This window comes from Cornus florida, unplaced genomic scaffold, assembly GCF_030987335.1.
Source record: "Cornus florida cultivar Cherokee Brave unplaced genomic scaffold, ASM3098733v1 CherokeeBrave_3.0.0_Hap2_Chr05, whole genome shotgun sequence".
Lineage (NCBI taxonomy): Eukaryota > Viridiplantae > Streptophyta > Magnoliopsida > Cornales > Cornaceae > Cornus > Cornus florida.
Window position 1 is genome coordinate 115,568,581 of NW_026775575.1, and position 144,179 is coordinate 115,712,759.

The following is a 144,179-nucleotide window of genomic DNA, read 5'->3' on the forward strand; positions in this document are numbered from 1 at the left end:
AGTAAAATCGTGTGGGTTCAGGCTCAAAGCGGACAATATCATACCATGTGGTGGAGTGAACCATTACAAATGGTATTAGAGCTAGAAGTGTGGTCAACGAGGATGTTAGGCCCAGGGGGTGATTGTGGCAACTTTATAAACTGGTGCATATCAGAGTGAATATGTTTTAAAAATATGAATCAAATTCTAGCCTCGGCCTATTATATATATATATAGTTTAATATATTTTACTCTAATTTATAATTATATTTTAAATTTTGTATAATATTTAAATAGCACTAATTGTACTTTCAACAACTCTACCTTTCTAACTTAATTGCTTTAGAAATGTCCAACAGGACTATGTCACCCACAAACAAATTTCTTATTACTTTTTTTGTAATCTCATGTAGAATTAATTTGAATAAATATGGACCAAGTTTTATTTGATCTGATGGACAAAATGGAACTATTAAAAACATTTGTGATACGTGTCATGAAAATTCATGACAGTTAAATCATATTCTGTGCCGCTCATGGAGCTAGTGTTTTGAATATTTTTCTAAAATATATTGTCAAAACTAATATAGCAATTACTACCCCTCAAGGGCACAATGGCGTTGGCAAAGATCCATGAGGTAAGTCTTCGGGATCTGGCTTTCAAATCGCACTCCTAACTTAAATAGTGCATGTGTTATGAAGCCAATACACGTGAAGAAAAAAACACAAACATAGGACAATAATGTTTTACCACAATACGGTGATGAAAAGGCCAATATGAGTGGATATTAGTATAATCTTTTTTGATGTATAGTCTAGTATTGTTGGGCCTAATTTAATGGGTATAGAGTATCTCCCTATCTATTCGTGGACCTCGAATCCTCTCAACCCAACACCAAATTAATGGGCTGGATCATAATACCTTAAGCCCAGTAAACATAACGAGTTGGACCCTATCATAATTTCTCAAAAACCAGATTGGGCTTAGTTCCATTAGGCCTGGCCAGTATCTCACATTTGGCCCTACTATCTCTCTCTCCCTCTCTCTTTCACACGCGCGCACAGAAATTTTCACAGTGCCTACCTGCGGCAGGGTTTTAGACAAATTGAAAAACTCCGTGGCCGTTTTTGCGCCTCTCAACATGCAATGAAACTCAAGGCGACTTCGCCGCCACCGCCACCGCCACCGCCACCACCATCAAAGCCACCTTTAATTCTCTAAAGGCAGGCTCAAACAGCGCTAAACCCAAAAATCCAAACCTTCTCTGTTTATGCATCCATCAATGGATTTGAGAAGACTCGCAATCGCCAAACCCACTTCAAGCTTCTCACCCTTCACGCGTCTCTTAACCTTCGTGACCTCCAACGCCCAGCAACAACAAGAGACCGAACGACCACAGAAGCAATTAGAGCACCAAAAGCAGTCAGAACCGTTTGATAAGAGTTTTCTCATGTGGGTAACCTCGATCCTCTCAAAACCATTTCTAGATTCCTCTAAATGTAACGATATTGTAGCCACTTTGTCTCCTTCCCAATTCGATAGCGTTCTCTTTGACATTCACTTATCAGTGAACCCAAAAACTGTTTTGAGTTTCTTTCATTTTGCTTCTGATTCTTATGGGTTTAGATTCACTGTTAGATCTTATTGCGTTTTAATTCGTTTGCTTATTGGTTCAAAACTTGATGATGCCGCTCGCTTGCTTTTGATTCGGTTAACTGATTTGAAGCTTCCAGTTTTGTTTAATGACACCAAAAATAGGCATCTTGAGATAGCCATTGCACTGGTGAATTTGAATACGGTGTCCGAGTCTGCTCTTAGCGTTCGGACATTTGATTTATTGATACATGTCTATTGTACCCAATTCAAAAATTTGGGTTTTGACTTTGCATTGGACGTATTCCAGTTGTTGGCAAGTAAGGGTATGTTTGCGTCTTTGAGGACTTGTAACTATTTGTTGAGTTCTCTTGTGAAGGACAATCAACTCCAGAAGAGTTACGATGTGTTTGACATTATATGCAAAGGTGTTATACCAGATGTTTATTCGTTTACTACAGCAATTAATGCATTTTGCAAGGGAGGGAAGGTTAAAGATGCAATGGGGTTGTTTTTGAAAATGGAGAAGATGTGTGTTTCTCCGAATGTTGTTACATACAATAATATCATACACGGGCTGTGTAAAAATGGGGATTTGGATGAGGCTTTTCAGCTGAAAGAGAAAATGATAAAGAATGGCTTAAACCCAAGTCTTATAACATATAGTGTCCTTATTAATGGTTTGATGAAGTTTGAGAGATTTGATGAAGCCAATTGTGTTTTGAATGAAATGTTGGAAAAGGGTTTTTTACCGAATGAGGTAGTTTATAACACGTTGATTGGTGGGTATTGTAAAATAGGGAATGTTAGGAATGCAATGAAGGTAAGGGATGATATGGTATTGAGGGGATTCAAGCCCAATTCAGTTACTTTTAATTCACTTATTCAAGGTTTCTGCAAGACTAATAAGATGGATCAAGCCCAGCAGCTTTTGGAAGAGATGCTCTCGATGGAGTTATCAATAAATCTCGGTGCTTTTTCTGCAGTTATTCTATGGCTTTGTGTGAATTCTAAGTTCGACTTGGCACTACGATTTGTTAGGGAAATGCTGTGGAGAAAATTAAGGCCAAATGATGGCTTGCTGACCATGCTAGTTGGTGGGCTTTGTAAGGAGGGTAAGCATTCGGATGCAATTGACCTTTGGTTCAGACTACTGGAGAAAGGGTTTGCAGCAAATATAGTGACCTCAAATGCTCTTATTCATGGACTTTGTGTGGCAGGAAACATGCTTGAGGCTGTTAGGCTTCTCAAGGAGATGCTAAAGAGAGGTTTGCAATTAGATAGGATTACATACAACACACTCATCGGGGGGTGTTGCAAAGAGGGGAAATTGGTGGAAGGATTTAAGCTAAGGGAAGAGATGGTTAAGCGAGGCATTCAACCAGACAGTTATACTTACAATCTTTTGATACATGGACTATGCAATGTGGGCAAGATGGATGAAGCTATGTTGCTTTGGAATGAGTGCAAGAAGAATGGTCTGGTTCCCGATGTTTATACATATGGGGCCATGATAGATGGATATTGTAAAGCTGAGAAAATTGAAGAGGGGAAAGATTTCTTTAATGAGCTGCTTAAGCAGAATATGGAGTTAAATTCAATTGTTTATAATGCACTTATTAGAGCTTACAGTAGAAACGGGAATATGGTGGAGGCCTATAGACTTCGGGATGACATGAGAAGCAAGGGCATTCCACCAACTCTTGCCACATATTCTTCTCTGATACATGGGATGTGCAATATTGGCTGTGTTGAGGATGCAAAACACCTTTTTGATGAAATGCGAAAGGAGGGCTTGTTGCCAAATATCATTTGTTATACTGCCCTAATAGGTGGTTATTGTAAGTTAGGTCAGATGGATAAACTGGGGAGTGTCTTGCAGGAGATGTCTTCAAATGACATACATCCTAATAAAATTACATACACTGTCATGATTGCTGGGTATTGTAAAGCAGGTGATATGAACAAAGCCAGGAAGCTTCTCGATGAGATGGTAGAAAAGGGAATTGTTCCTGACTCTGTCACTTATAATACTTTTACCGATGGATTTTGCAAGGAAGGGAAGGTAGAAGAAGCTTTTAAAACTTGCGATCTTATGTCTCAGAGAGGAGTAAAATTAGATGAAGTTACATACACTACTTTAATTCATGGGTTGCACCAGCACTCAACAAGTACAAATCAAAAATGATCAGTATAGTCCTAAAAGGTCAGGTTCTTAATTTGTACATGAAATATTGCATCTAATCCGTACTCCGTTGTTTCAATTAATTGTTTGCAGATTTTTTTGTTGTGTTCTCTTGCAAGGTTGTTGGTTTTTATGATCAATAAATGCTTTTTTGCTTTACCCTTTTCAGGCAAGCTGATTGTTTACCATGGGATGGCAACCTCACCTTCTCTTTCAAGAACCAGTTGATGTTTACCTAAGATATTAATCACCATAAAGTTTCCTCTATCAGGTCTGATTTGGACCCTTCTCTTTTTTTTTTCCTCCCCTGTTACCGGTGTCATATATGGTCCTAGTTGGTTTACAATTTCTTATTCTTCCATGGGTACAGGCAGAGGCGTGTTGCTGATCATGAGTTTGCTATGGGACGACAATGTTCTCTTTGTGGCTTCGTAAGTCATTCTATCAGTATAATCTGTTCTTTTGATGTTTGAGCAGTCTCTGTGTATGCCTCTTGAAATTACCTCGCTATGACATTGTTGTATTTTGACCGTGGTATCAAATTTTATGTTTTCGGAATACTTACATTTTGAAGCCTTCCTCTCTCTTTTTTTATTTTTTATTTTTATTCTTTCTAAATTCTTTTCAAGCTTTAAGCCTTGTAGCTATATTTTTTTAAAGAAGTTTGCTACGGTAAGACAATTTTCTCTTTGTGGTTTAGTAAGTCATGCTATCCTCATAATCTGTTCTTTTGATGGATGAGCAGTCTCTTTGTGTATCTGCCTCCTGAAGTTAGCTCGCTAGGACACTGTTGTATATTGACCATGTATCAAATTTTCCGTTTTCATAAAACTTACATTTGGAAGTTTTCCTCTCGTTTTCTTTTATTTTTATTCTATCTAAATTCTTTTCGAGCTTGAAGCCTTGGAACCATAATTTTTTAAAGAAGTTTGCTATGGGAAAACAATTTTCTCTTTGTGGTTTAGTAAGTCATTCTATCCGTATAATCTATTATTTTGATGGATGGGCACTCTCTGTGTGTATCAGTAGAAATACAATATAGAAGAAAAATGAGAAAATTGTGTAAAGGCTTGAATGAGATGAACCACTCATTCACATCTCTAGTATCTAGTATTTATAGATAAAAAGAGCACATGCTTATATTACAAGAAAGGAAACTAAATCAAATCTAAATCAAATTACAACATATTCTAAAACATATTATATGGCATATTCTATAGCATAATCAAATCTCTGCTAATATGGTAAGTCATTCCATAAATCGTGGCTATCATATATGCTAACACATGCATAATCATGCTAATATGGTAAGTTATTCTATAAATTATGGCTACCATATATGCTAACACTCTCCCTCAAGTTGGTGCGTGGATATCTGAAACGTCTAACTTGGACAGTGCATTCTCAAACACAATCTTGTTGACTCCCTTTGTAAGAATGTCTGCAAGCTGCTGAGAGCTTGTGACAAATGGAGTGCAAATTTGACCAGTGATGATCTTCTCTCGAATGGAGTGACGGTCCACCTCTATATACTTAGTCCTGTCATGCTGAACGGGATTTGCTACTATGCTTATGGCAAACTTGTTGTCGTAGTAGAGTGAGAATGGAAGTGACACTGGAAGGCACAAGTCTGTCATTAAGGTTTTCAGCCATAGCAACTCACATACCCCAAGAGCCATAGCCCTATACTCTGCCTCTACACTAGATCGAGAGACAACATCCTGTTTCTTACTGCGCCAAGTAACCAAGTTACCACCAATAGTGGTACAATAATCCGAAGTTGACCTCCTATTTGAAACTGATCCTGCATAATCAGCATCTGTCCAAGCCTCAACACTTAAGTGACCATGATTGGCAAACAAAATACTATGGCTCGGACACCCTTTTAAGTAGCGAAGGATCCGAATAGCTGCATCAAGGTGAGGGGTACGAGGAGAGTGCATGAATTGACTCTCGACACTCACGGCATAAGCAATATCAAGTCGAGTCATAGATAAATAGATGAGTTTCCCCACAAGTCGTTGATATTGACCAACATCTTACAACAACTTCCCCTCAGAACAGCCAACCGATGATTTTGCTCAATCGGAGTATTAGCAGGACGAGCGCCAAGCTGATCAGAAGCAGAAAGTAAGTCAAGAACATACTTGCGTTGAGAGATGAAAATGCCAGCCTTGGAGCGAGCCACCTCAATGCCCAAGAAGTACCGTAGGGGACCAAGATCCTTAATCTCAAACTTACAGCCAAGATAGCTCTTAACCTCAGCAATTCCGGTAGTATCATCTCCGGTAAGAACAATATCATCGACATGTACAATGAGAGCAACTGTTTTACCTCCTGAATGACGCAAAAACAAGGTATGATCAGTTACACTCTAGTGGAAACTAAACTTGAGCATGGCGGTGCCAAAGCGATCAGACCAAGCTCGAGGAGACTGCTTGAGGCCATACAGAGAACGACGAAGACGACAAACCATACCAGAATGAGCATGAGAACGAAAGCCTGGAAGAGGAACCATGTACACCTCCTCCTGCAAATCACCATTGAGAAAGGCATTGTTGACGTCTAACTGAAATAGAGGCCAATATCGAATCGCAGTAACGGAAAATAATACACGGATGATATTCATCTTGGCAACAGCGGCAAAAGTCTCTTAATAATTTATGCCATAAGTCTGAGCATAACCCTTGGCGACCAATCGGGCCTTGTAATGAGCAACTGATCCATCTGGATTATGCTTAACTGTAAACACCAAACAACAACCTATAACCTTTCGTCCAATAGGAAGTGAAACCATGTCCCAAGTCTGATTTTTCTCAAGTGCTTGTAGTTCTTCTGTCATAACATCACGCCATTGAGGTTGTGCTAGTGCATTTGCAACACTAGACGGAAGAGGAACCGAGGCAACAGAAAGAAGAAAACTTCGATAGGAGGATGAGAGAGCACAATCAGAAACAAAATTAGAAATGAAGGTACATGTGCTTGAGGTGACAAAGAAGCATCCAACAGGTATAGACGGCCCACTTAACGCCCACTGCCAATCATCCGTTTCGACTCCAGATCCTGAAAAATACAATGAGAGGGAAAGAACGTTACACTGCAATTTAATTGTTTGGTAACGCTACTAACAGAAATAAGATTTGTAACTGTGGAACATGAAGTGTATCTTCCTCTTGAATTTAGCTCGCTAGGACATTGTTGTATTTTGAACATGGTATCAAATTTTATGTTTTCATAGAACTTACATTTTGAATCCTTCCTCTCTTTTTCTTTAATTTTTATTCTTTCTTAATTTTTTTTCCAGCTTGAAGCCTTGGAACCATAATTTTTTTAAAGAAGATGAACTGTCTCACAAATCATATTGCTTCTTTTAGTTTTATTAGGCACAAAGAAGCATTGATTTATAGAATCATATTGGTTGAATATGCTTGTGGCGCTATTATAGTTTTTGGTTTCTGTTTTTGCTTTTGCAACTGGTAAGATGAGTTATATGTGATCTAAATAAGCTTTGCACAATTTATAGGATAAATGCCCACTGATGAAGCTCATATGTTGGGGGCTTTGTGGAGGTTCATACATGAGCATTGAGTAGTATAGGAAGCTAAACCTGATCATAAGTATTCTTTTGAGCATTCCAAGATATTTTTTTGTCCCTTTTCAAAATTATGGTTTAGTTGCCAAGAGAGTAAAGGAACTTTAAGGACGTTCTCTTCTAGTGTGGGGAGGTAACATATTTAATTGTCTTATTGCAACGCTGGTTCTTGTTCGAAAGAAATTTGGTGGGTTGGGTTTGTGATTGTTATGGTAATTAGTCATGTGATTTGTGCTCTATGGGGATTTTAGAAATTTGAGGTGGAAAGTGAGGTGATGTTTTGCAAGCTTGGTTGTGTTGGTATGCTTAGTGGACTTTTTGAGAAGTTATAGTGTAGGTTTCTCTAAGGGTGTTGGGAATGGTATTGTCTCTTGGTATGCTTAATGGACTTTTTGAGAAGTTATAGTCCTGTTTTGTATTTCCTGTGCTCGTTTTTCAGTTCTTGTGAATGGAACTCCGATCGGTTTTTTCTCTAGTTCGAGGGGGTTGAGACAAGGAGATCCTATTTCTCCGTTCTTGTTCCTCTTTGTGATGTAAGCCCTTAGTAGATTAATTAAAAGGGCGGTTGATTTGGGTTTTTTGAGAGGCTTTAGGGTGGGCAGAGATGCTGCTAGCCAGTTGGAGATTTCTCACTTGATGTTTGCTGATGACACTTTTGTGCTCTGTGATGCTGATGCGACTCAGTTGAGATATCTGAGATGTGTTTTGGTTTGGTTCCAAGTTGTCTCTGGGTTAAAGGTGAATGTTGGTAAGAGTGTTCTTGTGCCGGTTGGGGATGTCCCAAAGATTGAGAGGTTTGCCCAGATTCTCGGTTGTCGCACTGGCTCCTTTCCTATTTCTTACTTAGGGTTGCCCCTGGGTGCTCCTTCGAGATGTGTGGGGAGTTGGGATCCGGTTGTGGATAGATTTGAACGAAGGCTGGCGGGTTGGAAGAAACAGTATCTCTCAAAGGGGGGTCGGGTCACTCTGATTAAGAGTATCCTTTCTTGCCTCCCCATTTATTTCATCTCTCTTTTTCAGATTCCTTCCTCTGTGGCGGAGAGGATTGAGAGATTGCAACGCAATTTTCTTTTTTTTTTTTTTTTGGGGGGGGGGGGGGGAGTTTAAGTATCACTTAGGTTCGTTGGGAGCAAGTGTGTCGTCTTATTCGGAGGGGTGGTTTGGGGATTAGGAGGTTGGTGCCTTTCAATAAGGCCCTCCTTGGGAAATGGCTGTGGAGGTTTGGGGTAGAGAGGCGATGGCCTTGGAGGAGGGTTATTGCGCATAAATTTGGGGAGAGCAGTGGAGGGTGGTGTTCTCTTTTGGCGCGTGGTCCTAGGGGTGTGGGGGTTTGGACTGCCATTCGAAAGGGGTGGGACGATTTCTGCAAGCATGTTCGTTTTCGAATCAGGGATGGTAGAAGGATCAGATTTTAGGAGGATCTTTGGTGTGGGGAGCTTCCTCTTGCGCTTGCTTTCCCACGGCTTTTTAGGATTGCCTCACATAGGCAGGCCATGGTGATCGACTGTTATCATTTTGATAACGGCAGATTGACTTGGGATGTTCAGTTTAGGAGGCACTTCCAGGATTGGGAGATTGAGGAGGTGACCCGGTTTTTGGAGTTGTTGTACTGTCAGACGATTTCAGTTAGAGATCCTGACTATTGGCTTTGGATTCCTAACCCTCAGGGTCGTTTTGAGGTGAGATCCTTCTTCAGGTGTCTTTCGGTTGGCGCTGGCTGTGTTACCTGGACTCGTCAGTGAAGGCCAGAGTGCCCGTGTCGACACGACACGACACGAACACGGACACAGGATATACGTCCGACCCTCCATTCTTCAATCGGACACGACTGACCAAGAAAATACATAGAATGATGTGTAGTTTGATGCTTGTGAAGGATCAGGAATTTTTTTCGTGTTTTTTTGTTAAATCTGTAGCCATACGAAGTTTTCTATTTCAACAATGGCGTTCTGGTTCGGATCGGTGGTCTGGAGGTTGAAGACACTTGCTGTTTGTGAACTAGCACGCGCTGGCTTTTGTTCAATTTTTTGTGCCATCTTGAGCGTGGTTTCACGCAATTGTTAATAACTTAACACCTGTTTATTTGGATCTGAAAAGATAAGGGATGGGACACAGTTGTAAAGCATTACTGTGGTGGGTTACAGTTGTAAGCCTGTAACTTTGCTTTTTACAGTTATAAATACCATGTACATTGAATGGGCCTCCTTTTTAATTGTGCTTTGGACTTGTGCAAGCCCAAAACCCAAGCATCAATCAATGACTAAAATGCACAAAAAGACATATTAGCCCATATTGAATTAGTCATTCTTTTTAATCGTGCTTTGACTTGTACAGGCCCAAATGCCAAGATTCACATACAGAGGCATATTAGCCCAAGCCCAAACCCGCCCTTGGGTATACAAAAGAAGCCCTACAGTTCAGAATTTCTTATTTACAGGTTCCATAAAATAGCAGTAACAGGGGAATGCATAGCCATGACATGCCACAAATCAAATGAGGCAAACAAATGCAGTAATAATTATAAATTTTTTATAAAAAAGTACAATTGATATATATATTTTTTAGTTTTATGATTAATGTCTCAAACATAAAAAAAAACTTACAAATTTTTCTCTCTTTTCAAAGTGTCCAAATACCCGTGTCCAATATTTGGACACTTTTAATCCGTGTCCCCGTATCCTGAAAATAGATAGATTGACGAATCCGACCCCTAGACACGTATCCGTGTCCGACACCCGTACCCGAGTCCGGGTAACATAGGGCGCTGGCGGTTTTTTTCCTTGGAAGTCCATTTGGCGAACCAAGGCTTCTCTTAAGATGGCCTTCTTTGCTTGGACTTCTGTCTTGGGTAGGATTTTGACTCAGGATAATTTGAGGAGGAGGAATCAGGTGGTGGTTAATAGATGTTATTTGTGCTTGCGAGATGCGGAGACCGTTGATCACCTTCTTCTTCATTGCAGCATGGCTAGGGACTGTTGGGTTTTGATGATTGGGCTGTTTGTGATTCCTTGGGTTATGCCGGAATCCTCTAGAGGGTTGATTGAGGCTTGGAGATGATGTTTAGTGGGGGCTCTCACTCGGGACGCTTGGAGGGCGACGCCTCTGTGCATTTGGTGGTGTATTTGGCTTGAGAGAAATCGGAGATATTTCGAAGGAAAGGAGAAGCCTATCTCTATGCTTAAGTTCTCTATTATCTCCACTCTTTTTTGTTGGGTTTCAGGGAGAGATTTTCGATCTGTAGAGGAGTTGGTTGTTTTTTTGGCCTCTTTGATGGCTTGAGGCATTTTGGCCTTGTTTTGTCCTTGGGTTTCGCTCCCCCTTTGAGCGGTTTCTTTAATAAATTTTACTTATAAAAAAAAAAAACAAAACAAAAAAAAGGATGAGTTTAAAGTTTGGCGCACATGGATTGTGTTAAATTCAGTGTACATAGAATCGAGAAGCTGACTTGGCCGAGTTGGATGAGGAACATACTCACCAATTTGGTGGGTTGGGTTTGTGATTGTTTTGGTAATAAAGTTTTTTTTTTTTTTTTTTTTTTTTTTGTAATTTTCTCTAGACTAGTTGGAAATGCTTTTGCTCTTAAAGGGTGATTTTCTAGCTTTATTAGAGTGCCTTTAGGAAGTATCTACGTTGGGATGAGGGGCTTTTTGAGGCTGTGGCCAGTACCCCCAACCACCCCCAAAAAAAAAAAAAAAAAAAAAAAAAAAAAAAAAAAAAATTTATACTGCTTTCTTTGTCCTATGCTTCTTGATGCAAATTAAGTTTGATTTTCTTTTGCGCTGTGGAGGCTGAGATCTCCCAGATTTTTTTTTTTTTTGGGTAAATACTTATGCACATTTCACAAATTACCTGCTATGGGGGTTGAACCCCCACCTCCACTTTGAGGGAGGAGAGGTTATACCATTGGGCCAATGCCCACTGGTGAGATCTATTTGATTCTTACATCTCTTAATGAATGATAAGGCAGATTTTCTGGCAAAGCATGTGGCTTCACCTTAAAGAACTTTAGTGGTCATCTTTACCATCCTTGAGGAATTACTGAGGCTAAGTTTATAGGGATTACAAGGGCTAGCTATTTAACATTTTCTTGCTTTCTGTTCTTTTCCATTGTGTTGTGGCGTTGTTTTCCTCGTAATACATTTATTTATTTTTCATATAGAAAAACGGAATTGTAGTTCTTGTTTTGTTCTTCTCCACTATTTTGTATTATAGTTAATTAATATTGAGCTCTGTAGGTGGAACTCAACGATCGGACACATAAAAATCATCATGGTATGAGCCTCTACCCTGGTCCATAGGCATGTAATTAGAAAATTTTGTACTAGGTAGCTGCAAGTATTTTGTCAGTGATTACTAGCTTGTGGCTTGGATGCTTTTTTTCGCTTACAGCTACAGCAAATAGAGTTTGATGTTAACCCAGGTAACGCAATGCAAGATGGAAATTTCCCCCAAATGGGAACCTGCTCATATTAAGAGGTGAATGCCCTGGTCAGCCAATGCTTTGTTGTTTTCCATTCAGATTCTCTTTGCTGGGATACATGAACATGCAAGTTCTTCAAAGACGAAAAGTTCACTATGCAAATAATTGTATCTCATTTAAATTCTGTTTCCCAGGCCAGCAACGAGACATGAACTAGACGGAGGTTACAGTTTCTGAAAGCTGAAATGGGTGTGAGTTTGAGATCATGTGTTTATTAGATGCATGGAACAGGATCAGTAATCCAACTTCTGGATCCAAAGAGGTTCGCTTTCCAGTTCATGGATGTTAGAAACTGTAAAACTTTAGATAACAAGTTTCAAGGTATTCCATGTTGGAGTTGATTCATCATTGTTTTATTTTCCCCATTATTATCTTGCTTGGAACTCTTCAACTCCACAAAGCCTTTTTTCAACTACTTGGGGTCTACATGAACCCTGTTCCGTTTTGCATCTTATCGTCAATCAAACATACGCTGTCATATATATTCTTACCATTTCAACCCGTTTAGTTTTTGTCTTTCTTCTTTCCTAGCATTGCTGTCAATATGGATCACATCACTCTTCCTTACTATTGTGATTAATGGTCTTTGTTGCACATGGCAAACCCTCTCAGTTTGTTTTCTCTCATTTGTTCTCCAATTGGTGTGACTTCAACTGTCTCGTGAATATATTTATTTATAATTTTATCCCATGAAGAATACCAGGTCCAATAACTGTTTTATAGAAGAAAAAAATTGCAGCACAAAAGATAGAATTCTACAAAGTTTAGAAGTTCTTTTATTTCCTTTTATTTTGTGTTGAAATTAGTATTGCTTCTTTTCTTTCAGTAGTGGAGGTTAACTTAAGGTTGTTTTATAAAAGTAGTTCTCATCTCTTTCTGTGCATGCTCTATCATGTAAACATATACATTACTGATCTGGCATGTATTTTACTCCCTGTCTGACAATAAGTGTCCCTCTTTTCATTTTGTGATATTCCAAAATATGTTTTGTTTTGAAAAGTCAAATGTAAAAAATTGAAGCTTTTCTATGTTATCATTTTTTAATAACTTTCCTAAATATAAACGTCTCTCTAGAATTTTACAAGGTTAGTTTTGGAATTTTAGAAGGAAACATGCATTGATTGCATGTCTCTATAAAGAGTTAAGTTAAGAGTGCCCAAAAGGGGCATTTGATTTGGGACAGAGGGAGTCCTAATTTTGCATGTCTTAAGTTGGAACATGGATATCGTGCAACTGACAATTATTTTATTGTAGGTTGTGGTGTTACTGTCAAGCCTTGATGGGCCTAGGGTTTTTTGGTCCTAAGCGTAAACAACTATGCCTGAAATAAATTGTTCAGAACTCCACCACTTCCTCTAATTGCATATAGCCCAACACATAGTTTATAATGGTGTCTCTAGGCTCCAAAGAAGCTGCAGGCTTGTTAAAGCTCCTGCAGTCGGGCACATAAAGCTCTCAGGCAAGCAATTTTCGGTTGGCTTCAGGAAAAAAAGCACTTTTTTAACCCTTAATCAATGTGGTCATATTTTAATAGTCGGTAGTTTATACTTTATATCAATGTGGTCATATTTGATTAATTTATTGATTAAACTTGTTAGATATTTGGCTTTTGGAATTTCTTAGCTTAAGATTGACAACTTGCATTATATGTATCTAATGCTGGATTTGTTAATATTTATGATTCTGATGTAATTTAAGATCAGGAAAAAATATATATGTGTATATATATATATATATATATTAAGATAATACAGATTGTAATGCATTGATTTATTTTACCTTCCTAGTTGATATGCCAAAAATTCCACTTTTTTGAAAGAAACAAAAAGTTTGACCAGTTTTGTGTTTTCAATGGTGTTAACTGTACAATGGTTTAACTGTATGTTTATACAAATTGAGAAGTTGAGAAGATATATACATTAATCTAGCTAACCATCCCATTGATATATTGAAAATTTCCCTCATTTTGGTCTTGACTTGTTTATGTTGCATAATTTATTTATTTTTCTATAATACCTATGTTTGATGTGTGCACACGCCCTGTAATTTGTTTAGGCTCTCACTTTACTTTGTGCCTTGCACTTATGTTCCAGAAACCTTTAATTTTTTTGTGCCTTCTTTAACTATAGCCCTTCTACCCTTTATTAAGTACAGATTTAAGCTTTTCTTGGCCATCAAAGTAGCCAAGTTTGCCTGTACCTGAGCCTCCTCTGCAGAACTGAGACCAGGTGTGGTCCTATCCTAAGTCACGCAGGGCGGGAGCGTGAGAGCATCAAAATTTAAAATATCTAGAGAGCATGAGCGTTTATTGGGCGCCTATATGATGATTTTATGTGTATTTATTTCATATGAGCCCAGATGGTATTCTCTCTCCTCCTCATAGGGGAGGTTGAGTGTTTAAGCCCTACTAGGGGCAGTTTGTGGGTGTGTGTGCATTTACTTTTATTTTTTTTAAAAATGAAAATATTTGGTGGAGATGCTTTTATTATTCTTGTTATTGTTATTGTTATTTTTTTAATATATATTGCAAGTGGAGATGCTTTTGTTACATGACACGCTTGCATGTGACATTTCATTTTAATGTTCTAACCAGCATTTTGATTGGGAACTTGCTGGATGAGTATCCCATTTATGGGACTTCCTATGAAGATCTAAATGTAACTTTATTTTGCTTATTGATTTCAGGGGCACAGCAAAAACAAAGGGTACTCCCTCTATGATGTCGTCTACAGGGTTTTGATTTTACTTCGGGGTTAGCTTTACAAGGTCTGCTATCTGTTTCTAACAATCAGAAGATCTAGAATAGTCCCAATTCCTTGATCTAGAATAGTTGGTCCATTAATCAACCTTGATGTAAGGGGAGGGTTTGGTACAGATCTATCACTTGGCATTACTGTATTAAATTATTTACACAAAGAAGTTTTGATATTCAAATCTTTGTTCTCATGATACAGCCTGAGTTTAGCAATGACCCCTTCCCAGTAAATATGGCTGAATTTGAGTTTAAATTGTCCGGATTCATATAAATATTGCGCCTTCCTGAGTTTTTTTCTTCTATAACAAGCAATGACAGTTTTGAGTTTTTTTTTTTTCCCCTTATTTGAAGTGTAAAAATAATGTACATATGCATAGTATGCGTTTACTCTTACATTATTCTGGTACATTTCTACTGTCACATACCCACATCTTAAAGATCAAGTTTCTTTCCTTTACAGATTGAGATATGGAATGGCTCTAAAATTGAAGATGATTTGCATCCATGGGCTGAAAAACATGAGCAGAATCAGACTCCAGTGCAGCAGCCAACTCCGGCCATAAGATGGCCGATACAGTCCAAGACCCGTCGCCCTTTGCACTTTGCCTTTGGTTTATATAACCAACTCCAATCCTTTCTATAGTTGAACAGACAGTCCCAAGCACCGGACTCCCAAATCCGAAATCCAATTCAGCGACGGGAAACCTCCTTCCCGATGACACTACAACAGCAGGCCCTCCACGACCTAACACTATCTTAGCTAGCATCAAACCAGGCCTATGACACTCAATCCAATCAATCAAATCCAAGAAATGTGCCTCATTAGTTACCTTGGAAATTGCTTCATGGACTATCTTGGCAACACGTGATATGGATCCTTGCTTCAGTTCAGACAAGCTTGCCTCACCAGTAGCTAGAGACAAGACATTTCCTATGTAGTTCGACATAAAATTCTGATCTTTACACATTCTAGTTCTCCCATCGACTAACCAACCCATCTTACAATTTTCATGACTTCCATCTATCGCGCTGACCATTATCTTCCAGATGTAAGCTGAGAAAGCCTCTATTTTGGTTCTTTTGCTACCATCAATACATGCAAGTCTCTGCAACAAGTTAATGCTTGATACATCTATATTATATAGGCGCTTGAGCAATATATTTCGTGTTGGCATGTTAAGTATGTCGTCCATAGTGCAGGAGACGAAAGTTGTGTCCAATGACGGGTCATAAGAAGGAGGAAATCGGGGGCAGAGGTGTCTACGGTGATCTGGTATGCAATGAATTGGCTTACTTGTGGCTATTTCAGACCATGTAAGAAGAAACTTACCAAAGGCACTCGCATCACCCAACGCATGGTCAAATGTAAATGTCATTGATATGCCTCCACAGGTGTAGCGCGTTACCTGGATTTGCAATGGGAAGTCAGTGTTGATACAGACTAGTTTTCCCTGAAGAGATTGATTAAGATTGTAGAAGTTTAGCACTCTTAGAGGGATGTTAGCCTGGGCCTCCACAAGAAGAGCACCATTGTTGTCACAGATGATTTCAGGCTCAGCGGTTTTTGGGTTCTGAACAATCCGACCAGCAAATGGATAAAAATGGTGAAGCGTTGCAGCGAGGGAGAGGCTAAGGGCCTCTACGACTGACACGAAATCATCAACGGGTGGTTTATGGTAGAAATAAAAGTATGTGACGGGAAAGCGTCCAGAAAGAAGGTCAAGGTTTGAGAGAGTGAGAACATGAGGGTCTGGCAAGGGACAGATTGCTTTGATGATAGATTTTCTGGTGAAGTTCACTTCAAACTGGTTGTGAACTTGAGCCTCTACTGCCATTATTAGAAAGTATACTCTGTTTGCGAAAGGTGAGTTGGTGATGGTTTTGCTGCTGTCTTAGTGGCAGTGTCTCTACTTGTAAGTAGCTGAGATTATTAACATAGCATACTTATAGTGGATGGATTATCATAACAATGTTTTGAAGTCAATTCTCTAAGTTGTTTGAGACATAGTTTGTGACCTGTTCAAAGCAATGATGCCCCAACTGAATTTTTTTTTTTTTTTTTTTTGCAAGAGTCAGTTTGTGCATGAATGGAGTTGATAATGACTTTAGACTAAACCAGTGTCTCCCACTATGTGGTAATCACCTTCAACTCTTCTTTTCTGTACCATCATACTTGTTTTGCAGGTCAGAAATTTTACATCAAACTGTTACGATCACTTAGAAATCTATTCATTGGTGGTAAAAAAACATATGGAATTATGGAATTTTCTTGCCAAAAAAAGAAAAGGAAAAGGAATTTAAGTTGTGCACGGAAGCTTCCTATTGATCTCCAAGATGGTTGCAGTGTAGATGATAGTGGATGAAAAAGCAAGTGGCCCATAATAAGCACACAACTTGAAGTCGACTCCAAGATTCACGATTCTCTGTCACAAGAGGAAAGAGAATGAAAACTCTGCTGGAAGTGCAGATATTTTCATAGATGAATATACATACAAATATATATTATATATATATATATATATAGAGAGAGAGAGAGAGAGAGAGAGACGTGATTGTTAGGGATTTGGAAGATTTTCAAAGATGCCCATTAACAAGGTGGTGATCAAAAGCAGGAATTATAGGTGTTTTGACAATAATGTATATGACGCATTTTATTACAAGAAAAATCTATGTTGGTGGGAAAAGCATATATAATGGTTTCATCTCATGATTTTCATTTGAAACTTGAAATTGGTGGAGACTTTTGAAGAACCCAATCAAAAACTTCTTGTCACACCATAAGCTTTTTAATCAAGGAAATTCTGGTTAGTGTGTGTGTGCGTGTGTGTATATATATATATATAGTTCAAAAGCAAAAGGAAACAAAGACTGAGGAAAAGGAGGACTATATGAAAATCCTTTGCTTTCACTGAAAACAACTGGAAAGGAGCGTAGCTATCAATAAACCTTCACTAACTAGGAGCTATTTTCACTTTGTTTGGAACCAAATTGCTTTGTAATTTTAAATTTGAAATGGAAAAGGGAATTGGATTGTACTTAAATAAAATTATATTTTAGTGTTCGGAAGAAATTGGAATTTGTAAAAAAAGAATTTAAAATAAAATAAGTTTTGAATCAATTTGAGATACAGAAACGTGACAGTTATGAAGAAAGTTTTTAGAATTAGAAACAAAAAACAATTAATAAAAGGATAATAGTGTAATTACATTCTAAATCCCATCAAATCCTATCATTTTTGCTAGAATTTCTCCACCTTAACAATTTTTCCAAACGCAGGATAGATTTCTTTAATATGGACTCTTTCTACATTCTTTATTATAGTATATAGTAACGTACTATCTCTAATTCTTTTAGGTACAAATATAAATTGAATTTGAAGTACCCTTTCTGTATCTTCTGGTCTCTTACCATCTCAATATATATATTGTTGAGAAAAATATGTGTATAATATGATATACTATATTATCACTATTTAAATATTTTGATAAATTATAATATATATAATTATTATTATAAAATAATATATATATAAATAATACTGTCTCTAACAATAATATTAAATATTATTAAAAATTATAAATGAATATAATAAACTATATGTATAAAGAATCTGATAATAGGTCGATGCTAGAATTTATTTCTTTAATATAGATACAAAGTTCAAAAAATTAATTGAATTTTACAGCCCAAGGCCGAACTGGGCGGGTTGCGTGCGTGGTAAATGGTTTGGACTCAAGGAAGCCTATGTGCCCAAATTTCAAACATATTCTTATAAGTTTCACTTTTTATTAGGCAACCACTTCCCACATTTTGCATTAGGGGTGGCCACAGATCGGATCGGATCGAATATGTGAAATAACGGATCGGATCGGATCCAATCCGCAGATCTCATCCTCCATCTCCATCTCCATTTTCTTCTCCGATCTCCTCTCATGTGGTTACGCAGTCTTTTTGCATGCGTCTAATCCACCGTCGGGAGTTCCCGGAAAACCTTGACAGAGCACTCACGAGCAAGAAAGATTTTTTGGGGTTGGACATGTTTATATGCGCAGATCCATACAAAGAGCCACCCATGAGTGTTGTGAACATGGCCTTATCGGTGATGGCTTATGATTATTCGGCAGAGAAGCTTTCGGTGTATGTCTCAGACGATGGAGGCTCTGAGTTGACTCTCTTTGCTTTGATGGAGGCTGCTAAGTTTGGAAGACACTAGTTATGCTTATTTCAGATCCAACTACCCAAAAGATGAAGCTAATAGCTATGTGTGTTTAATAAATTATTTTTCTGATTTCTCTTTGCTCAATAAATTTGTCGGTGGTCCACTGGTCAACTCCCAAAGTAATAAATAATAAATAAATAATTATATTGTATAATATTAATATATATATATATATACGAATTGGCCACGGATTAGCCACGGACCGGATTCACGGATCGGATCGGATTTTTGACAGGCTAATCCGTAATCCGATCCGTGAACTACAGATTCATATTTTTTGAATTCACCAACGATCCGTGGGTTTAGCAAACCGATCCGATCTGTACGGATTGGATCGGATCGGATCGGATTCGCGGATTTTTTGGCCAGCCCTATTTTGCATACACATTTCTTATTTTATAAGCTTATCAAAATACCTTACTTTGGAGTTAATTTCTCATTCACCAAGAAATGGATTTGAGAAAGTTAATATACTACGTTCATCTCTTTGCGAAGAGGAACATATTCATGAAGTTTCTATTTTGTATGCTCCGTTTTCAATATATATATATATATATATATATATATATTTATTTATTTATTTATTTATTTATTTATTGCATCTCAAAAGAGTAAGAAGAATGTATTTTAAATTAAAAAAAAAATTGCTTTTACTAACAATAAATAATGTATGGTGTGATTAGTTTTTGTGACTCATTAGCATGGTGTATTGGCCATCAGTGTCCACATCCAACTGGATCACAGAGAAAGAGGAAGAATCCACCATGTGATAGCTAAACCACATCACAGAAATAGAAGCTGAACCTAACCCGTTTATAAAATGACATACAACTACCCTTCTTCACAAATAAAATGTAGCAAGGGTGAGAACACCAACTTCCGTCTCAGAAAATGGTATCAAAGATGACACCATTCAACAACAATAATTTATACTGGAGTATTCAAAATTAAATGTGAGCATTAGTTTTTAAGATTTTGATAAAAATTATAAATAATTTTATAAGAACAAACAATTTTTTTTTAAATCTCTTTATACAGTTCCCTCCTCAATTTTATACTTGAAAAAATTATATATGAAAAAAATTATACAGTGCCCCCCTCAATTTTATAGTTCCTAAAATTAATTATTTATTTATTTTATTTATTTTTTCTTTTATTTCTTTAAATAAAAAAAGTCAAAATTTCCTACCACAATTGAAACTTTTTAACTTTATCTTTTTAAAGTTTCTCTTATTTCTCATTTCTTTTTTTTTTCTCCTTCTAATCTTAAAATTCTTCTTTTTAACATGGATATTTGATTTTTTTTTTCCGACAGCGTGCCCTCCTCACTTGAAATCTTGACAATTGCCCATTGCTCCCCTGCTGGGACCGTCCCAGATGAGGTATGTAGGCAGACGGAAACTTTCTAGAAACTTTGCTATATCTTGAATATAGAAAATGGCAAAATTTGAATTTTTGGGATTTATTAATCATTTAAGCCTCTCATGTCTGCCACACTTCTAGTACAATTATTGATTATCAGAAGACAGCCTAAAGGAAAATAATAGCCACAATATTTGTAAGATGATGAGGGGGGAATTCTTTGTCTCCCCTCATCATCTTCTTGTCTCTAGTGTTGAGGTGAAAAAAAAATTACAGAGGGGTATTTTTGTCAGCTGACATTATTAATATTTTATGAATAAAATAAAATAAAATTTAATTTAAAAATATTTATGTCATTTGAAACTTTAAGAGTGTTATTGTTTAAAATTGCGCTGACTAAACTTATCTTAACCTTTCGAAATATACATAGTCAGTGTTTAATTAAAATATTAATAACAATATATAATTGACATATTAATAATATTAGTAGCTTTAATCCTGACATCAACAGCAATGAGAAACCATGATAAAGAGAACAATTACATTTATTGAAAAACATACTCCAAGTTAAAACTACAACTAGCTAGTCCTGTACAAGTTAGGTTTATATACAATATATAGTATACACCTACAGCTATATGTAGCTACTTTCCGCACATAAACACGCGCGCGCGCGCACACACACACACCTTCTTCATTCCCAGCTCATGCTTCTCTAATATATGCACATTAAACATTTGAGACAATTGTTGTTGCTGGAATAACCGGTACAGAGAAATATGCATCAACCAACGAGGCTTCGCATTCCACCATTGGACCGTTGTGGCAAAACCCTTTGCAAAGTGTTTTTTTGGTGTTTTTAAAGATGAAACTATATGCAGAGGCTAGAAACCAAAAACCTAGTCGAATAACATCTCGTGTTTTATGACTCCTCCTTTGGAGCTTACCTTCCCATGCCTTCTTTTCGCCTCCAATATTTCTTTCTAGGGAGCCATTTCCGGAATGAGGAGGATTATGATTTATTGCTAGTTGGCATTGCATTTCATGGCATCGAGAGAGTGAAACCGAGCCGTCTCTCTCTCCGTAAGATGCTTCTTGAGAGCCCTTCCGGCTTGAGGGCTGCCGGAATCCGGCTAGGGTTACAAGTTGGTTGGCCATTAGAGGAATCAATGTACGTTGAAAATTGTCTTGGTGGTTGGTTTATATAGAGGCCCAACGAATGAAACGTAACTGTCTGATGATGGTATGGCATGTATCAACCCAAGTTAAAAAAAACTTGTCACACTTAAAATTAACTGTAGAACATCAAAAGATTGGGCGGTTATTTGTCATTTTCATTGGATTAAATTTATATGAAACTAGATAATTGAAGCCTTCAAGGTGCTGAAAGGGTTAGACCGAAGAGAAATCTAACCATTCATATTATTTTATTTAATAATTTTTCTCATACTTAATTTGTGCCCTTTGTGACAAATCGGAACTTTTATTGTTACTCCTAGGGTATGATTGGAATGCACAAGTCACCACCTTTTCACTGCAAATAATGTTATAGAAACATCATGAATAAGTGTTATTCTTATAGTCAATTTTCACCATGCATGATCCAACGTGCCTGACACACTTGCGAAGAGAGAGAGAAAAAAAAAAAAAAGCACATGCGATTAAGGGTATAATCTCACCCGAAAGGTCTCAAACCCTTCTTGTTTTCATCGAGAAAGTCTTTAATATTCGGGAGAGTAAGTTGCAATGTGGTACCTTCTAATAAAGAATGCTCTTTATTTTCATTTATAATAGAGAATAGGAAGTTTATAAAATAAATAAAAACATTCATCGGGAGAAATTTCACGTGATTGTCTCCTTTTCAATTTTAATTTTTTTTTTTTAAAAAAGAAAGGTGATTATGCATCACTTTTTATTCCTCTTAGCGGTCCAAGTGCGCAAATGTTGTGTGTACATTTTCAAGAAAAGGTGAATTATTGATGTAGTCCTTGTTGAAAGGTTTACCTTTCCTTAATGTCATGAATATGTGACTGTGGACCTTTTGGACCCCCACTTAACTGTTCTAGGATTGGTGGCCCTAAACTGAAAATAACATTACGTTCTTCTAGCTAACCGTTTGTGGGCCAAATTCAAATCTCATTAGTTATGATGTGAACCATCATCAAAACTTGATAGGTCAATCAGAGCCGTCCACCAAGTTCGGCCACAAAAAGCATGACAATATCGTGCGCACAGCAGGATAGTGCGTGGAAGGCCGGCCATCAATCACTATCGTCCATCACCGACTTTACAAAAAAGAGTACCAACCTTTTACCCTTCTTCCGAGCATGACAATATCATGCAGACAGTACATGCCATTATATCACTTATGCAACTACTCAAATGAGAGATAGTAGAAACCAAAATCATACCCAGAGTCCTTAATACCGGTGGTAGAATATACCTGAAAATAATTTGAATTCTTTTAGACTTCAGATGTCATCAAACAATACTGTTGCCTATTTACAGGGACGACTGTTGCTCCTCGTCCACCGGATTAAACACATCCAGTCATCATTGTCACGAACTTTTCCTCATTTGTCAAAAAGGCATGGAACCCACCTGTAAAAGGACACGGCTCTTCCGAGGGCACTGTCAGATATGACGATGCGGTATCGTCACTGATTGAGCACAGTTTTTAAGTGTGAATAGGCACAAGTCCTAGTGTCAATAATTGCATACAGATTGTCACAAAAAAATGTTTAATGAACCATTATTCTCGACAGCTTGATTAAACTTCCAACTCATTGCATTACATCAACTTATTCAAAATAATGATACAATAGTTATAGCCTCATCAACAAAAACTAAAACAGAACGAACTATCTATCACTACAGCCACTTCGCTGAAAATTGAAACTTCTAACATCATAGAGAGAGAATAGCAATTAGAGAATGTAATGTGATATACCCGTGAGATTTTTCATCAAAGGACAACTTCAAATTCAGCACCAATTGGAAGATGATCACTTGGATGCTGATAATTTGGTAATCCATCAACTGTATCAGAGGATCCTGGTTCTGGAAGTTCTAGGTAACTGACTGGTTTGATATATCCAGAAGGAGAAAAGAATATATAATCAAGAGTATCGGTAAAACCAGGAGTGCAGTTTGTGAATTGTGGTTCCTTCCCCGTAAATGCATAGACACTACATAATGCAATAGGTAGATCTTCCAAAGAATCCAGCATTAGCCCTGTTGAAGAGCTCCCTGATGTTAGGTATTGATATACCTGAAACAACAAGAATCTAATTAGTCTACAGCGTAACCTTATTATTATTTTTTTTCTTCTGGGTGAGTAAACAACACACACATCCATTTCGTCCCACCAGGGGCTTGAACCCTCGGCCTCCCACTTGGAGAGAGGAATGTCATACCACCCAAGCCAAGGGCCCAGTGATAACATACAGTATAACATTATAGGGGAAAAAAGAAAAAAAGACAAAAAGAAAATCTGAGCCACTTGATGACCAAACAACATAAGAGTATATGTGTGATATGAAGCAGGCATTTAACTTATCAGTTCATCACTTCAGAAATCAAAATTATCAAACAAGGAATATAACACTTCTTCACAATTGATAACAATCGATTGATCAACAGGAATCATTGAAAACTGAGACATTTGATATGGAATATAATAATGAACCTTATCTCCAGGGATTGAATTGAAGTCACCAGCCACAATTACAGAAGGAGTACAATCAAATTTGTCAGATACCAGTGTTTTAAACTGAGCTAGGCGTGACAGAAGATATTTAGCCTGTGCAAGCTTGACATCAGCCCATTCTGGATCCCTGAAGAAGCAGAATTTAACATCTATTGTAAGAACAATATATAAAAAGTCGCTCCTCAAGATGAGTAAAGCTGTAATAGTAAAAAAATTTATTTAAATTACAACCAATGGTGAATTTTAAACCGATTTACCAATAAAGGTGCGTGTTTGCCACAATAATGATATGATGAGAAGGATCCTTAAGTTTAAAGGCAGCCATGATACCAACACAATCACGTTTTAATCTTACACGAGGATCATTAGGATCTCCACGGTTGCCTTGAATATTTTTTAGTGCTAAACCTGAAAACGAATAGCTGAAGAAATAAACCACCAACATAACATGATGTGGGTAATTAAAATAAAAAGAAGCCTTACAAAACCTATAGCTGAAGCCATCACTCAAAAAATATATAATTAAACAGAACTCAATCGGAAAAGAAGAAAAAGAAAAGAAATTCAAAAGTAAGAGAATTTTTTTTGCATATATTTCTCTTTTGTATTAAATTGTGACATTTGTGAACCAGAAGAAATTTGAATACATTACGATCATTCAAGTGTGTAAAGTTAAAGAGAAGCTTTCCCGATCTGTTTGTAAATAATTTTGATTTTGAATTTAGTTGTAATAGTTGTGAGGTAGCAAAATTTGAATATACTATCATCTGTCAAGTCTGAATAGAAGTGCCGCACCTTTCTTAAATGTCACTTGAATGCTTGGAGAGATTTACTCTTAGCATATGGCTGTAAATGGTGGGTACCTTTACCTTGCAAGAATTCTCAAACTAAAAAGGATATCTCTTTAAATGAGGGTAATTATGAGTGATGATTTCATATGAATAAGCTTTTTTATAATAAGGTTGAAATTCAATATAAAGCAATAATGAATAGATGAAATGGTTACAAATCTGATTTGGTGCTGATCTTGTTCATCAGTACTCTATGTAGGCAAAACAATGATAAGCCTTGATTCTGGAACAATTGATTGGTCCGACATTCTTATATCTATCATCATTCAGCTCCAGCTAGGATCACATCTTCTGTTAGAAAAAATCCCATTTATGTTTTATCACCACCTCAACCCACCCACTTTCTCTAGCCTTTTTGCTTGTCCTTGTATCTCCCTCAACTCAAATGAAATCATCTTCTCTTCAGTGGTTGATGATTCAATAATCTTGTAGGAAAACCCAAAATTTTTTGAAAGTCTTCATGCATCCGTAACTGATGCCATCCATTGTCCTTGTATCTCCTCCCTCAACTTGATCCAAGTCAACTTCTCTTCAGTGGTTCATCCAATGTCATGTGGCACTGCCCAAACCTTTTTAAAGGACTTCCCACGTCCTTAATTGATGCCATCCCCTTGCTTCTCATGAGTGCACACACTTATTTTTTCTTTCTTTTTTCACCCCTCTCAATATCCCCATTTCATATAAAGTCAATTTCCGTACTTGTTTCTTGGCAATCTGTTATAAAGCAGGTGCAACCCTATTCTTCACTTGTAACAATCGAAAACTCCAAAAGCATCTATTAACTTCATTCAACCAACTCTAATTTCATAAGCAGCATCCTCTTCCATCTCCCACGCATTTACTAAAATAGTCATTTATTGGACATTTCCTACCACATTAAAGAAAAGAATAGCTCCACATGATAATGAAAATTTTCAGATAGCCATATCTTATATTTTCAATGACGTTTCCGAGACATTTAGTGGTTTTTAAATCTGAAAGATTGTTATTAAGATGGAATTGTGTCAAAGTCTTTTACATTGGTTAAGAGAGAATTGCTGTTCCTAGGGCTGATTCCATCACCTCTTGTGGGCTGAAGAAGGCCATAGTCATTTGAACAAAGCAGTTACGTCAAGAGAGGAAGGTGATTTTGATACAAACCCTAGAAGCACATAAGTAACATAACTAATTAACTTCTATGTCATTCTGATTTAAAAAGAGTTTCATCTAAACTGAACAATTCATCTGAGAAGGTGAAATTATGCTCTAGTTTTTCTTCTAAATCACTACAAAACTTTAGAGTCACCTGATTTATTGTTCTCAATGAAATAACTGCAATATTGTACCTTCTTTTTTAGAATAACAAATTATCAAAGTTTTCAATTATGAAGAAGAATAAAAGAATAAAGAGACAATTTCTTTGAAAGAAAAGTAGGAAAGAAAAGAGGCACCATAGTCCAAAAAGAAATTTTGGAACAATAAAACTACACTGGAGAAGTTAATATATCAGCTAATTAATATCGCTATGTCATAATTCTCGTTCCTAAAACATAGATCACTTTGAAGGATCACGAGAGGGATCTATACATCCAGCCAATTAGCTGCTGCCTAATCTACTACCACCAAGATAACATAATTTTCATTTCATCTTTCCAATAGGTATGTTCCATTGTGGTATTCTTCTAAATAAGATATCAATCTAAGCTGCTGCCCAGAATTCAGTAAGATAATTATTTAACTGACACCACATCTGATGGAGATCCTGAGCCAACTGGTCTATGCACTTAACATAGGCGTAGACGTAGATAATGATTACTTATTTTGTTTTACTTTATATTTGGATTTCCTTGTTTATTTAGGATTTATGTTTCCTATTTTTTATTTTATTTTTTTATATTTGACTTTCCTTGATCATTTAGGGTTCTTATGCCTATATATATGGGCAATGGATACATTGTGAGACACGTTTTATGAATATTGATATTGTTTTTGAGAGTATTGTTGAAATTTCCCCCCTCTCTATTCTTCTTCTTCTTCTCCTTCAAACTCTATTCTTCTTAACCCTACAGCAACATCAGCTAGCTAAGACTAAGATGGTGGGATGCCGGATGCATTCACATGCTTGCAGAATTGTCCTTCACATGTTTGTGGCTGTTCTTTCTGTTATGCATAAATATAAATTTCAAGTTGCTGAAGAAAATATTTATTGGCTTGAAGAGAGGCACTAACTGTAAACTAAGTAAATAACTAAAGTTCATTCTTTCCCTAATACAGGGGTGAAGTTAACTTACTAAAACAAATTATGCTCGTTATTCCCTAGCTAGTATGAATAAAAAGTGGGTACTACCAGGGTTTTGATTTAGAAAACAGGAGAGAAAATATAAAAATCAACAAGCAGACAAGGGAAATGACTTTAAGTAGACAGAATAAGTGCATGATGAAAAATACAAATTATAGTAAATTGAGTTTACAGTGTATATCTTCAATTTAAATTACAACATGTACCCAAGTGGGAAATGTTGGGGTGAACAAGAAAAGTTTGGGTAGAGCCAGATCCAAATGAAGCAAAATTTGATTTTTATATGAAATTTGTCCAAGCTTAGTAGAGTTGACTAAAAAGTCAATAACTTATCACACTTTTTTGTGCACCTGGAGATATATACAATAGCAAACCCGATAGTTACAAAATCATAGAAAAAAAATAAAATTTATATTTTTGGACGAAAAAATATACCATCTTGCGGCTCAGCATCTTTATTTCCACTAGCTAGTTTGTCATTATCTTTATCAATACCAGAAGTTGTTCCATCTTGAATCGAGTTTGCAAGATCATTGTATTCTATTTTCTCCTCTAAGACCAACTCTGTGCTGGATAAATTATCAAAAAGGGATGGATAAAAAAAAAGAATTAGTTACAAAGATTTCTAATAATTGAAAACATGAATTCCTGCACTTGTCAATTTAATGGAAGGATTATCATATAAAATTGCAAAGTTGATAAAAAATGGTTTAATTTCAAACTACATCAATCAAATTGAAGCACAGGATCTAGTTTTCAACTCATAACATTAGAGTGAACAGTTCCACAATAAGGATGCTAGTCCACGCATAATCGCATCCACGCATTGATTAAATGAAAATGGTTTAAATATGAAATGCAATAAATTAGTGTGATCATTGATCATAATATATTATCAGAAAATTAGTCTCTTTCTCTCCCTATCTAAAACACACCCAAATATACATTGATTAACTTTGACACTCTTGCTCTCTTTCCCACTCTCGCTTCCACTTTGTGTGCCTTAGTGCATGACTCTAACATGAAATTCAATCATTTACTTTGAATCAGAAAAGAAAAGGTTAAGAGTATACCTGTTGTGCTTATAAAAAATCCCACACCCATCACGCTTCTGCCCGCTTCTCTGAATATAGATACTTGAATAACCAACAGTCTCCATATTCCTTTTGTAAAAGCTATCATACTCATCTACTTCCTGGAAAAAAATTATAAATATTAACTAAATGAAAAAACAAAGAATCATGGACAATGAAGGTTAAAGAAAGAACGGGTTTATATAAATAGGAAAGCTTCAAAGTAAGTCTACATTAGCATAAAAAACCTGTAAACAAAGGAAGTCAGCACCAAGGCTCTTGAGAAGAGTTAAAATTTCTTGGGAACGAGCTTTCCACCTGTAACAAACATTAACAAGCACACAACAATTACTTATTCAGAAGTTGACAAAGAATTTGACCAAACTTAGATTCTAATTTCCATGGGAAGGTTAGAACTAGACTTCAATTTAAATAGTTTTAAGTGATCCACCATTTTCCTGCCAAGGTTAAACTGGATATCAGACACTTTCGATTATGAATTGAAAAACAAAATTAAGGACAAACAATATTTACCCAATAAAATTTACTTCTTGCTTTCTCTCTGCGAAAATATGTAATCACCTCTCTTGTCAATTTCTAGACATAACCACAAGCCAAATATACAATTTATTTCTATATTGCTATATACCACTCTACGTAATAAATCTGTCTTTCTCATGTAACCATTAGCGCACAACACAAAGCACAACTCTTCCTGGTTTCACTTATATGCACACTGATTTTCTTTCACTAGATTTTTTTATGCAATAGAGACGAGCAATATCCAAGGATATTTTGAGGCAAATGAAACCCATAAGTTTCGGCGTTGTACCATGTTTGCCTTAAGAAATTGACTAAGAGGCTTAGATATCAAAAAAAAATTGTTCATAAGGCAACGAAGTTGAAGTTCGAGGATTTACTTGAGACAGGATGATGGAGAATGTGGAAACAGAGCACTCTTCACGTAGACCTGCATATGAAAATAAAATGAAGTGTTTTAATTTTTTGATAAGTAAAATGAAGTGTTTTAATTGATCAAGGGAAACATTACTTCAAAGGCACAATAATAATCCCCCAAGCTATTATCTTCCGTATGAACAGATTTTTCTTAATACAACTCGTTAAATCGTGACATTACTCTCTGGAGCACATATCTCATAAACTGCATTCAAAATCTCTTTGGATGCATTTAGTACATAACAATAGTAATCACTTTCAAGAAACCAAGTCAAAGCTAAATGATTATCATGTCACCATTCAAGAAATCCTTCTCCAATCTCAAGTGGTGATTTGGACATATAAAGTTTCACCTTCTTCCTGGGTGTCGAGAACAGATAAGTTTCATATGAAGGATATTGTTGTATTTTGACGTGTGAAATATAAGGAAGATCACTGATTTCAGCCATTACTACTAGTTCTCTTTGTCTCTGCCTGTCCTTTTTTCTTTTTTTTTTCCTTAATACTCAAAAGAGGGCGGGCCTTGGTGCAACGGTAAGTTGCCCCATTGTGACCTGGAGGTCAAGGGTTCGCAACGAAGAAACAGTCTCTCTGCTGCATACATCTGACCCTCCCCCGACCCCGCAATGGTGGGAGCCTCATGCATTGGGCTAGCCCTTTTACTTCCTTTCTACTCAAACACACAAGTATCAGAGCAAAACTGATCTAGGATTGATGGGACAAAACTTGGAAGATCTAGCAGCTACTGACATCAGTAACTGTACAGATGCATCAGGAAATTTTTTGAGCCACTTGGAGTACATTTGAAGGGGTTTTTGCCAATACTCAATGGTGACTGAATTGGACTAGACTTGATATTTAGAGGATTTTAATCCAAAACGAGCCATTTTGGTGTGGTTTCTTCAGATTATTAGGTCCATATTGACGATATTTTCAGTTACGGTGGTTTTAAAAAGGAAGGTGGAACTGAAGGCGATTTTGCCACGAGATGATTTGACCATATGCAGTGAAACCAAAGACTGCACCAATATTAACTATTGTGGTCCAGGTCGAAAGCATGACAGGTAGAAAGGGAAGGCCAATCCAAAATGGTTAGTGATTTCAAATAAATATAGCCTTTAAATAATCATACAAAGAACTTAAGATGTGATACAAAATTTTTATTACTAACTATGATTAAGATACACTAGAAGATAGTGTTATTCAAGGGAATTGGAGGTTGCTGATTGCAATTTTTGGTCTACAAGTAAAGTTGAGTTTTGAATCACTAAATTCACTGTTTAGTCGAGAGACCTGTATGTGTTCTTTTTTTTATCATACACTCAGATAGCTGTTGAGTCTTTGTTTGTAGTTGTGTTTCTTGGAGGGTATATACTATATACGCCTTGGAATTTCTACTTGTAATTTTATTTATTTATTTATATATATATATTTTTCTGTAATAAAATTCTTCTTACTAGAGGGGAGGAAAAAGGGATTCCTGTCAAGCAGATACGCTGAATTAACCTGAGTCAATTTGCTTGCATACAGAAGCAGGTATTCTCACCTTTAAGGGTGGGTGCAAAGAACAATACATCCAAAACTATGACTGGCAAATATGTCCTGTTGAATACTTTCAACTTTTTTCCCGCTAAACCCAAATTTACACTTTTTACAAATAAAGAAACACGGTAATTTCATATAGTGCCCATTAATAGATGATGAAGTACAGGGAATGACTGAAAGCAAGAATAAAAATTAAATTCAATCAGTTTAGATGACAAAATGATCATGAAATCATACCTGAGCCAAAATGTTATACGAGACAAGACGGAATTTGAAGCCTGTAATATCAAATTTAACATGGCAAGTTTAATTACGTTAGGAAGCTCAAAATTTGTGCATGTATCAATATTATTTTATATAATCAAACACACTGATAAAATGACAAAACCCCCCAAGTGTACTAACTGATACTTTAAAAAAAGTAACAAACCCAACAACAGAGAGAAAAAAATAATAACACACCAATTGAGTGAAAATAGGAAGAGACAAAAAATGCAGGATCCCATTTGGACATCCAAATTTACTTTTGACACAAGGATATGATTTTTAAGACTAAAAATTATATTTTCTTCACTGATATCTATTCCAAAAAAAACATAAAAAGGGAGGACATAGATTACTGAAAGAAATAGTGATTGGAAGAGTACTTCAGAGTAAGCAATTTCATGGATCCAAATAAATCTTGTTAGTCAAAGGTCCTTCCATGAATAGCTGAAAAAGTTTTACAAGTTCGCCACTTAGCATCCCCTTCCAAAATTAATCCAAGATGGGGGAGTGTATAAAAAATGCAAAGCTTTTTTCTTTCTTTCATTTTCTTTTTCTTTTTATTTATTTATTTATTATTATTTTTTTCCCCTTGGCAAGAAACTCATGCACCCATTTGCCCCTATGAGGACTTGAACCCTCACCTCTCAATTTGGGAGGTAGAGGAGATACCGCTAGGCTACAACCCTTGGTAACAAATGCAAAGTTTATTTTAGTGTAAAAGGAAATATAGGAAAAAGAAAGAAAATTAATAATACTGAACAAACTAAATAATATACAAAATTAACAAATAACCAAAGGAAGTAAGGAAAAGGAAAAAGAAAAAGAAAAACAATAATAACATAGTAACAATAAAAGGAGCCCAAATAGAGATATGTTTCATGAATAAGTACAAAATTTTCCGTCCCCAACCCCATTTTCTAATTTTGCAACAGTGCACTCTTCTGATAGCAGAACAATGCCTTGGCTAAGCATTGACAACATTTCTCCAACATAAGAATAGGGTGTAGAACTGGAAGACAAGTTATATTTAATCAAGAATATGAACTTGAGTATAAATGGTTCAAATGTGGAAGGAAAGGTGAAATAGCATGCATCAAGAGACCATTCGTATTGAAAATGACAATAAGAGAATTTGTAATTGGCAAGGAAAAAAAAAAAATCAACAACACAGAAGAATATAGTGTTTGGAACTGCTATTAAAGAAATGCCTTCATGTAAGCAGTTCTTCTATCATATTCTTCATTTTCAGATGCATTACAGATGGCAAGTTCTAATTACTTGTACATCAGGTATTAACCAGTGGGAGAGACTCACCTGCTAACACCTCTCCCCCAAACCTCTTGAACAAAGATTTCTCATTCTATCATGTTTATATCTCTATTTTAACCTTTCCCCCTACTTTTCTCTCTATGTCCAAAGAATCTTTATATTTATATATTTTAAAGAGAAAATGAGTCATACCATTTCCAGATACAAAAATATACATACCATCGGGTTTACTTATTGAAGTAATCTCATTCTGTTCCACAGTAATAAATTTTGGACATCGAGGTCCCGCTGTTGTGCTCATTTTCCTCAAACAAAATCTGCTGTAGATAAAAACACTCGAACAATAAAAATAAGAAAAAATGAAACTACAAAGGACCCACGTCATATGATAGCAGTGGTTGGATCTCTTCTAGTTCACCCATACCAACATTTATGACATTTTAAATCTTGATCGCATCTTTTATTTAGCTTTTTTAAAATACTTTCTTGGTTTTGAGAGCAACAATGCTACAATTCCTATGGCAAAAAATGAATGAAATATCCTAACTGGGTTTTAAATGAATGAAAAGAGAATAAAAAATATCCATTATTTGAAAATCACTTGATAGATCACAAATTTCGATTCCAAATTGGGTTTTAAATAGAAATAGGCTAACCTCCATTTGGTTGCTAACAAATTGTATTAACAGGAAAAATATATATATCCAGAGTCTTTGATTTTCTGTGGTCACTCATTAAATCCATACAATTATATGAGGTTCAAGCAGTTGAGTGCAGTGTAATGCTATATAGGCTCCAAAAGTAATTAAAAAAAAAAATTGCTTATCCTTTTATTTCCACTCCGGCCACACCAAACACAGCCAAAGTAATTTTCTTTAGGGTGTTTTCTCAGCAACCAAATGCAGAGCAACATTAGTTTCAGATTACGTGTGTACTTATGGAGTTTTCTGTTCGAATTGAGATGTCATTGCTAAACTTGTATTGAAAGTGTCAAAATTTCAACCAACAAATGCCCAAGTCGACCAACAAAAGAGGCAAACAAAATAAAAGGCAATACAGCTCCTCCAAATCATAGCAAGAGAGTATTTTTAGGATATACATAAACACACACACTGACACACACAGAGGGAGAGAGACCATACCTTTGTAAAGAGGAAGCAAGACGAGGGCGATGAAGGAAAAAGGAACACTTCAGCATGATTTTTTCGAATTGAACCAGTTAAGAGGCCTATGGGTGCTTTGTATTGAGCCCATTTATATGAGCCATATGGACCTCTAGGCCCACGACTGACGTTATACTATTGAGCCCATTTATAACTTTTTTTTTTTTTTTTTGGTTTTTACGTCCATGATCTCTCTCGCGTACACTCGTACATGTCCGTCATTCTATGTCCAATTAATAAAACATAACCTTTTATAAATGTTATTTTGGTATTTTTAGAAAACAAATTTTACAATTTTTTTTTTTTTTTACCCAATTTATATATATATATATTTTTATTAGGGTGAAACTGCCAAAAGGAAAAGAAAAGAAAAAAAAAATTACTTCTAGTAGCTTTCTTTTTGTTAAATAAAAAGTCTTTCACTAAAAATTGAAATCTTAATTAATTTTCATTGATTTTTCTTCAAAAATCCTTTTAATTTTTATGTAAGGGAACATCCACAATTCAATTCACAAATATTTTTTAAAAAAAATTTCAAGAATCAAATCAATCATATAAACAGTATTTAATAGGATTTCAATTCAATAGAGGATTAAGAAATACGACGTATAATTCGAAGTGAATATTACCAAAATTAAAAATAGGGGAAAACACGCCCATTAGGGAGGGTTCGGCGCCAAGTCGCGGTTGCACCGTCCGTTGCTGCCTCCGCCACCGTCTGCTTCACCATTAGGTACGGTGTTTTCTCTATACTCTCTCCCTTCAGTCTTCTCTCTCTCCAGATTGTTTCCCTCAATTCTTTCTAAATCCAATGTGCTCCCTCTTTCTCTTTTTAGGTATATTATCCTCAACCAATTTCACATTTACTTTTTACTTGTCCATACCTGGACGTTCACTCTGTAATTTCAGTTCTGTTTCTCATACCTCAAACTCAATTCCACTCTGTTATTCATGTTCATGGTCTTTTCTATTTCAATCCTTAAATTCCAAATATGGAACTCCACACTGCATCAGCCGAAGATTTCGGAATTTTCTGCCTTAAATTGGGTTTTCATGTTTTGTTTTATTTATTTTCTTTTACTTTTAATCATGTGCTCATGCGTAATTGCCTTAGTTAGATTTAGCTTTGTTTTATATTACTTGTATATTGGTTTCTTTTTAAATTCAAACCTGTATTTGATTTTATTTTAGCTGCAGATTGGATAGTTGGTTATGGAATCAGCAGTATATTTATTTATGTTGTGGGGGTTGGTAGTTAAGGGGAATGTGGAATAAACAATTTTTGACGGTCTAGTGTATATGTATGGGAACAGTGAAAAGAAACACAATTAGACAGCAATGAAATGATACAAAAGAGGAACAAGTGGGGGAGGTGAGGACACCCAACATTGAGAGGGATCCATGGTTTTGGACTCCATAACTATACGATTGTCAACAAGGTTAGAAAATGATAACTAAGTAAGATCACAACTTCTGGAAGATCATTAGGACAATAGGACGTCGTTGCATATTGATTCCATTCACTCTCAATTTTATGCAATTGAAAGGTCTTTGCTGCCAACTGGCCTCAGTGCAAGCCAATGCTACAACCATGAATGCTGATGAACACAGAACTTGTTTCTGACAACAAATCGCAATACCTTCTGCTTCATTAGAACAGAAAAATTTGGAGCCCTAGCGATCTTAGTCGTAATGATCACCTCTAAAAGCTGAATATATATACACATATATACATGCATATTTATTATTTTTCCAAGCGGTTTGTCATTTTAAACTTGCCAAATAACCAGCAGCGGAAAACCATGATATTTCTGTTTTGGATGCATGAATCCTCAATTTCTGGGTGAGAAGCCACTGATTAAATCTCGAAATTGAGTGAGCTGCTGTTGATATTGTAGTTTTGTTGATTATACTTTTAGTTCTGGATTGGGTCTTTGTTCGACTGACTTTGTTTTAGTTACTTAGGCTGTAAATTTCAGTTGATTTGGTTTTCGTTTAGTTTAGTTGTATAAGCCTCTATCTGGTGTTCATCAAATAACATTCTAGAATTTGAAAGTTGGTGTTAATGATATTAATTTAAGTTGCACTGGGTTTTGGGCTATAGATTTTCTATTAGGAGATGTGTTTCATTTGTTTTTAGTTTTCGTCATGATTTTGCTTGTGCATTTAGTTATGCTATCTCTTTGTGTTGAATCTTATTTGTTTTTTCCATTCAGTTCTTAATATTCAAGTTTCTCCAAGAATCTAATATTAGCCAGAAAATCGAGGAAGCCAAAGCTACCTCAAGTAATACATTTAATGCAAGTTACATGTTTCTATCCTTTAGCGTTCAGCATTTTATTTGGTAGCAGTCTATTGCATCTTCATTGCACTTTAGTCTTGATAACTGCATTTGTCAAATCTTCATTCATCAAATTAGTTTTGTGTATCACTAAGTTTATTGGGTACCTTCTGTTTCAGATCTAGGTTATGTTCCTTTTATTTATTTTTTTCCTCCATCGAATTAATAATTTTGTCGTACGTTTTATTTATTTATAATTTTTTTAATTTTCAATTTATACTGTGATGCCTTGATCATATCCTTTTTATCTCTTTGCGATTATGGCGAAATCATATTGTTAAAGTGGCCTATCAGATATTTTTTTGCAAAAAAATAAAAAAAAAATGGCAGAGTTTTTTTTATTTTTTATTTTTTATTGTTCTTGTATCTTATTCAATATTCTTTTGAAAAGAGTTGTTGAATCACTTACCTAGATATCGGGCAGTTGCAAAAAACTCTTGATATAAGACGAATGATCTCCTACCTCCTCTATTACCAAAGCTGATTTGGGACTACACTAGAGAGAGGCTTTTAAAGATCTATTATGATAAATTTGAGTGGCACCAAGACAAATGTAAGAAAAGGACAAAAAAAATAAGGCTTTTGAGGTTATATTTAAGTCAGCAAGATAGTTTTATTCCTTTCTGTTGCTAAGAGTATTGCATTACAAATAATAGTACAACCATGCAAGTTAAAGTTGGTTCTTGTGATTTATTTTCTATTTTGAATATTCATCATGATTGTGAGGAAAAACTAATAGCGAGGGTCTTGCTTCTCCTAGACCATGTTGTGGACCTCTATAGGACAACCTTTATGAAGCTGCCCTCCTTTTTGAAGCATTCATCTTTATAAGATCTGCTTCTTTGCTCCTTATATGCTGGAATAACCCTATTGTAGAATAAAGCTTTCTTCTGGAAATCCCATTAAAATATCCATTATAACAGTCAACGCTATTGTGCTTTTCTATTGATAAATGATCTTCTCGGTTCTACTACTAAGTACTAACAGACTCCTTAACTCCTTTTTTAACTATATTATATTATTAAAAGATTATAGAGTTTGCCAATGTTGCAATGCGCAAATCATCACAAGCTTTAGTTACCAAGGTTTTGCCACTTCTTGGAAAATTTGAGGGTGGCTTCCATTCTATTAGTTGGCTCAAACAGTCCAATGGTGATGATGATGGTCATTATGCTTGGTTGATGATTGTTTTAAAAAACGTAGATAAATAATGATTGACTGAATAAAACTCAGGGAATTCCTATTTTCTTCAAGACAAAGGGCTAATAAAAGCATACATATGCATGAAGATGAATGCACTTTTATTTGAGTTGAACATGGATGTTTTGCTTTAAAATGGAAGTGAGAGCTTGTAACATTGTACAACTTGTTCGTTTGTTAACAACATGCTCACTTTAGAATCTCCCGTTTGATTTGTGTACTTTTAGCTTCAAATTCTACATAAAACACTATTGATCAGTTTAGTTTCCATGTGAACCGGAACATGTCTTAATATCTTATGCTAACTGTCTCCTCATGGATGTGTAATTCTTTGGATATGTTCCATGTTGACCATATGGTTTGCAGTTGATGACCAAGCATAATGGACTGGGCACTTGTAAATAAAATTTGGGACAAGTGGGCATCTACTCATATTGATTCCTGTGGTGAGCAAAATCAAGTTTATGCAATTTCTTCCCCTTCTTCTCACAAGTTCATTATATGAATAAATGAATGAGATGGATTTTATAACTTCTAGGTCAACCATTGAAGGCTGCTTTGCTAATTAACTATGACCCAACAGGACCCTCTCGCTTGTTATCTACCATGTAAGGGGAATTGCAATATCCCATGCTTCCTATGACTTATTTTCTATGGCTATCTTGAAATGTAGATCACGTAATATATTGCTTGTATGGTTTCTAAATTCTGTTCATGAAAGCATCATTGTAGATATTGTATCTTGAACCTTGTAAGAGCATTCACTTGTGAGGCATTTTCACTCGTGCAAAGCAAAGAAAAATCGAAGCATTCAACCTGAAACACTATAAGTTTATTACCCACTAGGGGTTCTCCAATCTACTAGGAACCTTAAATGCTCAAGGCAAAAATAAGATGGAAAAACGCTTTGATTCTACTAAGCAAAATAAAATAACAACCTGTAAATTTCAGTGTTACTTATAATAGACTACTCCATTTTCTATTTAAACAAGGATATCAGAAGGCAAAAGACTCTAGAATTCAGCACCTAGCGGATTATTATTATTATTATTATTTACCACTCTGAATCATGAAATTACACATTTTCTAAAATTTGAGCCGGAACAGACTATGAATCCACTATAAATGAATATTCACGAAAACCACCGAAATAAAACAACAACAACAACAACCAAGCCTTTTCCCAATTATTTGGGGTCAGCTAAATGAATCCCATGTTTTTAGTCCGTTCTATTTAAGGCCATAGCCTCAGTCAATCCACATATCAATTTTTTGTTTACTAACTCTACCGACATTAACTTTGGTCTTCCTCTTTCCCTAGTATTACGCTCAATGTGACTATGTAACTTTTCCTAACCAGTGCACTTAAAAGGTTTTCTTTGCAAATGTCCAAACCATCTTAACCTATTTTCTCAATTCAATTGGTGCTACTCCAACCATTTCCCGAATGTGATCATTTCTAATTCTGTCCTTCCTAGTCTTACTGCACATCCATCTCGACCTTTGCATTTATGCCACTCACTTTATGCAAATGTTGTTTCGTAGCTGCCCAACATTTAACTCCTGAAATAAAAAGTTACCAATAATGTGAATGGACAACTAAAAGGGTGTTTCATAAGACTTGTCAAGGTTTTTTGGATGTATGCTGTAGGGCTTCTAACTATACATAATCTGTTGCTGACAATTATTGATCCAATGGTTATGCCTTGGTTTGTTCAAATATAAAATCTCATTTTGTTTGTTTCTCATTTGCAAATACATATGCAAGTATGCACAAAAGGTCTAGAGAAGGTATGCAAGAGTATTTCAATGGCACGTATACCAAGTAAAATATTGGATTTTATTTTATTTTATTTTATTTTTATTTGGGACTACTCTTGCAATGGCACGTATACCAAGTAAAATATTGGATTTTATTTTATTTTATTTTATTTTTATTTGGGAGTTAGTTATTTTTTTCCAATAAATTGATTCAGAGGAGGGGAAAAAAAAAAACCTACAATTAACTGTGCTCTGTCTTATTGCTTATGTTATCTGGACTTCGAGTAAAGGTTTGGGGCGCAAATACTGGTCCAATTGGCAAATTTTTTTTTTTTTTTTTGGTTATATGCTATTATGAGGACTTGAATATGTATACACATACATTTCATAAAATAATATAAGTACATGTTTTAACGAAGATAACTAGCTATATATGCATATTATGTTAGTTATGACATGTAAGAATCATTGAACTATGAAACAAACAAGAAAAAATCTGCAAACATGATTACATGAAATTCCATGTGTATTAGCACTCAAAATATGCGAGACTAAGTGATTAACTAATTTAAGTGACTTTTTGTATTGTAATTTGTGGGGACCTCTATATACTTGCCAACTCTAACCATAATCACATTTAAATTTATGGATGTAGATTTGGTGAGCAAGAATTATGTTGCACTTTCGTATCTCTTTGGAAGACTAACATGGTCATTAAAATGAAGTGTATAGCGTTTTCATCTTTTCCCTGACTCTGTTTTCTTCATGGAAAGGAAAAATTACTTGCTGATTTATTTTCTTTTGATTTAGCAAAGAAAGAGATCAGACTGCATTTAAATCATTTGCCTTGTACACACACTACTTGTCAAAACAAACAGATCTCTATCATTCATCTTCTTACCTCATCACTTTCTTCTGACTCTGGGATTTGGAGCCTAATTTTGGTGTTTGCAGTGCAGAGCAAGAAGGAATAAAAGTAAATCCTATTGAACTGAGTCAATTTATTGATTTCATCAAACAAAACAAACTCCAGAGTGACAGCTTCTTCATTGGACCAAACCAATGTGAGTTGTTCTCCAGCTAAGCCAAGTCAGTGCATGAAAATCCTAATTTGCATTTTCCCACCAGTTCTCAAGTGTTGCCTAAAAAGTTTTGCATAAACTCTAGTTTTATGTCAAAGTCATTACAGGTTTTTATCTTGAATATTTGAAATTTTGCAAACATGTTGTTTTCAATTAACTTCCAGTGCAGGCTCTATTTTCTGAAATGATTGTATTCCCCCAAGTGTGAACTTTTTTATATTCAGTCCTATATGTACACGAGTATTCCCCAAATTATTACAGGACGCTCTTTAGTGCACACACTGACATTATGGGCCAAACATTCTGTGCTCAAAGATCATGAGATCATCTTCCACATCTGGGAGAATTTGTCGAACTCCATTCTATCAAGAATTGGTTTGATTTCTCCCTTGAATCTGACAGATATTCTTAATTGGAAGAAACTTTCAGTTTTCTCTACAACCTTCCTTTTATGTAGTTATTCCAGGTTAAACTAGAGGCCGTCCATGTGATTCTGTAATACGTGAAATCTTTTAGGGTTTGCAAACTGTCATTCAAGTAGGGCAAGAAGTAAGGACTACTTTTGCCAAGAAAATGGGTATAACCCACTGGTTAACAAGTGGACCCTGTCAATTGGTCACCTTGTTGGATTTAAACTTCTTGCTTGCCCAACCTATTTGTACCTTGAAAAACTTCACTTTTTTTATACTAACAAGACTTCTTTTTGGCAGACATAGTCACATCAATTCATGAGAATTCGTTCTCTGCAAGGTGCATGAATACTTCAAAACCTGCTGGTGAAGGCGCTATTGTAGTGCAGACTGCAGCATTCATCTTGGTTGCACTGTAAGCACTTGCAATGTTCATCTCAACATATTCATATTCAGCCACTGGCTTTGGGTACATTTTCAGATTGTGCTTCAGATGCTAATGTGAACACAAATATAATATGGGGAGCTTGATACCCAACTCATTGAGAGCATCAATTTCTTTACCATTCTCCCCATTTATCTTACAGGTATGATGGTTCTATTGGCTCAGCATCTCGTGCTATGGTGGTGGTTGATCAGTTTGCATGGCAATTAACTCGGAGGAATCTTTGACCCCAATCTTGAAGCAGTTTAGTGTGTACCAAAAATTGATTAGTACAAAGATAAGCGTGCTGTGGTAGTTGTTGTACTAGATTTATGGAGGTTGTAGTAGCATCTTCCGAATCTCGGGTTGATGCACCTCAAAGCATGAAACTTTGACAACCTGAATTACATATGAACCCGATGTGTCCATGTTGCATTAACCTAGTGCAAAAAAACCGCCCCTTTTTCCTATTAATGAACTTTTTTCAGGCTTCCAAGATCCGACAATGATGTCCAGACATAGCAAACCTACAGTACTTTCCAAGGGAAGAATTTTCTTTCAAGACAGTACATTTTCTCCTCTTTCAACTATTGAAGTAACCTCTGCAATGTGCTGAGATGAATTCATAAAAATGTTGTCATCATTACTTGTTTTGGGAAAAGAGAGTTTATAAATTCACTGAACATTATATTAGTGCTCGAGTGCTTTGATTGCTGTGCTGTGGAGTCATATAAAGGTAAAAACGAGGTAACAAATTCTTATTAGGATTTGTTATGCAAAAAGAGTGTCATCTTATGAAATTTATTACATAAGGAGGGGTGCATCCCAATTGATGTGGCGCTGAGGAGACCATTTACAAACTTACAATAATTTTGTGCACAAACACACACTCACTCACATACTGTTGGGATTATGTTGAGAAAAATGAAGATCAATTACTACCCACTTGTGAAGGTGCTGCATTAATATCACCGGAATTTTGTGTCCCTCCCCTATCTGGACGTGTTGAAATCGCTTTCAAATTGCCCTCATTGTAAGTAGAAATGATGTAAAAGTGGAATTGACTTTGTACCAACTTCTTAGGCGGGTCGTAGTGCAAGGTTGCTATTGCTATTTAATTGAATGTTACGGGTTCAAAACGAAAACTTATATTTTCAAATATGGAGGTGAAATTAAATACATATGAAGTCTAGGGCTATCTCCAGTGAGCCCACAACTTTCTTGTATAAATAAATTTTTTTTTTTTAACATGACACAGAGTACAAATGGATCAAATTTGTGGAACATTACCAAAATATCATTAATTTCATATTTTGAAAATCTATAAAGGATGGTGTTGTCAACCCCCTTAAAATGTGAGACTCTTTGTTTCAAATACTGAAACACTTATGTGATAAAGAGTTACAAATAATTCACGTTAAATTGAAAATTTTATATAAAAATAAAATAAATAAATAAATTTACTACATTTTTGTGAAAAAAATATTTCAAAGTCTCTTGATAACCTAGACTATTTTTAAAATTTTGATCCGTCCAAGTGTGACCCCACTCATTTGTGCAGAGTTCCGACCGAGTTACAATTTGAATACCCATATGTAGGCAGAGAAGACGCCATGTTTTCGCTTCCTTTGTTCAACGAACGCTCTCTCTCCTCTCTCTCACACATACACACACTAACTCTTCACAAGAAAGCCAACTAAGTACATAAAAACTGAGTCTTTTCCATTCCATTTTCATCTCTGTACAATGCCTTACCCAAAACTACTCTGAAATCTCTCTCTCTACCACTCATACACATGCCCAATAATCCCATCAACCTACACATCATATAACTCCAACCCAATATATATATCAAAATGCAGTCATTCCCATAACTTCTGAATCTGAAACTTTATCTTCCTTTTCTGATTTTTGTTTTTATGTGGTAGAGGAAAATTAGTGGGTTTTGAATCTTTTGATGATGTGAAGATCAGATCTTTGAAGGCATTTTTTCGGTGGGGTGGTGGGGCTGAGATGGGATCGAGCAGTAGCAAACATAATGCACCCGAATCATCATCATCATCGTCATCCGATGTTCGGAGGACTCGATCCCGATCCAAAGGAAGCGGTGTTTTTCAGTCTTATTGTCTCCGACCGTCGTCTGGATCTCACGACGATGACAATGACAATGACGACCAGGTCACTTTATCTTCGCTCTTTTCATATCTTTATTCTTCGATATTTCACATTTCTGATTCTCTTTTTATATGTAGATAGATATGTGTATTTGTGTGTGTGTGTGTGTGTGTTTTATTATAAATTTTGATGTGTTTGCCTGGTATATATTTTACATGGCTATTCTTTTGGGGCTTACATTTTGAAATTTCAAATGATTTGATTTGGGAACTGGGTTAATGATGTTGAATATTGAGTTGAAATGCTTGAGTTGTGATTTGCATGACTGCAAAAATAGAGTGTTAAATAGGACTAAATTTACACCCAAAAAAATTGAACATTGGAGAATTATTTGAGCCGAAGTCAACTGCAGAGTTTACACATCGGACTCGCCCTAAAATATTCATGAAAATGTACTGGAGTGTGGATGTAGATTGGTGTACATTGGTGCTTTGTTATACTTCGTAGTCTTGATCTCTAATTGTGTGAAGTGTGCTAATTTGAACACCCCCTTGTAGGTATTTAGAGTGCGAGTGCTATCTGTATTTATGTTGATTTCCAGAACTTTCGTCTCATGCTTCACATTTGTCATTAATCATCACTTCTTTATTGAACAGATACATACATGGGTTCTTATAGTCATTTATCCTTTATAGCTCCACGATTTCTTCTCAATATCATCCCCTATTTTGCGGATTGACATATGGCCACACATCTTCACCATAACAGATTTATGAAACAAACATTTTGTCAATCAGTTAATGATTTGCACGTCCACTGATCTCCTCTTTGCACATTTGAAGTTTGTTGAATTTGTAATATATCTCCTCAACCTCATCTAATTTGTAGAATGGTGCACTCAATAACTTTGATGATTTGGCTTAAATGAGAAAGAGTGTGGCATCTATTTGTGTGGATTAATTAGGAATGTCTTGCATTCTGTTTGTACGGGATAATGGCAAGCTAATGATGATGAATTGGGAATGTTTTGCGTCATGTCCTCAATGTTTCTCTAATTTTTTGAATCAAAATTGGCCAGTGTGCATGTTCAGCTGCATGCATCTGTTACTGTTTAAATTAAGAAAATTGGTTGACTTGGCCTTGAGTTTTTGATCAAGGGATTTCCTCCCTTTATAACCACCCATCTTTCCACATACGACTTCTCACTTTCCTCAAGTATTGAATGCTGATCCTCTGCCTCTCCAATCATGCTCCCTTCTTTGCCTCCTAATTTCAAATGACAAATTTTCTAGTGTTCAAGCATTCCTCTTTTATATTTGAATAAACATAAATAAAATTGTACATATCAGTTTTTTGTGACAAAATAAAACTGTTCTATGTTAATTGAAAATATTTTTCTCCCCATCTGGTCAGCATTGTTAGCACAACTCTGTGTGTACATGCTTCATTTTAGAAATGTTCAGCTGGTATAGGTCAGACCAAACATCCTGCAATCATTGGTTGTGATTGAACTGTCCTTTTACATGCTCTTATACATCCATAAATACTATAATAATAATATTATTATTATTATTCAGATCATTAAATTGATATTTAACTCATGCTTCGGTTTTCTGATCATCAGAGTGAAGAAAATGGTAATAACAGCCAATGTGCAATCCAGAACAAATCAGACCTGGATCAAGTGAAAGCTGACTGCTACAGGAAGTTTAAAGTTGAACAACCTGGTGATACAACCTGTATACCTTCCAACATCGAGCTTGATGAGTGGGGTCAATCAAGCCTCCCATATACCGTCTCCAGATCTGATAGTAGTTCTTCCCGAGCTTTCTCTAGCCGATCATTGAACCCGTCAGGTCGCTTGCTTTCTCGTTTTAGATTTTTTCCTGGTAATTTAAGCTTCAGGTTAAGCAGAGCAGCCAGTTTAGGGTCATCGAGGGCTTATCCTGTACCTTCGACAAATGATGAAGAAGAGCTTCATCTACACGCAGGTCCTGCCATTGGCTTGGTTAGTAGAAATGAAACTCGACAAGGTCCTGATTCACTTCCTGTATGGCTCAGTAATAGATCTCCCATGGCACAGTATGAAGATGTTTCTTCTGGTAACTTGCAGATTCCTCCAACTTCTGCTTCTTCTGATGGTTTACGAGATGATCAGATAATTTCTACTGAAGACATGACCAGAGATATTGATAATACTCCAGTCGAGTTTAATGTAAATATCCGTTCTCCAATAAATCATACTGAAATAGATGGTATTGAGACAAGACCTTTTGATAGGCAGAGTGGAGCTCGAGAACCTGTGGAACGGAATGTAAGGCTTAGTAGAACCCTAAGTGTTGGAAGACTTCGTGACAGAGTTCTACGCAGGTCATCATTTCCTGACTTAACATTTTGTCCTTTGCAACAAGAAAGGGAGGATGGATATGCTTATCAGGATGGCCAGAGACAGGATTTGGGTGGCGGGACAGGGGCATTGGCATCTGATGAGAATGCCTTGGTCTCTTCAACTTCTGGCTATGCTCCGTATGGTATGTCTGGTTCCTTGTACTGCAGGCAAGATTCTGAAGTGGAAACCTCGCGTGCAAGAGAAGCCAGGTATCTTGATCTCTTGGAACATGGATCAAATTTTCTAGAACGGAGAAGAAGAATAAGATCTCAGGTTTGTAAAATTCTATTAACTAATTATTGACAGTTATATATATTTAATCTCCTTAACTGGAGAATGTAAAAGGATCCGTGGTCCTAAACTTTTTTCTCATATTGACTATTGACAGCAATTTTTAAATCAGATCCAGATCATGTGGCCTGTTAGCAGGGTTCTGGGTGCCCATAGTTTGGCTGTTTAGGACTTAAACTGGCCAAATTTGAACTTATGGTTTCTATATGTAATTTTGAAATTTTGCTTCCCTTTCAAGTAGGAATTATTGCAGTTCCATATCGTCCTAAAGGTGGCAGTTAAATTCACATTCTGCTACAATACTGTTTTTATAATCTATTCGGCCAAACTTAGAACTCTTGTGCCTTGTGTGTGTGGCGCTTGTGAGTGTTATATTTGTACTTCTTAATGCAACACATTCTAATGAATGATACATATCTTAGGTACGTGCTCTTCAGCGGTCGGGGAGCCGTTTTGAGAACTTGTCCAGACATGAGAGATCTTGTATCTTATCTGGTCAACATCGAACAGGTCAGTGCACCTGCCGTGTCAGTACTCGAAATGCTAATTCAAATGATGGCACCAGTGCGAGGGCTAGCATATCAAGAATTGTCATGTTAGCAGAAGCTTTATTTGAGGTAACCCTACCTTTTCTGAGGGCTTCCATTGTTCTCCTTACCCACTTTTATTTGAGTTGAATCTTTTGTACATATCTTAATTAGGTTCTCGATGAAATTCACCAGCAATCTGTAGCTTTATCCTACCAACCTTCTGTGTCTCCAATTGGATCTATTCCTGCACCTAATGAAGTTGTGGATTCTCTGCCTGTGAAATTCTACAGTAAATTGCAAAAGCATCTGAATGAGGAGTCTGCACAGTAAGTACAAATGTTTCATTTTATTTGATTTTCAATTTACTGGAACATCTCTGATGGATATGGTTGTTTCTTTTTATTATTATACATGAGGGAGACCCTTTTCAATTTATTGGGACTACTTTGCTACAGAATCATATTTTGCTGTCATAACTTGTTGGTAGGCCTGTGCTTGCAAAGTATCAAATTATCTTAAGTTGACAATCTTTATTATCTGAGTACATTGTAGCCTATAGATACCAATTTCTATATGTAAGTAAATCTGGTCCGAGTTTGTGACCTGCTTATCCATGTGCTGGTTAGACTTGAGCCGTTAATTGGTCCAGGCCAATCTTAAAAATTGATCATGCAATTAGTCTGAGTGATCTACCAGCTTCCTCCAGTGTGTCTAGCATGTTGTGCCATGGGTTGTGGCCTGTGATTGGACCTTTAAAGTTCCTACAAGCAGTGTTTGTGGTTTCGATCAGAATCTTATGCAGCATCTGTAGATGAGTTTCTGTCTGTTCTAAACATTGGTAACACAAATGGTCAATCACCTACGGATAGTTGCTGCAGTTTCTTGTAGTAGTTGATGCAGCATTTGTTGCCATACATTAAGGTATTGCTTGTGATTAGCGATGGCAATTTGACCCGCTCTCGCGGTTACCCGCCCGCCTTGTTTTTGGTAGTTTTGGGGGACTGTTTAGCTTATTTGGGCGGGGATGGTTTGATGTAATAAAAACCTGCATGGGTCTGGTGCGGGGGTGGGGGGAGGTCGCCCCGCCCCGTTCCGTTTAGATAGACAAATTACTTAAGTACCCTTATTTCATTAGTATATATATTTCTCAGTATATATATTAAGTACCCTATATAACAGTATTAAAGTAACAAATGAATTTGATTAGAAGGAAAGTTGCAATAGTGAAGAACTGAAGATGAGGAGAAAAAAAAAGAACTAATCTATTTCAACGATAAAAAAATTATGGTCTTAAATGGGGCAGGGCGGATACCCGCAGGGGTAAAAATGTTAAACGGTTGCTGGGATGGGGTGGAAAGTCTCCCCGTTTTTGCGGTTTGGGGTGGGACAGGGGCAAGGTTTTTAAACGGTTGCAGGGGCGGGGGAGGGTACACCTGCCAAAACCCGCCCCCATTGCCATCCCTACTTGTGATCATTCTAGATGATGTAGCATCAAATCAACTTAGTTTCTCAGTTTTTTGGTGATATATGAGTATTAGGTTGCTTCTTTCAACACACAACACGACAGTTCTATTGAGGTTTATGAATATATGGAGAGATTTGTGTTGGCTGTAGTGTAGAAACTTCTGGAATTGAATATGTTTATTTTTAAGTGTCAAGTCCTATGCGTTATGTGAAGATTGCCTTTCTACAAGTCTCATACTAATCGAATTGGTGAGATTTTTTAAAACATAATCACTGACGCACTTCTATTTTTCTTGTTCTCTTTTTGACACTCATTATCTTACTGGCCAATTCCTTGGCTAATCCTTTGGTTTACAGGTGTTACATATGCCTTGTTGAGTATGAAGAAGGAGACAGCTTGCGGATATTACCTTGCCATCATGAATTCCATAGAACATGTATAGATAAATGGCTCAAGGAGATACACAGGTACAGATTTCAGCTTATGTTTTTAGTTATTACAAATTATCCTGCTATCAATTTCTTATGAGTACATCCTCCATGGCAGATAAACTCATCAAGTATACATCTCAACTCAATTTTACTCCAATAGCTGAAAAGTATTTTACTGGTGATTTTTTTTTTTTCCCTAACCAATGATATGACACACAGGGTCTGTCCACTTTGCCGTGGGAATATCTGCAGATCCGACTCGTTACCTCTGGAGAACTAAGGCAGCCAGTTTGCAGTATGTTTTGTCGCGGACCATCAGAGTGCTTGGAAACCAAAGAGATGTTTTTCTCTACCTTGGCAATCATAGAAAGTTATGCCTTAAGTTATGATGGTTTGAAAAGTTTGATTTTGTTTCTGCTGCTGGGGCTTTTGCTACCTTGTTTTAGTTGTTTGGTTGCTGAATAAAGCATCAAAGCTTGGTAGAAATGGACCAAACTGCTCGTGCCGTGCCACATCTCTTTTGCTGGAATCTTAAAAGCTGCGTGCACACACAAGGAGGAGGGGGGAGGCCAATTGTAGTACCATTTGTTGTGTGTGGAGAATTATTTTCTTGAAAAAGGTTTATTATGATGAATATGCTCATCTGGTCTTGAATGTATTCTTAAATTCACTGCTGGTATACTACAGGCATCTTTTGATTGAGATGGTTTTATTGTCAGTTTAACCACAACTGCGGGAGAAAAGAACAGAACTAGTGCAACTAATGTCGTAGTATCATTTCTTAAAGAATGTATGGCCAAGCCTCACTGGTCTAAATTGATTTTATATACATATATTTCATATATACTCACTTGTGTACATGTCTATAATCTATATACCAGATTTTATTACATGTAAAATGACTATATATATATATATATATATTTTTTTTTTCTTTCTTTTTTTCTTGAAGTGTTATGGTGCATTAATTTTCAAACGAAATAACAATGTATGGGTAAGATTTCAATTCAATTAGGCACCTTAAACAATATGCATACTTGGCACAATAGCTAATGATGTATGCTGTAATTTCATTGTTTGTTACGTTTCATAATTGCTATGACGTCCCCCACTCAACCAAGTTTGTGAGTTTCCAAAACAGAAAAAGAAACAATAATTTCATGATTAAGTGAGAGAGTACATGTGCTGAAACACATTGCGTGCCTCTTTCGCCAACATAATTAGCTTTAGTTCATGAACAACTTATAACTTTAAAGTAATGATCTCTTAAAACTACTTTAGTAAAGTTTGAATGATATAAACAAAAAATAGAACTCCTTGTGGGACAGGAATTGAGGACCTATTTGGTTTGTAACTTTAAAAATAGTTCTTAAGAACTCAAAAAACAGAAAACTCTCAGAGAATCTTTTATAATTCTCTAAAAATATGCATTTTTATAACTGAGTTTTCAGAAAACTGAACCAAGCAAAGTTGTTTCTACAATTTTTTGGTTTCAATTTTATAAAAATATAAAACTATTTCCATAGTTACAAACCAAACATTTCTTAAGTTTTTGGTTAGTGGAATGATGCAAAAGATGAAATGATATGAGAAAATGAAAATTCCATCTCTAAGTCCTAATTTTCTTCCTAAAAAATACTACGTAATACGGAGTAGGTCTTAATACCATTGAGTGCTATTTGTAAAATTCTTTTCAATTTAAATTCTAACTACTAAATCGTTCATTTTTGTGTAGAGTTTACTACAACATGAATACACAAAAAAAACTAAAAATTTATGCAAAAAAAACAAAGGTATTATCATCTCATTTATTTATATTTTACATCTAATTTGGTAAGGGTATATAAATGAAAATTTGAGCAGTTTAGAACTTGATGGAAAAGTTTTCAAAAATAGAACTTATTAAAAATTGATATGTCTTTATTTATTTTTGTTTTTTATGTGTGAAAAAGTCTTTTACAACAACTCTCTCACTAGTAATATGAGTATTCTCACTTGAGCTATAAGTGGTTATGAGAGAGAGATTTTTTATGCTATTTGTTAACCTATATGGCTTTTGGATAATGAAGATTTTGATTTTATGCAAATAAGGAGTTTAGGGACATAGAAAATCAAGTAGTAATAAAACTGCTTTGCCAAATGTATTTCGCTAGAAATTTTTGTATATTTCAGACAAATTCATTTTATTTAAAATGAAGTGTAAATTTATATATTCATGTACAACAAAAACACTATTAGTATGATAAATAATAGAGTTCACTTAATGTTCCATTTGTTTGAGTATAAAATATTTTGTGTTTTTTAGTATTTGGTTGTCGTAATTTATTTACGAAAAAAAAAATATTAAAGCGTACAAAAAATAACTAATTCATCAATTTTTGACAAGCTATTTTAGATGTCCACCCGATGGATTCGAACTCAACCGCGACCTAAACCTTTGACAAACACTAAAAAATATATATATATTTTACCAGAAAAAAGAAAATATTTTAGACCTTAATGAAACTTAATTACTAGAGAATAATATATTGTTTGTAACAAAGAGAAGAGGGTTAAAGTGAAATAGGATTTGAAATTAAGTGGTCTTGTTTATTAGTAATTTTTACATTCCAAATCATATGAGATATAGACTCAATATATTGCACATGGGTCTGTTTAAATAAAATGGATTTCAGAAAATTATGATAGGAGGTTTGAGAGATTGAGAGCCTCATCAAACGTCTAAAATCATGTTGTACACATGAAAACACAGCTCACACTTTAGAAACAGAGTCTCCTAGCTAACCCATCCAAAAGCAAGGGAAGGGAAAACATTACCAATTGATCCATGGCAATGACTGATAGTATCATGCCTTTTGCAGTTCTCTCTCTTTATATGCTTTTGTCACTGGCATTATCCCAATTTAGTCCTTCCAACATAAATTTATGGTGCAGCAAAACACCATACCCTGAGCCTTGTCAGTACTACATGAGTCACAACTCTCATTGTTCTGCTACCAATCAAAAATCTGAGTTCGCAATTATGGTCATACAGAATGCTTTAGATCAGGCCCTCCAAGCTCACAATTACACAATGCCACCAGAAGGAGCGTTCCAAAATGAGCGCGTGAAAGCTGCATTCGCAGACTGTCACGAGCTCTTTGAGAATGCCATACTGCGGCTCAATCTCACAATCACTCATTATGGTCAGTCCACTGATGTGGACAAACAAACATGGCTCGGTGGAGCCCTAACGAATTTTGAAACGTGCAGGACCGGATTTGATGAGCTAGGGATTTCCAATCACATTCTACTACTTATGTCAAATAATGTCTCCAAGTTACTCAGCAATGCTCTAGCAGTTAACAAGGTTGAATCCATTGGATTAAGGTACAAAAATGGATTTCCCACTTGGGTTTCAGACAGTGACCTAAAACTTTTAAAGGCCGATAGTCCCTGTTCAAATTCTATTATGATCTTGTGGTGGCTCAAGATGGCTCAGGAGACTTCAAAACCATTAAAAAGGCTGTAAATGCTGCGTCGAAAAGGGAAGGAACCAAAAGGTTGTCATTTATGTGAAGGCAGGGACTTACAATGAGAAAGTTGAGATAGGCAACAGGTTGAAAAATGTCATGTTGGTTGGTGATGGCATTGGGAAGACCATGGTCACAGGACATAAACATGCTGGAGGAAACACTACCACCTTCAAATCAGCTACCTTTGGTAATGTCTGCAAGCTTAATCTTATTTTACTTTACCTTAAAATGGTTAACAAAATGAAATATGTGACAAAGCTATCCAAAAAAATTACTATATGCTCTCATTATTATCATCTTTGTTATATTATGCACTTTTATCTACTCTGACCTACTTACTACTGTATTATGAAATTGAGCAACAGCTGTGAGTGGTGATGGATTCATTGCTCGTGCCATGACCTTCCAAAACACAGCAGGACCCCTAAAAGGGCAGGCAGTGGAGCTACGATCAGGATCTGATCTCTCTGTATTTTATAAATGTAGCTTTGAAGGGTATCAAGACAGTCTATATGTTCATTCAGAAAGACAATTCTACAGACAATGCGATATACATGGAAAAATAGACTTCATATTTGGGAATGCAGTTGTTGTTCTCCAAAACTGTAATATCTATGGTAGGAGGCCCCATGGGAAGATGAACACAATAACAGCTCAAGGTCGGTCCAATCCTGACCAGAATTCCGGAATTGTGATTCAAAACTGTAGAGTATTGGCCGGTGAAGACCTCATACCATTTCAAAGTTCAGTGAGAAAATACTTGGGAAGGCCTTGGAGGAAGTACTCTAGGACAGTTTTTATCAACACCTATCTTGGAAACTTAATTGATCCAGCAGGGTGGTTGGAATGGGATGATGATAGTTACCTTAGTACCCTTTACTATGGGGAATATAATAACACAGGCCCTGGTTCTTTGACAGCAAACAGAGTGAAATGGGGTGGCTTTCATGTCATTACAACTCTATCAGAAGCATCAAAATTCACAATTGAAATTTTTTTGGGAAGTGATTCTTGGTTGAACTCCACTGGTGTACCTTTCACGTCCGGGCTCTGATATGTTCTAACATTTTGAGAATCTGTATTTACAGTTCATTCCAGGTGAATTTCATTTAGAGTATGACTGTGATGAGGGCACCCTTGGTGAGGTCGCGTCTTGTCACAACATTTTTCTTTCATTTACTTGAAGAATATGGTAATAATTATTTTCACTTGGGCTTTCAATTAAATTCAGACATTTGGTTGTTTTTAGTTTGTGGTGTACATTTGATGAATGCAGTTTAATAAGCAAATGCAGCTTAGGTCCTACTATTTCTAAACAGCGACCTACCATGGGTGTATTACTTAGAGCAGCCGCAGGGGATAGCTAAAGCCTGCTTTTGGCGATATGGGAGCCTAAAGCAGCTGCAGCGGGCTAGCTGAAAAGGGTGGGGCACACTTTGTCTCGTATGCCGGCTCGCGGTGCAGTGAGCCGGCCCGCGATCGCTGGATATATATATATTTTTTTTGTTTTTTTCCTAATGCAAAACGGCGTCGCTGAGCCTTTTTTTGTATTATTTGTAACAGTCCTGAATAGTGCCTCAAAGGCATTGTTTGGTTATTTTGAGGTTTATTTTTAAAAAATAAAATTCATTAAATAAAAAATATATTGTTTAGAAACTGTTTGTTCAAAAATAAATTTATTTGGGCCAAAAATAAATTTATTTTTTTTTTCCCTTAAAATTTGGTTTTTTTTAAAAAAAAAAATTTGACTTTAAATTTTAAATGTGTACCACAAATAGTGTATTTGGCCGTTAAGGCACTGTTTGGCTGACACAAACAGTGCTTTAACGGCTATAATTTTTTTTAAAAAAAATTAAAAATTCAAATTGTTTTAACTTTATTAAAAAAAAAAAAAAACTTTTAATTAAAAATTTTAAAATCATTTCTCTTCTATAAATACCCAAACTCCTATTATTTTGTAATCCTTGGTCTATTTATTTTCTTATTCCAATTTAGGATATTGTATTTTTAAAGTTATTTTTAATTGTTTTGTTTAATTTTTTTTTTTTTTAATTCATAATGGATAATGTATTGTTTCAAGTTACAATCTCAATCGTAATTTTTTTAATAATTTGCAAAAATACTGTTTGATTGAAAAATATTGCCGTTGTGAAAATATAGCCGTTACAAATATAACCCTTAGGAATATTGCGGTTAAAAATATAGCCGTTAGGAAATTTTTTTAAAAAATTAATAATTTTATTTATATATATATATATATATATATAGCGAAAATTCAAAGAGCCTGATGGAGTGCATGTTTCTGGAGAGCAAAAGCTGTTGACGTGGCTCTTGGAATTGTTGACGTGGTTGGAAAAGTTGAAGTGGCATTTTTAGAAAACCAAAATTCAGAGAGACTGATACAGATGGCCTTAGTAGCCAATCCGGAGAGACTGATGCTGACAGCCTTAGTAGCTATGTAACGACTCGAACCCGAGAGTCCGAATCACTAAACGGGTCCTTAACCGAATCCGAGATCAACAAAAGACGTTACCATTCATTCTTATGGCAATACATAATATACGTGTCATCCCAGGGTTTATAAATAATAAAAATAATATGGATCATAGCTACAAAATAGGTCAAACAGTCCACTAATCCATCAAAACCTGTGGAAGAATGTCATCTGCCACTTTCCTTCCCAAACCTGAAAAATGTTAAAATAATGGGGTGAGTTTAAGCTTAGTAGGAGGTGTCTAAGACACACCTCTTATGACCCCGTGAATCCACGTATAAAATAGAAATCAAGAGAACGAGATCATACTATACCGGGGATGCAATCCATATCCACAACATCAAATATAAACACAATGTTATCCAAGTCACAAATACACCATATATGCCAATGAAGTGCAATGCCATGCCCATGTCGCTCACCAGTTCCAAAACATTTCCGTTTCAACTTTCAAACCGGTAGTGTAATCCGACCCAAGGCACTTCCAAGGCGTCATGAAAGGAGGATTGACTAACTATCCACGACCACAAGGCACCTCCAAGGCGTCGCATCCAGCCTAGTTAGCCCAATCCCTAGTCCTCTTTAGACTACACTAACACCACGGACCACTAGGCGCTTCCTAGGCGTCCGGGTTTTCACAAACACTATTCCAAAAACTTTTTTCCCAAAAACAATTTCATTTGTTTTTAAAACAAACATTTCCCTTTTATTTTTCCCAATGAATGCATGAATGCTTCATACTTCCGAATACCAAATTCAATAATAAAATTTTACATACTCTTCTACATCATCATCATTTTATTATTATTATTATTATTATTATTATTATATTTTTGATAGCAAATTCCAAACAATTATTTCACAACCACAACATCAATTTCCATAGCAATTGGGAATTCACAAGTCACACAACATACCAAAATTAGACATGTTTCTTCATAATAATGTAAATAGCCATGTATATAACCCAATTAGCATGAAAAATACATTCGTCATTTTGAGCACATACAACCACAATAGCAATGGACAAGATAATTAAAATTAAGCATGCTTAAGGTTAAATTAAAGAGAAAAATTCACAAAAAATCCAAAAAGTCATGGATTAGAACACCACTACCTCAATTTTGTAGAAAACCCTCAAATTTGCCGAATCCAAACCCTAGAATTCAAAATTCTTAGGGTACACCAAAACCACCTTTGCTCCGATCAAATCGAAGATCTCGACGCGCTCTTTAATTTGTTGCAAACGGTATCTAAAAACTTCAAATGGTGAGAGAGATATCAAGGTTTGAATTTTTGAAGCAAAATGAAAAAGAAAAATCTAGAAAGAGAATGGGAGAGGAAGAGAAGTGAGAGGCCTAAATGACTTCTTAGCCTTTAAAAAAGGTGGTAGGTCCCACCACCAAAAACATTGTCTTTTTCTTTATTCCTTTTCCTTTTATTTTTACCACACAATTATACATATATAAATAAATTACAACAATTACAATCTACCCTCCTTAAAAGATTTCGTCCTCGAAATCTACCCTCCTTAAAGAAGGAGACCCACAATCACACACCTTCCTGAGAACACCTCACAAAACCCCAAAACCATGAACTCACCAACATTACTGCTTTTGACACCGGATGTCACCAGGCAATCACACACCATTGTTACAAAAACACAATGCTCACTACCCTATAAGGGTACTCATTACTCACGATATTAGAACACGAGACCAGTTAGGCCCTACATCCGACTCTCAATGGACATCATTTTACTGTACACGGCTACGCAAGACTCTGAAGCCCGAAAGAAGAATAGTCTCTAGACCACCGAACATGACAATATTCTATCTCAGCCCATCCTTTAAAGGACACACATAATCCCAAACAAGGAACCCTGTTTATGACACAATCAAGCTCAACTCTAATCTACATATCTCTGTCAGACCGAACACTCACTACCTAACACTTAACTACACCATTACATACCCGTAGAACAACAACCAACCACACCAAGCAGCAATCACTAAACTTATCATCCTTAAGATAACTAAACAACAAATCTCCCAACGACTGCATAATCATGAGTCACCAAAGCAGTAAAACGTACTATCCTGTACATAGAACCCAAATCCTTAAAAAAAGATATTCGATAATCAATGATCATACCGCAAACCCTTTACCAGACACTTGGTACTACCTAACACACTCCGTCACCCAAAACAAACCATCCGAATCCATATTGTCACATCGACACAACCCGCAATACCGTACTCTCACTGTTCTTGACAAACCAAAGCAATCATAGACTTTTAACCCGACATTGTGCTAAAGAGGAATTGATTCAGGAGAAATGGTTGGCTAGGCCATTCTCATCCTCAATCTGGTCTCAACACAGATGTCGTCCCTGTTCTTAGGTCTAAACCTCAAACACACAGTCCACAAAACAACCTAGAGATCCACTCACTATCCACCCATCATTCCACATAACCTTAACAACTATACAGTCACATATCAACATGCTAAAAGCAACACAACAATCATTCCTCGATCACACAATCATAACAAGCTAAAAGCAACACGATACCAAATGTCACAATCATCGACCAACATTAAAGATCCCTAATTTCCTCATAACATCCACACCAGGTAAACAACTCATAATATTACTAGATTCAATTCCTACCCCATTAAAACACACAATGCGACTGTCTCATGCCTGAAACCTTAAAAGCCAAGGTCAATTATTCCTACAGTTCTTCAACGGAATCCCATAATCACGCTTTAGCTACAAAACATTCAAACAATACCAACACTTGTTCTCAAGACACTGCTAGAATCAATCACCTCTAAAAAATACATGAGTCACATCACATCACCTAATTATCCCCAAGCTATGATTCGCGACATATTTCTTAGCCATCACCGCTAGTACTAAACATTGGAAACACAACCCCTATTCAGCAACCTGTGCTTCACTTTCTACCAGTCAAAACCACTCTCAAAATAAACACTACAAAAACCGAAGACTTTACCCCCCCCCCCCCCCTTGTGGGAGTGAGTCAACCCCTTCAATCAGGATCTCAATCGATGAACTCTATCAGCGTAACAAACTGCTCACAAATCCGTCCACCCACGGACACGCATAACTCCTAGATAGAGTACAAGTCTCGCGACAAACGACGTCCTTGCAAAGACTAGAACAAATGGAAATGATAACAAACCCCGCTCTCACAAGAGACTGACGACTCGCACCTGAATGCACTCAACACCTTGTCACATGCTACACACCAACTGTCCAACCATGGACACCCAATCTCACCTGAGATGAACTAAACTCCTTACACAAAAAGAAAAGAACTAAATGGATATCCATACGGAACTACAAACTCAATTATAGGCGACCCTACCACTAACGGACCATCATACACTATCAACACAGAAACTTTGCATATGATACCCCGCAACACCCATGCTAACCAAAACCAATCAAATCCCTACCACCCATTCGTCGAGTACTAAGATACAACTCACAACACAACCATCAGACAAGAGCATCAATGCTCACAACACACCAACACTAGAAATGATCACAACCCATCAGACACTGCATCCTGTCACTCCCAAATGGCAACCCCTATGCCATAAAATGACATTTTACCACCCGTTCCATCACTACCTTCCCAGACGATACTACCTCGATCACCGTGCACACTCAACTCGTGATCTCAGTCACAATAACCCACTGACTCGTCAAAAGAAAAAGGGTGCCTATCTGGCAACATTGTCCTCATTGGCTCTAAAGACTAAGCTGCTCACCATCACCTCGACTGATGCACAACCCCCATCACCTACCTGAAAACATACAACAAACAACTCATAATCTCCAAACCACCCTCTGATCATACTCCAAACCATTATGCTCATCAATACTAAACATCACGCCATAACGCCTCTACTACCATCATTCTCGAATGACAACTCAAACTTCTCATCTCACTACATCACCAAGTCACCATCAAGTAATTCAACTGATGACACCATCATAACAAAAGAATAAGCATTTCTCTCGATACTTTCCACAACAGCTACTATTTACCACTAGGAAAGAACTTCCATACGACAATGCCATGCTGACAAATCCTCAAAACAAATTAAGCACAAATTTCAAAATGCTCATCACTCAACTGTCACCTCAAAACCATCAACGAGGCAATCAATCACAAACGCGTATCTGGTTACTCAAACCACTCATCCTAAACACAATCTACGTACCTAAACAATAAAACTTCATACCCCAGGTTCAACGTCACTACCTCCCCCTCTTCACTGTTCCTTAAAACACTCTTGGCCCCGATAAAAGTCAAATGGGGCTACCAACTAAACCTACGAGATAACCCTCATTCCAATCATTTTAATCATCTGTCTATCTCTTCGGATCCTTAAACAACATGTACTACTTCCCCGTACCCCAGACACAACTTAAAATTCAACTCTAGTCCACAGCTTTCAATTTCAAAAACACAATCCATTAGATACACCGTACCTATCCTCTTTCACTTAGTCCTCAAATGACCCGGTACTCCAATAACCCCATACTACCTACCTTATCGTGCAATCCTACACTACACAGCTAAAATTGTCCACTATACACCACCTCGAGACTCTCTCGAGAACTGTGACAACCTATAATCCCGCTCATCCACCAAGCCATGCAATCAACTCACCGAGAGTTAATTACTCGCAACACGCTCCTGTAGCTTCCCGAAATGGGAATCACCCTCGATTAACAAGTCTCTAAGACATACTCTTACATGACCACAAAATGATCCACATCCCGCAACCGGTCCTACGTCACCTTAAACCTACAGAGTCCAACAAGTCCCCTTAACAATCAAAACCAATATGCTTCTTTAGACCGTACCAAAATACTCGAAATACACGTCTACAACCCATAGACTATACTCGTGACTCAAGCAACCTCTATCACACCCCCACAAACCGATTCGAGAGAACCTCAATACTAAATCGTGACCTAAGTCACAATCACTAAATCCCTAAGGTCATACCTTTCTCCTACGAAACCCTCACTCGTACACCTGACCTCCACGGTCACAAAAACCCATACACCGATGCATGAAACTCACACACAACATAAACACCGTGCCATAAAATGTGAGCCCATTCTAAAGTCGTGCTCTAAACATCGTACAAAATGCAACAAGAAGATCAAAATGATACACACCCAATAACTCAATCCATGAGTTAGAAGTCAATACCTGTAGTTCGATAAGAACCAATACCCAACAACCCTGGCGCAACCGAGCTTCTTTTCTACTCAGGTCAAAACTCATATAACCATCATATGCTTGATCGCATAAATACATAAGAAAATAGGTATATACATAAGACATACTTATATATATACACAATAACCGAAGTATAACCCTTGACACAAAATAGGTCAAACAGTCCACTAACCCATCAAAATTTGTGGAGGAATGTCGTCCGCCACTTCCCTTCCCAAACTTGAAAAATGTTAAAATAATGGGGTGAACTTAAGCTTAGTAGGAGGTGTCTAAGACACACCTCTTATGACCCCGTGAGTCCACGTATAGAATAAAATTCAAGAGAACGGGATCATATTATACCGGGGATGCCATATATATCCACAACGTCAAATATAAACACAACGTCATCCAAGTCACAAATACACCATATATGCCAATGAAGTGCAATGCCATGCCCATGTCGCTCACCATTTCCGAAACAATTCCGTTTCAACTTTCAAACCGTTAGTGTAATTCGACCCAAGACACTTCCAAGGCTTCACGAAAGGAGGATTGACTAACTATCCACGACCATAAGGCACCTCCAAGGCGTCGCATCCGGCCTAGTTAGCTCAATCCCTAATCCTCTCTAGACTACACTAACACCACGGATCACTAGGCGCCTCCTAAGCGTCCGGGTTTTCACAAATACTATTCCAAAAACTTTTTTCCCCAAAACAATTTCATTTGTTTTTAAAACAAGCATTTCCCTTTTACTTTTCCCAATGAATGCATGAATGCTTCATGCTTCCGAATGCCAAATTCAATAATAAAATTTTACATGCTCTTCTACATCATCATCATTTTATTATTATTATTATTATTATTATTATTATTATTATTATTATATCTATATATATATATATATATATATATATATATTTTTTTTTTTTGATAGCAAATTCCAAATAATTATTTCACAACCACAACATCAATTTCCATAGCAATTGGGAATTCACAAGTCACACAACATACCAAAATTAGACATGCTTCTTCATAATAATGTAAATAGCCATGTATATAACCCAATTAGCATGTAAAACACATTTGTCATTTTGAGCACATACAACCACAATAGCAATGGACAAGATAATTAAAATTAAACATGCTTAAGGTCAAATTAAAGAGAAAAATTCACAAAAAATTCAAGAAGTCATAGATTAGAACACCCTTACCTCAATATTGTAGAAAATCCTCAAATTTGCCGAATTCAAACCCTAGAATTCAAAATTCTTAGGGTACACCAAAACCACCTTTGCTCCGATCAAATCGAAGATATCGACGCTCTCTTTAATTTGTTGCAAACGGTATCTAAAAACTTCAAATGGTGAGGGAGATATTAAGGTTTGAATTTTTGAAGCAAAAAGAAAAAGAAAAATCTACAAAGAGAATGAGAGAGAGACAGTTACGGGGGAGGAAGAGAAGTAAGAGGCCAAAATGACTTCTTAACCTTTAAAAAAGATGGTAGGTCCCACCACCAAAAACATTTTTTTTTTTTTTTATTCCTTTTCCTTTTATTTTCACCACACAATTATACATATATAAATAAATTACAACTATTACAACCCAAGCCAATACTGTTGTATAATAGAAGAGGGTAAATTATAGCAAATTGGAAAGTCATTTTGGCACAAAATATAAGAGGAGGCTAAAGTTTCAATGAAAGGATGAATAAGTCAAAATTTTGACAAGGGAATTAAATTCCAAAATTGACGAGTTGGGTGTATCACACGGACCTCTCATCCCGCACTAATGTTAGTTTCACAATTATGTGAGGCACCTGTCTCGTTAATTTCAAATGAACACCAACTTCAATATAATATTTTCTTTTTTCTTTGGTTGGTGTCTTAAAACTTAATATACTGCAATGATTAAGCTTGATAAAGAAAACCACTTATATTTATGATATTAACTGGTAATTTTTTTATTTTTTATATTTTTTAAAAAAAATCAAGGTAATTGTATACATGAAGCACCATTTTATATTTTTTTCTTTTGACAATTAACTCCTGTGGTTTCATTAATTGACAAATCCGCAGAGTTAATTGCATCTGGGGTAGAAAAAACTTTTGGAGGGTTTTTAATATGAATAATGATATATTCCTGTTTATATATGAACAATGATATGTTAGGGTTTCTAATATGAGTTAGGGTTTCTAATATGAACAATGATTAAATGAGGAATAAATACCCAATCCCTGAGGATATGTTAGGGTTTCTAATATGAACAATGATACGTTAGGGTTTCTAATATGAATAATGATATATATACGAGTTCAAAATGCTCCCACAATGGAATTTCACAAACTTTGACAATCACTTGCTGAATCCCTCCCAAACCTTAACAATCCTTAAATTTAAAGAACTCATTTTTATTTCATTAAAAAATATAATCAAGACTATAGTGCAAAATTTAGAAAAAGTAAGATTGCGATGATATTATTAGAGAATAAATGATTCATGTAATTAAATGACTCCTAATTGACAACACTGTTACATTGAACTGAATTGAGATCGATTGTTCATAGAGCTCAGGTACCATTTCACCTAAAAATAAAAGAAAATTTGTATTAGCCAGAGAATTTTAGTAATGACTCATGTTTAACCACGTCGATGTGTTTATATTAATACATACAATAAAAAATAAAAAATAAAAAGAAAGAAAAAGCCTTTTTTGGGCCTTTGATTCCACGGTTACACCAAGGGGAAGGGAACAGCTTACATTGTTCCTCTCCGTCGTCGTCATCACCGTCAGTCGTTGTGTATCAGGTATGCCAATCTCTCTATATATCTATATATATGTGTGACACTGTTGTTGTTGTATATATATAAATCTTATTCCTCGCACTTATGAATTTCTGGCACAAAACTCTCCGGTTTTGAGATTCGGTATTCTTATTCTTCTGTCGTCGTTTGGTTTATTCACTCTCATAATCTTTCAGTCGATTGCATCTTCAATTTATTGTCTGATTTTTATATCTATATATTTGTGTATGTATGTATATATGATTGTGTATATACCTATTAGAATGTAGAAGGCAGGGCAGAGCCAGAATTGCTTTCTGAGGGAGAGTCAGTAACAGCTGTTTATTAATATTTTATTTATTCAATATGCAGATTCTTTACTGATTCAACAAACACTTTCACAGTGTCAATTCGTTTCTTGAACTGATTGCAAGTGCAGTTAACAATGGCCGGAGTGCACATTTGTAGTTGTACCGAATTGGCTACGTTTTCTGGTCTCCCAAACATGAAACTTAAGTGCCTTTCCCTGAAGAATTTCAGGGATTTTTTCCACATGCCTCAAAAGATTGAGCAGCGACAGTGGTCTTGGTTTCCATATATTGGAAAAAGTACCATCTGTGCACTGAGTCGCTCTCCGATGACGGTTTCAAATGGATATGTTGGGAGGGCCAATTCGATGACAAATAATAATAAGAACAATAGTAAGATTTATAAAAGGATTGGTTCTTGTTTGGTAGTTGCTCCACCCAAAGGTAAGAAGCCGAAGGCAATTGTCAAATTCCTTGGCGGTGCCTTTATTGGAGCGGTTCCTGAAGTTAGCTACAGGTGAGAAGTTCAGTCACTCTGATGCAAATATAATTTTTATTTGTTTGTAAAACTATTGAGAGGCCAATTTCTTTACTGTTATTGTGCCAGTTTCTATCTGAGTTTCTTAGTACTAATTTACAATTTCGCATAAGTTATCTATCTTAGCTTCTGACCTTATTATATCTCTTCTGTTCTATACTTGCAGCTATCTACTTGAGCTTCTGGCAAATGCAGGCTATCTTATTATTTCTGTGCCATATAACGTGACCTTTGATCATGCTCAAGCTTCTAGGGAAATTTACGAGAGGTTCAATGCCTGCTTGAATATAATTTTAATATCTGGATTGCCCGATGAGAACTTAACAGCTGCTGAACTAGTTCACCTTCCACTTTATTCTGTTGGACATAGGTGAGTTCATCTCAATGAAACTTAAAAAAAAAATATAATAAATATAGTGTTCATGTACTTAATAAAAGTGTTCTTTCTGACTCACCATCACATAACCAGCTGCTAGAGCACTTGCTAAGTCAACATTTTATCATATTCTTAGTAACATCCTTTTATAAAATGTAATTTGCAGCAACGGTGCACTTCTTCAAGTACTCACTGGAAGTTATTTCTCTGAGAAGATACCGAAGGTTTATTTGTCTCTTTTTCCACCTTGGACATGTTAGTTTGTACTTTGTAGATGCAGGATGTTTTCTTTTAGTGTCCCTTAGTTTAAATTAAACGACCTGATCTGGAGTGTGACAAATAGATCTCATATTTTTGTTGAAGGCGAATGCCATAATATCGTACAACAACAGGCCAGCAACAGAGGCAGTACCTTATTTTGAGCAGGTAACTATTTTTTACAGCATTTAGTGTTTATTATTATTTTCATAGATTGTTAATTTATTGGCTTGGATCATATGTGTATTTCAACTCAATTCGTGTTAATGATGCCTGGAAGAATATCAAATCTTTTTGGCTTTATAACTTTTGAGATTTTCGTCTTCAAAATGAAAAGGAAGTCGTGTGATGGCCTTTCCCAGTAGAATTAGGGGAATTGCATTCGAGATTTTTGTCTTCAAAATGAATAGAAAGTCCCATGATGGTAGCCTTTCCCAGTGGAATTTGGGGAATTGCATCTTTTGTGATATGTAGAGATATTTGTATAGTCATTATGCCTTTTATTTGTTGATAAAGTTTCTTTAGCATTTACAAGGTTTCATTGCTCACCTGCATCCAAGGTTAGTGGAAGACAAACATTTCTGAGATATAAAAGTTTCTGTGCTTCTAAGATAAGCACAAACAGTAAGCTCCACACTATTTCACAGCAATGTTAAGACAATCTTACTTCTGTACAGTTAACACTTTCTGAGTCATTTCCTTATTTGTGTTTGATTGGGCACTAAATGTCTTCTGCTATACACACACACAAATAAGTATTGACACTTCAGTTTATCTTTACCACTCAAAACATCTTCCCTGAATGATCCCATGGTAAGCAGTAGGCAGACTCCTTTGGACCTGAGATGTTATTTGTATTTCAATGACATTATTAGAGGAATGGATTTTTGAGGTAATTGGAATAAGCTTATGTCTGCCTTACTACAGTCAGAAAAGAACAAGTCTACAAAATGAAGAATAGAAACAAAGATGAGGGAAGAAAGTACAAAAATGGCTTCAAACTTTTCTGATGCCAGGCTGATTATTTTAAAGAAGAAAATAGAGAAAAATACTAATACAGAGAAAGTTAAATAACTGTGTGTCAGAGGTAGCTCCTATTGATACCCTTCCTGCAACTTGATACTGCTAACGATCTTGTAATTGTTGTAAAATTTGTAGCAACTTTTTTATTTATTATTGTAATACAGATCTTGTGCCATTGCATTTTTGGTTGATTGACCTTTCCACCCAACCTTCTGCCCTCCCTCTCCATCTAAACCACTGAGTCACTGACAGATACTGGTTTTTATTCAGTTATTGAATGCAATTATTCAGTAGCCTTCTGGCACTAATCACTATTCATGTTTGTTTGGCAAATGACTATTTCATCTGAAGTGTTCATAATACTGTTTTGCAGTTTGGTCCTCTAGTTAGTCAGGTGATGCCTGCTATGGAAGCATCTCCAATATACTCAATGGCTAAGAATGCCTCAGGTAAAATGAATCTAAACTCTTCTCGGTTTTGTTAACTCTTGTCTCGAATTTTATGTTACTTGTAGGTAAGAGTAATTTTTTCAGACAAGAGTTCATCTAAGTTAAAGGCTTTTATGGGCCTAATCCTACTTAATTTTAACATTAGAAATTCCTGAATGAAAGTATGATTTAAGTAACGTGTACATATTTGATTGAACTAGATAATAACCTATTGCAAGTTATTTAATCTGTAGCCTTTAGAGAAAGGGAAAAAATTAACCTTTTAATAATCTAACGATACTCTTCCTAAACCAACCTCCTAACAAAAATAATAAATAATAAAATAATAAATAAATAAAGAGTCAGCATCAGTATCATAAATTTTATAAAGAAAATTGCAATATTTAGTAAAAATAATTAGGTTGGCTTTATGTTAGGACTATTCGTGACGCCTTGCAGATCTATTAAAAGACTATTTGATTTTAATACATTCAGGAAAAAAAAAAAAAAAGACTATTTGATTTTAATACAAGTATCATTTAGACTACTTTCTATATAACTACTTGAGACTTGGCGTCCCTATCTTCTTCTTCTTCTTCCTTTTCTTTTTTTTTTTTTTTTTTTTTTCGTGTCCAGATACCTTACCATATCTTTTCCCTACTCATGCAGTTAGTCTTATCTCACATTAGTCCGAAGGAATTTGGCATTAGTGTACTTCCTATGAATGAGGGAGGATAATTGATGAGTTGGCAAATTCTGAATTGTAAAAAAGTGCTATATTCTTTTTGTTTGGAAGAAGTGGCATGATAATATTGGGATAATACAAGGAACATAAAAAGGGTTATCTATATATGGCAGTGTAGGTTTAACTGGATATACCTGCCCTCTGCCTAGAAAAAGTCATTGGGAGTAAAATTCTCTTTGCTGAAGAATTTCTTCTAGAATCTATTTCCCCCAATTTTCCTCTGGATTTCTAGCAGCAGAAAAAGCCTAGGGTCGGTCAGGAATATTTATTTCCACCTTTTGACCCTTTATAGGGTTCTTTGTTAAATTCAGACACCATCATGCCTTTCATCACTTCCTTGCCCCCCATTCTCTTTTGTCCTTTTATCATTGTAATGTCTTCATTTAGAGTCATATAATTCTCCTTTATTTAATCCTGTGTAACATAAAGATGTCACATTTAGCCTCTCTTATTTTTTCACTTTTTTAATTTCCTAATTTCTCTCACTTCCCATGGATTCAAATATATAGGAGATGCATGGAAGATGCTACTTGAGACAGCTGGAGCAATGATGCCCGACTATGATCAGGAAGCTGTGATTTCGTTGAACAAATTTGTTGATCAGTTGCCCTCAGTTTTGGATCAGGTATTTCAGTGACTTGGTGCCTAAATGATATCACATGGATATGCATTTGTATGGGAATTTCATTACTTTTGTGGATGATTCTTGCCTTTCTTTACCTGACCTTCCTTGAAATTAGGGGTGACAAAATGGGTCACAACCCATCAACCCGCCCATATCCATCTATTTTTTAATGGTTTTGGGTGAACCATATTTAAAGTGGGTCAAAATGGGTTGGGTAATTTTTAACCACTTAAATGAGGGTTAAGTGGGTTGAATATGGGTACCCATATTTCACTCATCACATAATAGACACACAACACACATTTATTCTATATTACACTCGCCCCATTTTTCTCTCTCTAAAATTCTCTAACTCACGATCCTCTCTCTCTCTAAATTTGTCTCTCATCAATCCCCTCTCTCTCTAAGTTTCTCTCTAGAAATTTCTTCTCTTTCCTTCACTTCTCTCTCTCTCTAAAACGAGTCGATAAATATTGCTGAGTTTGAGATTGTTTTTTATTTATTTAAATAAATGTATATATAAATATGTATGTGTATCTCTGTATTTCTCTTATGAAAAATAATAATACATTATTATGATAGGAGTGATGCACATGAACTTTCACTGTTTATGCTTAGCTTTAGCTTTCAGTTTTTGTAAAAAGGTCGTACCATTGTTTATCCAATTGTTGTTCTTAGTTTCTTGTTTTCTATCAAATCAAATCATACCCCTTGTCAACATGTTCGTATTGGATTAATCTGAATTATCCAACATCTTTAATCTGAATTCATTTTAGTCAAACAACATCTATCCTCAAAAAAATTAGTTGAAATACAGATCTCAAAATTATAATATGGAATTTTTTTTTTTTTTTGGGGGAAATTCAATCCATTATATAGATAAGCAATTATATATATGGTGAATCAGTGACTAACCCATATAAATATAAGGCACTTGCCTCAGTCTATTGATATATAAATATATACATACATACTTTTCAATTTACACAACAAATAAAGAACACCCATTTGGTATAAATACACTATTTAGTTTTTTTTTTTTTTTTTTTTGTAATAGTGGTGTGATTGTTAAATTGTTATATTTCATTTATTTTTGACAGAAGTTTATCTTCAAATTGGTGCACATAATGGACGAGTATAGTGATGATTCTGTTGAACAAATTATGGAGCAAGATTCTAGTAGTAAATGGGTCGGATACTTTATAAACGGTTCAGTCCTATTGTGAATGCCTCATGGAATTAGTTAAAAATAATAATAATTAATGGGTTCACGGGTCATAGCGGGTTGACCCTGCATATTTTTGACCCGCCCATTTTCAACCGGTTCTAAAAGGGTTGAATGTGGGCCTCAAAACATGTTTGACCCGCCCATTTTCAACCCAACCCAAACCCGGCCCAACCCGCCCGTTTGCCACCCCTACTTGAAATAAACAATTTTAGACAATGAAGCTTCTATTAGATCAGGTATTTCAGTGACTTGGTGCCTAAATGATATCACATGGATATGCATTTGTATGGGAATTTTCATTACTTTTGTGGATGATTCTTGCCTTTCTTTAACTGACCTTTGCTGAAATAAACAATTTAGACAATGAAGCTTCTATTAGATTATGAAACTTCAAATAAAATTTACCAATATAAATATATTTGTGAAAATTCACAAAAAGGATTAGGTCATAGGATAAGCAATAATTTTAAATAATGATTATTCATGGGTCTATAACCTTAACAGATGAGCATGAGCCTTCTTTTTCATTTTTGCTGGGGGATCATGGCATCATGATGCAAGATAACCTTTGCATAGATTTTTATTAGGTAATGATAAAATAAGGCAAAGTAGATGGTGAAAGACAGTAGAGAAGAGAAAGGCCTATGTATATACAGCATTGAGTAAAAAAATGCATCCACTAAGATGAAAATAGGAAAGGTTTTCTGATTATATGGCATTCCTATTGGGGCTTGGAAGTACTTAGGTGGTGATGGCATGTGATGTGTCTTGGCTAATTAAATCATTCAATTAGATAAAAGTAACTAAAGAGATGCCTAGGGTGTTGTAAAAGTTTTTTAGTACATATATAGAAAAATAAAGGGGATATTCAAATTGTTCATATTATCATGGTATCAAATTAATGAGTTATATTATAAAACTTTGAGTGTGAATTATGGAACAATAACTAAGGTGTGAAACTATAGTCGCGGATAATCAATTTAATATATGCCAAGAAGTCAAAGAAGTCGATGGAGGAAAGTATTTATTTATTGAGCAGATTAATGGAAAGATTTAGAGAGAGAAAAAGAAAGATTAGGAAAAAGCCTACGATGTGGTTCCTAAAGATAAAATATGGTGGGTTTTAAAAAAGGAAGAAGTTACTAAAAGGTATAATGATGTGGTAAAGCACATCTTTGATGAAACAGAGACCAATGACCATAGTAAGAACTTGGAGAAACAAGTGAACTTCCAATTACTGTAGGTTCAAGGGTTGGTATTAAGCCCGTATCTTTCTTGTCGTAGATATGGATGAATTAAAAAAGAAACATATTTAGGACGATGTTCCAAGCTTTATGCCATTTGGTAATGATATCATTCTGATTGATGAAACTAGAGCAGAGATAAGTGTTAAACTAGAGGTCTAGAAAGATTCTAGAATTAGGAGTGTTTAAGATAAGTAGGATTGAAGCTGAATACATAAAACATAAATTTTGTAAAATTTGAAATATAAATAGTGAGATTGTGACTATTGAGGGTCAAGAGGTACCAAAGAGTGAACATTTCCATTGACTCGTTTTGCATAGTGAGGGAGAAAATAGAGATGATATAAATTAGAATTAAAGCAGGACAGATAAAATGGATGAGATCTTCTATGATTGGTGCATGCTTTTAACAATGAAGGAGAAATTCTATAAAAATCTGTTATATCAACCATACTTCAAGGATTATAATTTTTTCTTTGGGGGGGTAAATTAGGGGACAAGACGTTGGGTGGCTAAAAAGCAATATGTACATAAAATGAGTATGACAGAAATGAGAATATTGAATGTGTGGCAAGACAAAAAATAATAAAATTAGAAATGAACACATTCATGAGATGGTTGAAGTAGCATCGATTAAAGAAAAAGTGAATGACAACCGATAAGATAGTTACATAGTCCTTATTTAGGGTAAAGGGAAGGGGAAGGGGAAGACCATAACTAATATGAATTGAGATAGTTAAAGAAAGAGTCATAGTCTTAGAGCACAATGACAAAATAAGACTCTTGCATCCAAACCCAAATAATTGGGAAAAGATTTTGTTGAGTTGAACGTTGAGTTGACCTAGAAACCGAGGAAATTCAAGCCACTAGGTGTAATATTGAAAGAGAAGTAAGGGTAAGGCTTGTCTCTTGTGTAAACTCCTAAACTGTTAAATACAAAAAGCCCACCGTGGCAGTACACTCTGCAGCCCCTTCTTTTTGGTAACTCCTTCCCGGCCCAAACCAATTTACCTAAGTATTTCTGATAATGAAAAATAATTGAAAATGTTCTAGCCTAAAATTAGAACTAAAGCGTATTAAAGGCTATTGAAATATCCTCAATTAGTTCAAAAAAGTTAGTGCCCTTAAACTGAGCCAAATTTCCGAATTTATTTATTTTCTTTAAATTCTTCTTCCTTGGGCCTCTTACAAACTGTGTCACATTATTTCCAGAGTCTTTCAGCTATCTTCAAGTGGTGGACTGGTACTTTTGTATTGTCCATCATTAAAATTGGTATTGTTTTTTTTAGGTTGTGCAAGGTATATCAGAGTTCAAGCCAACACCTTCTGAGAATCGTGATTATTTTAAGAAATCATACAATGTCCAGCGTACTTTATTGGTAAGTATAATGCCATCTCAATGCCAAGATTGATTTTCCTTTTTTCTTTTGAATCTTCTTTGTTGGTAAGAGCAAACCATCTGTTGGTGGTTAAATCAACTATAGGATTTATTTCAAATGGAAGGTTATTTATGTTTATTTTGGTGAATATATTGGTTCTTGTTTTAGGTGAAGTTCAATTCTGACGCAATTGATGAGACAGATCTCCTTGAAGAGACATTGAAACCTCGTGTGGAATCCATAGGTGGAACATTAGAGAAAGTCTCATTGAGTGGTACCCATATTACTCCATGCATACAGGTATATATATATATATATATATATATATTGGTAAATTACAGATAAAAAATTTGTCACATTGTTTTGGCTTGTTTTGCTTCTAGATACTCTCTATATGAAAGAGTGCACATATTTGAGTGAAGCTGGCAGTTAAGGAGATTGTAATGAGCCAGCCAAATGCACCCTTCCGTAGATGTTTGTGAAATGCATAAAAAAATCATTCAGTGTGCGCTTCTGCTGCATTGACAAATAAAAATGTAAATAAATAAATAATATAAAATACAAAAAGAAGATCCATTATACGTAGGTTTAAATATCATGAGTTTTAGAACAATAACTTTGTGCAAAACAATGCCATGTCACTTCTCCCCTCCCAGCACTCCACCTAGGCAGATCAAGTAGAGAATGCAACTTTTTTTTGATACACATAGGGTTGAGTAAAAAATTGAAATTAGCTTTTATGATATTTTACATAAATTACCTTTGTCCATATAGGCAGTCGATGACATAGTGCTCAGTTTCGAACATCTCATTTTTCATGACTTCTTCACCCAGATCTATACGCATATGGTGCACTATGTAATTAAATGATCATATAACGGCCAGAAAAAGCTTGAGGTGTCTAGGGGAAAACAGAAAGTAATTTTTTTACAATTGATAACAATTATACCAATGCATATAACTCAAAACTAGAGGAGATTATCATGTAGCAAGTTTGCCAGATATATTGTTCAATATTATCAGTCATGAACTTCAGGTTATATTTTCTGAAATATGAACATGCCTTGTTGCAAACATATATATATATATATATATTTGGGAAAACTACACATAGGTAAAGTTAGGAGTCATAAATAACAAATCGATCAGTTTTAAAAGTTAATTTTCAATTTTGATTGGATTAAACAAAATAATTACAAATACATCAATATTTATTGCTTAGGTCCAAAATATCCTCACAATCTTATTTCAAAATCCCAAAATATCCTCCTTAAAATTATATAATTTCAATATAGTAAAATAAATAATTAAAAATTAGTATGACTAGCGAATACTAATTCTCTATCACTTACATTCGTCGTCAATCAGCTACCAATGTCCAGGTCTTCTAGGTCCCTTGCTCTCTCTCTTCACACACACATATAAATATAAATATGTTATATTTTTGTTTAGGAGTTTCAGATCTAGGACTCTGTAGGCTTTGAAGTATGTTATATCTTATGAATTTAGGATTCTTGCATAGGGTTATCAATTTGGCATTTCAAAATTTATTGTGATTTTTTATAATTGATTGAAGAAGGAACAACTAGAGACCTCTGGACAAGAAAAAAGAAAGGCAGGTGGATATTTCAATACTTCATTACCCTGCTAGGATATGAAATCCTTAATAAATCCCGTTTTGACATCTTCTAATATATTAACAATAATAATAGCTTCTTTTAGGTAACAATTGAAAAATCTTCTATAGTAAGTTTTAGGTATCAATGCTATAGTAAGTTTCATTTAGGTATCAATAATAATAGCTTCTTTTAGGTATCAATGCTATAGTAAGTTTGTAGAGCTTCCCTTTTCAATTCTTACCTTTCAGATCAGATGATATCAATTCCGAAGGGTAATCCATGGCGATGGTATCAATTCCGAAGGGTAATCCATGGCGATGGACGACGAAGAGAAGAGATGGAGAATTTTTATTTGCTAGTTAAACTAAATTTTAATTATTTATTTTAATATTTGAAATTAGGTAATTTTAAGAAGGATATTTTTGTATTTTGTAATAAGAGTGTGAGGCCATTACGGATCTTAGCAATAATTCTTGATGCATTTGTAATTATTTTTTTAATTCAATCAATGTGAAAAATTAACTTTTAAAATTGATCAATTTGTTATTTAAAGCTCATAATACTACTTATATGTAGTTTTCCCTATATTTTTTACCCAACTTCTTTGATCTAGGAAGCTGTACCATCCTTCCAGTCAGTTGACTATTGACCATGATCATCCATCTCTACCAAATTCTAAATATTTTTTTCATGATCAGGAACCAAGATGGCAAGTAGGTTACTGGTACACTCCAGCAGATGCTATTGCTCAAGGACTCAAGACTCTATCAGTAAATGAAACTAGGGTCCTTTCAAGAACCATCGCAGACTGGTTTAGCCGCCTTGAGGAATAATGTAAGTGATGTTCGGCCAAAACTTAATCTTGAGGAATAATGTAAGTGATGTTCGGCCAAAACTTAATCTAGCATGTATGCGAATCTGGCTAGGTTCTTTTTCCCAAGATAGTTGACAGGTTCATAGAAGTATAAGAAGGAAAAAGGGAAAAAGTATTATGGTGTACAGAACTGTACCACATGACTGCTGCTACACACGTGGATGATCCATGTTTTTGTAAGAATATATTCCTCATTCAGGAAAAAAAATATATATATATATATACACACACACACACACACACTTCAACATATTTTAGTGCTTCAAACTTCCTCTCTGAAGGGTATTTGTAGGCACACAATGTGCTTGCCAATATGTTTAAATGACTCACTTTCCAATTTTATAATGTCCCTTTAAATCCTATTCAGTAATTTGAACAGTTTAATATGGAAAGAAAGTTGGCTGGCAGGTGGTTTTGATTTAAGGTGTTAGATGGAAGAAAGAATTAGAAACAGTGTGTGTGCGCGCGCGCGCGCATACCTTTAGGTCCTTTAGACACACTGGAATCATCATTTCTCTAGCAAAATTTTTTAATCTTCAAGAAGCCTAACTTTTAGCTACTAACTTCTTGGTTGCATTGAATCACTTTTTTTAAAAAAACTGTTTACATCTTTGATTCAACAAACTGAACCATAACTAGACAACTTGCATTCCCTTGAAATTCCTTGCTAATAAATAATGGATCGTCTTCTCCAGCCATATGTTTTTAAATACAGTACTGCTAGGAAACCGAACAGCTGACACTGTGGACCCCACAACTCCCTCTCACATTGGGCATCGGCTGTCGGTGCGTATTGTTTCCCTTTTAACTAATATGCCAAACACATAGCCCTTAAATATCCATGACCAAAATTAATTACCCTATGAAATCATGCAAAAATATATATATATATATAGAAAACTTGTTTTGTTCAAGCACAACAAAAATTGTTCTCTCATTAAACATATAGTAAAATCATTTACAGAAAGAACTATTGAAAATCAGACTCTTCTTTATCAAGGAGAACATTTAGGAGATACACTGCCACAAGCCTCTCTTCTGATGCACCACACTCGACTCCAACTAGGTGTTGCACTCACTGAACTGGTTCTGGCTTCACCATATGAAAGTTCTAATTCAGAAGCATGACTTGTATTGGAGTCGCGTAACTGTCCGTCCACATTGTTCATTTGATCGATGAGTGAGTGCCTTACGCGTTGGCTCAGCACTGGAGTATCTGAGATTCCAGGAAAGTTACATGATGCAACCGGCGAATTAGGATTGCTCAAAACATCTTCTTGCAATATATCTCCCATCCGAGTGAGTATGCTGAATGCTAAGTTACCAAGAACCCGAGAATATGCTTCTAGTATTGAGTGGCCAACATCCTATAAAAATTTAAAGAGAACAACCAAATTATTCCTTGGTTTTTTGTCAGAACATTATAACTTTATGTGACAACAGTTGGCGTGAAACATTATGGGATATTTCACTAATAACATGCGATCTAAACCATATTAGTGGTGTATTAAATACTGTTTTTTTTTTTTTTTTCCTTACTATTTAATGGTACCTATTATTATGATGGTGTTATTTAGCCATAAAGATGTTTGCCAACTCTACTTGCTTTTTGACATGTTTATTGAGCAAATGGCATTTTCTGTTATAGAATAACATAAATGTTCTCAAGTATGTATGATAGCATGGGTAAAAGCCATTATTATAATGAGTTACTTCTGCGCATTACATGAATGATTCACATAAATACCATACAATTCAAGAGTTCTACAAGTTTGTAACACTTTATAAAAGCCAATTACTAGGACTATTTCTTCACTAGATAATTACCAAAAGATCATGAGTATAATCAGATCTTAAGAAACTAAGTTGTAAAGCATAAAAAGTTGGAAAGACCATGGAGCTGATGCAGTAGGTTCAAATTCTATGATCTATCAACTTTTTTTTTTCTTTCAAATATTCTATATATATATATATATATATATATGGACATGGAGGCAATGGGCAGAATGTCTATGTATCAGAGACCGTATCAATTATTAAGAATTATAACTTGCAGTTTATTGTACTCACCTTGCCATATTGGATTTTCGTGACATTGAGAAATGTCTGGGGAAGGTTAGGATACCTGCTCTTGAGCTGCTGTAGAAGATTTTCTGCTCGGTACAATAAGAACTCCATCCTATCAAGCTCAGATATTGGATCTTTTATGAAGGACCATGATGTTCGAACTGGAGATCTACCACTGGCTTGCTCTGTAATTTTCTCTTTCCAAGCAAATATTGCGGCTTCCAACCTATTAACAGCTTCAAGGGCACTGTTTTCAGATTTTAAATTGAGAGAAGTAAGCATTTCGTCAGTTGACTTTGATTCTGAAGTCAAGATTCTGTACAGTTCTTCGCCCAGGCTTGCCTTTCCAGACTGTAAACATGCATAAAGAAACTCAAGTCATAATCAATAACAGAGCTGCAACAGATCCCTATTCTGAAGTTTCTTCACACCATTCTTAAGATATTCAATAAACATATAGCAGTAACAACACTCCAGTTGACATAAGATTGATGCTCTATTGAAGATTTTAAAGTGAAGAAAGCTTCCTTGCCTTGGGAAGTGTGTCTTTGATGATGTTAGGAACAGGCATTTCAAGCAAGACATTTTCATTGATGGATTTGGCAGCCTTGAGCACCTGGTGGACCATTTTCCCCTGATGTAGCAATTTCTTCCTTTCAGAGTCTGATAGCCCAGAAATTGGTACTTGGGGCGAAGGAAGCCACCACCTTTTGCTCTGTCTTGCACTCCTGCTCCTTCCTTCTGCTCGGCTGCCTCCTTCCGCGTACCAAAATTCAGTGCTAACCATTGAATCCAGTGTCTCCTGTCAGTTTGGGATACACAACTGGAATATTAGACTAATCTCATCAGTCTACAAGTAATTTATTTCATTTTGATGGGAGGCAACAGACCACTTACAATAAGCATTGAATCTAACTTCTGAAGTGCCGGAATGTTCATATGGATGTCTGCACGAGCTTTCGGGGTCATTATCTGCTCCAATGGGAATAAAGAGCTAAATTCCACTACATTGAAAAAAATTACATTTAAGCTCTTTGATTCCAAAAGAAACAAGACATACCTCCACAGTCCGGCCATTGGCACCATTTTGCCTAGCAGGAACCAACTCAACCATATAGTTTGTGGGGGAGAGTAACCAGTCCATTTCTCTTCGCCATTTGCTCTTCCTTTCCTCTGGCAATGGCTCCAATTTCCACAGCTCCCCAAAAACTGATGCTGCAAGTCAATTTATAGCATTTCAGTTTGGGACAGAAGATGATTTTAACACTGGCATGGAAATAGAAGAAACATCGCCAGGGCCAGGATCGAGGCCCCTAGAGTTTTCTATGAAACACCATTACTTTTATCTGTGTTGTTCTATCCACTAACTTTAACTCTCATGCCTGTGCATATATTTCATGTACTTTACATGTCAATTCATATAGCAGAGATTGACTTTGTATCTTTGCATTTCTTACATCCAGCAAAAACTCTCAGAATGTCTTCGCTATTGGAAATTGACACATAGAATGAACTAAAAGAGGCTTAGATTACCAGCATCTTCATAATTTTATGAACCAAATATCCCCATGTTTTCATATCAGTACCCTTAAATTCAATCATGATTCCAAGCGAGAGAAATTTGTTTATTACAACCTTCACACTAGGGCACATGTCAAAAGAAATCATGATAGTTGCCATTGATTAATAAATGGTCAACAGAAGTATACTTTAAGGTAATAAACCAAGTAGGTTATCGGTTATACCTGCAAGAGTCGTTATGGAATTGGACAATGCTAATGCAGTGGAGAGCCCCTTGCGTCCTCCTGTAATATCTTCACCCAATAACAGCTTTGCAAATTTTTCTTTCATGGTATCCACATCTGAAAACTGAATGGTATATGCAGGTTTCTCTTTTACATAAAAATGTTGGGGGCTCTCTGAGACCTCCCAGTCATCCAGTCCATGCTCATCCCTCTTCATCATCATCCAGTGAGAAGAGAATGATCCAAAAGCATTATTGCTTGAAGAACAGCTTGAGTCATCTTCATCCAAGGAGTCAGTTGCACATCCCTCTCCTCTGCTCGTGCCACTTTCATTTTCATAAGAGTGACTGTTCAGAATGCAACTCTCAAGGCCATTATACGTCATTATTCCTGAAATTTTCCATCGTATATATTTGTCACAGCTCAAAGGAAACATAGGAAAGGCAAAGTAGTATCTGTGTTAACATAAAAAAATAAAAACCTAGAGAAACCAAAGCCCGAGTGCATTGGCACTAATAGGGGTACAGTCAACACAAAGCCCGAGTGCCTTGCAGTCAGGAATTCAAAGATTGATTATGATATATTATAGGCTTATTATGTTTAGCAAGGATAAGCATAAAAGTCTAAAACTGAAAAAAATGTGTAAGCATATAAGTCTAAAGAACAACAAAAATCATCATTCAGAAAAAAAATGAAAACTACCCTTCTTTGTGTGCGGTGGGCATGCACATTAATCAGGGTACAGGAACTAGGGCACTATAACTCTATAACACTTTATGTTTTCCAATGCCAAAAGGTACGTATGATTATGTTCATTAGAACATCCAATAATTTAAACTTATGTACTGGTATTTGGCAGTTGTGGGTGGATTCTGGGAAGTGGATATAGTGTCATGATGAGGAAACATTTGCTTATTCAATCCAATCCGTATATATAAGTCATCACTGCAAATTTTCTAATAGCACATAAGGTTATAAAGAACAAAAAGATTACAAAGGACAAAGTAACTTGCACCGAAGATTCTAATAATGGTACATTCTTCTTTAATTTTTGTAAAGGCGCATCCAATGTCCCATAAATATCGCATGGATGCCAAATTATTCCCTTTGAAGATTAAACACCAAAGACAAATCCATCCCATGTAATCAAGTCATTACAGAAAGTGGAGGCAACTACTCTTCTGTTCGAGATTCTATTTGCAGCAAGAGTAATGTTGTTTCAAATGCTTTGAAGAACACAACTGATTTGTTTCGAAAGATATCTTGAGCAGTAAACAATGTTATTATTTCATTTCCAAGGTGATCAAAAAACACCCCTTATATTTGAGTACTAAGTAGAATAGTTCGCAGCACCCAAATTATATTAAATAATACTAAAACAGGGACATAAATAAGGAGTAACCTATTCATATTCAGAGTCAAGTAGATATGACACATGCATGAATTTTGACAATCCAGTTAACCACTGCAGATCTTGAGCAATAACCAATGAAAGATGCCCATGCCAGCGTAATAGATAATTTGTCAAACTTCAGAGTTAGGTGTAAGCACGTGCAAATGCAAGTGTTATTATTTAACGCCAACTCAAGAACCCAAGAAATATATAAGATTAGCAGCACCTAACAATTTGATTATAGATCCAAACAAGAGCCCTTGTAAACATAATATAAACTCAAAGGCTCATAGCATGCAATGTTCGTAGATCCACTGCTGACTGGGCTCCTCCAAGCGGGTTCACTATAGATACTGTAATTATAAGTTTAAATCACAAAAGCTATCAACCTTGTTCAAGCACTTATCGTAAACAATTTTCACCATCCAAGGATAGATTTTAAATGTCAACAAATATCCTAAAATTTGAACTAGTGTAGTCTAGAAGATGGACCACAAACACTAGATCTAGATCAAATTTATAGAAACATGGCCCTATGTGTATAAACATATATATAACATGACATGCTCGAGAGGCCTGATTAATTTGTCTAGATTTTTCCTTAAGATTTGGTTGGTAAGATGTGCTTCACTCAAAATTCAAACCATAGTAGAAAAAGGAAATGAAATGAAAGGAGCAGAGAGCGAATCCCCTTAGTAAAAGCTGTTCCAAACAAAAGCGCAAATAAATTTTCAAAATAAAAGTCATCCAGACAGTGATATGTGTGTCCCCATCTGGTTAATTTTTTTATATCCACCATGAATTCTTGTTCCATGAATTCTTAAATTCTTCATACTTTGTCATCTCAACTATCAAAATTAATATCAGTACCTAACACATGATGATGACTATTGAACCGAACAATTATATTGAAAAGAAAAATGATCAAACAGTTTTTGACCATCTGATTATTGTAACCAAATTGAGCATCTCAAAATATTCTTATAAAAAATTAACAGTTAAAAATTATCTGATTTGTCTAATCTTTGGCATCATTAACCAAATAAGCAGTTAAGCACGTCCTTCAGGTAGCATATCACGATCTTTTTTATGGGTTATGACATAAGAATTTTAGAATAATTGCAAACTTACGAAATTTCGTAGAAAATAACAAAACCCTTAGTTTCATTGTCTAGTGAAGTGGAAGTCTCATCTACAGTAGCACTACAATGAGGCCCATCACTTCAATTACTATATATAACAATAAATAAAAGAACATGTAATTTCCGTGAGTTCAGTCTGTGGGCTTATTGATAAATCACAATCACTTTATTTATGATATCTATGCCTTGGCAGACAATTACAAGATTCTTCCACTTCAGACCGTAATTTAAAAATTCAAAATAAAACCAAAAGGTTTGAATTTTGGGGTCCTCGCATGTGGTGGCCGCAAGCCTATATACTCCAAACAATTTATGGGTCCCATCTATAAGACCTAAAAATTGAGATGACTCTAATCTACAACAGCCTATATAGTAAAAATTTATTATGCAGCAAAAACTAGAAATATCTCAAAATTAATCCACAAATAAGGGCATTTGGTTAAAAAAAGTCAAAAAGAAAATTTGAAAATGCGAATTTTTTTCCATCATGTTGTGGTGACGCAAGGATATGGATATTACAGGTCTTAGGGCACAATAAATGCTCAAAACAATTAGAACAGGTAACCTGCATGCATACTTAATGGTGGTCAGAGAGAGTTGGTGGGGTCACCGGATACATTACCCATTTTCAAATAAGGCAGGGTCCGGGCTGTAGCTGAAATTTTCATCAAAAGACTTGTCACACTTGAATCATTTCAGTTCTATTTTTCTTTGCAGTACAAAAACTATACAGCTAAAACTGGTGTGTTAGGTACACTACTGGCCATACAATATTGTCTAGTATTACAAAATTGGTACATAATTATGGCCCAATGCAAGGAAAAGGACTTAGTGTAATGAACATAAATGACATGATATTTGAATAACCATTTTGTTTCGATAAAAAATAACCACTGACACTGGCTCCACCTTGCAGATTGGGATGGAGGTTTTACCCTACCGTTGGACACTGGGTTTGTCTCTCGCTTAGTTAACAAAAAGAAACTTAAAGCTTGACTTCGGCATTGAGACATGTCGTACTATTCATGTAAGGTTTACATGATATCATTTATTTCTTTCTCGCCCACCAGCTTCCACAATTTAGGTGCACAAAATATCATTTTGTAAAAAAAAAAATAAACAAACATAAAGATTTGAATAGTCACAATTATTAACAAAATTGAAATGATAAAGTAAATAGGCGTGGAACAAAAATAACCAACAAAACTATATATAGTGCAATCTCATCAATAACATTTAGTCGCTTTCTTTCGTGTTGGTTAGTTGATCAGGTTAACTTTGAAAAGTATTTTTCAATTGAAATTTTGACAGCGAGATGAAAAGTATTTTCCTATACATGTTTAAATTTTGAGAAAGGGAGAGCTTACTCTCTTGTTCATCAAAGTCCAAGCTTATCTCTCTGTCCCGTGTACAGCAAGCGAGTCTCCTCCTCATCATCATCTTAATTTGTCTGATTTTCACAGAACCACCAGTTGATTGGGCAGGTAATCCAAAAGCTGTGACCAAACAATAACACCCAATTCATCATATCTTTGAAATACATAATAATGGATTCAGTTTTACATTAAAAGATTGCTTAGAGCCAAACACCCTAAGGGTTTGGGTTAACATTGTTTTAATAAACTATGTCCGAAAATTTGATATTCCTTTTCAAGGTTGATATAATCCTCTTTTTGTCTCAATTCATTTTTTAAATTGAAAGGTTATCACAAATAAATTTGGTAAATAAATACAATATATTTTAAAGAGACAACTTCCTGAAAAATTAGAAAAAATTGTACATGACTGAAATTTTGAAAAATGACATTGTCTAAGAACAAGATGTGGGTCCGATTTCAGTGCCGAGTTGACAAGGAATTAGTAGTCATTGGAACTCCGAGTCAGAACACCGAGTCCTGACCTGAAAAAGCAAACTCCCAAAACGCCATTGCAATCCCGCGAAATCAATATTTTGTTTGACCTAACCAAACAACTTTTGAGCAAAAGAGTCCCATTGTGTAAGCTTTTTGAGCCTCACAATCAAAACCAAAACCAAAACCAAAACAAAAATAAATAAACACTAAATAAAAGTTGCTTTTCCTTGTGTCATTGAGATTACCACTTTTCTCTTTTCACTAACATTTAATCAAAAGAAAAAGAAGGAAAAATAGTGTGTCCTTGATAATTTCATATATATATATGTATGTATGTATGTATGTATGTATGCATGTATGTATGTAAATATACATACATATGTATGTTATTAAAGACAAAGACAATTTTTTTTAGCACAAGACAGACAAATTAATGGAACAAAATGAGCCTCTTATACATACAAATGTTATAATACATACATATGTATGTATTTGGATTTTTGGAATACTTTGGATCAAAATCGATTAGATTAGATTTTGATAGAGAAGAAGAGGAAAGTGAAGAGAAGAATGAGAAATGAGATCAAACCTGAACGAAGCACCAATCAATTCACTGAAGTAGACTTGTTCAGAGCTGCATTTGAGAGACAATCAAAGTCCAGCCTCTTACACAATCACTCGCTACTGGTTATAGATATAGAGAGAGAAAGAAGAAAATGAAAATGGGGGAGCATTGAAGGTCAAGATCGACGGCACTGCACGCTCTTAAATTCAAATTAATTTTGAAGCAGCGATCATAGAGAGAGAGAGAGAGATTGTAGAGTGAGAGAACATGAGGTTTGGGCCATTTAATAGAGAGAGAGAGAGAGAGAGATAGACGGGTTCATTCAGTAGAAGCAACTATGGGTGTACTATCCACGGTATGTGGGTCGGGCGGTCCGGGAGTGCGGAGTTTCAAATTTTAATACTTATTTTATAGGAAAATAAGAATTAATGAGAGAGCGGGGTTTGCCGTAAGCGTGAGGTTACTACTGTTTGAAAGTTACCGATTCGAAGCCAAAAAGAATCTTACCTTCGGTAAATTACTTTTAAATAAGAACAGACAAATATATATGTTAAGTATTGAAGTTTGTTTTAATAGTCATTACAAAATAAATATTTTTTTTGAAGTTTGTTTTAATAGTCATTACAAAATAATTTTTTTTTTGAATTTTTAATTTGTACAATATTTAGTGATAAGTGATGCCATGTCTCTTAAAATTTTATTTTATTTTTAAGTGATGATTACAAAATATATATATATATATATATATATATATATATATATATATATATATACTTGAGGTGAGAATTTATATTTCTTAGTCTCATAGGCAAGTGTCATTTGAAAGTTCAAAGGTAGTGGACCGAGAATAAAATCTCAACTCACAAAAACTTTTTCCAAAATTAACTACATCAATTATATTTTTTTTCATTCGACTTTATGCAAGTAAAATCACAGTTTTAGTCAAATTATATGTTATTACTGTATCTTTTTTGTTCTATCCACTATCATCTTAATTTTTGTCTTCCTTTTACTACAATTACCTTCAATATCCACCATGTCACTTTTTAAAATTAGTGTACTTGTAGTCTTTCTTGCACATGATCAAAATATCTTAATTAACTTTCTAATTTTTATTTAATGAATTTTTTTTCTTTCTAATTATATCTAATGCTGTTACTTCAATCATTTCCCCAAAGGTGTTTATTTTCAGCATCAATAAATAACATGCACCTTGAAATATAATCCTAAATGTGGTTTTGTCTGTTCATTCATATATAGATAAAGCAAAAAGACATAGGCTCTTGATGTAAGCCTGCAAAAACTGAAATTCCACTTGTGTCTAACTAAAGTAACATTCCATCATATCACTTTGTCATGTAACATATATGGTTTTACGACTTCTACTTTTTATCTCCCTAAAACTCCATATTTTATCTCTGATTATTATATTAGAAGAATTCTCTTAATAAATAAAAATCCTGTGATTTTTTTCTTCCCTAGATTTTTTTTCATTAGACTACTCAATAGTAAATATACTCTTAGAAATATATATATATATATATATATATATATATATAGAGAGAGAGAGAGAGAGGGAGACATACAATGTATTGTATTGATATGAGATGTGCATAATACAAAAGTATTGGGGGTATATATATGAGAGGTCTGTGTGGAGAGTAGGTAAATTTCATATAATACATAATATAGTCTAACACCACCCTTCAAACTCAAGGTGGGTTATATAAAGTCATCTTGAGTTTGGAAACAAGATTCTTAAAGCAGCCTGGCGGAAGTGATTTGGTGAAGACATCTTCTATCTAATTATGAGAAGTGATGGACTACAACTATAAAGTCTTCTGAAGAAGATGATGACAAACAAAATGGCAATCGATCTCAATGTATTTGGTATGCTAATGAAAAGCAGCATTTTGAATTGCAATCCTATTATCACAATAGATAGGAGTGGCAATGGATGAAGAAACTCTCACATCCTGAAGGAGTCAACGTAACCACAGAAGCTCAGACGTAGTATCAGTAAGTGCCCTATATTCAACTTCCGTGCTAGATCGAGCAACTATAATTTGTTTCTTGTTGTGCCAAGAGATAAGTGAATCACCAAGAAAGAAACAATAGCCTGTGGTGGAACGACGATCTGTAGGATCTCCTGCCCAGTCGACATCTGAATGGGCACGAAGAACAAGTGATGACTGAGAAGAAAAGTAAAACATAATACATTTGAGATTGCGAAAGATGCGAAGAACAACAACAAAATGAGTAGATCTAGGAGCAGCCATGAACTGACTAACTATATAGACGACATGAGAGATGTCTGGATAGGTGACAGTAAGATAAATCAGACTACCAACCAATTGTCGATACAATGTACCATCTCGAAAAGATTTGCCATCATGTAAGTTAAATCTTGTGTTGTACTAACAATCTTGTTGCCAGTTATGCTTGATTTCGAAAGAAGATCTAATATGTATTTTGCTTGAGTGAGGTAGTGACTATCTGTAACTGTAGTGATCTCAAGACTAAGAAAATAACTGAGAGGTCCAAGATCCTTTATCTCGAATTAACGACTCAGAAACTATTTGAGCTCTTGAATTCCCGTCAAATCATCTCCACTTATCATCAACATAAAGTAAAAAATAATGGTCCCAAATTTGACGTGGCAGAATGGTCCCGAATCTGACGTGATGGCGCTGATGTGGCAATGCTGGCGTGTGCGGCTGATGTGGCAAAAGCACAAAAGAGTCTAGCGCGTAAGGCGACATGGCAAAAGCACAAAGGAGTTTGGTGCATAGGAGCAAGTGGCTGCGCGTGGATGGCGTGTGGGGGCACGTGGGGGTATGTGTGAGGCTGGTGGCGCGTGGCAACGGTTAGCAGAACCTCAGAAACTTTGGGCTGCGCGTGTGGGGGCGTGCCAATTCCTTTTGGGATGAATTTTTCAGCGACGAGGAGGGAATCTTCGCCCCTTTTGTTTGATATGATCAGAATGGCAAAAGAATGAGCGGAAGATCCATAATTGTGGTGAATAGTGATCGAAAAAAGAAAAAAAAAATTAAGAGGAAGAGGTTTAACTTTACTCTGATACCATGTTAGAAATATATATAGAGAGAGAAATACAATGTATTGTATTGATATGAAATGTGCATAATACAATAGTATTTGGGGGCATATATAGGAGAGGTCTGTGTGGAGAGCAAATAAACTCCATATAAGGTAATGATATATATAGTAATGAGGGTAGGTGAAGACGGCTAACTCTAACCCTAAAATACAATACATAATATAATTTAGCATGCTCTATTGTTAATATTCCCAATATATATCTAAATTTGTTTAATTTATTTTCTTATTGATGGTGGTCTTGGATTTTTTAAAGGACTTTATAATTTACCACCGAACAATAATCTTTTCACATAAATTGATTTATTTTCAGTTTTTATTCAATCACTTTCTGCAAAAGTTTTAGATACGAAAATGGATAAAAACAAGAACAGTCATAAATTTTACTTATAAATATAGTACGTCCAAAACAATAGGCGGACAGGCACATGTGAAACTCACTAGTCACTACTTTATTCTACGTATAAGAAAAATATTGTGGATTATAATATATTTGTATAGCATTACTCTAGAAAAGAACGTGTTTACAAAATGGGGAGAACTATTATAACATGTTAGGCCCATGTGTAATTATAAGGGTAAAAATTAAAACGATAATTGGTAAGCCGTTACACTAAATGAGGATGATTCTGTGGTGGGGGGATGAAAATATATGAACATAATTTATTTATTTATGTATTTATTTTGGAAGGGGGGTGTTAAAAATGAAAATATATCAAAAAAACACACACCTATATATTTGTATAGATTTTAAAACACTTTAAATTCCTCAAGTTGTCAATTTGGTTACATATTACTTGAGTTGTACTAGTGGCCCTACAATTTAAATATGTAAACCAGGATGGAAGGTACAAACATAACTTCCTAATTCATTTGCCCCCCACCCCCCGCACACGTTTCTGTGATGCCTATTTAGCCAACTTGAGCCTCACTTGTATTAAATACTAGTAAACTATTGTATGTACTTTTGGGGAAAAAAGAAAAAAATTTGACTGTGGGTGTGGAAGTTTGAACTTTTTGACATGGAAACTATTTTCTCATTACGAATCCTCCTAGCCTAGTGAACGGTGAAGGTCGGAGTTCATAAAGGGTGGATGTGTGAGTAGTGTTTGTTCCTTGTCAATGAAAAATAAAATTATTTTCTTATTAATTATAACATTAATCCATTACCAAAAACAAAATAACACTAACATTTGGAAGCATAAAATTGAAATTAAAAGAATCATGACGACAATATCATATTATTTGGTAGAGTGGATCGTTATAAATGATATCAAAGTCTGACACAGTTGGAATTGTGGCCAACGAAGATGTTGGGTCCTAAGGCGGGTGATTGTGGCGACCTTGTGGGCGGGTGCAAGAGACAGGTTATAACATTGGACGAGTTACAGATGTACAATCCTATATCGCTTGGATGTGGAAAGGGAAAGTGTTATATATGTAGGTATGTCATTCTAATTGGTATGAAGTCTTTTAGTGTAAAGCTTAAGAGCAAAACCGCGTAGGCTCAAATCTAAAATAGACAATATTATACCATGTGGTGGAATGGATCAGGATTCAAAAAAATAAAAATAAAAAAAATAAATAAAAATAACAACACTAACCTTGCTTTGGAAGCATAAAATTGAAATTAAAATTAAAAGAATTTAGTTTAACTTTGATCTAATTATCTCTTATTTGTGTTCAATCTCTTAGACAAGCTACAAAGCTCTTGAACACTATTAAAACATTTATCTCTTGGATGAGCTACAAAGCTCTTGAATACGTCAAATGTTTTAAAAAAGTAATAATTTTCTAACTAAAACAGTTTTTGTATGAGAAAGTAAGGTCACATACATTTGATCATTTTCAAATATGGCAATAGCAGAATTCTCGTGTATCTATTTTTTTTTAAGATGTGTGTGCAATGGTAAGGTTACTGATCACGAATTGAAAAAAAAAAACAAAAAACAAAAAACAAAACTCTGCGTGCACAGATAACAGTGCATACATTTAATCCTTCCCAACCTCGCAATGATGCAAGTCTGGTGCACTGAGTTTGCCCTTTAATTTTATTATTAAACAAATAAATATTTCATTAAGCATCATTATAATTGTTTGTTTGTATAATAATATACTCGTGTATATGAGTGTGTGTATATATATATACACACTTACAGTTTAGGATTTGGCCATAATTGTAAGATTGTTCCATTTTAATATGAATGTTAGGTTTTGTGGCTTGAAATCGGTGTGCGAGTAGTGTTTTGGCATAAGTTCGAGTTTTTTAGAACCAATTTAACATTTTCTTGAACTATTTGGACATAATTGTAACCCCAATTGAACCAGTTCAAGAAAAGTTGAACCAATTGTACGTGGAAGCCAGATGACTTTGTATTTTAGAGTTGAAAACTGATATGGTAACTTATTGGAAGAAAGTGGAGAATATTTGTCCAACAAGAAATTAGATTTGAAGATTCTATAAATTGAGATTGGTTGAGAGGTGTCTAGAGAAAGAAGATAAAAAATATATAAAAGGTTTAAGGGTAGGTTTTGTAAGGAAATGGGAGAATATATGTAATCCCAGAGTGTAAAGATGCAGCCTAAAAATAAATGATGAGTGAGTGAGTGGGGCTTTGAGTCTTTTGACATTAGGTTATATATTTTCTTCTTTGATTCATAATACAGAAATTATCTCCTTCCATGTTAGAGTTGGGTGAACCATGTAAAATATTGTGTTGTGATGTATGTTTATGTTAACGTGATGTGATAATATTTTTACTGTGTGTAATAAAAAAGGAATTTAATTCTTAATAACGGTCTACCGTTAAATGAGTTGGAAGGTCTAACATCAAATACTCTCCATATTATTACATGTATACTACTCTCTCAAACTATAGCAATGGCAGAGCCTCATGCACTGTCCCTTTATATTTGCTCCAAGTTTAGGATTAATTTTGGTTTGAAAGTTTTCAATCTACAATAATTTCATTTAATTATTATTATTTTGAGTTTTAAAAATGGTTGCAGAAATATTCAAATTTGATAGGTGAAAGTCAATGGTGTATATATGGGTAAGAGAGAGAGAGAGAGAGAGAGAGAGAGAGAGAGGGAGGGAGAGAGGGAGAGAGAGAGAGAGGGGGGAGCCTCGTTCCACCTTTTATGGGCCATGATAGGCGCCGATGGTGAGGTTACTGTCCCGTATGAGGCGCCCATTGGCATGATTGCTAGCATTAATAGGGGGAGAGTGTGTGTTGGTTTTGTCCCGTCCGCGCCTGTCCTCCTCCGCTCCCACTACCATCACATTTTTGCTACAAAACAAACCTCATCCTTATCATTTTTGTAAAGTATATTGAGAGTCCCCACAAACTTTTGTCCCTATTTTCTTATTCTTGTTTGGCTTCCCAGAATTATTTTTTTGGTTTCCATGCTCGTGGAGGAATAGAAAAGTTGGAAACAACCTTCTGTGGCCATCCTTTCATACCCATTTCCAATGGAGTTTACTTTTTGAGTCCTGTGTAGCTCTGAGTCTGAGGAGTGAGCCAATTTCGGCTATTTCATTTTATATATATATATATTTCTTGTAAGAGACCAGAAAAGACCATGAGGATGAAGACAAGTGAATCAATTCATGATTTTTCCATGTGCGAGACAGGAAAAGAAAGATAATCAAAAAGGGCTCTGTGGAGATGATTTTTTTGCTTGTGTTGATATGTATATATGGAAATCTAAAAACATACACTCTCTAATACGGACCTAATTAAATAGTGATTGTGGCACACAATATTTTCGGTCTATGCCATCAAAATATTGACCGTATAATTCATTGAGGCAAATTTTTTATTATTTGCCTTTATAATGATTTCCTAAAATTTTCAAATACTAATTTTTAGGTAGAGTGTGATTTGAAGATACATATTGTCAAATATTAAATAAGAAGCATATAAGAAAATTGTTATAACAATCCAGAAATTAGATTGCTAGACCCACAGATCGGTGACGAATTCAAAAAATTTGAATCCGTAGTTCACGAATTAGGCTATCAAAAATTCGATCTGATCCGTGAATCCAATCGATCAACCTATGACCAATCCGTAATATATATATATGAACTCCCAACATAACCTTCTTTTTGTGTTTTTTTTTTTTTTGTAAGTATTATACAATTAGTTTTATAATATATATATATATATATATATATATATATATATATATATATATATATATTATGCATTTAAATTAGTTTTATCTATGTTCTGTTATACATTTATACCGCTTTGTAAGTGGATATGAAATTAGTGAAAAAAGACTATTTTGAAAAATTCAGTCTACAGATTGGATTATTTCCTATCCGTTCCGATTCGTGGTCTAACGAATTGGAGGCGGATTCAAAATCTCTCAATCCGTTACGAGCGGATCGGATTATGATTGATGTTTAATCCAATCCGTGGCCACCCAGAAGAATTTTAGAACAATAAAGAACATTATTAGAAAAAGATGTAACTGAAGTAAAAGTTTAATTAATTCAAAAATAAAATAAAACTAATTAATTTTTAAATTCAAAATTTTTGTGGGCCCACAAGAATGTTAAATTATTAAAAGATTCGATAGGAGCAATACGTAATTTGATTGGGCCTTATTTAAGGTGAGGCCCTAGGCCATTGCCCTGCAGGAAGTGGTAACACATGTTCAGTTTTAGAACAATGCTACACAAGCCCAATTCTTCGGTTGAAGAGTTGGGCCTGAAAATAATTATTCCAAGTTTTAATCTGAGCTTACTTCATAGTTGATATCTATGGTTTGAAATTAATTGCGACTAATACTATGAAGGAACTAGTCGCACATAAAAAATAAAAAATAGCAGCGTGCAGAAAATACATATATTGTGTTTGACAGCACCGAATTGGAGTTAGGTCAAATCCAAATTCAATCCAATGTGTTAATTTGGCGCCGCCATGTATTTGTATTATCATTTCCTAATGCAGGCCAAAGCTTACCTAAACTTTTTAAAAAATTATTATAAAAAAGTAAGGATATTAATTTCTGCAATGTATCGGAAATAGGATTGACTACGAATTCTTCGAAAATAGGATTGACTACGGATTCGAGCCATAGCACATGGTTTCATAAAACCACACAATTTTCCCAATCTAAATCAAGCAGGTTTTACATAAAGAAGATTTGGCTCAACATGTTCTATTCGATACGGGTAGGAGAAGAACCCGACTCGGTATTCTTAAAAAAATAGAGAAAGCAGACTGGTTGGCTCTTTTTTTTTTAGGGGCGTGCCAGAGTCTTTGACCCAAGGAGTTGGATAGCCAAACTATTCTTGGTGTTGACCGAATATGAAATCGGCCCTTAGTGAATTAGGCGACTGCTGGAAGGCAAAAATGACCAATTCCTTCAGGTTCTTCAACGCCTCAATAAAGAGGACTTTCGATAGCAAGGGCTGGAACTTGAAGAAAGGAACAACAAAAATTGTTCAAGCGTTCTTCAATTATAGATTTTGGAATAAATGGAGGAGACAAAACAAATTGTCCGAGCGTTCATCTTATCCAAGAACAACTTATAAAAACAAAATGGAAGAGACACGAGATTCAAGCGTCCACTTTATTTAATAATAAGTAGTCTAATACAAAAGTACAAGAATAAAGATTCTATTCTAACACTACTCCTATGGAAAAAGAGAAGTACAAACAAAATTACATTGTAAGAAAATACAGTAAGAACAGAAATTGCAGAAAATAGGAATTTTGTTGTGGTCAGGGACCTTTTGTACAAGGCCCTATGGTGCTATTTATAGATGTATGGAGCAGCCGTTATTTTCAGTAATCGGCAGTTTCCTTTTCAAATTCAAATAATATATTTGAATTAACACAAAAAAAAAAAAAAAAAAAAACTTCCTTTATCTTAATCTTATCCACCTTTTGTCTTTTGTCTTAAACTTATCCAAATAAATCGTATTTATGGAATAAAACTAACCTGGACAATTTATTGACTTAAGACTCCAATTTTATATAAAAATCTTTTAAGATAACAATATTAAATTATTATCACTAAACTCTTTTTCCAATCAACTAATGACATGTGGCTGAATTAATATCTTTTCCTCTAATCAACCAACACAATGTGTCTAAATTGAAAATTAAATTTAGGGTCCAAACAATGCCGCCACCCCCCCCCCCCCCCCTTCCCCCAACTCTTTGAAATAAGGGCAGATCGAAATTTTAAAGAGTTGAACTCATGGATCACAATTTAAATCAGCCACTCTTATTTGGCCCTTCTCATAACTAACCAATTCCTATATCTTCTAGTAATTTTTCGATTGCATTTCCTATTAGCACCTTATTGCCGTCAGCCCCTTTTTTTTTATTTCGCTTATCAGTAATCTTTTAGTGACATCCTAACTACGGCACATTCACCATACAATCGTTTTGAGCACTTAATCAATTGAGGTGCTGATCAAACCTTGCCACCAAAGTGACAAATAAGTGTTTTAGGTGCATGATTGAATTATGTAAAGGATGATTGTATTTAGCCCCCGGGTAATTTCCAATCTCAGCATTAAATTGTTGACATTTATAACCAAAACGTGCATATTTGGCTATCAATTAACAACTCATAATTTAAATCGGTCACAATAACCGATTCTTCTTTGGTACCCCAAGTGGTTGAACAACCTAATGGGTCCTCCAGGATCGAATGGAAATTCTTTCGGCCTCTTGGGGCTTCTTAAGGCGAACAAGTTGCCCCCCAAGGCCAAGTAAGCCTTGGTTTAAAATTATATTATTTTTCAGCCTCTTTTGGTGTCCTTTTGGTTATTGTATTCAACACCTGAACACCATTCCAGAGGCTTTTTCAACGCTTCACATATGTAAAGCTTGATATCTATCAGTTTTACAGTGTCAACTTTAATACCAATTTCAGCCTTTATCAAATGAATCTCATAAGTATGATCTTTGACATAAATATTATTTGACGTCTCTGTTACATGAATTTCATAGTTTGGGTCCCTATAATAGGTATCCCTAGAGGCATTCCTTCTATCTTGTTTTTCTTTTAAGCCCTTTTCATATCTTGTAGCACTAGAGGCTAGTTGGAACAATTCCTAAAATTGCATTCCCTCAAATTTCCTTCGTAGTTCAAAGTCTAAACCATTCAAGGCTAGACTCACATATTTAGTTTCTGGAAGGGCTACTTGGCATTTGTGTTTCGCACTTTTAAACCTAACAATAAAGGCTTTAACCGTCTCCCCAGGCATTTGGGACAGCCTAGATAAGTTAGCCATCGACACCTTTGGTTCGGTCTTATAAAATTGGGTATAAAACATTTCTTCCAATTGTTGCCAAGTATAGACCGAATTTGCCGATAAACTTATATACCAAGAAAATGCGGTCCTTTTAAGGGAATTAGCAAATAGCTTTAATTTTAGGAATTCGTTTACTCCAGCCTCACTACATTGAATGGTAAATCGACCAATATGTTATATGGTCGAAGTAGAGTCTTCTCCCAAAATGGTAACGAAATCGGGAACTTTATAGTCTCTTGGAAATGCATATCGGTCTATATAACCCGGATATGGCTTCCTATGTGTAAGACGACCAGCTCTTCTTAGGGATGGTCCATAAGTTTCTTGAATTAAATTAGCCAATTGATCTCTATCAACCATAAGGGGTTGATGGTTTGGCTGTTGTGCTTGAGGCTGATGCACATACGACACCTGAGGCTGAGACACGTTCGGCACCTGAGGCTAAGGCACATACGGCACCTAAGGCTGAGGCGTTGGAAAATTAAAACCAGTATTAAAATTATCTCGCCCCTCTTGGGGCTGACATATTTGCGGTTGGTGTTGATAAATCGGATTAAGTGGTGGCCAATTCATATTCTGATTAGCCCCTCCGATTAGTTGGTACTCCGTTGCTGTCTGATGTTGAGGCTGATTAGCCTGTAATTGATTAGCATGGGGTTGATATTGTCCATGCAACGGCTGTAGAAGGGGTTGAAACCCTTGCCGCTGTTGTTGGTAGTAATTCTGTTGAACTCCAACAGGCACTGGAGCTTGTTGCTGTGCATGTAACAAAGTATTTGTAGTATACGACCGTGCCATAAGGTGTTGATCAAACCTTGTTGATAGGACGGTCAAGGAATTACTCAAATTAGCCAATGTATTATGGATTGGCTCTAGTGCTCCATGAAAGGTACGGCTAGAAATTTCCATCCGTTGCACTAAATTGTTAACATTCTCAGCCAACATCTGATTGTTTGGCTATTGATTTACTTCCACTTCAACCTTTTGTTCTTGATGTTGATACTGCTGATTCACTTTGAATTCAGCCCTTTGTTCTTGATGTTGAGGCTATCTCTCAGGCAAATTTTGCGACTGAGACCGAGTAAATGCTATCGATAAAAGTTGAATTTAAACACTTCTGATGTCCCACCAGGAGTGCCAAATTGTTTGGCTCTTGTTTTTTAGGGGCGTGCCAGAGTCTTTCGACCCAAGGGGTTGGATAGCCAAACTATATTGGTGCTGACCGAATATGAAATCGGCCCTTAGTGAATCAGGTGAATGCTGGAAGGCAAGAATGACTCCTTCTTTCAGGTTCTTCAACGCCTCAATAAAGAAGACTTTCGATAACAAGGGCTGGAACTTAAAGAAGGGAACAACAAAAATTGGTCAAGCGTTCTTCAATTCTAGATTTTGGAATAAACGGAGGAGACAAAACAAATTGTCCAAGCGTCCATCTAATCCAAGAATGTAATACCCTTAAAATTAAAAAAGGATATAATTGGGATTTTATAAATTTATTTTAAGTATTTTATGTGATTATGTGGATAATGTGTTTATGTTTAATTGATTAATTATTTTTCTTTATGTGGGTTGGTTAATTGATTACTTTGTTTTGTCTGAATAATTGAATTCCTTGTTAATTGTTTAAATTGAGTAATGAATTAGTTGTATATGTTGTTTAATTTAAATGTATTAAATGTTTTAAATTTTTTAACGTGGTTTTAGTTTTTGGGAGCAACATAGTTTATAAATTAGGATTTGTTTTATGGGCCAACTAAGGTTTATGTTAGGGTTTTGGCTCTAATTAAACAAGGATTAGGGTTTAGTGTTTTACGTTTATAAATACAGCGATCACGTTGGTTTAGGGTTTTGGAAGAAACAAAGTGTTGGTTCTGTACAGAGAGGTTTAAGAGAAACTGAGAGGCACAGTTGGGAGTTTTTGGTCGTAGATGATAGGCCAGACCAAGGAGAAAGGTCGAGGACTATTCGAGGGTTAGAACCAGAGCAGTAGGAGGCTTGGACAGCGGCTAAGGATCGCCGGAAAGTCTAAGAGGAAGATGACGTTGAAAGGTTTCAAACCGGAACTGAGAGGTAAGTTTTTTTCTTTCTCCTTCCCTTTGGCTCATGTTTTGTGCACCTAGATAGCCTCTAGGGTTTTAATTAATCAGTAATCGAGACTTACGTGTTTAGTATATGCTATATTGATGATCTGTTTATATTAAAATTAAATCTGCTTATAATTTATGCATGTCTGCTTCCAGTTTTGTTCCTTAAAGTATGTTAAGTTCTGTTACTGTACTTGCTTTCATCTTCTATAAATGAACCATGGGGATGTTAATGGGATGATATAAGACCTTAGGTTCAGTATTGATGAGGAGCAGAGGGGTTTGGAATGGAACTGTAATTGCAAGATTGTATTCAGTTTTTGAGTATAAAAACATGTTAAGTCGATTGTTGTTTTGTTGTCGTATTAAATTCCTACTATTATAACAATCTGATGGGATGCTATTGGGTGTAAATTAGACTCCTAAGATCAGTTTTAAAAACCAATAGAGTGATAGGAATAAGCCGGTGAAGGAGCAGAGAAGCTGAAACGGAACAGAACGGGGATGGAGTCTCTCAAAGGAGGTGAGAGCCGGCTCCATGGATGTGGGAGCCAGCTCCCACACTTGAAGAGCTGGCTCTAAGACTCTTAGAGCCGGCTCTAGGCTCAAAAGAGCTTGCTCTTTAAATGTTAGAGTAGGCTCTCTTCAATAGTACACCTGTTTTGAAATTTTTCTACGAACTGTTGGTACTTTGGAACATTGAATTACTTCTGTTGATTATGGGGTTTCACAGAAGGATTAGAAGATTGGTTTTGGATGTTGTTAAATCTTTATATTGAGTAAGGTTGACCTCTAAGTGAATGGAATTAACAGTGCGCTATTTTAACAACTGTGCGTACGGTTAACGGTTGGAAGGAGATTTATTGTCTAGTTTTAATTTGACAATTTAAGGTGTTATATCATGATTCCAAATTAAGTTTTAAATACATGGTGAAATCTTTTAATTAAAAAATTGGACTTGGGGTATAGTGTATGGTTCCGTGTTAAAGGATAAAACGGAATACGAGTATAAAACTTAGTATGTTGTTACCGGATGGAAAGAACTAAATTGCTTAAATTAATTTAGCAATTGTTTGGACTATAACATGATTATAAAACTTATTTAAATGCATGATAGAGTTGTTAATTTATTAAAACTGATCTATGCATGCTCTGGATGTTGGTTGTTGAACTATTAAACCATTTCTTGCAATTACATGGTTTAGATTTTGGATTTAAATTGCTGAAACTTTAATCACTTCTCTGCAATGATATGGATATTTGGTTTTGGATTGTAAATTACTTACTTATTATTTATATGTTGTAATTTACATGGATATGGAGGATTGTATGCACCGGTATGGGACGGTGACATATTAGGTATGGTTTAGCTCAAAACGCTAATTCCTACCTTATGGATTTTAATTGGTGAACAACTTTACCTGTTCTATCAATTATATGGATTTTGTGGATTGTATGCACCGGTATGGGACGGTGGCATACTAGGGACAGACTGATTCAAAATACTCAGGCTTACCTATTTTGGAATAAGGGTACGAATTATAAAAACATAATTCTCCTTATATTTAAGTCTGTGCGGTTGAATAAATTTAACTACTTATTGGATCTCTTATATAAGTCTGTGCGGTTGAATAAGCTGAATGATTTATTGGATTTCCTATGGATGGATATGAATGGATTTTAAATATATTTTTATGGTACCACGAGATGAGCTTGAGTCTCAGACTTGTTGGTTAAGGTGCGTATATGCAGTGGATGCGTAGTTGGTTATAGTAGGTTGAGGTGTACCATGTTAGGTCTAGGTACTCTTGCCCACCTTTGGGTGCGTTTTTGCATATTGCCTTCTATTCAGGTTGAGACTCCTATGGTAGTCTAGTGAATAGAAGGCATCTAGAGTGCATCTGCGTATCGGGTCACTGTTTGAATTGCAATTAGAGAAGAATTTGCATGTGGGCCTGACCCACTCTTATTTTTACAGGTGTTTATTAGTTCCAGTCTTAGAGCTGGATCGTGCCAAGCAAATACAGTCATTCAATTCACTGATGCTGTAGGATTTGTTTCATGTTTTAGGTTTTGGTTTTATTTCCAATCATTTGAGTTCAGTGGGATATTTTAGGGGTCCACTAAATGGATTCCCGAGTTGTATAATTTGAAGAACGATTTGTATTCGTGGAGGATCAGTTGTAACAGAATAGTTTTATTTATCAATGGAAATATTTATCTGAGGTTTCAATTGTTGGATTGTCTTTTTAGTTTTCATTTCAGCAAATTTTATTTATCTCTTTTGGTTTTAATTGTATTCTATGTTCGATTATTACTAATTGGTTTGATATCCTCGGATAATTGGGCGTGGGCCTGGCCAACCCGCATCCGGAGATCCGGGAGTATCACAAAGAACAACTTATGAAAACAAAATGGAGGAGACACAAGATCCAAGCATCCACTTTATTTAATAAGAAGTAGTCTTATACAAAAGTACAAGAATAAGAGTTTTAATCTAACACTACTCCTATGGAAAAAGAGAAGAACAAATAAAATTACATTGTAAGAAAATGCAGTAAGAACAAAAATTGTAGAAGAATAGAAATTGCAGAAAATAGGAAATTTGTTGTGGTCGGGGACCTTTTGCACAAGGCCCTATGGTGCTTTTCATAGATGCATGGAGCAACCGTTATTTTCAGTAATCGGCAGTTTCCTTTTCAAATTCAAATAATATATTTGAATTAACCAAAAAAAAAAAAAACTTCCTTTGTCTCAATCTTATCCACCTTTTGTCTTTTGTTTTAAACTTATCCAAATGAATCGTATTTGTGGAATAAAACTGATCTGGGCAATTTATTGACTTAAGACTCCAATTTTATATAAAAGTCTTTTAAGATATATTAAATTATTATCACTAAACTCTTATTCCAATCAACTAATGACATGTGGCTGAATTAATATCTTTTCCTCCAATCAACCAACACCATGTGTCTAAATTGAAAATTAAATTTAGGGTGCAAACAAGGACTAAGTCAAGATGATACAGATATACAATAAATTTACATTTAAAGAAATAGAAAGTGGAAAGAAAGGTAATTCATGATTTTGAGATACATATAACAAATTTAAAAATATAAATATAAAAAAGGTTGAGGTTATGTTGGGGTTGGTGATATCTTAATCGAAGCCCAACCATAATTAAATTTAGATTGAAAATTTTAACCCAAGTCTAATTTTAATTGTAAAAATAATTATTCAAATTTATAATAATTGAGATTTTTACTCGCACTTGTTTAAAACTTGGACGAGACAATAAACTCTCCAACAATTTATTTATGTATTATAATTTCTTAGATTATTTGATAGAGAATAAACCGGAAACCAGCAAATTTGTTTCGGTTTATGTGTTTATTTTGTCGCTACTAATTTCATCACCCATAACATCTTTACTTCAATTCAATTTTCTGAAGACTCCCAATCTTGAGAGAATACCAACTTGAGTTTATACTATAATTAATTTTATGACCACAAGAGTTTAAAAAAAAAATTATCACTACAAACATGAATTTTGGACATTGCACAATCATCTAATTGGTAAAACACACAACTCCTCAAATGGGTGTGTGCATATTCGAGCCACCCTTTCTCCAATTTGCTAGGATAAAAAAAAAAAAAAGGAAAAAAAAAAAATAAACTTTAAACCGTCTTTTCACTAGTTAGTGAGGAAAAACTACTTTTAGATGCCTTATCTTTTGATTGTATTCCGTCTTCTGTTCTCTGGTTTGGTGTTAAAAAAAAGAAAAAAGAAAAGATTAAGCTAATTTGTTTAATTTCTTTCATTTCACACATGTTTAGCTATGCAAACCGAGACCGTACAAAAGCAAATCGATTGCACTATATGTTTAATTTGTCAATCAAATAAAATTAAGCAAACGTTGGCAGATCAATTTGATTTAGCTCCAATGTAAATTTTTTTTTTGAAAATCCATATTTAATTTTTTTGGTGTTTGATTGTTCAAAAAATAAAAAGAATATTTTACTTGATAAATTTATTTGCTAATTTCTTTAAAAAATGACTTACAGATAAAATATTGATAAAATATTTTTTACACGCCCTACACATTTTTGTGATCATTATTCGTCGATCCACGCCAGACATTTTTAATCCCCGTCAAAAAGCATCTGTTTTTTTTTTTTTTTTTTTTTTTTTTGAGAACCTTAGCAAAGAAAAAAAAGTAGTACTTGATTCAGTCCTCTGTTGTTGATTCAGGTTGTGGTGTTAGGTATTTACAAGATACAACTTTTTAAAACCTCCCCAATCATGTCCCATCACAATCACTTAGGCCCAGTTTAGCTGGGCTTCCTGAACTCCCAAAATGGGCTTCTAAACCCAGAAAACTCATTTCACAATAAGTTTCTTTTTTGGCAAAAAAAAAATTTAAAACCGATTTTCAAACAAATCTGACTCTTTAGAAGTCTGTTCAGCAAAAGTAACTCCCAGTTGCATTTAAAACCCACTCCCCAAGCGTGAATAAATAAAATATAATCTTATCCTTATCTTTTTACAAGTCTCTCTCTAAGTTATCTCTATAGCCTCACCATTAACGGTTGATGACAAAACAAATTGGCCGTCACCGAACCAACACCACCCGATCACGTGGCCACCACCACTCTTTCCTCTGCCGCCTTGTCGCTAGCGACGCAACTACAAAATCCTTGATATCACTTATGCACAATGTTATGCTTCTAATATGTTCTTTAAATATTCAACAGATACGAAAAATTAGAACATAATGGATGAGGGTAATGAGAGAGTGGGAAGGGGCTTCAAATGGAAGTAAATTTTCCGACTTTTTATATAAACATGGTGGATCTATTTGCACGTGTTAAAAAGATGAAATTTATATATTGAGGGTTCTTTTAGAAATTGAAGTAGGGATGAAAATTATATATGTGAAGGATGAAGATAACACTCTACTCTAGTTGATAAAATGCCCACCTCCCGAGCAGGTATGGTGTTTATGTGTTTGAATTCCCTTCCCTCCCTAGTTTTTGCACTCAAAGTGTTACTATCTGTTTGAGAGCATGAAAAAGACTTACAGGCCCTTCTTTTTTTTTTTTGTTGGGAAGCCAAACTACAACGAGGCAATTTTTAGGGAAGAGGGCTTGCAGTTCTCATCACCTCTAAATATAAAAATTCTCATCGACTCAAATATTGGATTCTTGGGAGGATGCTTTTATGTACTTTTTTATATGGGTAGGTGCAAAATTTTTCTCGAAATAAAAAAAGAGAATACAACTCATTCAAAACAATAATAACAAGTAATAAGAATATTCAGAGAAAAATGTATATTGTTCGATTACAAAAAGGTGGTGGAATTATGGTAGGACTCACCTTACTTGTCCTTCAATTCCTTCCATATACAACATTGAGTTCTCTCATTTTTATAATTCTTTCCATACCAAACTTTTCTTGCATAGAATCTTCCTTCTTTGTTGAATCCTTTATCTAACAGGATTGGTCCCGCCTTTAAATGAAGTTGGGCTGAATGTAGCTTAGTCCAAATGGCCCTGCCAATGGGTCGGAAGTTCAACATTAGTGACCCTGGTCTGCTGGTGTCTTTATCCGTGTTTGAACAGGACTGGACTATTGCAACCCGTCAAAAAAATAATAATAAAGCTTCAATTATAGTCATGTGGATGACTTTTATTGGAGGGGAATTTTTCCCTCCAAAGTAATTAAGTAAAATGGATAGAGTACCTAAAGTAAATCTTGGACTAAATTATTTTGTGTTTGTGGTAATTAGGTTGTTTGTTTAAGTGAAGCCTGTAGCTAGATAGCATATTAAGTTGAGAAGTGGTTTTGTACGAAGACATTAAAAGAAAACAAGTCTGCCTTTTTAAATTTTCCCAAGAAAATGGACATTCATGCGCAGGTCACATATATATCAAGGTTTTCTGCATTTATAAATTTCACATTACATGCATAAACACATTAAAACAAATTTATATGCATTTTAGGAAATTCTGGAAAGCTTGGAATATTGCTTTCCAAACAAAAACATATCAACCAAACATTTCTGCGTTTATGAAAAAGTCCTAATACCCTTAAAAATCAAACTTCAAAATCAAATTTGAAATTTAATGTATAAAATACCCTTCTGTTTGGGTGGTGGTGAATTTCTTGTTTTTACATTGTCTCTCTTTCTCTCTCCTTGTATATATATATATACACACATACGTGCATATAGACATTGACCCAACATAGGACCGGGCGGATGCTTTCATTTTATATTTTATTTCTTTATAATTTATGAAGATGTTCCTACTAAAATTACAATTTGCTCTCACTAGATTCTTTTTTCTGCATATTATACTTTAAATTTTTGAGAATTTATGAAGATGCCCCCAATAAAATTAAAATTAGCCCCCACTGATTTTTTTTTATACTTTAAATTTTTGAAAATTAATGGAAAAAAACTTATTAAAATTATAAAAATGAACCCACTATATAAATTTGCCCCCACAAATTAAAAGGCCACCCCCTCACAAAATAAATTTTTTGAATTCGTCACTGTATACATATATATATATATATATATATATATGTGTGTGTGTGTGTGTGTTCAACTCAAATTTTTGCATGTGTGCAAGAGTCTAATAAACCAAAAGTGATAGCAAAACTATCCTAGGCAATCAACGGATCGATCTCTTGAGATCAGGTGCAAATGTGCAATGAATCACTCCTTCAAGTTTTTTGGCGTCTCAATTATATAATGAATAAAAAGAAGGATAATGTGATTGTATTTCTTTTCAATGAAAAAAATAAATATAGAAAATGTGCAAAACAAGAACAAATCAACAATTATTTTATTACTGATATTGGTACAAACACATGAAAATTTATAAAAAGAAAGGGGTTTTCATACAAGATGCAATAGGATTTAGAACTAAACCATGTCTAAGTCTAAGTCTATATTTATTTATTTATTTATTTTTTTGGCCCAAGTCACGACGGCTAAAATTACTCCTAAGAAAGCCATATGGTGCAATAATAAAAGGGTAACACCTCGCTGGCCAAACATGGCTCCCACATGGTGGCTAGCAAAACCCTGCTAGCCACAAATAGCAAGGCTTTGGCCAGTGAAAAAGGACCCCACTACTTTCTTTTTGGAGAAAAAAAAAAACATGGGACTACAAAATGCAACATCTCTATTTGGTACAATCTCGTTTTATTTTATTTTTGGTTTCTATCCTTCATTGTTTTCTTATTTATTTATTTTTTAAAAAATATCTTATAAATTTTTTTTTTTGTTTTTGTTTTTTTTGAGAAAATTTGTAATGTCGTATTATTTTATTTATTTAATTGTGAGAAAAGTATAATGTATTTTTATTTTATTTATTTAATTGTTAGAAATATGTAAAATCTATTTATTTTATTGAATTACTTCTGAAAAAAAGTATGTAACTTTTTTATATTTATGTTCATTTAAATTTTTTTTTTTAATGTTCCATGAAAAAAATCAAAATCAAAAATCAAAAATCAAAATTTGAGTGGTTGGAAAAATAGTCTTAGAAAACACAAACAAACAATTAAATTTTTTACAAAATAAGTTAAATATATAAGAAGATTAAAAAATAATAAAATAATAAAAAGTGGTTAACCCAACTAGTACCATATCGTGCGCATTGTTAGCTAGCCACATATTATAGCTAGCCATGTCAGCCCAATTGTTGATGTGGCTAGTCACAATTGTGGCATAGTTAGTCGCATTGGCACATTACTATACTCTTATCCTAGTGGGATGAGAAATGTTGTTTGAAACACACTCCCTTAATGTTTAAATTTGATTTTTTTAAACTCTTGAAAAAGTCATCAAAATTTTGAAAAATTATTAGATGGTTTTAGATTATTTAACACTTTATGGACTAAACTACTATTGTTATTATTTTTTTATAATATATTAGTACATTTTTGTGTGACAATTTTTTTAATAAGAGTGTTTGGATTAAACTGAATTATCAAGTATAAAATCGTTGATGAGAGGTGGGTGAAAAGTATCTGGCATGAGAAAGATTGTGTGCACCTGTGAAGAAAATAACAGGGTTTGCTAACCTGTACACCTCTTCACCTCCTCCCCCTCACCAGATTTTGAAAATCAAATGGATGAAAAAAAAAAAAAAAAAAAAAATCAAGGATTGTATGGAAGGAATTGAATTGAAACTGATTGAAATTCAATGGACCAAAATGCACTTCATATTATTCAAAAAATCAATTAATATATGGAGGGTATTGAATCGAAGCAGATTGAAATTTAATGCATCAAAATGCATTTCGATTGTATTTGATTATATGGAATTGGAGTTTTTGAATTGGATCGGTAGAATTTAAGAAAATTTTAATTCAATTTTCTTAATTGATTTTCTCAAATTCTATAAATTTCAATTTCAAGACTCAAATTTCATGTAATCAAAAGCAACCTTCAAATTTATTCAGTTGCATTGAATTAGAGTTTTGAAATTAGAATTAGTGGATTTTGAAAAAAAATTAATGTCAATACCAATATGAAATTATGGGAAGTAAGTTAAAAAAAAAACCTATAATATATTATTTTATTTGCCTTACAAATAACTCACCGATTTTGTTAAAAAAACAAAAATGACTCATGGGTTTGCCTTTGTTGGACATTAAACCCTGAATATTCATCAATAATTTAAATAGTCACAAGTTCACCAAACATGTTTTTGACAATTATAAAGATGGCATCATAGTGTATTTGTGGAGTCAAAATTGCCAAATTATTAGTGGCAACTAATAACTACAATTTCGAAACATTAAATTTTTTTTAGTTAAAAACTTTCATCTTATCCACGATTTTATTCTACTACGAACGAATGGATCGGATCTACTTGATAAATGAAAAGATTTGTACAAGTTATACGTTTCATCATCATTTTATAAAAAATTATTAGGTACGAATATGTTAGAAATCTGTACTGAGATAAATAGAGGTAGATTTGAATTAATTTCTAACAAAATATTGGATTCTTAGAAGATGCCTTTGTGTACTTCGCAGTTAGTTTTGAGTCTCAGGCCCTTTTGTTACATGGGTAATTAAGTAGAATGAGAGACTAAAACATTTTTTTTTTTTTTTTTTTGGGGTAAGTATGGAGAGAGTAAATTTTGTACTAATTAAATTATATTCTGTTTGTGGCACCAAGTGTAAGAGTAATGCTTACATCCTGCCCTATCAGGACAAGTTTTCTCCTACAACCTGACGCGACCCTATCAAAATTTGACACGTGTCTCATAATAAAAAATTGAAATACACATAATCAAATTCTCTAACCGGGTAAAATCCAATTAAAAACCCATTTTTTTTTTTTCTCTCTCTCTCTTCTTGGCTTTACCTTTTTTTACTTTTCAGATCCAAAACTGATATACAGAGAGAGAAAGTGAACAAGCAATGAAGTCTATCGCCGCTGTATTCGAAACCCCCACCTCACAAAAATCCGTTTTCACCCCCCCCCACCTCCACCCCCCCAAAAAAAAAAACCACATACTTCTTCATTCTCTCTTTTCCTCTTCATCTCTCTCAACAATAATCCTTAACATTATCTCTGAATTTGTTAAAACTATACATTTAATTTGTATAGTATATTGCGTTCATAATTGGGTGAAGAAATATCAACCCAACACTCCAACACTAATGGGTAGAGAGAGAAAGTATTGGGAAAGGTAGAAGAAGAGTTGTCTGGGTTTGAAGGAGAGAGAAGAGTTGAGTCTGAAAAGTAAATAAAGGGAAAGAGAAAGAGAGAAAAAATAGGTTTCGAATTGGATTCTACCCAGGTAGAGAATTTGATTATGTGTGTTTCAATTTTTTATTGTGGGACACGTGTCAAATTTTGATAAGGCCACGTCAGGTTGTAGAACAAAACTTGTTTTGATAAGGCAGGATCCAAGCATTACTCCCAAGTGTAATTAGGTTGCCTCTTTATATGAAGCCACTAGCACATTAAGAGCCTGTTTAGGTGAGCTTTCTGGGACTTGAAACGAACTTTCAAGCCTAATAAGGCCTTCATAAAAAAATGGTAGTGTTTGGTGAAATAAAAGAAAAGGAATTCTAACCAACGTCAAAGTCTTAGGAAGTCTGTTCCAGCGAAGCATCAAAAACTAGCTTCTGGAATTCATCTCTCGAGAAGCGAGCATAATTTTAAGTAACAAATTTTATGGACAAATTGTAAAACTTGTTCTGTAAATTAAGAAAAAGAACACGGGAGTTGTTAGGAGTCTCTTACCCCGATTCAAATTCCAATCCAAAAATATTTTTCCTATTTAAACTAGTTCTTTGAGAATTATTGATAGGTCGCAATTCTTCAAATAATCTACTTTTATAATTTTTAAGTTAACTTTAAAATTTTAATTTTCAATTTCTACATTTTGAAACCCTAGCCTCTTTCTTCAGGTATTTTTTTTTTCCTGTGAATTGGGGCACATTAGAGTGCATTCTCATCGTTTTCTTATCACATTGCCGACGACTTCTAAATAAATTTGTGAGTAAAAAGTGATTTCACAATGAAGAGATATTCGATTTCTCAAGTCTGTAATTAACATTCCATCTTTCAATAATTGATGAGCACGACAACAATGAAAGCATATACGTAAGCTTCATCGTCTGCTGTCTTTTTCTTTTTTTCTTTTTTTTTTTTGCTATCTTCACTTCATTACTTTTATTATTTCTTGTTCTATTTTTATAATTTTCTTTATACTTGTTGTATGTCAATTTTTATTTTTTTTATTATTGTTTTTTTTCGTGCTATATGTCAATTAAATATATTTTGTAGTCTTTCGGAAAATTATTTAGGGTAATTATTAAGGATAAAATTGTCAAGTTAAAACTATATTAATTGTTAAAAGGAATTTCAAAAAATACATACCCAAACAACTTTTATTTTCTAAATTCATTCCATTGAAATGCATTCTTCAAAGGCCTTTAAATAAAAGGAATTTTGGAATCAAGAAGCCCCTCCTAACAGGGCCTAAAAAAGGAGTTGAGAAGTGCTTTTGTAACAGGCTTCTTTGGGCATAAAGTAAACAAGTCTGCATTTTTAAATATTCCAAAGAAAATGGAATTCATGCACAGGTCACGTGTTAAGGTTTTCTGCATTTATATTAAAACTTAATAATGATAACGTACTCATTAATTTTCGATAAGTTATTTTACATGTCTCACCCGATTGACTTGACCTCAATTTCGATTTAGACCTTTGCCAAACATTTAAAAAATAAAAGTAAAAATATAAAACCACTGCCTTTGATCCTAGACCTTTGTATTAGTTATTTATTGGGGTGATATAATGATTATTAACTCACCAACCCGTCCATATTTGTCCGCATTTTAATGAATTCGGGTGATTTAGGGTACGTATTCATGAGATATTCTAAAATTTCTCAACTTTGGTTGTCGGGTTGTCCACCTATCCCCACTATTTTATCAATTCAAGATCGAGAAATTATTATATAGTTTTAGCCAGACCATTAGATACTTTGTGGACTAAATCAATAGAAACTAATATTAAGATTTCTTTACAATAATATATAATAATAATAATACATTATTGTGGGGTAATTTTCTTAATTGGATAGTCTAGATTAAACTGGTGTGCTTGGCTTAAGACAGTAAAGGATAGGGTTCGCTAACCTGTCCACCTCTTCACCAACCTCGCCCACCACCCACCACCACCACCATCACCAGATTTTGAAATCAATGGAAGCAAAATATCAATGATTGTATGGAAGGGATTGAAATGAAACGGATTGAAATTCAATGGACCAAAATGCACGTTATATTATTCAACAAATCAATGAATGTATGAAAAGGATTGAATCGAAACAGATTGAAATTCAATGGATCAAAATGCACTACATGTTATTGAAAATTCAAAATTTGGGAATTTTCTTTTTCCCTCATAGAATGGCGATTATTTACGTGAACTCTCTGTGTAGGGTGTTGCTATACTTGTAATTATTGAGATTTCTAAAAAGAAGGGCATTTAGGACTATAAATTTCTAATGATCACTAATTGATTATTAATTTATTAGTTCAGTTAGTATTGACATTTTTTGAGTTTTAAAGATAACAGTAAAGCACTTTTTATTTTTTATTTTTATTTTAATGCTCAATTCCATTGCTAGCAGCTGGGAGATTTGGCAGCATTTTCTGAAAGACCATATGTTTTGCATTAGTTTGTGGATGTTGACGTGATGTTTGTTTTTCTAGTGTGGTTTTATGGCATTATTTGTTGGTACAAATGGGATAATCTGGTGGTCCTTGCCTTCGCTTTTTTTACATTTGTATTGGGCCCTTTTATTTGGTCCATGTCCTTACACATTTATATATTTTTCTTGAAATAACTTACCTTTTTTAAAAAGTAAAATAAAAAATAAAGGTGACATCTAATTTTCCAAAATTGGATTAACTTACCTTTAAAAAAAGAAAAAAAAGAAAAAAAAGTAAGGTGACATCTAATTTTCCAAAATGGGAATGCTAATTACTCATACAACTTCTCATAAATACCAGTTCATACTTCAAAAAAACAAAGGCAAAATCAACGGTGAGACTATCTATTGTGTATTTTCTTTCTTTATTCATACATTTCCTTTGAAATGGCAAACCAAACCCCTGTAGCATTCACAGTGAGAAGGCACGAGCCTGAACTGGTAGTGCCTGAAAAGTCCACACCCCATGAAATAAAGCTGCTCTCAGATATAGATGACCAAGAAGGTATTCGATTTCTGGTTCCAGTGGATAATGTTTTACGAGAGAAGTCCTTCAATGGAAGGAACAGACCCTGTGAGGGTCATAAGAGCAGCACTAGCTAAGACACTTGTGTTTTACTGTCCATTTGCCGGTAGGCTCCTAGAAGCAGGGACGGAGCCAATAAAGGCCTAGGGGGCACGTCCCCCCTGAATTGGCCAGCAACCTATCATGTGGTAATTTTTAAAAAAATTTCTATATATATGACAAAATTTATATAGTGTCCCCCCTCAAATTTGTAATTACTAAAATTATATTCTTATTTTTTTTTTTTTTTTTCTCTTTTACTCTTTACATTTCTTAAATTTCCTTAATAGAAAAAGTCAAATTTTTCTTCGTCAATTGAAACTTTTTAACTATTTTCTATTAAAGTTTTTTCATTTTTACTTTCCTTTTATATTTTAATAATTTTCTTCTTCTTTGTCTTTTTAAATTTTATAGTTGTTATATATATATATATATATATATACTCCGTATTATTATTATTATTTTTTGGCAGTGTGTCCCCTCACTTGAAATCCTGGCTCCGTCACTGCCTAGAAGGGCCTAACCGAAAACTTATGGTGGACTGCACCGGGGAAGGGGTCCTCTTCATAGAGGCTGATGCTGATATTGAGCTCCACCAGCTCCGCCACCACAACATGCTTCACCCACCATGTCCTTACCTCAAAGAATTCCTTGGAGGGATCCTCGGTACTCCTCTCTTGTTGATTCAGGTTGTGTTGGGTTTTTATAAGAGACAACAACTCTCATAAAATATACATATTTAACTGCATAGGTATCTTTTCGTTACAGGCACGAGGGAATTTATTAGAGGCACGGTTATCAAATTTAAAATGCAATCAACTTCTCTCATTTTCCGTATATATATACTCTCTCATCAATTCAAACATTAAATAATGTATTCTCTTTCTTTCCCTAAAATCTCTAAATATTATTTTCTTTTATTTTGTGATTGTTTATATGTGAACGTGCTCATACATGACTCCTCTCCAATTTAAAGGTCTGAAGTTTCTTTACCCTCGTTAATTTGTTTAATTGATTTTTTAAAGATTAGCCTATTATCTTTTATAATGTCTTCTTTAAAATGTTTTCTGTTATACAGGGTTCTCTTATTTATACACTCTTTATAAAGTTCACAATTAATTAAAACTTATGGCAGCACATTAACATTGTTTATCAATTTCGTGCAGGTGACACGTTTTCTTTGTGGCGGATTCGTCTTTGTAATACGCTTTAACCACACAATGTGTGATGCAGCTGGTATCATCCAATTCTTGAACACAATTGGAGAGTTTGCAAAAGGTGTAACAAATGTACCTTGTGTGTCTCCTGTGTGGCACAGACACCTCCTCTATGCAAGAAAACCTCCGCGCATAACTTGCTTACATCGAGAATACGTGGTGGTGGCTGACACCAAGACCACACTGCAGGTGACGATGGACCACGATAACATGGTCCACAGGTCATTCTCTTTCGGTCCTAAAGAGTTAACCAGCATCAAGAACCACCTTCCACGACACCTGGTTAGCAAGTGCTCCACATTGGAGGTGCTAACCGCGTGTATATGGAAATGTCGCACAATTGCACTTAAACTAGATCCTAATGAGATTGTTCGTGTTTCGTGCATTTTCAATGCGCGTAGTAAAAAGGGCCTACGCATACCCTCCGGTTACTATGGCAATGCAATTGCTTTCCCAGCAGCAGTTTCAAGCTCAGCAATGGTGTGTAAAGAGCCATTAGCGTATGATGTGGAGTTGGTTAAGGCCGTGAAGGCTCAAATGAGTGAAGAGTACATAAAATCAGTGGCAGATCTTATGGTGATCAAGGGACGACCAAGTTATACAACGGCCTGGAACTACATTGTTTCTGATGTAACACTTGTCGGCTTTGATAAGCTCGATTTTGGGTGGGGAAAGCTTGTGTATGGCGGTCCTACTGGGGCCGTATCTTCAATGATAAGCTTCTATGTAGCATCCAAGAAACATGACGGAGAGGATGTGATTGTGGTGCCAATGCTCTTACAACCACAAGTCATGGAAAGGTTCCAACACGAGCTTCACAAAATGATCACGATCAATCAGGGGGCTGCAGATGAAGATGGAACGCCCACTAGTAGTACTGTCAAATCCATGCTCTAGTTCAAGTACTCCCACCTTTTTTATATGGTATTAAATGGTTGCTAGCTTCAAAATCAGCAACCATAAATAAATACTATTATACAAGCACGTATATGCTTCGTACATGTGTGTGTCAATAAATTCAAATTTTCATAATTTCACCTCATGTTATAACATCAAAATATTACACTTTTGCTAGCAAAATTTGTCAAATTTAAAATGACCGAATTACTCTTTTATCTAAATATGCACAGTTGCACACCAGTGATGTGCACTGGAAGTGTTACTATCTGGAAAAAAAAAAAAAATGGCAATGACTCAACACAGTTCTCATCAATTCTCAAAAAAAATGGTCATCAGCTCAATATTGGGACCTTAGGAGGATTCCTTTGTGTACTTTGCAATTACTTATTAAGTTTCAGGCTACTCTATAATTCAAATAAAATTAAGCGCCCCCCACCAAAAAAAAAAAAACACTATGTACTATCCTTGACGACAAGCATTTGATTCTTTCACTGGATATACTCGTTGATCATGTGTGGATGATCATATAATTGTCAATAGTTTATGATGTAAGTTAACAAAAATATTTCAGTGGGTTAGCGTATAACGAAAGAGTCAAACAAATCAAATATCAGCTCATTGGAATTATTGAGTGGAATGACCACGAGAGACAACATGTTCATTTTCTGCTAGCTATTTATGAAATTGACCCAACAAATAAATGTGCCAATTGTAGCTCATGTTGACAATGTTACATCCACGGGAGAAAAAAAAAACAAATGTATTCTAATTTTCAATCATTGTTGCTGATTTTCTAGCAACCATTTTATACCAGCTAATGATTATTTGAGACTAAGAGCATGGATTGAATATCAGTGGGCTTTATAACGTATGAATCTTCCACACTCCCCTGAGTCATTTTCTGAAGCTCGAGTTGAAACCTCTCCATGAGTACTGGTGGTGGCAAGCATATTGGTACCACAATCCCATTCACATAGAAGCTAATCAAAGGAAGGGCTCTCGCAGGGCCACCATATACGGGCTTTCCCCACCCAAAATCGAGCTCAATAAATCCAGCTCGTGTTGTATCCGAAATAATAAAGTTCCCAAGCAACGTATACAATGGTATTCCCTTGATCACCATTAGGTCTGCCACTGATCTTATGTACTCCTCACTCATCTCAGCCTTGGCCGCCTTTACCAACTCCAGAGCATACCATAATAGCTTTCTGCACAGCATTTCAGAGGTTGAAAGTGTTGCAGGGTAGCCACATGCATTGCCATAGAAACCGGGAGGCACGCGTAGATCCTATCTACGTGCATTGACAATGCAGGAAACACGAACAATCTCATCAGGATCCAGCTTAAATGAAATTGTGCGACATCTCCATAAACATGTTGTTAGTACCTCAAATTTTGAGCAGTTGCGAAGGCATGGTGGTAGTTGTTTCTTGAGGGAAATCAGTTCCTCGTGTCCCAAAAAGAAAGACCTCTGGATCAAGTTGTTGTTGTCCATGGGCATTGGTGTGGTGATCTTGGTGTCAGTTACCTCTTCGTATTCGTGATGTGGGCATGTTATGTGCGAAGGGTTTCTTGCGCTGAGGAACTCTCTTTGCCACACAGGAGTCACAGAAGGTGCATTTGGTGCACCCTGTGCAAACTCAGTGATTGTACTGAGAAATTGGACAAAACCAACTGCATCACACATTGTGTGGTTTAGACGCAGTGCCAAGACGAATCCACACAAAGAAAACGAGTCACCTGTACGCATTTGAGAGAAATTTGATTCTTAATTCGTTTTATTAGCTTGCAATACGTGGTCACAAGGGAAATGCAAGGAGGTAGTCATGTACGTGTCCTTTTTGGTATATGTATTGTAAGTGGTTCAAACACAACTCAATAAATATTGTGAGTTGTACGCAGCGGAATATACTTAGAAAATTTTGTTTATTTTGAAAACAAATGTGTCTTTACCAACTTTACTTATTTTAACAGTTTAAACAATTAATCACATGCAGATAAAATAGCAAAATATAAAGTTAGAGATGACACCAGGATTTTAACAAAGAAACCCCAGTTGATAAAATACGTTAACTGTGATGGGAAAAACCTCGTGGACTGTGCAGTCCAAAGTAAACCGATCCACTATGACTGAACTTTGACTCTTGCTCACACCTTATCATTCTACCAAACATCAACTGTTGACAATCCTCTGGTTTTGCGACTCCCCGTCTAACAGTAACTTGACCTCAGGCTTATACTTGATCTTTGTAGAAGAGTAGCAGGTAGATTAGACAACACTCCTCGAATGTTCCAACCCTTTCAAAGTGTGATCACTTTTACTTCTGTTCTCTAATCATCTGAATTCGATGTAGAAGTATATCTGTTTTTGTTTGATCGATGTAGATGCAACTGTATGATCACGATCAGGATTCGAACAACACAACTCTAAACTCAAGTGTTTAAGTGTATATGTTATAAAAAGACAAACAGAAAATTCTTTAAGAATTTCTGTAACAAAAATCTTCCTAAGGCTTTTTGAGACTAACAAACTGATAATGCAAAAGCCGTAAATAAACCAATGTATATGACATAGTTTAAATAGACGATAGAATAACCTAGTCGCTCTGAAAATATGGAAAATTTGTGCATAGGACTTGGTAAACTTCTAGACCAACTGGGAAACAAATCAGGATAAGGAAACTGAAAACTGTACTGTGAACAGGACTCCTTGAACGGGTTCAGAGAGGCTGAACCGGTTCAAGTTGTCCAGAATTTGATTTTGGTTTAAACATTGTATACGGCAAGTCTGACTATTATACCAAGTGAATAAATGTCCTAACCTGTTTAGAATTCTTCCTAAAGTGTTATTCTTACTTTTTTCTTCGAATGATCTTCAAATATAGTAACTTTGAACAGCTTCCCAGTTCTGTAATTATTGTCGAACTTGAAAACTTGCAGAACAAGTAATTTGAATTACAACTCAGAAGTACAACTCGACATGGACTTATTTTGTTTATGATAATTGCCAAAAATAAAATAATACCTCATAATCTCCCCCTTTGGCAATTTCGGGACAAAACCCTAAAAACAATTTTTGCAATCTACCCAAAGTAGAAAAGTAAATTACATTCATTGTTCAAAGGCACAAACACTGAATAGAATCATATTTTTCTTCTTGGATAAATATCTGAACCTGAATTCCTGCACATTACCAAGCAACAACTACCAGTGAAGTTTAAAAAATAAAAATTTATACAAACTCCCCCTTAAGTATATATCCAGAAAAAAAATTCTATCTGTCTCTCTCCCCCATAATATTGCATTATCTCCCCCTTTTTTTTTGTAAGAAATTGTCAAAGTAGAAAATTAATATGAGGACAGAGATATAAAGCATATTCCAAAGCTTATTCAAGTCATTAAAAGCACATTTCAGGAATATCCAAACCAAAACATAATGTCATGATGCATGAATAAATATCGCAAAAAGCAACATCAATATCATTATCTTCAACCACTCTGTTAATAAAGCATCATCATCTTTAGTCTCCGCCACTCTCCTCCTCCCCATCCTCATCTGTATACTCATCCCCTTTTTCATCTTCTTCTTCATCTTCAACTCTCAGAGATGGATCTGGAGGTGCAGGTCGATAGACATCCTTAGTTGGAATCCCCGATGGCTGTCTTTGTAGCTGAGTCATTTGTAGTTTGAGATCCCTGATCTCAATAGATATAAAGCATATTCCAAAGCATATTTAAGTCATTAAAAGTATATTCCTGGAATATCCAAACCAAAACATAATGTCATGATGCATGAATAAATATCACAAAAAGCAGCATCAATATCATTATATTCAACCACTCTGTTAATAAAGCATCATCATCTTTAGTCTCCACCACTTTCCTCCTCCTTATCCTCATTTGTATACTCATCCCCTTCTTCATCTTCTTCTTCATCTTTAGCTCTCAGAGATGTATCTGGAGGTGCAGGTCGATAGACATCTTTAGTCGAAATCCCCGATGGCTGTCCTTGCAGCTGAGTCATTTGTAGTTTGAGATCCCGGATCCCAATCATCATCCTATCAAATAAAGAATTCTGACGTTGAAATAGATGAGAATACATAACGTTGGCATCTGCTCTTGTGAAGTGTCCTTCTGTAGGAAATAGCTGAGTAATCTCTGAAACCTATGACGACCCTTCATTAATAGTTCTCCTAGCTTTTTTAGTATTCTCCCTAGCAGTCTTTGACTTGTTCAAAGCATGAGGATCCAATTCAGTCATGATAAGTTTATGATAAGCCCTTAGAGGAATCTGCACATTCTTTTGTTTAAGAATTTCCATGATGATCATTGGAAACGGAGAAGAATACTTACGAGAATTATTCTTGTAATGAGTTATCATTAGCTACACAATAGAGTCTGCAAGCAAAATAATCTCATTATTAGAAAGAAAATAAAGCACTTGTGCTCACTCAAAAGGTAGTTCATCTTTCTTTCCAACTTATCCCAGATTTTCCATAGCAAACAAGTTGAAGAAAGTAGCTTCATCTGTCAGAAATCGGGCTGGAATACTATCTTGGTTCAAAGAGGAGTTCGGCACATAAATCTTTGGAACAATCTGGGAAAAAGCAGGACCCGTGACCGTCAAAGGCAGAGTATGTCCACACAAATGACGACTGTTCTGAAGACCAAGGATAGTCTCGATATCCTTCTTTTAAACAGTGTAATCAACTCCAAACAGAGAGACAATGAAGTAAATGTTATGAACTTCACGGATATTAGCACAGAAATAGCCAATCATATCTGGACAATAATTGCCTTTGCCAAGCTTAGTGAAGTAAAACCAATTATTCGACTTAATGTAGTTCACTAGCATGTATCCTATTGTGTCTTGAAGTTTCTAAAGATTAATATTCTTCTCTGTCTTTATAGGACTATCCTAATAAATAGAGAGATATACCTTCCAAGCGTCTTCATTGTAAAAATGGGACTCATCAAATTCAATCCTACCAATGCTAGAAACTGATGGATATCCCATTGGAGCAATACTAGGAGCTTGTGAACCACTTTGAGGTTCTTGGATGGAGATGCCAGTTCGGGGTCTTTTTGGAGGTCTAGGATTTGCAATTCCTTTTTCTTTTTCATCTTTAGTCAATTTAGGAGGCATGTTGTTTAGAAAAGATTTCATTTTGAAGCTTGTAACTCTTTCATGAATTTTATCAAACACTTGGTATGCAACCCCAAAGGTGTTTATCCAATAGCTTGATTCAATCTTCAATCCTCCCTAAAATCAACCAACAATTGTAACCATGTAATGCCCAAGCACAATGAAGCTTTAATCTCTTCAATCAACTCAAATGATTAACCAATCCTCTAAGTTTTATTCCTAAACTCCATAACTTTTGTTCAAACCCATTTTAACTTTCAATTCTTCACACAACTCCTTCAATTCTTATCTTCAATCCCAAATTTATAATGTAATGATCATTTGTATATCATGGATCTATGAAAAAAATATGATATAATGTATATGATTATATGTATGTGAGATGTGTATGTGCAAGATAGATTGAGAGACTTATGCAAAAATAAGGCACCCAGGAGCTTTAAAACCCCAAAACCCGAGCCCTTGAACTGGTTTAGCTTTCTTGAACCTGTTCAAGAAAGGCAGTATGCAATATGCACAAAACGTTGAACCGGTTTAGCCATCTTGAACCGGTTCAAGATGGATAGTTACTTTAGGCTTGGCCTAATGACTTGACTGAACCGGTTCACCCCCATGGAACCGATTCAAGACCCCTAGTCTTGAATTCACAGTGAAAATTTAAAAAACACTTTTCCAAAAAATATTTTAACACATCGGTGATTAAAAACAAAAACAAAAACAAACTAAAAACCTAAAACTCAAAATCTTTTTGAATTTTCCAAATTTTTTTCTTTTTTTTACTAAAGCAAAAATCTAAATCACCAATCATAAAAATTATCCAGTCAACACATGATTCAAAGCCTTTACAGAGAATTTTAAAAATATCTCAGAGAATAAATATTTGACTCCACAGATTCTTCAAATAATTTCAAATCTCAGAAAATAATCACAACATGAAATCAAACTTGCAATTTTAATGAAAAATTTAGAAGTTAATTTAGCAAGTTCATGTGTGTGAGTGAAATCCAATCTAATCCATCTTCAATTGAATTTCAACAGATCATTGTCTAAACCTTATTGATCGAAAAGTATCAAGATAAAATTGTTTTGAGCAATTTTTTTTATTTTTTATTTTTTTATTTTTTTATTTTTAAGTAAGGCGGCTTTCACTCTAAAGAGTAGTCAGCAATTCCCTAACTCAACTTATCTCCACTTTTAGTTTTAATTCACAGTTTAATGGGAGCTTTCAATTAAATCTCAATAGGTAGCCTTTTCCTCAGCAAAGTATTCAACAATTTTTTTCTTTCTTTTCAAGCTATATATTTTTTTTCAATTTTTTTAAGCTCCTATTTGTTTATTTTTTTTTTTTTTTTAAGACAATAACTTTTATAGCTTTTGTGAATAATAAACCCTCGTCAACAGATCAAAAGATTTTTAACCAAATTTGTCAGAGATGGACTAGTGCACAAAAGTTTGTGAACTTAAGAGATTTAAATCTAAAAATCCCCTAATCAATGCAAATCATCTTTCACTGTATAGATTACAGATCAAGAATCTATATTTATTCAAATTATCATGTGTCACAATTTGCATTCAAAGATAGATCATAAATTTCTCAAAAGAATTTTCACATGTATATTAAGAAGATTATGATCAGAAATTCAGTATCCTAACTAAACCCTAACAAGTGATCCAATGGCAATTCAATTTTCCTTTAAGCATAAGCCATGATCACTGAATTTTGTAGGACTTAGTTTGAAGGTGAAGTCCTTTTGGAAACTTATTCCATGGACTCAACGGATACATAGTTGACCAAATCAGACTTTTTGATCCAAATAGTTCTTACTTTCATTTCATGAAAATCATTTTCTTTCTTTACTTCTTTCTTAGGCAAATTTTCAGCTTTAGGAATTCTAGGTGACACAACATTCGTTTTCTTCTTAGAATGCACCTTTTTCTTAGCATGAAAATTTTTAGGATGATTTTCAGAAAAGTCTTTCTTTTTTCAATGAAGGCATGGGTTATACTTATGTCCATTCTTTCCACAAAAAGTGCAATGCAATAATTTAGGCACATAAAATATATCAGAATGTGATGCATCAAGCAAACATGGTTTAGGCATAATAGTAGGTTTAACAAGAATTGTTTTACCTTGATTACTAGAAGAACCTTTAACAAATCCTAACCCTGTTTTATCATTCACATCCTTACCCATGTTGATTATCTTATTCAAATTGTTTTGACTCATATTGAACCCTTTTAGTTTATCTTTTTCAGATTTCAATTCAATTTTAAGATAATCATTTTTCAAAGTAAGACATTCCTTCAATGAGTTAGTAACACTTATCTTATCTTCAAGAATGATGATCTTCTTCTCAAGTACAGTGACGACAGAATTGCTTTCAAAAGCTCTCATTTTGCCGTCGTCAATATGTTTCTTTAAATCTTCATTCTCTCTTTTTGCTTAGATAAGCTCTTTTGCTAGCTTATTTATTGCCTGTTTGACTTTAATGGTTTCTTTGACCATCTTCTTCAACGTTTCATCGTCCTTTTCAGCCTCTAGCATCTGTTCATCATGAACTTTATTGTCTTCGTTATCTGAAATATCAGAGTCAGATAAAGACATGCCATGAGGACCATTATCAAGAAAAGCGACATATGAAAAATCATTAGTATCATCCAGAGGAGAATCATTATCGCTTAAAGTAGAATTTTCAGATATAGAAACTTTCATTGTTTTTCCTTTAATCCTATCCTTTTGTTCTTTCCTAGGAATAGGACAAACATTGGATGCATGACCTTTGCCACCACAATTCCAGCAAATGAATTCAGTTTATTTTGATTCTTTTACTTTCTTTTTATTAAACCTAAACTTTGACGTCTTGTCAAATTTTTTAGGATTAGCTATGTTGCTATTCATACTCCTCTGTTGTTTTTGCAAAATCTAACTGTATTGCTTTGATAAAAATGCGAGATCATTATCAGAGTTGTCATCCACAGAATTCTCAATCTGTATAGATTTTAAAGCAAGATTTTTCTCCTTCTGATTTAAATTAAAGTTCAGCATCTCAAAAGTTTTCAATAAACCTACCATCTCATCTACTTTACTAGTAGACAAGTCCCAATGTTCAGTGATGGTTTCAACTCTAATCTGGAACCTTTTAGGTAAAAACCTTAAGATTTTATCACAGAATTTTTTTATCACTAACTTTTTTACCTAAATGAAATAGTTCAGAAATTATTTCAAGAAGACTAGAATAAAAATCAGAAAATGTTTCATCTTCTTTCATCACGATGTTCCCACATTTATAAGAATGCAATTGAATTTTGGATAACTTCACTTTTGAAGTTTTTTATGAGTGACTTGCAAAATATCCCAAGCTTATTTAGCAGTTTTACAATAAGAAATTCTAGCATATTCAGATGGAACAATAGAATTAATAATTGAATATAAAGCTTTGCCATTAACATCATTGCGTTCAGTTTCAATAGCAGTAAAAACAAAAGTATCTTTAAACTCTTTGACTATTTTACCATCCACAGTTGTATCGACTGTTGGAGGTGTATAGCTAGATTCAACTATCGCCCAAGTTTTACCACCAGAATTTTGCAAATAGGCTCTCATTTTTTATTTCCAAAAATTGTAATTATCTTCTTCAAATAAAGGACCACATTGACTAGAACCACCTTCTTTCAAAGCATAAGGCATGATTTTAAAAACAATTTTTGAAAAACAAAACAAAACTTTCCAGTAAGGATCAACTCAATGTGCAGAGATTGGTTCTGATACCAAATTGTGAGTTGTACGTAGCGGAATGTACTTAGAAAGTTTTGTTTATTTTGAAAACAGATCTGTGTCTTTACCAACTTTACTTACTTTAGTAGTTTAAACAATTAATCACATGCAGATAAAATAAAACAAAGTATAAAGTTAGAGATGACACCAGAATTTTAATGAGGAAACCCCAGTTGATAAAATACGTCAACTATGATGGGAAAAACTTAGTGGACTGTGCAGTCCAAAGTAAATCGATCTACTATGCTTGAAACAAAGTACACTGAACTTTGTCTTTGGCTCATATCCTATCATTCTACTAAACACCAATTGCCGACAATTCTCTGGCTTTGCGACTTCCCGTCCAATAGCAACTTGACCTCAGGCTTATGCTTAATCTTTGTGGAAGAGTAGTAGGTAGATTAGACAACACTCCTCGAATGCTCCAACCCTTTCAAAGTGTGATCGCTTTTACTTCTATTCTTTAATCGTCTGAATTCGATGTAGAAGTAGATCTGTTTTTGTCTGATCGATGTAGATGCAACTGTATGATCACGATCAGGATTCGAACAAAACAACTTTAAACTCAAGTGTCTATGTGTATATGTTCTAGAAAGACAAATAGAATATTCTCTAATAATTTCTGTAACAAAAATCTTCTTAAGGCTTTTTGAGAATAACAAACTGATAATGCAAAAGCCGTAAATAAACCAATGTATATGACACAGTTTATATAGACGATAGAATAACCTAGTCCCTCTGAAAATATGGAAAATTTGTGCACAGGACTTGGTAAACTTCTAGACCAACTGGGAAACAAATCAGGATAAGGAAACTGAAAACTGTATTGTGAATAGGACTCCTTGAACCGGTTCAAAAAGGCTGAACCGGTTCAAGATTGGCCGAGAGAATTTCAAAGCTAACCTTGAGCCCTTGAACCGGTTCAGAGAGGCTGAACCAGTTCAAGTTGTCCATAACTTGATTTTGGTTCTGTTCAGCTTTTAAACACTATATATGGCAAATCTGACTATTATACCAAGTTGTCCAGAACTTGATTTTGGTTCTGTTCAGCCTTTAAACACTGTATATGGCAAGTCTAACTGTTATACCAAGTGAATAAATGTCCTAACCTGTTTAGAATTCTTCTTAAAGTTTTGTTCTTACCGGCCTTTTTCTTCGAATAATATTCAAATATAGTAACTTTGAACAACTTCCCAGTTCTGTAGTTGCTGTCGAACTTGATAACTTACAGAACAAGTAATTTGAATTACAACTCAGAAGTACAACTCGACATGGACTTGTTTTGTCTATGATAATTGTCAAAAATAAAATAATACCTCACAAATATATTTAGGATTTCCTTTGATTTAGAAAATAATTTTAATAGATGATATCATAAGGAAAAATCAATTTAGAGGATCCAAATCCAACTCTAACTTTATATTTAGGAGGTAGGAAGTTCAAATCTCAGCTCTTGGGACCACTATTAGAACTGTGTGCATGTACCACCATCATCTATAAAAAAATAAAAGGTAAAGTATAGTCATACCCTCTGAGATTTGGTAAAAGGACACTCAGATGAAACTTATCTGTTTTTTAGACAAAGACACCCCTTGAAGGTTCAAAAATGGATAAAGACACTCCTTTACATGAAAAATTGACCAAATTACCCTTTGACTGTTTATGAGACTTTTTTTAACTTTACAATTTAATAAATTGGACCAATCTACCCTCATGAACAATTTATGCATTAAAAAAAAAGTAACCAAAAAAAAACTTTATATTGTTTTTTTTTTTTTTTTTTTTTTTTTTTTTTTTGTAAATGTCCCAACTTCTTAAAAATGTAGAATTTTTTGATCCAATACATATATTTCAAATAAATTATATTTTGTTATTAATTCTTTTCTTTTTTCTTTTTTCTTTTATTTTTAAATTAAGATGTTTAATTCTTTCATCTAAAAAAATTAAACCAATCTCTTTTCCTTAAAAATAAAAAATGTGATACTAGTATAACTTTATGTATCTTAAATTATATATCAAATATTATGCATTTTCCAACATAAAAGGGAAAAAAAATAATAATAAAACAAAGGGGAAAAAAATAATAAAACAAAGGGGGAAAAAAAAAAAAACAAAGGCATGCATAAAGTTATACCGGTATCTATTTTCTTTTATATTGGGAAATGCATAATATTTGATATATAATTTAAGATGCATAAAGTTATACTGGTACCATATTTTTTATTTTTAAGGAAAAGAGATTGGTTTAATTTTTTTAGATGAAAGAATTAAGCATCTTAATTTAAAAATAAAAAAAAAAGAAAAAAAGTAAAAATAAAATATAATTTATTTAAAATATATGTATTAAATTAAAAAATCATTTTAGACGTCTACATTTTTAAGAAGTTTGGACATTTATAAAGTAAATAACAAAAAAAAAAAAAAGTGAATAATATAAAGTTTTTTTTTTATGTATAAATTATTCACGAGGTTAGATTGGTCCAATTTATTAAATTGTAAGATTAAAAAAGTCTCATAAATGGTCAAAGGGTAATTTGGTCAAATTTTCATGTAAAGGGGTGTCTTTATCCATTTTTGAACTTTCAGGAGGTGTCTTTGTCCAAAAAACAGGTAAGTTTTCTCTAAGTGTCATTTTGCTAAATCTTAAGGGGTGTTGCTGTACTTTACCCAAAAATAAAAATGGAACAATTTTTTTAATTTCCTGATAAGGATAAAAACACTCTGGGATATCACTTAAGCCTGATCCTTGAGAAAAAAAATTCATCACTTTACCAACCTAATTTACATTATACATTTCAATCTACAAAATTTACACGGTGCTAAAAATGAGAAGAGTCTACAATAAATTTTCATGCTTAGTATCATGAAAATAAAAAAAGAAAACTGCAGAATAGTGACTTCTTTTTTTCTAGAAATGTACGTTTTTGTTGCTTCTATTGCATGTCTAAAAACTACGAAATCATGAACTTGCAAGCTACATTTTTCAAAATAATTACATAATCGTGAATTTCCGTTTTCATTGTGAATTAATTAAGGCAGCAAGTTATGGCACTACAAATAGTGAATAACACAACACACCTGAATAAACAGCAAGGGGCAACCAATGATTTCATCAGAGGCAGGGACATTATACATGAGTTGGTCCAAGTAAGGAGAAGGTGGGTGAAGCATGTGGTGGTGGAGCCCAACATTTGCATCAGCTTCTATGTAGAGGAGTCCCTGGCCACTGCAATCCACCATAAGTTTTTGGTTGGAGGCTTCAAAAAGCCTACCTGCAAATGGGTAGTAAAAAACAAATATCTTAGCCAGTGCTGCTCTGTTCACCCTCGCAGGATCTCTTCCTTCCATGGAAGGACTTCTCTTGCAGAACATTATCAATGGAAGTTGAAAGCAGAAGCCTTCCTGGTCTATGTCTGAGAGCTGCTTTATTTCATGGGGTGTACGTGGACATTGCAGGCAACACAAGTTGAGGCTCATGGCTCATCACTGTCAAGAGTACTATAGAGGATGAACATGCCATTTCAAAGGAAATATATATATGTAAGTGTTTGAAGACGTACAGAAAGGAAAACAAACGAACTAGATTGACTCGAATGGCCATTTTTTTTTTTAATTTTAATTTTTATTTTTAAATGTGAATGTCAGTCGTTGGCCGGAGAGATATATTAGTTTGTGGAGGGTTAGAACATCCATGCAGTTCTTAATCATGTAATTAGATATGTCAAAAAGGAAATAAAACTAAACACATTTTTCACACATTTACTTGCTTTCCTACGTGATTGATTGGACCCATCGTCTAGTAGGTAAGAAAGTTATTAGAGAATAAAAACATTTCCAGCAATCAGTTAAAATACCTTCCTCCTTTTTTTTTTTTTTTTTTTTTTTTTTTTTTTTTTTTTTTTTTTGGTGTAAAATATATACTGTCACGTATGATGTGTAATTATTATTATTATTATTATTTTCTACAGCAATATGTTAAGATACACTATCACCGTTACCAATATGTAAAATTGTCGTATATTTTATACAGCCACATTAGCATATTTTCTTTCTCCTCCCTCTTTCTCATTCCATTAACTAATCAACCCTATATTAAATATGTTTGCTATATTAAGTAGGTTTGTAAAAATTATATACGGTCCAGACATGATATTTGTTGATTGTTATTGGGGAATATATTTTTACAGAAAAGGTATAAAACAACCGCTGGATCTAAAATTAAATAATCTAAAATTTTTGTGTAAATTTATTATGATACATCAAATTTATACAAAAAAAATATACACAATGATTGAATATTCTCTAATTTCTCTAGATAATAGTCTTGTGATGTATTAGCTTTGCTTACGACAAGTTGTCTGATTTCAGATCTACGGACGAACTGGAGCTGTGAGTAGGGCTGTAAATGAACGAACAGCTCGGGCTCGGCTCGCTAAGGGCTCTTCTCGCGCTCGTTCATTAAGCAAACAAGCTGAGCTCGAGCTCAATTTATAGGCTCGTTTACTAAATGAGCCAAGCCCAAGTAGTGTTGAGCTCGGCTGGTATAGGCTAGTGAACATGAGCTCGTTTTAGGCTCGTTTATGTTCGTGAACACAAGCTCGTATAAGGCTTGTATACATTGTAAATTACAAACTCTTATGAATATATAGATTTGTAAAGCCATCAACTTATTTTTTAAACATTAAAAAATAATAATATACAAATCAAATTTGAAAGCCCTATCTTTAAAAAACCATGCACGTTATCTCTTTGCAATCTCTTTGCTATGTCCTTGTAATGACATATGTCCATGTTTATTCCTATTTAGCAATCTAGCAAATGAAGCATCAGACTAACCTATCATCACTTTACCAACTTATCATAAACACTTTCACATTTTCTCTCTCGCCTCTCTAACCAAGACCAGCTGTTACGACAGCAAGCTTGGTATATGGTAACGCCATGAGACCTCTTAATCGTAGATCGATTCACTTAATCTACGGGCGATTAATGCGATAAACTTGCTCCGACAATAACTCCTTCTTTGAGACATGTCTTCATCTCTCTCAACCATGTTCTTTTTCTTCATACCCATTTTTTTTTCTTACTTTTGATGGAGTTATGAGTCGATGAAAAATATAGACCGGTTTGTAGAGATGACGATGATACAACAGACTGATTTGCAGAGATGATTTGCAGAGATGACGATGATTAAAAAGAAAATTTCTGAAATGCGAGCTTGAATCGAGCAGAGCTCGAGCTCGAGCTTACCTAAGTCAAGCTCGGACGAGCCTGAGCCAAGCCCGAGCACCATTCTAAACTTGGCGAGCCGAGCCTGAGCAAGCCAAAGCTCGGCTAGGCTCGGCTCATTTGCACCCCTAGCTGTGAGGTCATTTAATGGGTTAGCTCGAGATCCAAAATTTGCTCAACTTGTTTGGTGGCGAAGGTAAACCTACTACCCACATTTATGTTCCGTGTTTGGTTTAACTAATCCAAACATGACCATATTGGGTTATTACCTAGACTTTAAATGTTTGCTATTTTGGTGTTATATGTGTAGGGACACGCGGCTGATTGTTAATGGACAGATAAAAAGCACCGAGTAGGTGAAAGAAATGAATTTGGAAATCCATAGGAGGGAATAGGAAATTAGGAATTGAGGTTGTTTTTTTTTTTCATCGCTTTAACTACATATATAGGAATGACTACCAAAGTCCAACCTCATTAATTCAGCTTTATACAAATTAAGAAATTCAACCCTAAAATTGTAAAGGTAAAAAGTACCGTGCACATAACACCCCTATACTATAAGATTAGTAGCATATATGCCCCCTTGGGTATTTTCGGAAGAGTAAAAGGGCAAAATGGGCATTACACTACTAATTTATGTCAGGAGGGGTATTTTTGCACAATGTGAAAAGATTATGAGTATTTTTTGCACATTTTTTCAAATAGGGAGTAAAAGTACTACGCGAAGTATACTTTAGGAATGTTGTTTTGTACTTTTCTCACATGTATATAATATAGGTGAATTGCATTAAACTACCTCTATCTTGTAGCGTTTTGAAATATATATAATGGGTGAATTGTAAAAAGCTACTCTTTAATTTTTACTTATTATCAAAAACACCCCTACCAAATCAAGGGAAGTTTTATGCAATTTCTTGAATTATATATAATTGACGGAATTGTATTAAACTATCTTGACTTGGTAGGAGTATTTTAATAAAATTAACCTTCTCGATTAGTTAGAAGGGGTCTTTTTGGCAAAAAAAAAAAAAAAAAAAAAAAGGATTAAAAGAAAATAATAAAAACAAAATTTTGTTTACTACAAAACGATACAAGTTTATGAGAGTTTTATGACATTCATCCATATATAATTATTGAAAGAAAACTAGTTTAATTTTTGTTATGATGTGATCCTAAATTTCAACTTCAACACATGGAATTTATAGTCTCAAAAAGCACAACGTATAAATAAATTCATATTTATATATCAAGTAATGTTAATTTCATTATATATATTCTGTATTAATGTTCTAAACATGACTACTTTGGTGTCAAACTGAACAATGAAATGTTACACATTGTCATGTCAAGATATAGCACTCTCATACACCTACTGACCTACTGTTTGGCTCTATTTTTTTTAGGGGTGTGCCAAAGTCTTTCAACTTAAGGGGTTAGAACAATGAAATGTTACACATTGTCATGTCAAGGTATATCACTCTCATACACCTATTGACCTACTGTTTGGCTCTATTTTTTTTTTAGGGTGTGTGCCAGAGTCTTTCAACCCAAGGGGTTGGATAGCCAAACTGAACAATGAAATGTTACACATTGTCATGTCAAGGTATAACACTCTCATACACCTACTGACCTACTGTACGTTTGTGACACCATCGATTCTAGAGCCACCGGTGATCAAGTCTGAGCACAGATCCGAAGGATATCAGACAATTAATATGTAAACAAGTAGGAATAAAAATTGAATTAAGATTAAAATAACAAAACGCTGAAAGAATTCTAAAATAAAAATCCTCAACTTAAAATAATAAATTAATAACATTTAAATCCTTTAAATCTGTACAACTCGGGAATCCAACTAGTGGACCCCTAATAATTCCAACTGGTAAAACATTTACAGAAATAAAATCCAAAACCAAAATAGAAAGGAAATCCTATGTAACCGGAAGAGTGAGTGTCTGTATCTGCATCAACACGATCAAACTCTAAGCCTGGTACCGGCGAATACCTGAAAAATAGAAGTGGGTCAGGCCCACATGCAAGTTCCAATCTACTACAATCCGTACATAAACCTAATACGCAAATACATCCTTGATAGCTCGGCAATATCTACAATAGTCCATATATATATATACACACACTATAGGATGCTCACTAGTCTATAACATAGTTCAGCCTGGGTAGAAGGTGACATATAAAACACGCTTTTCAGCGGCCAAGTACCTAGACTTACCAGGAAATATTAGCTATATCTAGCTACTCAACCTTTGCAATATACGCACCCTAACCGTGATCAGGAGACTCAAGCTCGTATCACGGTACCATAAATATATATACATAAATTCCTTCCTAATGCAGAAAGATAAAACAAACATCCGTTATGTCGTTCAACTGTTTTAGTTAACAGGACATGCATCCATGTAGGATTTAACTGTTTTAGTTAATCCATTCCGTATGTATGAAGGGGTAGGACTTAGCTTTTTGATCTAATCCATCCCTGATATGTCACCGTCCCATACCAGTACATATAATGCAAATGATCCACCAGTGATGCACATTCATTAGAACATCAAGTATATCCATGAACTAGCATAATAGAAAACAGGTATTATTAAGATCCTATTATGCATCCAATATATGATTATAATCATAAAACTCCTGTTAAATTGTTATAGTACTGTTAAACAATTTAAATTATCCACATCCATCCAATTGACAAAACAGAAACTAAATCAGTTCATTAATTAACAACCATAGCAGGGTATAATGATTATCAGACTTATGAACTGAGCACAATATACCATTCAACCTAAACCATACCCTCATACTAGTTCATTTAAATCATTAAAACAAAGACTAGTAATGCAAACCTCCTTAACCCCCTGATGGCATAAAAATTTATGTTTGCATCATATGACGTCCTTTTAATCCTCTAACTTAAAACCTGTGCTTGATATAGTATAACACAGAGAACTCAAACTGTACCTCATATAAGTCCCCAATGGTACAATATACTAGCCCATTTAACTAGTGAAAACAACCCAGTAGTTAGACATGTAACTATACATATTTAAAATTACATGTTAACCACAACCACAACCCAACCAACCCTCTTGAGACTCATATATATCCTAGATATAATTGCTATAAAATCCTAACAATATCCGTTATATCAGTTCACTGAATTTGCGGAAACAACTAGCCTTTCCGTCTCCCTTCCTTTCTTCCGGACATCATACACATTACTAATGTTTATGTTCATGATGCCCCTTAGAATTAAACCCTAGCATAAACCAACTATTTAAAGGTTCCAATAGGAAATTTTTTAAGTATTTAGAACCCCCTTTATTTTCCAGAAACTCTGTTTAAGGCCCCAAGGTCAAAATAAATACCGAAAATACCCCCGAAGGGGTATCTGTTCAAGGGAGCCGGCTCCCCCCATGGGAGCCGGCTCTTTATCTTCCAGAGCCGGATCTCCCTCATGGAGAACCGGCTCTACTTTAATGGGAGCCGGCTCCCTCACTTAGGGAGCCGGCTCTCTCCCCCTGAGATCCGTCTCTACTCCATGCGTCTTCTCTGCTTCGTCCGGTTGCCTTCTGCGCTTCCGGCGAAGCTTCCAGTCCCTGTCCCAACACTTTTAACATCCTCAGGGTCTAATTTAAATCTAAACAGTCCTAGAAACTCCTCACATTCCATTAGGAATTAAATTACAGAAGTTCAATACATAACCAAAATAGTTTATGCGTGAACCGATTTCAGTTATTTAAAACCGGCAAAATTCCAAGTCTCTGTCCGAATTGTTTTTAAACTTCTTAGGGTCTACTCTAAATCCAAATAGTCCTAGAAACTCTTTAAACCCTTATGAATTGATTAACAAAAACTTAACACACTCGGAACAGTTTTAAGACCAAACCAGTTACAGTTTAAACAAAGGCAATCAACAGATTACAGTTTGATTTAATTATGCATAACACATCCATTTTTTAATGTTTAGTTAACGTCCTAGAGTCTATTTAGAATGCACAGAACACAAGTTTACAGGAAAGAGATAGACTGAAACTTGCCTTGAGATTTCGGTGTGAAACCTTAAATGTCGTCTCTAAGTTTAAGTTTCAGTATTCTCCATGTCTGTTTCCCCTCTGCTCTGTTCATAGTTCCCTTCCTCTATTGCTTCTTGGTTCCATCCAGAAGCAACCCCTCTGTTCTTCCTCCAGTCTTCCTCCTTTAGCCTCACAGATTATATTCCGAGACTCTCTCTGTTTTCCTCTAAAAATACTATTTCGTGAATAGGGTTTTTTTTTTTCCCTAACAGACGTAAAAGAACATAAATATATATAGCCGTCTATAAAACCCTAACCCTAATTCCAATCCTAACATGTGACGGCTAAAACTCATAAAAGAAAACCCTAAATTTACACTATATATAAAACCAAATAAAACAAATAATCCATTTAAACCATAAATTAATCAAATAATTAAATTAACTCACAAATAAAAAAATTACAGTTAAAACCACAAACTAATCAGATAATTTAAATTAAAACAATTTCAATTCAACAATTAAATTAAACACATAAATTATAATTAAGCAATTAAGCAAATACACATAAAATAATTTCACTAATTAAAACAATTAATTTAAACAACTAAGTCATATAATTAAATACAACTGAAATCAAAATCAAAATCTAAAATTTAAATTCCCATTTTATCCTTTTGAAAACTAGGGGTATTACAACGTTTGGCTCTATATTTTTTTAGGGGTGTGCTAGAGTCTTTCAACCCAAAAGGGTTGGATAGCGAGACTATCATTGTTGCCTACCAAATCCGCAATCGGCCTTTTTGTGAATCATGTGACTGCTGGAAAGTAAGGATGACCTATTCTTTTATGTTTTTCAACGCCACAATAAAGAAGACTTTCAGCACTATAAGTGGAATGGATGAAGGGAGTAAAACAAACTACACAAGTATTCATCTATTCTAAGAGACTTAGAAAATAAAAGTAGAGAGGACTAAAGCCAAGCGTCTGACTTTTATTTCATAAGTAAAATTCTAATACAGAGTACAAGAAATGATTTATTCTAAATTTAACACTAGTCTACTCCTATGAACAGAGGTAAAATACAAGTAAAAGACTAACTTGAAATTGTAGAAGAACAGAAATTGCAGAAGTATGAAACTTGTTGTATAATCGTGGATGCTTTGCACAAGGTTCGCATAGTGCTATTTATAGATGTATAGAGCAGTGCGCAGTTACTTTCAGTAGTTTCCTTAAATTAAAAACTCCTTTTGTCTTAAGCTTATCCAAATGCACTCCTTTTGTCTTAAGTTTATCCAAATGAACGTATTTTTGGAATAAAACTCCTTAATGACGTGGATTTAAATTAGGGAATTATTGACTTTAGACTCCAATTTTGAATAAGAGTCCTTTTAGTAACACGCTATATATCTTCCATTAACAGGCCTTAGTGTTTGCATCAACTTGAAGCAATCCTCTATTATTGCAGCCCATTATAAGAAATCATCCATCAATTAATTAACTTTTAATTAATTGGATTAAGAACTTTTGTCAAATTATTCGACTTGTGCCACGTGGTCGAATAAATATTTATTTTTAGGGTGCAAACAATGCCCCATAGCTCTTTAAAATAAGGGTAGACCAAAATTTTAAAGAGTTGAATTGATGGATCACAATTTAAATCAGTCACTTTTATTCGACCCTTCGCATAGCTAATCAGTCCCTACATCTTCTAACAATTCTTTGACTGCTTTTTCAATCAGCACCTTATTACCATCAGCCCTTTTCTTAATTTCGCTTATCAGCAATCTTTCAGCCACATCCTAACTACGGCTCATTCACCATACAATCATTTTGAGCACTTAATCAATTGAGGTACTGATCAAACCTTGCCACCAAAGTGACAAGTAAGTGGTCTAGGTGCAAGATTGAATTATATAGAGGCTGGTTATGTTTAGCCCCCGGGTAATTTCCAATCTCAGCACTAAATTGTTGACACTTACAACCACAATGTACATATTTGGTTATTAATCAACAACTTATAATTTTAATCTATCACAATAACTGATTCTTCTTTAGTACCCCAAGTGGTTGAACAACCTAATGGGTCCTCCAGGATCGAACGAAAATTCTTTCGGCCTTTTTGGACTTCTTGGGGCCGAACAAATTCCCATCCATGGCCAAGTAGGCTTTGGAGTAGAAACATATTTTCTTCCAACCTTTTTTAGCGTCCTTCTGTTTGTTGAATCTGACACCTGGGCACCACTGACGGTTTCTAGAGGCTTTGTCGACCCCTGACATATACAAGGTTCAATACTTATTTTTTTAGTAGTGTCAACATCAAAGCCAATTTCAGCCTCTGTCAAATAAATCTCATAAGTATGATCTTTGACATAATTATTATTCGACACCTTTATCACATGAATTTCATAGTTTAGGTCCCTATAATAGGTACCCCTAGAGTTATTTCTTCTATCTTGTTCTTCTTTTAGGACCTTTTCATATCATGCAATACTAGAGGCTAATTGGGACAAGTTCTGAAATTGCATTCCCTCAAATTTCTTTTGTAATTCAAAGTCTAAACCATTTAAGGCTAGACTCAAATATTCAGTTTCTATAAGGGCTACTTGGCATTTATGTCTCGCACTTTTAAACCTGCCAATAAAGGCTTTAGCTGTTTCTTCAAGCATTTGGGACAGCTTACATAAGTCAGCCATCGATATATCTGGTTCGGTCTTATAAAATTAGGTATGAAATATTTCTTCCAATTGTTGCCAAATATAGATAAAATTTGCCGGTAAACTTATATACCAAGAAAATACAGTCCCTGTAACGGGAATTAGCAAATAGCCTTAATTTTAAGAATTCATTTGCTCCAGCCTCACCACATTGAATGGTAAACAGACCAATATGTTCTATGGTCGAAGTGGAGTCTTCTCCCGAAAAGGTAACAAAAATAGGAACTTTATAACCTCTTGGAAACTTATTGGCCTATATAATTTGGATATAGCTTCCTATATGTAGGGCGACCAACTCTTCGTGGGGTTAGTCCATAAGTTTCTTGAATTAAATTAGCCAATTAATTTTTATAAACCATTAGAGGTTGATGATTTGGTTTTAGTGCCTAAGGTTGATGTATATAAGGTGCCTGAGGCTAAAGCACATACGGCACTTGAGGCTGAGGCACTGGAAAATTAAAACCAGTATTGAAATTATCTTGACCCTTCGGGGCTGACATACTTACGGTTGGTGTTGATAAATTGGATTAAGTAGTTGCCAATTCACATTCTGATTTGCCCCTTCGATTGGTTGGTACTCCGCTGGTATCTGATGTTGTGGTTAATTAGCCTAGGGTTGATATTGTCCATGCAATGGCTCCAGAAGGAGTTGAAACCCTTGCTGTTGTTGTTAGTAGTAATTCTGTTGAACCCCAACAGGTGCTAGAACTTGTTGCTGTACATGCAACAAAGTATCTGTAGTATTCGACCGTGCTATAAGGTGTTGATCAAACTTTATTGATATGACGGTCAAAGAGTTATTCAAATTATCCAATGTGTTACGGATTGGCTCTAGTGCTCTATGAAAGGTATGGCTAGTAATTTCCATTCGTTGCACTAAGTTGTTAACATTCTCATCCAACATTTTGATTACTTAACTATTGATTCACTTCCATTTCAGCCTCTTGTTCCTGATGTTGAGGCTGTTTCTCAGGCAAATTTTGTGACTGAGATCGAATAAATACAATAAATATAGGTTAAATTTAGACATTTTTGGTGTCCCACGGGGCATGCCAAATTGTTTGGTTCTTCTTTTTTTAGGGGCGTGCCAAAGTCTTTCGACCCAAGGGGTTAGATAGCCAAACTATCATTGGTGCTGACCGAATTCACAATCAACCTTCTTGTAAATCAATCAGGCGACTGCTGAAAAATAAGGATGACCTCTTTCTTTAGGTTCTTCAACGCCTCAATAAAGAGGACTTTTAACACTATAAGTGGAATGGATGAAGGGAGTAAAATAAACTACACGAGCATTCATCTATTCCAAGAGACTTAAGAAAATAAAAGTAAAGGGGACTGAAGCCAAGCGTCTGACTTTTATTTCATAAGTAAAATTCTCATACAGAGTACAATAAGTGATTTATTATAAATCTAACACTAGGTTACTCCTATGAACCGAAGTAAAATACAAGTAAAAGACTAAGTATGAAATTGTAGAAGAATAGAAATTAAGAAGTATGAAATTGTAGTAGAATAGAAATTAAGAAGTATGAAACTTGTTTTACTTTCAGCAGTTTCCTTTTCAAATTCAAATATTATATTTGAATTAAAAACTCCTTTTGTCTTAAGCTTATCAGAATGCACTCCTTTTGTCTTAAGCATTATCTAAATGAACGTGTTTTTGGAATAAATCTCCTTAATGATGTGGCTTTAAATCAAGGAATTATTGACTTTAGACTCCAATTTTGAATAAGAGTCCTTTTAGTAACACGCTATATATCTTCCATTAATAGGCCAAGTGTTTGTATCAACTTGAAGTAATCCTTTATTATTGCAGCCCATTATAAGAAATCATCTATCAATTAATTAACTTTAATTAATTGGATTAAGAACTTTTGTCAAATTATTGGACTTGTGCCATGTGCCCGAATAAATATTTATTTTTAGGATGCAAACACCTACCTCATTTTAAACGTGGTTCAATGATTAACTCAACATGTCACTATCATAATAATGTACTATTAATGACATAATATAAGACTTATGGCTTATTCGGCTAATGGTTCATGTTTTTTTTTTTTTTTTTTTTGTTAGTGCAGTGTAGCCACAATAGAAGAAATTTTTTTCTATCTAAAAAGACATTTTTATCTAGTCATTCAAAATTTTCAAACTTGCAATACTTTTTACCAAATAAGTTTTCATATTTTCGTTTTCAAAAATTTTATGAAAAATTTATGTTGCCAAATAAATTTCAAAATAATGTTAAAAATACTCTAAAACTCGGGTCAAAACAAAATCACAAAGTAAAAGCGATTGCCATACGCAGGGGCGAAGCCAAGGGGGGCTAGGGGTGGCCATGGCCCCCCCTAATTTTTTGGAATTTTTTTTTTAATATAGGTAAAAATAAAAATAATAGAGTAGGTATGGTATAAAATCTATACATGGCCCCCTAAGAAAAAAAAATTATTTCTTTAATTAGCATTTAACAAAAGATAATTTATATATAATCTAAAGGAAAGTGATTTAATTGAATACTATAGGATCTCAATAAAAACTGACTTGTATAAAAATTTAATGTGATTATGTTAAAATTTCAATTCAAACACAATTCTTTTCATAATGTGACTGACTATCTTAAAATCTTTGCAACTATTACTTTCATAACTTTATTATTCTAAAATTTCAACTCATACATGATTTTTTTCGATCACTTTTTATTTATTTATATTTTTTTTATTGGAATGCTTTTATAAGAATTCTATAAGAAATTAATTTTCACAAAATCTAGAACAAAAATTTCATTTCAAGTTTTGAATATCAACAAAAATTCATATTTTATTTTATTTTACTATTATTATTTTTTATCATAGTTATAATTTTTATTGATATATTGTCTAATGATTATTCATTTGTGCAAGTATTACATGAATTTCTTAATTTTTTTTATAAATTAAAATCTAATTGTTTAATTATTATTATTTTTTTTAATTTTGGCATAAATCTTATTTATGTTTGTTCAGAGAGTTTGATAAATTTAAATAAATTAGCAAAAGTTTAGATAGATATAATTTTGTATAAATATAATAAATAGTAAAATATTTTTACCTACATAATTTTTTTTTTTTCCTCAAAAGTTCTAATATTGCTTATAATTTTGGCCCCCCCAACCTCAAGATTCTGGCTCCGCCCCCATACGAACCCTTATCTTAAAGTTATTATAATCATGTGAAGGCTTCCTTAAATACTTGGAGTACTTCTAAAACTATGTGCTTAAAGTTTGAACTGAATTTTTTTTATAATTTCATTGGAAATTACCAAACTATATATCTTTGATAATTAACTTTTTCAAAACAACGCACTGTTCTCACTAAAGGGTCTCATATTAAATGATAATACAGTATCAACATTTTGATTAATAAATTTTGAAAAAAAAAAAAAAAACTACAAAGAGCACAGAAAATAGCCCAAATTCTATATACAATAGGATTAGTTACAAAAAATAGCCCCAATTCTATATACAATAGGGTTAGTTACAAAAAAAAAAAAAAAAAAAAAAAATTGCCCCAATTCTATATAACTTTTTCAACTTACCCTTCTAAGACTATTTTCCCTTGCGCGACTGTAATTAGCACTCCTCAATTTTTTTAAAAACTTTAAGAGAAGAATAGTTTTTTTTTTTTTTAAATGCATTAATTACTTAATTTCTATTTTCATGGGGTTCTACAAATATTATTTTTTTAGACAAAAATACCCTTTTAAATTATGTAGCCTTTCTTCTTTTCTCTTCTTTTAATCGATCCATATGGGGATGTGTGCGCATGTGTGTATATGTGTGTGCGTGTGTGTGTATAATAACTAATGTTATGTGAATGGATTCTGAATGAAAAAAAAAAAGTTAGATAGGATAATCCATTCACAAGAGATGGATTCTAAGGAGACCAAAAAAAAAGAGCAAGAAAATAATCCATATATAGAACATAGATTCTGAGATTTTTAAAAAAATAAAAAATTAGTTATATATATATATATATATACACACACACACACAAATATATTTCTTTTCACAACTATCCTTGGTGAATGGATTATTTCCTTTTTTTAAAATAAAAAAAAAATCCATTTATACAAGAATAGTTGTAAAAATAAAAAAGAAAAAGAAAAAGCAAAAAAAAACATACATATATAGGAAAAAAAACAAAAAAGGAAAGGAAAAAAAAGAGGAAAGAATTCACTCAAGGATAGTTGTAAGAAGAAATATATAATTGATATTAGAATTCATCTTGTACGATTATTTTCTCGCTCTTTTTTTAACATTTCTTTTTATTCTTTTCGGAATTTTTCCTTTTAATTTTTTCATAATACATATATATATATTTTTTTCTTTTTCTAGAATCCATTCATATAACACTAGTTATTTTAGTATATATATATATATATATATAAACACACACATCCCCGTATGAATTGATTAAAAGAGGAGAGAAAAATAAAAGTTAGATAATTTAAAAGGGTATTTTTGTCTAAAAAATTTATGTTTGTAGAGTCCCATAAAAATAGAAACTTAAGTAATTAATGTATTTAAAAATAACCAATCCTAATAGCGATTGTAAAAGAACCGTCACTTGCGCAACTGCAATAAGCACTCTTAAAAACTTACATTATAAATGCCTTCTCTGTTAGCTTCCATTCCCGGTATTGTAACATCCCTACTATGTAATGTTGTTAAGCCAAAATAAATATCATGACACTCTCCATGTCTCTCACCATATTTGACTCGTACAAAGTGAAAGCTTCGTGGATTTATAAATAAAAGAATCCGATGAGAGTCAAATCTATTACAAGCATTTCATTCATTCACATATTACACTCTGTTATGTTTGAGATTTATAAATAGAAGAATCAGACCAAAGCCAAATCCATTATAAACATTTTATTCTTTCATATATTACATTCGTGTTATGTTTGGGAGTATTGAATAGACAGTTTGGCCGGAATTAAAATTCCAAAAAAATTAATTAAAACTTTGAAATAAATTTCCTCTAATCTTAAATTCAAAGCACTATACTCCCAAATACAACATCAATGATCATGTGTAAAGGATTTGTGTTTGTAGAAAGGAAAATTTAAGAAAGGAGATTCACTCTTGACCCTAATGGTTATTTATTTTTATTTTTTTATGTGAACATGAAAAGTCATTTATAAGGTGGTGTCTGAGAATGTATGTATGTATGTATATATATATATATATATATATATATATATATATTCTGTTAGTAGAGATCAATCCCATATATAAAATATCAATACTTTATATGCCACCTAATTCATAAAGAGTTGCTACCAAAACTTACTAAGTAAATTCATATTAATAAACAAGATACTAGTATTAATTTCGTTATCTATAATCAGTCTATAATATTCTTTAAGCCTGACCAAGAACTGGGACACCATCAATGAGTACAACTAGGTTTTTGATACAATATTGATAATTTACAAAAATCATACGTCATTGATTTCTATTTTTTTTCTTCTGGAAATTAAAGGAAATTTATTTATATTTTCTTCCTTCATAAAATAAGGACAATCTGAAATTTAAATCCCTACATCAGACGGTACACATACACAAAGCATTATATTATAATTATCATTCATTGTTGCTGATTTTCTAGCTAGCAACCATTTGAGACCATATATGGTAATTATCATTCATATGACGAATCTTCCACACCTCCCAGCTGAGTCATTTTGTGAAGCTCATGCTTGAACCTCTCCATGACTGGTGGTGGCAAGCATATTGGTACCACAATCCCATCCTCTCCTTTAGAGTTTTTGAATGGAACGTAAAAGCTAATCAAAGAAATGGCTGTGGCAATGCCACCATATACCGGGTTTCCCCATCCAAAATCGAGTTTATCAAACCCAGCTCGAGTTGTATCCGAAACGATATAGTTCCCAGCCACCGTATACAAGGGTCTTCCCTTGATCACCATAAGGTCTGCCACTGACTTTATGTACTCTTCACTCATCTGACCCTTTGCACTCTTTACCAACTCCACAGCATACCGTAATGGCTTTCTGCATAGCATTTCCGAGGTTGAAAGTGCTGCTGGGTACACAAATGCATTGCCATAGAAACCGGGAGGTACACAAATACCCCTATTAACAACACGCGCAGTGACAGTGAAAGAAACGCGAACAATCTCATCAGGATCTACTTGAAGTGCAATTGTGCGACATCTCCATAAGCATGCCGTTATTACCTCAAATTTTGAGCAACTACCAAGGATTGGAGGTAGTTGTTTCCGGAGGGCTATTAATTCTTCATGTCCGAAAAAGAAAGACCTTTGGATCAAGTTGTTGTTGTCCATGGCCATTGATGTGTCTCTTACCTCTTCGAATTCGTGATGTGGGCATGTTATGCGCGGAGGGTTTCTTGCGTTGAACACTTCCCTTTCCCACACAGGAGTCACAGAAGGTGCATTTGCTTCACCTCGTGCAAACTCACCCATTGTGCTGAGGAATTGGAACAAACCAGCTGCATCACACATTGTGTGGTTTAGGCGCAGTGCCAACACAAATCCACCACAAACAAAACGAGTCACCTGCGCATGCACCCATTAATTATTTGAGAGAGATTAATTTAATTTAATGCTCCTGTGTATTAATTACTAGTATTAGTTTACAAATGAACCAAGACAAGTCCAATATGATATATATATATATATATATATATATATATATATATATATATAGGGTGAATTGTAAAAAAAAAATTCCTGACTTTCACCCGTTTGTCAAAAAACTCCTTATGAATATCTTTAACAATTAAGCCCCTTCAAATATCATGCGGGGATCATTTTAACTAACCTCTGTTAGAGTGATTGTGTGAGAAAAAATTTTGGACAAAATTACCCTTAACATGAAACATTTGTTTGAGTAATTGTGTGATAAAATTTTCAAACGAAATTACCCTTAAAATCAAAACAATACATTGGTATTACTAAAGTACCCACCACTTACTTTATTTTTATTTTTATTTTAATTGCATAAAACACTAAAACGAGGCCTTCGATTTTTTCTTTTGAAATGTTCTTGCATTTGGAATATATATAGTAGTAATATGGTAGTTGTTTATCAAATGTCAACTTAAATTGATTTTGGCGAAAAAAAAAAAAAAAACCTTGTACCATGATTTTTTATAAAATAAGATAAAGAAAAAGGTATATACTAGAGATCCAAAAATATCAGTACCAAAAGTAGAAATTTATCAAAATATGTGGCAAAATCATCTCATAATTAGGAAGAAGTGGCTTTTTTCATTTATGTGTGTGTGTGTGTGTGTGTGTGTGTAGCATATCACAATTTAATAGAAAATTATTGGCATTAAGATTTATGATGTTGAAATAAATCAAATTTTATGTCATAATAAACACTTTTTCTACGTAATAAATAAATAATTAAAGATAGTCCAAACAAATATTTGTTATTTAAGTGAAATATCATTTGACTATAAAAAAAATAAAAAATAAAAAAACAATAGTGAAATATGTTTTGGGGGGTGGGGATGGGGGGTTTTGTTTTGATATTATGGTGGAAGTTACTGGATTTTTTTTGTTTTGATATGCTATATCCATAATTTTTTAGATTCTTATAAATTTCTATTTTTAAATTTTAATAAAAAATCATGGTACTGATATTTTTGGATCTCTCGTGTGTGTATATATATATATATATATATATATATATATATATATATATTTCTTTATCTTATTTTATAAAAAATCATGGTACAATTTTTTTTTTTTTTTTTTTTTCACTAAAATCAATTTAAGTTGACATTTGATAAATAACTACCACTATATAAATTCCAAATGCAAGAATATTTCCAAAGAAAAAATCAAAGGCCTCGTTTCATATTAAGAGACCTCGTTTTAGTGTTTTATGTAGTTAAAAAAATAAAAATAAAGTGAATGATGGGTACTTTCGTAATACTAATGTATTATTTTTATTTTAAAGGTAATTTTATCCAAAAATTTTATCACACAATCACTCTAACATATGTTATAGTTGAGATGATTAATTACTAAAGATATTGATAAGGAGAATTTTTTTTCAAACCGGTAAAAGTCAAGGGGTCTTTTTTTTTTTGCAATTCGTCCATATATATAAATATATATAATAATAACAATAATAACAGAAGTTATGATGCAAGGTAGGTTGAACACACCTGAATCAACAACAAAGGGCAACCAATGATTCCATCAGAGCCAGGGACATTGTACAAAAGCTGGTCCAAGTAAGGAGAGGGTGGCTGAAGCATGTCGTGGTGGAGACCAACAATTGCATCAGCCTCTATGAAGAGGACCCCTTGCCCACTGCAATCCACCATAAGTTTTCGGTTGGAGGCTTCAAAAAGCCTACCAGCAAATGGGTAGTAAAAAACAAGTGTCTTAGCCAGTGCTTCTCTGATCACCCTCACTGGGTCCTTTCCTTCCATGGAAGGACTTTTTTGGTAGAACATTATGACAGGGACTTGAAAGCGAAGACCTTCCTGGTCATCTATGTCTGAGAGCTGCTTTATTTCATTGGGTGTGGACTTTGCAGGCACTACAAGTTCAGCCTCATGCCTTACCACTGTCAAGGGTACAATAGTGGATGGATTTGCCATTTCTAAGGAAGGAAACGTTATGAAGAAAGTAAAAGAAAGGAGATTTAGTCAATCTTAGACTCTATGGTGTGTGTTTTTTATGCGAAAAATGAAATGGTATTTATAGGACGCGTCTGAGAATTGAGCATATTATTGGATCATCGTCTATCCTTTTTTCCTATGGTGGTTAACAGGACACGTCTCCACCCTCCACCACCCTCCACCCGTTTTAAGTAATTAAATTAATTTCACTCACACTCTTTTAGATTTTGTTAAATACATATTGAAATACCTTTCGAAAATTATTATCACTCATATTATAAATGTTTAATCAATTTTTCATTCAAACTCCAAAAGTTACTTTTTAATATTATCAAAGTAACTTTTGAATGTAAAATGACATTGTTACTCATTTGACTTTGTCAAAAATCATTTTTTATCCTTAAAAAATTTGAAAGACCAAAATACCCATATAAGCTTTGCCATTTCCAAATATCAGACCATCTTAAAGCTTCATAATCCACATATCCAGATCACACAAGCCCAACACCTTCACCAATCACCACCCGTTAGATACTTTTCCATCCTCGATCACTTTCCTAATGTAGCGTCAATTTTTTTTCTTTCCCCCGATGGTGTTGAGATTGTTTTTCCCAATCTATTCTTTGGCTAAAATATTGCGACAATGATCCAGATTTAACAATAGAAACACTATTTTATTTAAAATTTAGGGTAAAGTACAACCACACCCCCTGAGGTTTCGTAAAAGGACACTTGGATGAAACTTACATGTTTTTTGGACAAAGACACCCCCTGAAGGTTCAAAAATGGACAAAGATACCCCTTTACATGAGAAATTGACCAAATTACCCTTTGACCGTTTATGAGACTTTGTTAATTTTACAATTTAATAAATTGGACCAATCTACCCTCATGAACAATTTATGCATAAAAAAAATTAACAAAAAAAAAAAAAAACTTTATATTGTTCACCTTTTTATATTTTTATATTTTTATTTACTTTGTAAATGTCCCAACTTCTTAAAAATGTAGACGTCTAAAATGATTTTTTGATCCAATACATATATTTCAAATAAATTATATTTTGTTATTACTTCTTTTCTTTTTCTTTTTTCTTTTTTTTAAATTAAGATGCTTAATTCTTTCATCTAAAAAAATTAAACCAATCTCTTTTCCTTAAAAATAAAAAATATGGTACTAATATAATTTTATGCATCTTAAATTATATATCAAATATTATGCATTTTCCAACATAAAAGGGAAAAAAAATAATAATAAAACAAAGGGGAAAAAAATAATAAAACAAAGGGGGAGAGAAAAAAAAACAAAGGCATGCTTAAAGTTAAGATGCAGAAAGTTATACCGGTATCTATTTTCTTTTATATTGGGAAATGCATAATATTTGATATATAATTTAAGATGCATAAAGTTATACTGGTACCATATTTTTTATTTTTAACAAAAAGATATTGGTTTAATTTTTTTAGATGAAAGAATTAAGCATCTTAATTTTAAAATAAAAAAGAAAAAGAAAAGAAGTAATAACAAAATATAATTTATTTGAAATATAATTTATTGAATCAAAAAATCATTTTAGACGTCTACATTTTTAAGAAATTGGGACATTTATAAAGTAAATAAATTAAAAAAAAAAAGAAAAAGTGAACAATACAAAGTTTTTTATTTTTATTTTTATTTTTATTTTTTTATGCATAAATTATTCATAGGGTAGATTGGTCCAATTTATTAAATTGTAAAGTTAAAAAAGTCTCCTAAACGGTCAAAGGGTAATTTGGTCAATTTTTCATGTAAAGGGGTGTCTTTGTCCATTTTCGAACCTTCAGGGAGTGTCTTTGTCCAAAAAACAGGTAAGTTTCTCTGAGTGTCCTTTTGCCAAATCTCAGGGGGTGTGACTGTACTTTACCCTAAAATTTATTTACTTATTTATGCTTGATATTTTAAAAGATGAAATTCAAAAAAGTCTTGTACATAATTACTAAAGAAGTGAATTTTTTACCGGCCAATTGACTTCTTAGAAATGTAGACTTTGATAAAACAACCAGAACTATCTTTTTAAAATTATGGGTATTACACAAGCCATTTGACTACACTTCAAAATCAATCAATTTGGGCAAAGTGTCCTCGACAAATATCTTATTTATTTGGTGATTGGTCACCATCTCTCTGAAAGCTCTACCAACAATATCTTTATTTAAATAGTAATGAAATTGGGTACTACCTGAGAGATACATCCACCAAATCCCATGGCATCAAAAAATTGATGGAATGTGAGGGCAGCTACAAGAGGCTTTATTGTTTTGGGACTTTTTGAAGTACCCAATGAAATTCCACTGATAACTGAGTGAACCACAATCCCCAATTCCAAAACCTACAACAAAATATCAACCAACAATGTGGTGAGGTGGTGGGAGATGGCCGGCGTATGAAGATAGAGAGAGAAAGTATGAGTGAGGGTGAGGGTGTTAGGTGGTGTTGGATAATTAATAGAGGTAATTTCGTCCTTCTATAATAATGATATTTAAAATTAAAATACATTTAAAAAATGAGGGTAACACCGTTATTTCACATCTATTATGATGATGTTAATAACGGAAAAGTGATTTTAGGTGTTAGTGATAGTAATTTTCGAAAAATGTTTGAATGTGATATTTGACCAAATCTGAAGGGATGTCAATGAAATTAACCCTAAGTAATTCTGTGTAATCTCGTCGGTCACACGTTTTAAGTTGGATTTTTTTTGTTGACCCAAGTTTGACACACCCACACAGTTTTTAAGCCACTTAATTGGGACTCAAATCCTTCACCACATAGAGGGATAGCTCACCATATCGTTCGATATACCACGTATCGCTTGATGCATGTTCATAACCTTTTTTCAAGGGACCGATACTGTTAAATACCTCCATGAACTAGCCGGTTCGGTTGATTTACACCGATATTCGTCTGAGCCTGTAACACCGCGACAGCGAACCATGGATAGAGGTTATACATGTTACACTAATGACTGTTTATAGTAGTTCTTAATAGGATAAGGAGATTATTCCACGTAGGTCGAGAGAACTGAGATTAGCATCTAAGTGGGGATTCAACCAATACAAGGGATTCTCTGAAATCAGAGATTGAGAAAAGGGAAAGCTGACCTCGATACCCAGGTTACTTAAGCTCGATCCTACAGGTTAGTTAAGAGTAGTTGTTCTGGTTACCTTAAAGGCAGATTAATACTCACCCCTCGGTCAATGTCCGTCGGTTTCTGGGGCGAACCCCTTCTTGCTCGCGGGTTTAAGGATCTCCTCTTCTGACAAAAGGGATATTGATAGGCGGACCACGGCGCTTTGCCCCCTGGCCCGAAGAAGTAATAGCGCTCCTTAATTAATGTGGGTCTTATCAAATGTCCTTCGTAATTAATGCTTCTTTTGCCATACTCGGAGCTCGAATTCGGGTATCAAATGTCCTTTCCCCCATGTACCGGCCTCAAGTGGAGACGATTCCATGGATCCCAGCCGCCTATCCACATGTCCTCAGACTCCCAAAGCCGAAGATGGGGAAAGAGCCTTCCTCGAGGTTCCGCCTTCTCGGCCTCGCGGAGCTCTTACCCTAATTCTGCGTCTCGAGGCCCCTACAGTTCAAGGGGAAGCTCGAGAAAGAAATGCCCGAGGTTATGTCTGCAGGAAGCAACCTCGAAAAGGAGAAGGAGGAGAAGCCCATCCTGTTGGGATTTATATGCCCTGGTATAGCAAATTCCTATTTGGATTATAGTGACATAAGTTTCTGACATATCTGAGATATTTATGATTTATATAATTGGTAAATTCAATGTATTATGTTTCGATTCATTATGGAATTGATAGTGTCCATTTGATTATAAGAGATATTTATATATGTATGTGATGGCGATCAATACATGAATATAAATAATAATCATAAATTATTCATAGTCGGTAATTACGGATGGATTCATTATTAATTAAGACTTGAACTGGATCCGCATTAGGTTGAAATATATTGCGAAAGCCGTCGTATGTAATTGCTCTCTATCATTGTCATGGCATTTGACTCTTAAGTATGAGAAAAGTAGAGACTCTTTTATTAATTAGTAATTATTTTGATTTGTTCGGCGGAATCTTCGGAATCCATAGACCGGTACTTTGGGTAATTATGTAATTAATAGCTAGAGGGTTATATTTTCAATATTTGCATCATTGCTACTTGTATTTATTTTGTATTGATTATAGTTGATCACAAAGTAAATTCCAAGGCCGTCATGTGTTTTTAAACAAAATGATTTATTATATATTTATTTATTTAAATTATTATTTTTGTCAAATAAATATTTTATTGTGATCAAGCCGGATATAATCAAATGTACCAAAATAATTATATTAATTAAGTAGTCGGATTGATGGTTTTATTTATCCGATAACTAATTATGCATAGAAGTGTCAAAATGCAACATTAACTTAGAGGTTATTTATTATTAAATTGGAGTTCAATCAATTTCTTTTAGTGAAGTAGAAATTAATTTATGAATGAATTGAATTGGGTCCATGGATCAGGCCAATTATTAATTCATTGTAACTAATAAAATAATAAGCTCAAAAGATTCTCACTCATAGCCCAACTTGATATTGGAATCCTATTAGATTTGAGACATGTGTATCAGAGATTGAGAAGGATTTATTGTTTCCTTTCCTTATCTTTATGTTACCTATATATACATATTCCATATATATTTTAGGTGAGATTTTTTGGATGAAAAGAAGGAATATATTTTTCTTTCTCTAAAAATTTAGGGTTATTGTTCTCATATAATGGAGGCTCCCACAAACCTAGTTTTTCAAGGTCATTCATGGAAGCTTATGCATGATTCCTAAAGGCAAGACCATTACCAAGAAGATGGAGATCTAAGGAGAAGGCATCTAGCAAAGGGATTTACAATAAGTGAGAACATTCACTTTAGATGAGAGATTTAAGGTTTACTCAAACCTTGATGTAAGTATTCAATCTATTAATTGAATGATACATCATATTTTATTTTTGTATAAAACTTGTCTCTATGTGATGAATCAAGATCTATGTATGTATCAGAGCATAGTTTGATTCATTACTAGAGATCATGTTTTTATCAAAATCATCATTCATGGATCCAAATTATATACGCATAAATATATATTTGTTGACGTATGTTGATATATATTGATACATAATGATGTATGTATAATTGTGAATGAATGATGATATATGATTGGATCATGGATGAAACTTATAAGTTAATTGAATATAATTTTATCTTTGGATGAATTTAATTAAGGCTTTGATTTAGCCATTTGAAAAGTTCAATGATGTAATTTAATTTTTTTCATTATATTTTAAATTGTAAATACTTATTAAAGCCATGTAATCTTCATCAAATGATGCTATGAAGTTTTAAGAAGGTCCAAAAGGGTTAAATTAGGCTTCTAGAATTTTCTGGAATTTTTTCAGAATTTTTCTGGAATTTTTTGGGCTTAATTTAATTTTTTCAGGCTATTTTCTGGCGGCCGGAGCGCTGCCGCTACCGGCAAGGCAATGCCGGAGGATTGGAAGTTCGATCCAGTGCTTCGCGGTGCACCAGAATTAGGTGCAACCGCATGCACAGCCTTTGGATTAAATCTCAGGAGGAAGTTATAAGGTGTGGGCGCGTCTACAAGGCGTTACAAGCTCAGCCAACAAGCTAGCACGTGGGGACTACGTGCCAGCCAATGCATCTACTCCTAGCACGTGACAGCGCTTGCCACCCGCTGTAGCTTGCTACCGACGAGTGCTGGCGCGTGTTACACGCCTGCTGACCTCCTCAGCGCGTGCAAGCGCGTGGAGACTCCCTGCACACTCCCCTAGCGCGTGCCAACGCATGGGGACATGTTGCTCACTCTCCGGGCGTGTCCTAAATGCTGTTTTGCTTCTCCAGGTGCCTCCTGCGTGTGTTTGCATGCCGATGGAAAA

General features: G+C 34.6%; 9 protein-coding genes and 3 pseudogenes across 19 annotated transcripts; 6 read left to right on the plus strand and 6 right to left on the minus strand.

The window, feature by feature from the left end:
• Positions 1-1,049: 1,049 nt before the first annotated feature.
• Positions 1,050-15,184, plus strand: LOC132308826 (pentatricopeptide repeat-containing protein At4g19440, chloroplastic). Of its 3 annotated transcripts, none has more exons than XM_059807071.1 (8): positions 1,050-3,779; positions 3,928-4,029; positions 4,129-4,189; positions 11,586-11,622; positions 11,740-11,826; positions 11,965-12,151; positions 14,516-14,596; positions 15,046-15,184. In XM_059807071.1, the coding sequence occupies exon 1, from the start codon at positions 1,251-1,253 to the stop codon at positions 3,759-3,761; it is 2,511 nt and encodes an 836-aa protein (XP_059663054.1). In that variant the 5' UTR covers positions 1,050-1,250; the 3' UTR covers positions 3,762-3,779; positions 3,928-4,029; positions 4,129-4,189; positions 11,586-11,622; positions 11,740-11,826; positions 11,965-12,151; positions 14,516-14,596; positions 15,046-15,184. The 3 variants fall into 3 exon arrangements, with proteins under 3 accessions (XP_059663054.1, XP_059663055.1, XP_059663056.1); XM_059807072.1 differs by having other exon boundaries at positions 11,965-12,092; XM_059807073.1 differs by lacking the exons at positions 11,586-11,622; positions 11,740-11,826; positions 11,965-12,151.
• LOC132310038 (uncharacterized mitochondrial protein AtMg00810-like) lies at positions 5,114-5,749 on the minus strand. The gene is made up of 2 exons (XM_059808281.1): positions 5,426-5,749; positions 5,114-5,206 (listed from the first exon to the last, which is right to left on the minus strand). Exons 1-2 carry the CDS (start codon positions 5,747-5,749, stop codon positions 5,114-5,116), a joined length of 417 nt encoding a protein of 138 aa, XP_059664264.1.
• Positions 14,950-16,521, minus strand: LOC132308828 (coniferyl alcohol acyltransferase). The gene has a single exon (XM_059807075.1). The coding sequence runs from the start codon at positions 16,418-16,420 to the stop codon at positions 15,065-15,067; it is 1,356 nt and encodes a 451-aa protein (XP_059663058.1). The 5' UTR covers positions 16,421-16,521; the 3' UTR covers positions 14,950-15,064.
• Positions 16,522-22,867: 6,346 nt separating this feature from the next.
• On the minus strand, positions 22,868-33,570 carry LOC132308831 (carbon catabolite repressor protein 4 homolog 4-like). Of its 2 annotated transcripts, none has more exons than XM_059807079.1 (10): positions 33,258-33,570; positions 32,335-32,432; positions 30,817-30,857; positions 28,998-29,047; positions 28,326-28,395; positions 28,078-28,199; positions 27,440-27,573; positions 24,133-24,283; positions 23,855-24,002; positions 22,868-23,437 (listed from the first exon to the last, which is right to left on the minus strand). In XM_059807079.1, exons 1-10 carry the CDS (start codon positions 33,311-33,313, stop codon positions 23,132-23,134), a joined length of 1,176 nt encoding a protein of 391 aa, XP_059663062.1. In that variant the 5' UTR covers positions 33,314-33,570; the 3' UTR covers positions 22,868-23,131. The 2 variants fall into 2 exon arrangements, with proteins under 2 accessions (XP_059663062.1, XP_059663061.1); XM_059807078.1 differs by having other exon boundaries at positions 32,335-32,435.
• Positions 33,571-33,779: 209 nt separating this feature from the next.
• On the plus strand, positions 33,780-41,189 carry LOC132308832 (uncharacterized). 6 transcript variants are annotated; one of them, XM_059807082.1, is made up of 7 exons: positions 33,790-34,011; positions 35,495-35,564; positions 37,186-37,265; positions 37,358-37,427; positions 39,535-39,644; positions 40,373-40,487; positions 40,660-41,189. In XM_059807082.1, exons 3-7 carry the CDS (start codon positions 37,202-37,204, stop codon positions 40,742-40,744), a joined length of 444 nt encoding a protein of 147 aa, XP_059663065.1. In that variant the 5' UTR covers positions 33,790-34,011; positions 35,495-35,564; positions 37,186-37,201; the 3' UTR covers positions 40,745-41,189. The 6 variants fall into 6 exon arrangements, 5 of the variants coding, with proteins under 5 accessions (XP_059663068.1, XP_059663065.1, XP_059663067.1 ...); XR_009482484.1 differs by lacking the exon at positions 35,495-35,564 and having other exon boundaries at positions 33,780-34,011; positions 40,373-40,541; XM_059807085.1 differs by lacking the exon at positions 37,358-37,427 and having other exon boundaries at positions 33,786-34,011; positions 39,540-39,644.
• A 775-nt stretch (positions 41,190-41,964) lies between these two features.
• LOC132308830 (uncharacterized) lies at positions 41,965-48,561 on the plus strand. Of its 2 annotated transcripts, none has more exons than XM_059807077.1 (6): positions 41,965-42,674; positions 44,236-45,273; positions 45,714-45,908; positions 46,014-46,147; positions 47,643-47,753; positions 47,937-48,561. In XM_059807077.1, exons 1-6 carry the CDS (start codon positions 42,510-42,512, stop codon positions 47,995-47,997), a joined length of 1,704 nt encoding a protein of 567 aa, XP_059663060.1. In that variant the 5' UTR covers positions 41,965-42,509; the 3' UTR covers positions 47,998-48,561. The 2 variants fall into 2 exon arrangements, with proteins under 2 accessions (XP_059663060.1, XP_059663059.1); XM_059807076.1 differs by having other exon boundaries at positions 41,971-42,674; positions 45,993-46,147.
• A 1,983-nt stretch (positions 48,562-50,544) lies between these two features.
• On the plus strand, positions 50,545-52,286 carry LOC132310039 (pectinesterase 2-like; annotated as a pseudogene).
• A 9,373-nt stretch (positions 52,287-61,659) lies between these two features.
• Positions 61,660-72,791, plus strand: LOC132308834 (uncharacterized). Of its 2 annotated transcripts, none has more exons than XM_059807088.1 (10): positions 61,660-61,810; positions 62,159-62,611; positions 62,799-63,002; positions 63,175-63,232; positions 63,372-63,434; positions 64,663-64,738; positions 65,972-66,087; positions 69,849-69,938; positions 70,107-70,238; positions 71,806-72,096. In XM_059807088.1, exons 2-10 carry the CDS (start codon positions 62,232-62,234, stop codon positions 71,812-71,814), a joined length of 1,128 nt encoding a protein of 375 aa, XP_059663071.1. In that variant the 5' UTR covers positions 61,660-61,810; positions 62,159-62,231; the 3' UTR covers positions 71,815-72,096. The 2 variants fall into 2 exon arrangements, with proteins under 2 accessions (XP_059663071.1, XP_059663070.1); XM_059807087.1 differs by lacking the exon at positions 71,806-72,096 and adding an exon at positions 72,256-72,791 and having other exon boundaries at positions 61,670-61,810.
• Positions 72,792-73,299: 508 nt separating this feature from the next.
• Positions 73,300-81,498, minus strand: LOC132308833 (rop guanine nucleotide exchange factor 14). The gene is made up of 8 exons (XM_059807086.1): positions 81,221-81,498; positions 80,146-80,274; positions 76,244-76,633; positions 75,559-75,713; positions 75,396-75,470; positions 75,031-75,300; positions 74,502-74,849; positions 73,300-73,798 (listed from the first exon to the last, which is right to left on the minus strand). Exons 2-8 carry the CDS (start codon positions 80,216-80,218, stop codon positions 73,427-73,429), a joined length of 1,683 nt encoding a protein of 560 aa, XP_059663069.1. The 5' UTR covers positions 80,219-80,274; positions 81,221-81,498; the 3' UTR covers positions 73,300-73,426.
• A 24,621-nt stretch (positions 81,499-106,119) lies between these two features.
• Positions 106,120-109,083, plus strand: LOC132308837 (methanol O-anthraniloyltransferase-like; annotated as a pseudogene).
• A 148-nt stretch (positions 109,084-109,231) lies between these two features.
• Positions 109,232-121,402, minus strand: LOC132308836 (methanol O-anthraniloyltransferase-like; annotated as a pseudogene).
• Positions 121,403-134,876: 13,474 nt separating this feature from the next.
• LOC132308838 (methanol O-anthraniloyltransferase-like) lies at positions 134,877-138,266 on the minus strand. The gene is made up of 2 exons (XM_059807089.1): positions 137,739-138,266; positions 134,877-136,113 (listed from the first exon to the last, which is right to left on the minus strand). The coding sequence occupies exons 1-2, from the start codon at positions 138,177-138,179 to the stop codon at positions 135,214-135,216; spliced, it is 1,341 nt and encodes a 446-aa protein (XP_059663072.1). The 5' UTR covers positions 138,180-138,266; the 3' UTR covers positions 134,877-135,213.
• Positions 138,267-144,179: the final 5,913 nt, after the last annotated feature.

Bases quoted from the DNA above. Each gene is read 5' to 3' on its own strand.
- LOC132308826 (XM_059807071.1), top strand. From the start codon at position 1,251: ATGCATCCATCAATGGATTTGAGAAGACTCGCAATCGCCAAACCCACT.
- LOC132310038 (XM_059808281.1), bottom strand. From the start codon at position 5,749: ATGACTCGACTTGATATTGCTTATGCCGTGAGTGTCGAGAGTCAATTC. The intron at 5,207-5,425 runs GTATGTGAGTTG...AGCTCTCAGCAG, and splicing joins ATAGGGCTATGGCTCTTGGG to CTTGCAGACATTCTTACAAA.
- LOC132308828 (XM_059807075.1), bottom strand. From the start codon at position 16,420: ATGGCAGTAGAGGCTCAAGTTCACAACCAGTTTGAAGTGAACTTCACC.
- LOC132308831 (XM_059807078.1), bottom strand. From the start codon at position 33,313: ATGCTGAAGTGTTCCTTTTTCCTTCATCGCCCTCGTCTTGCTTCCTCT. The intron at 30,858-32,334 runs GTATGTATATTT...TTGATATTACAG, and splicing joins TTCAATAAGTAAACCCGATG to GCTTCAAATTCCGTCTTGTC. The intron at 23,438-23,854 runs GTTCATTATTAT...TTGTTGTTTCAG, and splicing joins ATTCAATCCCTGGAGATAAG to GTATATCAATACCTAACATC.
- LOC132308832 (XM_059807082.1), top strand. From the start codon at position 37,202: ATGGACTGGGCACTTGTAAATAAAATTTGGGACAAGTGGGCATCTACT. The intron at 37,266-37,357 runs GTGAGCAAAATC...TATAACTTCTAG, and splicing joins TACTCATATTGATTCCTGTG to GTCAACCATTGAAGGCTGCT. The intron at 37,428-39,534 runs GTAAGGGGAATT...TGGTGTTTGCAG, and splicing joins TCTCGCTTGTTATCTACCAT to TGCAGAGCAAGAAGGAATAA.
- LOC132308830 (XM_059807076.1), top strand. From the start codon at position 42,510: ATGGGATCGAGCAGTAGCAAACATAATGCACCCGAATCATCATCATCA. The intron at 45,909-45,992 runs GTAACCCTACCT...TATCTTAATTAG, and splicing joins TAGCAGAAGCTTTATTTGAG to GTTCTCGATGAAATTCACCA. The intron at 47,754-47,936 runs GTACAGATTTCA...TATGACACACAG, and splicing joins TGGCTCAAGGAGATACACAG to GGTCTGTCCACTTTGCCGTG.
- LOC132308834 (XM_059807087.1), top strand. From the start codon at position 62,232: ATGGCCGGAGTGCACATTTGTAGTTGTACCGAATTGGCTACGTTTTCT. The intron at 64,739-65,971 runs GTAAAATGAATC...TCAAATATATAG, and splicing joins AATGGCTAAGAATGCCTCAG to GAGATGCATGGAAGATGCTA. The intron at 69,939-70,106 runs GTAAGTATAATG...TTCTTGTTTTAG, and splicing joins ATGTCCAGCGTACTTTATTG to GTGAAGTTCAATTCTGACGC.
- LOC132308833 (XM_059807086.1), bottom strand. From the start codon at position 80,218: ATGATGATGAGGAGGAGACTCGCTTGCTGTACACGGGACAGAGAGATA. The intron at 76,634-80,145 runs GTAAGCTCTCCC...GGAAAATTTCAG, and splicing joins GGACTTTGATGAACAAGAGA to GAATAATGACGTATAATGGC. The intron at 75,714-76,243 runs GTATAACCGATA...ATTGACTTGCAG, and splicing joins TTCCATAACGACTCTTGCAG to CATCAGTTTTTGGGGAGCTG.
- LOC132308838 (XM_059807089.1), bottom strand. From the start codon at position 138,179: ATGGCAAATCCATCCACTATTGTACCCTTGACAGTGGTAAGGCATGAG. The intron at 136,114-137,738 runs GTGTGTTCAACC...GTGCATGCGCAG, and splicing joins GCCCTTTGTTGTTGATTCAG to GTGACTCGTTTTGTTTGTGG.